General features: G+C 41.3%; 1 protein-coding gene across 2 annotated transcripts; it reads left to right on the top strand.

Moving 5' to 3' along the window:
- Nucleotides 1-50431: 50431 nt before the first annotated feature.
- On the top strand, nucleotides 50432-106685 carry LOC126248890 (membrane-bound transcription factor site-2 protease). Of its 2 annotated transcripts, none has more exons than XM_049950351.1 (6): nucleotides 50432-51029; nucleotides 51160-51438; nucleotides 66152-66255; nucleotides 75960-76206; nucleotides 88354-88534; nucleotides 91164-91587. In XM_049950351.1, exons 1-6 carry the CDS (start codon nucleotides 50955-50957, stop codon nucleotides 91280-91282), a joined length of 1005 nt encoding a protein of 334 aa, XP_049806308.1. In that variant the 5' UTR covers nucleotides 50432-50954; the 3' UTR covers nucleotides 91283-91587. The 2 variants fall into 2 exon arrangements, with proteins under 2 accessions (XP_049806308.1, XP_049806307.1); XM_049950350.1 differs by lacking the exon at nucleotides 91164-91587 and adding an exon at nucleotides 105974-106685 and having other exon boundaries at nucleotides 50435-51029.
- The last annotated feature ends 37494 nt before the right edge of the window (nucleotides 106686-144179 follow it).

Raw genomic sequence — 144179 nt, 5'->3', positions numbered from 1 at the left:
ATTTGCCTTCCTGTTCCAGAAAAGGAGCTCCTCATGGCTGTTAATGATCTGTGGTATACCCGCCATTAAATGCAGCTCTGTGCTGTGCATGGAAATGTCGCAACACCCGTTTCCAGCCAAACATGCCTCTGGCATTGAAGAGACAAGTATTCACTATCTTTTGAGGGAAAATGGCATGATAACACGGAGCATATTAATCGCCGAGTGGGTTCACGAGTCCAACTTGAGTGCTATACTGGACCGGTTTTCCGAGATGGAAGTTAGACAGACAGCTGAAGCACTCACCTGAATACTACACCTTGACATCCATATGCATGTCTATGAGCCAGTAAATGGAGGGTGTAGCTTTATAAAGCTTCCTATAGATATACTGATGGGAAGGTGTGTATTTATGTAAAAAATAAAAAGGATGAGGCTTGTTTTGCATAGTCAGTCCTGGCTTACGAGAGAAATTACAATTACAGAGATCATCTTGAGCGTCCTAGTACATACCATGTAGGTGATAATGTTGTGGGTGTTATAACTTTGATGGTATCGAGTTCCCCATCAAGATCCAGGATATACCTAAATTTGTGGCACAGAATACCAGAATATCCAGAATGAGATTTTCACTCTGCAGCGCAGTGTGCGCTGATATGAAACTTCCTGGCAGATTAAAACTGGGTGCCGGTGCGAGACTCGAACTCGGGACCTTTGCCTTTCGCGGGCAAGTGCTCTACCAACTGAGAAAACATTCTGGAAACATGCCCTAGACTGTGGTTAAGCCATGTCTCTTTCAGGAGTGCTAGTTCTGCAAGATTCGCAGGAGAGCTGCTGTTAAGTTTGGAAGGTAGGAGACGAGGTACTGGCAGAAGTAAGGCTGTGAGGACGGGGTGTGAGTCGTGCTTGGGTAACTCAGTTGGTAGAGCACTTGCCTGCGAAAGGAAAAGGTCCCGAGCTCCAATCTCGGTCCGGCACACAGTTTTAATCTGCCAGGAAGTACCTGAATATCGATTCATCTTTACGGCTTGGAGAAACATAAATCAGATGAGTAGAACAAGCATATAGAATATGAAGATGGTATCTGTTCTTTCGGACGTGTCCGATAGAACAGATACCATCTTCATATAGTTAATGCTAACCGGCCATTGACCTTCATCTTCTATGCTGATGCTCACGTATTGCTCGAACTCTTATGGGACTCGGTAAGATTGTCTGCCGCGAGTAATGAGTGTAATCGGCAGGACCACTATGAATGTAGTATGTGGACATTAAGTTGGGAATGTGGGTCTCACGGGGAGCGTGCAAGGAATAAATCCCTGCAGTCGCACTATCCTCTGTGCCTTCCGTGGCTCAGATGGGTAGAGCATCTGCCATGTAAGTAGGAGATCCCAGGTTCGAGTCCTGGTCAGGGCACATATTTTCAACTGTCCCTGTTGATGTATATCAACGCCTGTCGACAGCGTAGGGTCTTGATTTAATTACCATTTCAAGCATATAGTCGTCGGCCCCCGCCATTTCTCAAAATTTATTGGTGAGCGGTAATGCTTGTAAATCTGCTATTATTCTCTGATCAGAAAAATCATGAGAAAGGCAATTATTGTTATGTTTGGCTCAAAGACATGGCCTGACTCCTATTCTCTCACATGTTTAAAAAGCATATTTGCTTAAGCTGCCTCAATGCCTTTTCAGCTAGCGAGTTTTTAGCAAAGTATCAGTAGTGGGGCATCAAGGACGCCATTCCACGTTGCATTGTTGCCAAATTTATTCAAGATGGCAGATTCAAGATTGCAATCATAGATGTGCAAAGTCACAGTGACGTCACGGTGGGAAGTTCAAATTTTGGTGGCAAAATAGGTCAATCTCCACTAACCTAACACCCCACCTCAATTCTCTCTTCTCGCCTCCTCCTCTCCTCCCCACCCCATCTGGAAATTGGCAGGAAAAGGACTCAGTATGTGCTGAGCTGCTGCATAATATGAGTGTAAGTCTTTATTTTGCATGTATTGTTCGCCACCCCCATGTGGATATTAGCAAGAAAAGAACTCAGTCTGTGCCGGGCTGCCAGACAGAATGCATGTAAGTATGCTTGGTTTACTCAAACAGTTTCAGTTGTCATAGGCAGTAGCTCATCTATTGTGTTCACCATGAAGCATGGAGTCCAATTGACCTAGTTCACAGCACCACCACCAGAGGGCGCTATTATCCCTCCCCTTCTCCCCTCCAGTGGCGTAAATCACGATGGCGCTCTGGATAAAAATGACGGGAAAAGGACTCTGTGTCTAGCTGCTGGACTTGGAGGTTGCATGTAGTTGTTTATTCTGTTCAATGGATGAGATGTATGTGCTGGAGAAGGAGTATATTAGTGACAGCAATGCATGTGGGACTGTGATGATAGCAATGATATTTGGTGAAGACAAATATGCTTCATGAAATAATGAATATGCAGCAGGATGAGCCTAAGATATGCTTCCCAACTCATACAGAAAACTACATATGCTGTAACCATGGATCATTCGATAAAAGTCCAGTCAGTCAGTCTTTCGAAATGCAAGAGGCAAGACGTTCACCCATTCCAGCATGTGGCCTCTTCCAATGGGTGCGCAGACTCAGGCAGGAAGCGCGCCGGCTTACGGCATGGCCACGCAATAGCCACAGGGCTGTGCGCTAAGCACTTGCTGTCATGTTGGAAATACCTGTGACCCTCTTCTCCTCATTCCCACCAACTGCGCCTGGACGCCCTTAGTCATTTGAACACGAACTGCTTCAGGAATTATTACATCTAGTGTTGCGGAATATTGTCACATATATAACTTGAAGATATCATAGGAACTATACATGCCAGTGCACGAAGAGAGAGAGAGGGCCTTGCATATGATGCAAGAATATTTAAACAATCATACGTTACATTTCGAGGAATACCACCACGGCCACACTTGAATATGGATTCTAAAAAAAGATCACGGCACACTCCTGAAGCATTTCGTGTTCAAATGACTAAGGGCATCTGGGCGTTGAGGATGGGAATGAGGAGAGGAGGGCCGTGGGTATTTACAACACGACAGCAAGTGCTTAGCACACAGCCTTGCGGCTACTGCATGGCCATACCGTAAGCTGGCGCACTTCTTGCCTGACTCTGCACACCCACTGGAAGAGGCCACACACTGGAATGGGTGAACATCTTGCCTCTTGCGTTTCGGAAGAGTGACTGACTGGAATTTTATCGAATGATCTACAGTTACAGTATATGTAGTTTTCAGTATGAGTTGGGATGCATTAGGCCCATACTGCTGCATATTCACTATTTCATGAACCATATTCGTCTTCACCAAATATCATTGCTATCATCACAGTCCCACATGCATTGCTGCTGCTAATATACTCCTCCTTCTCCAGCACAGACATCTCATCCATTGAACAGAATAAACAATTACATCCACCCTCCAAGTCCAGCAGCTAGACACAGAGTCCTTTTCCCGCCATTTTTCCTCAGAAGGCCATCTTGGTTTATGTCACTGGAGGGGGGAAGGGGAAGGACAGAAAGCGCCCTCTGGTGGTGGTACTGTCAACTAGGTCAGTTGGACTCCAGACCTCATGGCGAACACACTCGATGAGCTTGTGCCTACAAAAACTCAAATTGTTTGAATAAACAGTGCATACTTACATCCATCCTATCCAGCAGCTCAGCACAGATTGAGTCCTTTTCCTGCCAATTTCCAGATGGGGACAGCAGGGAAGTGGAGGAGGATTGGATGGCGAGAGGATGGTGACGGGGGAGGGAAGGGGTTTGGAGTGTCATGCTAGGTTAGTGGAGGTAGACCAATTAACCTATTTTCCCACCAAAAGTTTACTTCCTGCCATGATGTCACTGTGATATTGGCATATCTATGGTCGCCATCTTGGATCCGCCATCTTGGATCTGCTCTCTTGAACAAATTTTGCAACAATGCCGCATGGGGTGATGTATTTGTTGCCCCATTACTAGCGTCAGATTGATTGTGCTTCCAAGGACCCAGTATCTGTTATTGTAACTACTGAGGAAAGCAAAATCATAAAGTTGAAAAATGCTAACCATTAGGAGCGATGCCATTTTGTGGTGTACACCGACTTTGAATGCCTCCTCGTTCCTATGATCCCCTGTGGAAGTGACCCTATGGTTAACAAACTACCTTCACCAAAAAACATATACCACATACTGCAGCATTCGAAATTGTATCATTGTATGATTAAAGCCTTAACCATTACAAATCTTATGCTAGGGATAATCCTGCAGTTTCGTTCCCATGACCAAATCGAAGGAGAATGAATATTTTTACAATAACATGGTTGCCTGTCTTATCTGTGGGCTGCCATTAGACAGAAAAACAAAAACTCCTCGTATGGACCATTGTCATCTTACGGGAAAGATCTGTGGTGCAGCTCACAATATGTGCCATTTGAAGTACCAGTTACCAATCCACATACCCGTTTTATTCCATAATTTAAGCGGGTGTGATGTTGACTTTCTTGTTGAGAACTTAGATTTGGTTGGGAGAAAAATCAGGTGAGTGTCTTATCTGAGAGCATCGAGAAGTACACTTCATTCTTCAAACGAATGACGCCAAGAATTAAGCTCTGCTTCCTTGTCTCGCTACATTTTATGCAGGCACCACTCTAGAAACTTGTTGAAACTCTACCACAAGGAAAGATCTGCATATCAGTCGAGTTGCTTTCCCCAACGGGGAAAAGTTTCAGCTTGTGACTAGGAGGTTTTTTTTTCCGTATGAGTATCTGGATAGTATGGCAAAACTCAACGAAACCAGGCTACCTGACACAACTGTATTTTCCAGAAACCTTGCAGACGATTCCATATCGAATGCAGAGTATGAGTATGCTGTGAATGTTTGGCAGGAATTCAACATCTCCACTTTAGTAGAGGATGCACAGCTTTACATGGACACAGGAAATCTCATGTCAATATTTACTTATTGGTGTATATGAGGAATGTGCACTGTGTGCACACATTTGTAAATATATATATGCACACCATGTGTATGTGTGTGCTGCGAAAAAATGTAACAAAAATTAAAAAGTTTTAAGAAATATAAGAAACCATAAGTAATTATATGGCATATAAATACTTATTTATTCATATACAGTGTATGTGTACTGAGTACACACATCTGAATATATCTACACAACCTGTGTATCATCTAAATATAATATTTTTTAACTTTCATCTGCCGCTAACTGTCCAAGACTGATTGGTTTTTAAATCTGTATAGCTCACAGTCCATCAGAATTATTGTTCAACCTATTGGGACTCTGAAATTTAGTTGTAGTAAAAAAAGTATCTCAACATTAGTTTTAAATGTAGATTTATAAAAATTGTAAAATATTGTCATCCAGTGCTATTGGAAAAAATTGTAAGAATGTTGTCAACAAGTGTTACTGTTGGAAGGTTCTTTCTTTCTAGTTATTAGTAACCGTGTGTAAGTTAAAAGTATCTCTGCACTGAAATACCACAGTCAGATTGTATCTCAAGAACTGAACTGTACCTCAAGAAGCGAATTGTATCTCAAGAACTGAACAGTATCTCAAAAAGCAAATTGTATCTGCATGAATTGAATAAATAAAAAATTCGTTACTATATGTCTTTGTTGTTGTTATTTACGAAAAAACCTATCGCCTATTGCATTGTGTATATAAGTGATCTGCAGGACAGACAAATAACATCAGTTTTGAACATGAAGGTGAAGTTTAACATGGAGAATAACAAAATATGTGTAATGGTTGCATGGGATTTCGCATATTGTGCTGCATGACATATGACTATGCCCGCTTCCAAAGAAATATTGTAAACATGTCTAACATTATATTTCCTCTGCTTAAGGAGAACCGCATACATAGCATCTAGGAAAAGTTGAATATTTTCAAAGTGGAAATGGGGTGAAGAGAAATCATATGCAGATTGGGAGGTAAAAAAGTAATTTATTTCTCATCCAGCTTAAAAGTAATTCTAGATTTTCTTAAGAAGATACATCACTTTTTTCTCACACCATCTTCTTGAGTCGATGGAGAGCAGCTCACCCATAGAATTCAAGGTCCTGAACACCAGTGTACTTGATGATTCGATGTATCCATGCGATCTTCTCCTTCCTCTGGACCTAGATAATGGTCGAATAATCGAAGTGACATCACCATATATTTATTGGATATAACAGAGTACTCCATTGCAACCATTTTGCAATCTTCTGCGTGTTAGCACACTTCACACCTTTGAAAGACCTCGGCGATACAATGCTTGCTGAGAACGTCTATATTATACAGGTATCTTCTCTGAATGCAATACTTTTAAACATGAACTGTCTACACTCAGGATCACAGAAACCCTGAAGGAAAGCATTAGGTTACTAAAAAAGTTGTAGCATCTTACTTGGCTGTTGTGACTATGGAATAGACACATGATTTATTGTTGATCAGTTCAGCTACACATCCAACTCAATGCATCTTAACTGATGGTAGTAAATCAGTCTGGCATCGCGCGTTTGAGTCATACTGCTTAAAGGAGGGCTCTTACTCTAAAATGAATCCATCCATTTTAAACGCGTCAGCCAGAAAACTAAATTTGTGCAGTACATAACACAGTAATGGTATAAGTTTTGTAGGGAGCATGTGTTAACAAAGAGATTTCAAGTAGTGATAACTATAATCAGTTTCATATACACTATGTGATCAAAAGTATCCCGACACCCCCAAAACATATGTTTTTCATATTAGGTGCATTGTGCTGCCACCTACAGCCAGGTACTCCATATCAGCGACCTCAGTAGTCATTCGACATCGTGAGAGAGCAGAATGGGGCGCTCTGCAGAACTTACGGACTTTGAACGTGGTCATGTGATTGGGTGTCACTTGTGTCACATGTCTGTACGCGAGATTTCCACACTCCTAAACATTCCTAGGTCCACTGTTTCCGATGTGATAGTGAAGTGGAAACTAGAAGGGACACGTTCAGCGCAAAAGCGTACAAGCCGACCTCGTCTGTTGACTGACAGAGACCGCTGACAGTTGAAGTGGGTCGTAATGTGTAATAGGCAGACATCTATCCCAACCATCACACAGGAATTCCAAACTGCATCAGGATCCACTGCAGGTACTATGACTGTTAGGTGGGAGGTGAGAAAACTTGGATTTCATGTTCGAGCAGCTGCTCATAAGCCACACATCATGTCGGTAAACGCCAAACGACGTCTCGCTTGGTGTAAGGAGCATAAACATTGGACGACTGAACAGTGGAAAAACGTTGTGTTGAGTGACGAATCAGGGTACACAATGTGGCGATCTGATGGCATGGTGTGGGTATGGCGAATGCCCGGTGAACGTCATCTGCCAGCGTGTGTAGCGCCAACAGTAAAATTCGGAGGCGGTGGTGTTATGGTGTCGTCATGTTTTTCATGGAGGGGGCTTTTACCCCTTGTTCTTTTGCATGGAAATATTACAGCACAGGCCTACATTGACATTTTAAACACCTTCTTGCTTCCCACTGTTGAAAAGCAATTCAGGGATGGCGATTGTATCTTTCAACACCATCGAGCACCTGTTCATAATGCACGGTCTATGGCAGAGTGGTTACACGACAATAACACCACTGTAATGGACTGGCCTGCACAGAGTCCTGACCTGAATCCTATAGAACACCTTTGGGATGTTTCGGAACGCCGACTTCGTGCCAGGCCTCACCGACCGACATCATTACCCCTCCTCAGTGCAGCACTCCGAGAAGAATGGGCTGCCCTTCCCCAGCACCTGATTGAACGTATGGCTGCGATAGTGGAAGCTGTCATCAGGTCAAATAGTGGGCCAACGCCATATTGTATTCCGGCATTACCGATGGAGGGCGTCACGAACTTGTAAGTCATTTTCAGCCAGGCGTCCGGAAACTTTTGATCACATAGTGTATTGAGGAAGTAAGAGCTCTAGAACATTTTTCTGGTGTGTGGGCACAGCTGTGTTCTTGAATAGAGCAGAGTCGTGCTGTCGCTATTCTCCTTTAATAGCTTTGAAACAGCGATAACTAAAGCATGAACCTCAACACCCACAGCTATACTTTGCACAATTCACTAACTACCGATGCTCAGATTCTTTATTAGAATTATGACACTGCTACTGTTCCTCCTCCTAGCCTCCAGCAGCATCACCTTATTCACAGTCATTCTGCACACTTAAAGCTGAGTAATTGAATGACGATGGAGTCATGGTGGCTATTCGGTTTCATACAGCTGGTGCACTGAACGGACAAACAAAAGGCGACTTTAGCTAGGAATAAAGCATGCTTTGCATTTAAGATTATTGGAGGTTTCTACGTAACATGATATACATTCTCAAAATAACAGCTTCCACACGTTACAGAATCTCAACAGGTATGTATCATTAAGTAGCCATTTCTCGCACATGTATCAAACAAAACCTTTGTATGACACCCTAACAGGCTCTTTAGTTTTTTTCGTAATAAACTTATTTTTGCCAGGTGCAACAACAGATCCATCTCGCAGTGATCCTCCTCCTGCTCCAAAGTGTTAAACAAGTGGGGTGCTTAGCAACAGGAACTTAAAAATGTGCTTAGACTAGACGGTTTGCAGTTTCTCCACCAATTTGCTTGGCCCCTGAAGATTAACTCCGAATGAATGTACTCAAGTGTATATTGATCTCATAATGATTTCTTAGTCAGGACAAATTTGTATGATCTGTGTAGTGGTAGGTAGGTCGACGGTAGCTATGCATGGAATGCACTGACACAAACCCCGACTTGGCAATCTGAATATATTCAAGATGCCACTGCGTGTTGGCTGGATTTACAGTATCGAAAATATGAGAAGGTTTCACGGAAATGATGAAATCGATAAAATAAAAAAAAAACGCTAGGGCTATTTGAATTGTAATTATATACTTAATTCATCGGCAAATATGGTATGGTGGGAGACTTTTTTGCTACTGGGCACTGTGAAACCGACATTTTTTTTACACTTACTATTGATAGAAATGTTATACTGCTGCTTGAACGTAAAGGTACTGTGGATTATGTTCCCGCATATCACCAGATGTTTGTGGGAAGTAATTGGTATGCTATTCATGTAATATATATATATATATAGTGTCTAGTCGTAAGGGGAGGTTAGATCTGATGTGGTTAACTGTGATTTCAACGCATTGAGGAGTATATCCGACGGTAATGGGTGATAGATTCATTTCGTAAATAGATGCACAATATAGCAATGCTAGGGTTCAACTGGATCTGCTACAGTGCACAAACAGGGTGGGCAACACGGCTGTAACAAAATGGATACACAGAATATCCTCCCATCAGCTCCCCTAAGCAGATTTTCACATGTTCTTTGTAGCACTATGACTGCAGTGTATATTACAGTACACGAATCCACCATACTGGTAATGTCTTTCCAACTTTTCTGTTCATGGGAGTGCTGTTGAGTATCACATAGTGGCGGACGCCTGTGCTTTACAACACTTGTTTGAGAGAATCTTGGTGGGATGCAGCACCTTCCGAAAGTGCTGATTAAAAATACCTGCAGTCTGTTCCGGAATCTCATTGCCAGGAAGACTTAAATGTCAAATAATTTCCTAGAACCAGAAGAATCGAGACACCTATCCAGCGTGACTGTGGACATATCATAGCTTTTGCGGATGCTATACACATATAAATAATAATCAGAAATGTGAGTGTGTTAAGGTGTAAAGTTACTGTAGCCAGTGTTCAGGTATGTCGTCGTCCTAGTGTAGCTGCGAGAACCAACTTAGGGGTTATATACGGTAGTGCTTTAAAAACCAATAGTAACGTCAAATTCCCAGCTGATTAAATTACTGTTTCCAATAGTGGTACTGCAAGCACACATCTGTCCAACCCATTCCACAAATTTTCTAAGGACATGGCACAATTGAACTGAAATTTTAAATTCTCAGCCGACTTCAGCGTAATGGGCTTTCTGTCAAACGACCTAACTGTGTTACTGTCCACCAATATGAGGTAGGGAAAAAATCTGGAATGGTTTGGAAACTGGCAGTTGCAGAATTGAATCCTGGAATATCCTGTCACATGTACCAGACCTAGTATCCACCAATAGAATGCAATTAAAAACTGACCCCACACAGGGGTTATCGATTTAATTAATTAGTCAATTAATTTGATAGAGTAGGGGACCTATTTCCAAGACACCCATTGCCCAGCATTTTCGGAAGGGCAGGGGGCTTCCCAGGTATCCGATACTTTGTTCAGAACGAAGGATGAGTTAGTATGGCACATGATAGACACTACCTAGTTCTTCTTGAGCTCCTTTGTTCCATCTGCTACAGATTTCCAAAGCAGTGGAAATGTAGAACAAAGGGACATATCGCCTACCAGCTCCAGGTCTCCATGAGGGGTGGAGATGATGGGGAAGAACATCTTGGTCTCTCTGTGTTTCCACGCATTTGTTCACACAAAAACAGGAGGTAGCCACTTGAGACAGAGAGAGAGAGAGGGGGAGAGAGAGCGAGAGAGAGAGAGAGAGAGAGAGAGAGAGAGAGAGAGAGAGAGAGGTAGGATGTAATTCTGGTATCAAAGGGACGCTAACACATGATGATTTTGGTTGTGGGGGGGGGGGATTAGCACTGTCTGGCGGTTGCTGCAGTGATGCAAGCCCAGCACATGGCTCTGGCAGCAAGGCACCAAAATTGGTTTGCCAACACTGCAGCAAAACTGTTTTTTTTTTTTTTTTTTTACAGAAGAAAGTGACCACAATGTAATTACGTTTGGTGAGTGACTTATGTTGTGGTATTCCTTGAACAATCAGAAAAAAATACCACAAGTTTTTTTAAATATTCTACACACCGCCTTGTATCCCACAATTTTTTTAAATTAACTGTATCCACACACTGCAGTCAATTTGATGACACATTTCTATCAATGAAAAGTATGTCAATATTTCCAGAAGGGGTAGGGAACTAAGGGGCTGTGGGATCAAATCCCAAAAGAGGTAATAACAATGTTGACCTAACTGTGTGAAGAAAACCCATGATGTCATAAGAGTGGATGGGCTATTTACCACAAATTTCTTATTAATTTAATTAATTAGTCAATTAATTTGATATAAAAAGTGGTGTAAGGATTCTGGGAGAGAGGAAGGCTGGGTATTTCCCAGACAGGGGCAGGGTCATGACATGGAAAACCGCTTAACAGAAAAATAAGTTAAGATTGATTATAAATTTGGCAACAGTCCAGAATGGGTTGATACCAACATTACCCTACTACTACCACCACATAGATAAGCAAGGCAAGACTGGCCAACGATCCATTCACGCAGATGCATACCACACTCCAAGTCTTACAGGAATTGTCGAATCAATGCAAGTAATTAGGATAATAGGCTACATCAGTAGGGGGGGTTTAAGTTGAGAATATTTGTCTGACAGGAGGTGTGCTGGTATAGTCCATGCAATTGCAATGAACACTGTGTCCAGATGGCTCAGTGGTCAGACCATCTGCTTAGTATGCAGGTGACCCAAGTTCAAATCCTGGTCAGTAGAAATTTTCAATTTTCCCCATTTATGTAAATCAATGCTCACTAGCAGTTACATGTCATAAGTCCTTTGTGTCATAGTCCAAATGGTGTCACACATGCTCATAATGACATCAATACTGATGCTGAGCTGGATAAAATATTAAAAGCCAATATTCTTATATGGCTTATGAGTGGCTGAAATCCCTATGTGACTATACCAAAGCCAATGGTTTTCCACATTAAGGATTCACATTCAGGAGGACGATGGTTCAATCCTGTCTCCAGCCATCCTGATTTAGGTTTTCCGTGATTTCCCTAAATCGTTTCAGGCAAATGCCGGGATGGTTCCTTTGAAAGGGCACGGCCGATTTCCTTCCACATCCTTCCGTAACCCGAGCTTGCGCTGCATCTCTAATGGCCTCGTTGTCGACTGGACGTTAAACACTAATCTTCTCCTCCTCTCCTCCTCCTCCACAGTAAGGAATGGTTCAAAATGGTTCAAATGGCTCTGAGCACTATGGGACTCAACTGCTGAGGTCATTAGTCCCCTAGAACTTAGAACTAGGTAAACCTAACTAACCTAAGGACATCACAAACATCCATGCCCGAGGCAGGATTCGAACCTGCGACCGTAGCGGTCTTGCGGTTCCAGACTGCAGCGCCTTTAACCGCACGGCCACTTCGGCCGGCCACAGTAAGGAATGGAAATTATTATTGTTATTACCAGGGGACCCATGTGAACACTTTTAGACTTTTATAGATTTAAATAAAGACAGTATTTGGAATAAGTGTAGTTGTTGAGATAAGGATGTCTGAGGGACAGAAAACATCTTTAAAATGAACTGAATGGCATGAAGTAATAATCATGACTTAATGATAATTCTTTGTACATATATTTTCAAGCATATAATTCTGAACAAAATTCTTTATGGAGCAATACAGTACCTCCATGTATACTATATTTGATATAAGAATGTACTTTTTTGATTATTTAAGAGACACAAAACTGTTAGTTGATTTAGGTATCACTGAAAAGGCTACATACAGTTGACCCTGACTAATGAGGCGATTTGGTAAATACAATCCTGCTCTATGAAGCAGTTGTCCTTGCAACTTGTTTATAGTGATCAAAAATGCAATTTTAATAGGCATCTGTCTTCTGTCAACTGAAAAAGGCATACTTGAATCAGATAGTGTTAAGTTCATCTGTGACATTACAACATCTGAGCATTAATTGTGAACAGGGGACATAACATTATACAGGGTGTTACAAAAAGGTACAGCCAAACTTTCAGGAAACATTCCTCACACACTAAGAAAGAAAATATGTTATGTGGACATGTGTCCGGAAATGCTTACTTTCCATGTTAGAGCTCATTTTATTAGTTCTCTTCAAATCACATTAATCATGGAATGGAAACACACAGCAACAGAACGTACCAGCGTGACTTCAAACACTTTGTTACAGGAAATGTTCAAAATGTCCTCCGTTAGAGAGGATACATGCATCCACCCTCCGTTGCATGGAATCCCTGATGTGCTGATGCAGCCCTGGAGAATGGCGTATTGTATCACAGGCGTCCACAATACGAGCACGAAGAGTCTCTACATTTGGTACCAGGGTTGCGTAGACAAGAGCTTTCAAATGCCCCCATAAATGAAAGTCAAGAGGGTTGAGGTCGGGACAGCGTGGAGGTCATGGAATTGGTCCGCCTCTACCAATCCATTGGTCACCGAATCTGTTGTTGAGAAGCGTACGAACTCTTCAACTGAAATGTGCAGGAGCTCCATCGTGCATGAACCACATGTTGTGTCGTACTTGTAAAGGCACATGTTCTAGCAGCACAGGTAGAGTATCCCGTATGATATCATGATAACGTGCTCCATTAAGCGTAGGTGGAAGAACAAGGGGCCCAATCAAGACATCACCAACAATGCCTGCCCAAACGTTCGCAGAAAATCTGTGTTGATGACGTGATTCCACAATTGCGTGCGGATTCTCGTCAGCCCACACATGTTGATTGTGAAAATTTACAATTTGATCACGTTGGAATGAAGCCTCATCCGTAAAGAGAACATTTGCACTGAAATGAGGATTGACACATCGTTGGATGAACCATTCGCAGAAGTGTACCCGTGGAGGCCAATCAGCTGCTGACAGTGCCTGCACACGCTGTACATGGTACGGAAACAACTGGTTCTCCCGTAGCACTCTCCATACAGTGACGTGGTCAACGTTACCTTGTACAGCAGCAACTTCCCTGACGCTGACATTAGGGTTATCGTCAACTGCACGAAGAATTGCCTCGTCCATTGCAGGTGTCCTCGTCGTTCTAGGTCTTCCCCAGTCGCGAGTCATAGGCTGGAATGTTCCGTGCTTTCTAAGGCGCCGATCAATTGCTTCGAACGTCTTCCTGTCGGGACACCTTCGTTCTGGAAATCTGTCTCGATATAAACGTACCGTGCCACAGCTATCGCCCCGTGCTAATCCATGCATCAAATGGGCATCTGCCAACTCCGCATTTGTAAACACTGCACTGACTGCAAAACCACGTTCGTGATGAACACTAACCTGTTGATGCTACGTATTGATGTGCTTGATGCTAGTACTGTAGAGCAATGAGTCGCATGTCAACACAAGCACCGAAGTCAACATTACCTTCCTTCAATTGGGCCAACTGGCGGTGAATCGAGGAAGTACAGTACATACTGACGAAACTAAAATAAGCTCTAACATGGAAATTAATCGTTTCCGGACACATGTCCACATAACATCTTTTCTTTATTTGTGTGTGAGGAATGTCTCCTGAACATTTGGCTGTACCTTTTTGTAACACCCTGTATACATTCCCATCCATACGATTTGGACAAAATCCGTTATAGAGCATTACAATGTCTCGCTTTAAACAATATTTGATGTAAGAATGTAATTATAGTGCACTTTTTGTTTTTCATTTTCTTTAAGGGATACGAAAATTTTAGTTGATATAGTTACCATCTGAAAGGTAAAGATGTGATTTGGTAAATACAATCCTGCTACATACAAATTATCAAGTTAATAAGTTCTTTAAAACAAATAAAATGGTATTTGTAATAAGATAACACGAAAAGGGGTCTCGTAGTGATTAATAAGTTATCTTCATAAAATATAGGTATGAAGCTGGCCATCAATGGTACCCTTTTGCCTATAGTACTTAAAAGTCTCTTTTACATTAAAAATTTCCAGAAATAGTAATTTTTGGCGCAAAATCTGTATGCAGTGTCAGAAGCTGATTAAAAAACTTTTCCAATGATACTTCATTAATCCCTGTACAATAAGTACATTGCAACTTTATTGTCACCAGCACTGCAAGCAGGTCTGTCGATTATGCATTGCCCACGTCCAACATGCCACAGCTACAGGTGCACGTGACAATGCTGGTACCGTAACTGACATCACCAATACCACGAGTGGGCCTATTGATGATGTATTCACTATCCTCAACAGAACCAGTACCATCCCCAGGCGCATTATCCTAGTATGGACTGACAACACCATCGCCCTATATGCATCCATTGATGTCATCTTCATCATCATTGTCATCATCCTGGTAGGGACTGATGACACCAGATCTTCTTCTGCAGTCTGTGGCTTGTGCTCCACACAATGGATCATCTTCAGATCATCGTTTTGGACATAGCAGTAGATCATCAGCACACCCTGTTAATGGTTACCACGTAAGTCACACGCCCGCATTGGACTACTCTGCAATTGCTGCCACTTTTGGGAATTGCATCTTGCATGGTTGCATAGATGATTGTAATGTAGGCTACAGGGACCCTTATACTTTCCTTAACACATGCTTTCCTGTGCTGTAAAATGAGTTTCCCAGGATCATTAACGACCTGTGGTATCCTGACATAAGTACAGCGTGGTTCTATTGGGTCTATACTGCAAACTAATGCACCCCCCCCCCCCCAAAAGAAAGTAATAATGGTGTTGAGAATTGTCCACATTAGGGGGGAGAATGGTGTTATATTGGTGGGTGAGTCAATAGTAGACTGGCTCGAAACCTTCACCAAGAGTATCACACTGGGCCATTTTTGCAAAACGCAGGAAAAGGGGTTCTAGTATGGCACTCAGTCATATACTCTATTTCTTACTGGACTCAAATGCCTACGATCCAGTACTTGGAGAGGGGGTCCAGTTGTATCCCTCTTCCAGACGTGTGTATTAATGTCCAAAATACTGGCAAGGGGAATAAATTCTGTTTTGCGTGCTCGCTTCTGGCTTTTGATAGAAATTACTAAAAAAATGCATGTCATATGACTACATACCTACTTTGTGTATTAAACCAGGGACCTAGAAACGACAGATAGGCTTTGTCCCACCGTAACCCTCAGTGTTTGACAACACCAAAACAGGCCACAGCAGTAGCAGTCCACCCAACCCACCACCGCCCGACATTAAACCCAGGGTTATTGTGCAGTTCGGCCCCCAGTGAACATTGGCTTATCACTTAATACAGACAAAAGACATGTCTCTCACTCAGAGTGCATTTAACACTAACTTCCACATTGAATTCTGACTAATACATTGATAATACAGAAGATGATGCTGTCATCTTAGTCAATGATCGTGAACTGGGCTGATTGGTACTGTGCTAAGTTATAAGCAGAAGATCTGTTGTGGCAGATCTGCGTGGCTACGCAGGTGTCCGTCATTCGTCTATGTAGCTTGCAGCGACGATCTTTTTAGTGGTTGTGATCCAAGGTATCAGCCTTGCTTTGGTACCACGCTATTTGGCGATACCACACTCGGCACATAAGAACAATAGCCATTTGTTGGTCTTGAGAAGGGGAGAGGAAGGCGGGACAGCTTATCTCATTGGTGACCTTGCTATACAAGAACTGTGGACCCCTTTGTTCTTGTAACAGCACGGATGCACTACTGGACTCGTCCCTGGCCCTGAATGATGGGAGAAACAGGATAGTCCTTCTGTAGAAATGCGTTTTGTAGCAGACAAATCGATCACAATATTATTATAAGAAGCGCTGCATGTGAGTTTACACATTAGTTACATGTGTAGCTCATCGTAGTAGCTAAATTATGAATATTAGAAAAAGTGAAGTGTCTGATATCACTGTCTGCTATAAAGTGACAAATAGGAGTAGTGGCTCCTTGGTCTCAGCAGATGACGATGGGTGTTCACTGTGAGGCTATGTAATAGAGGTGGGCAGGAAATCGCGTATCTGTTAGAAATCACAGTGACTGAGAAGTCACAGATATCACAGTAGCAACTTTACATAATCTAACTGCGATTTCAGTCACAGTTAGCAGTCGCAAGTAGTATTTCACATTCAAAGACGTGAGCCATCTATTGGTCGAATTTAGCACTGCTTTCTGCGATTTCAGTGACAAGTCGCAACTAAGAGTCGCAAGTAGCAACTAAAAAGCGCGGTTAACAGTGGCATCTGTTGGCCAAAGTTCGTACTACGTCCATCTCTGCGGTACGCTATGGAGTCCAACTGCGATTTCCGTGACAAGTCGCAACTAAGGGTCGCAAGTAGCAACTAGAAAGCGCGGTTAACAGTGCCATCTGTTGGCCAAAGTTCGTACTACGTCCATCTCTGCGATACACTATTGAGTCCAACTGCGATTTCCGTGACAAGTCGCAACTAAGAGTCGCAAGTAGCAACTAAAAAGCGCAGTTAGCACTGCCATCTGTTGAGCAAAGTTCATACTACGCTATTCGCTACCGAGAAACTGCGATTTCTGTAACAAATCGCAACTAAGAGTCGCAAGTAGCAACTAAAAAGCGCAGTTAACATTCTTTTTCTAGTGCCATCTGTTGACCGACGTACGTACTTCGTTATGAGAGCCTTGTGCCTCACGAGATCGGTGTGCTGTGTGTGCATATGAAGGACTTACTTCATTAGTGGTACGAGTCCATTTTTGTTCATTTTGAGATACAGAGCCGTAAAGTAAAATGAGCGCTGAAAAATCTGCAATTGAGATACCAGAAATATTCAAGCATATGGCTTCTTGCTAGAGATGAACCTTTATTTATGTTTGTTTGGATCATTAATTTCAGAAGCATTATAGACAGAAAAGTGGAGGTAATGGACTAGTACCACTATTGAAATAAGCCCTTCACATTATATGACGACATGCACATTCAGCATCAGTTATGGTTGGTCAAACACAGCTGTGACTCTGAAAGTATTATATTAATAAGAAGCAACATTGCCTTTTTCTCCTGAAAATATCAAGTAACGTAACAAATGTGTTTGATTCTGCTTCCAAAATAACAGTTTTGCTTAATACTCCACATGCCTACAGGACTTTGCGATGTTAACACAGAGGAACTCAGACATCTGTATAAGTGTAGTGAAATGAAAACAGTATTATTGGGTCATATGAATGCCTCACTTTTGTTCCGACACAGTTCAAGACTCGGGATAAAAGCTTTACACCTGGTGTTCTACATGGCAACTTCACACACAAGAACTTTTTGCCGACACTACTACCACTTACATTAGTAAGCTTTTCCTGTGTTACTTTCAAGTAATGCACTTAAGCTGTTCCTGATTTAAATGGAAGATCTGTACTTCCCACTTTCATATCAACAGCCTCAAAATGCATATTGTAGACTTTGGGATATGTTACAGGTCAGTGTCACACCAAGATTGTGGAGAAAAGTGGGGGCATGTCACTCTCCAACTAGTGTTTACCAGTAAATAAGTGGCGGTGGTGGTGGTGGTGGTGGTTAACGTCCCGTCGACAACGAGGTCATTAGAGACGGAGCGCAAGCTCGGGTTAGGGAAGGAAATCGGCCGTGCCCTTTCAAAGGAACCATCCCGGCATTTGCCTGAAACGATGTAGGGAAATCACGGAAAACCTAAATCAGGATGGCCGGAGACGGGATTGAACCGTCGTCCTCCCGAATGCGAGTCCAGTGTGCTAACCACTGCGCAATAAGTGGCGGAAAATTACGGGTATAGGAAGGCTTAAACATGTGGAAAATGAGATTTTTATTATTCACTCACTGTATTTAACATTTATATTCCTTTAAAATCGCACAACTTCAATAAAACACAGTTTAATCACTCATCTGCACACTTATTTCACAATTATGTCACTTTTAAACTGCAAAATCTTCTAAGAGCTGTCTTGAATCTTCACGAGTCTCTCTCAACAGCCTTGATGTGGATAGATACGTACAGCAACCAGTAATCAGAGTCAGAACTGTGTCTGCAAAACCACAAGGATTATTAAACAATTTTTGCTGTCACTAATTACAAGCAATATAATTGACAGAGTAGAAAGCCACTCAATGGGGTATATTTCACATTTGCAAGAACGATCTCACTGAAGTAATTAAGTCCATCGAAACACTTAGAAACTAACCTCTCGTCTGATGAAAACGGTCTAAAGACGCAGTGGCAATTTCTCCAGATCTGTTGACAATGATATTTTGAGTTATCACTTTACTGAGTGACTGAAATGTAGTTCGCGTACCTGTGAACATAACAATATGGTAGAATTCATTTTATAAACACGAACTATTACGCTACTGTATGGCTACTTACATATTAATTACACTATTAATATTTTCACAGTTGTTTCTTTAATACAAAATTAAAGCCAACGGAAGAACAAACGTAAAACATACTTACCAATGACAGGTTTGTTGAGAAGCAATTTTCTGTGTGGACAGATGTAACTTTTTCATACGGTGGTGAGTCGCAGAAATCGCAGGAGTCACAGAAATCGCAGAAGTCGCAGAAATCGCAGAAGTAGCAGAAGTCGCAGAAATCGCAGAAGTAGCAGAAGTCGCAGATATCGCAGTGGTAGAGTGCGGAGGGATACAAGAGCTGGATTCCTTAACTGCGATTCTTAACTGCGACAAATCACAGTTAAGAATAACAGATACTGAAAAGTAGCATTCACATAAATCACTGATATCGGATAATCGCAGTTTAGCCCATCACTACTATGTAGCTAGTGGCAGCTCAACGTCAGGGCCACCATAGAGTTCAGTGTTAGTTCACTTGATATCTGCTAAATATAACTATGTACATTCACATAAGAAGTGACTTTTATTAGTGATCAAAAGTTATAGTTCTATCTGTGACAGTTAATAATGATTTAAACATTGTTATTTCAGATATACAAAGCTCATGTCGTGCTATTACGTCGTGTCTCACATGGGTACTGGTAAGTAGGACTATGCCTATTATCTTACTGTGTATATACTCACTGTTATGGTAAATAATCGCAGATGGCCGTCTGCTCGCGATTATGTGTGGTAATTTAACATTGGTCGATAATCTTGCGATTCAAAGTGCTGAGGAATATCAGAACTACCCTGAAGTTTTTGTTATAAAGTCCCATGTGACAGCATATTTAGTTTGATCTTCCATGGGGGTAATTGGTTCATCAAAGATACAGCAAAAATACGATTGCTTCGTATTGTTCTCTTCTGACAAGGCTATGTTAACTCTGGCATCTTACATATTTATCTTCCATTTTCAATTGTTACTGATATACACCAACTTAACTGGAGGACACAGGACCTTGAGAGTATAGTCTGTTTTTTGCCAGATGTGTTCGGCACTTATTTGTTGTCAAACGTCGTCTTCCTAGGCACATAATTTAATTCAAAGATACTGTATGTGCTACCTGTTGCAGCACAATGTCAGAAAGGGTGCAGACCAGATCAGGGAGTTGCGATTGAACTGGTTGCAGCATCATGGATGCAGACTGAGATCAGAAAGCATTAGGTATCTCCACTGTAGCGTTAGACCATGAAGGCCTGTTATTCCTCAATTCACAGCCGCAGAGAGTTCTTTCGCATAGAGAAATTTCATTATTTAGTCCTAAAAATCTATGCATTAACGTTAATGGATAAGGTGAAATATGTTACAATCTGTTATTATTCAGTTTATTACAACTCAATTGTCCACCATTATTATGATTTTGTGGATAGTTTTTTGTGCATATTAATGGGAATAAATGTTTTTGAATGTTACATCTTATCTCAGGACTGCTTACACAGTACGACTGTATGGAGTATTTTTACTGCCAACTACACTCCATGATATTACAACTGAGCACATGCCACTCATCCTCAGGTGAGCAATCACAGCATGGTGTAGTCTGTCCATCGCCATGATCTTGGGGCTATCATGGAACGCTAACTGCCCACGAAATATTGTGGGCAAGAGGACACCCTAATCAGTATTTCATCGCTCACCTGAGAATGAGGGGCATGTCCTGCCAAGTCAAAATAATGCGAAGTGTAGCTAAAAACGATCAGCTCTAGCTGCAAAATATCTTCGAAAAGTCAGTTATCCAGGGAAATTTTAAAATTCACATAAGACTCGATATTCAGAAAAATATTGTATAGGGAGAGACACTTTTGGCAGCTTTAGTGTCTTGGAAGAGAAAACTGTAATACCTAGAACAATTTCAACAAAGTTTTGAACACATATATTTTACCATAGTGAGACAAACAGTAGGTTAATAGCATCTTTACCACCCTCCAAGATGGGGTTGTTGTAAAAAAGTCGATGCATCTAAATCAATCGAGAACAGACGATGTTGAAGTTGATCCTATAGTTTTTGGGTTTGCCAACCTGACGAGGGATAGTCCCATTGGCATTCAACGTCTTGGCTGTTTGAATGAACGCTTTAAAATTTTCTGAAAATTTTAGTTATAATTAGAAGTTAGTAATATCTTCTACAAGGAACTAAGTGTAGAAAAAATCTTCTTCCAAGACTTCATGATTTAATCAGGTGTCCATCTTCCTATACATATTAGCACACTGACATTTATCTATGAAAGTTCGACTGGTAGAGAAATGGTGAGCAATAAACAGGCATAAATTGTTGTTTAAAATGAAGTCCTGTATTAAATAATTTTTTAATTATTTTACAAAAGATTATACTTGATAAGTTTTATACCAGACTGATGTTTTTAAAAACCCCTACTTAATTGGTCAAATGTTTGAGAGAAGCAAGAACAAGACTCTCTAGGAAATACACAATGGATTTTTTCGAATTTTCATAGCCAAAAGGAGAGTGGTAAATGGAGAAGTGGGATATCGAACTCAGCAGCATGAGGCCTAGTACTGAAAGAGCAGAAACATTCAATTGCTTGTAAGTAAACAGGGTAATTACGAGGACTGACAGCCTCTACACATCCATTCATCATCTGACAGGTGGCATAGCTGTCTCACTAGCTCCCGATCAGCAAATCTGCGCTATTGGTCAACGAATTTGGCGCTTTCACACCTGCGTAGTTTCTTCTCAGACTATCACAAATAAGAGTCTGTGGTCGCTGTATCAGTAGTCGATCAGTGGCGCCAACAGAACATTGGGGAAATTTCGCAGTGACATCTGACGTCTCACACAAGAACCATATTTCAGCCAGTCCATCAGAAGAGCCTCAAGCAACAAAAGGAAAACTTAATTAGGGTTTTGGGTAAAATTGAAACATTTGACAAACAGCTGCTACTAGCTATGTAAATGAAGTGTTAAAAACTACTCTTCAAGGACTAGCTATTTTATGTATAAAAGGTGACATTAATGTAGTTGTACAATTCTTTATTTCAATTTGAAAAAAGTATGATAAATTTAAACATCTCTAATTTCTCTTGAGCTGTATGGTATTAATAATTATAGAATACCTCTCAATATTTAAATACATTACATTTCACGATCTCAGAATAAAATTAGAAAATAAAAAAAATTAGAAATGTTTAAACATTTAGGAAATGATTTGTCTAAAAGTAGGAAATAATGTAGTTTAGATAAGCACTTGACATGTCTATTCTGCTGTACATAATTTCGAGTATCATGCAAAAGGATATACACTCCTGGAAATGGAAAAAAGAACACATTGACACCGGTGTGTCAGACCCACCATACTTGCTCCGGACACTGCGAGAGGGCTGTACAAGCAATGATCACACGCACGGCACAGCGGACACACCAGGAACGCGGTGTTGGCCGTCGAATGGCGCTAGCTGCGCAGCATTTGTGCACCGCCGCCGTCAGTGTCAGCCAGTTTGCCGTGGCATACGGAGCTCCATCGCAGTCTTTAACACTGGTAGCATGCCGCGACAGCGTGGACGTGAACCGTATGTGCAGTTGACGGACTTTGAGCGAGGGCGTATAGTGGGCATGCGGGAGGCCGGGTGGACGTACCGCCGAATTGCTCAACACGTGGGGCGTGAGGTCTCCACAGTACATCGATGTTGTCGCCAGTGGTCGGCGGAAGGTGCACGTGCCCGTCGACCTGGGACCGGACCGCAGCGACGCACGGATGCACGCCAAGACCGTAGGATCCTACGCAGTGCCGTAGGGGACCGCACCGCCACTTCCCAGCAAATTAGGGACACTGTTGCTCCTGGGGTATCGGCGAGGACCATTCACAACCGTCTCCATGAAGCTGGGCTACGGTCCCGCACACCGTTAGGCCGTCTTCCGCTCACGCCCCAACATCGTGCAGCCCGCCTCCAGTGGTGTCGCGACAGGCGTGAATGGAGGGACGAATGGAGACGTGTCGTCTTCAGCGATGAGAGTCGCTTCTGCCTTGGTGCCAATGATGGTCGTATGCGTGTTTGGCGCCGTGCAGGTGAGCGCCACAATCAGGACTGCATACGACCGAGGCTCACAGGGCCAACACCCGGCATCATGGTGTGGGGAGCGATCTCCTACACTGGCCGTACACCACTGGTGATGGTCTAGGGGACACTGAATAGTGCACGGTACATCCAAACCGTCATCGAACCCATCGTTCTACCATTCCTAGACCGGCAAGGGAACTTGCTGTTCCAACAGGACAATGCACGTCCGCATGTATCCCGTGCCACCCAACGTGCTCTAGAAGGTGTAAGTCAACTACCCTGGCCAGCAAGATCTCCGGATCTGTCCCCCATTGAGCATGTTTGGGACTGGATGAAGCGTCGTCTCACGCGGTCTGCACGTCCAGCACGAAAGCTGGTCCAACTGAGGCGCCAGGTGGAAATGGCATGGCAAGCCGTTCCACAGGACTACATCCAGCATCTCTACGATCGTCTCCATGGGAGAATAGCAGCCTGCATTGCTGCGAAAGGTGGATATACACTGTACTAGTGCCGACATTGTGCATGCTCTGTTGCCTGTGTCTATGTGCCTGTGGTTCTGTCAGTGTGATCATGTGATGTATCTGACCCCAGGAATGTGTCAATAAAGTTTCCCCTTCCTGGGACAATGAATTCACGGTGTTCTTATTTCAATTTCCAGGAGTGTAAAATGCTTCTAATCTGTTTTATTTCTTTAATTTCGAGTATAATTCAAAAGCATATAAAATGTTTCTCTAATCTGTTTTATTTCTTTCTTTTAGACAAATCATTTCACAGAACATCTGACCTTTTTTAAAGAATTCTTTTGTACTACATATGGATTTTATTCCTCTTCCTGTCTAATACAAGACAGGACTAAGCAAGTAATTAAGCAATGGCAATAAACTAGTTAATATTTATTACTTACTAGTACCTCAGTGTAATTGATGATGGTGAAGCAAAACTGTCATATAACAACAAGCTTATGTATTTCTGTTTGTTACTTTTTTTTATCTAGTATACCAATGTAGTGAACCACAGTAGAATTTCTTGGCACTAATGGCTCTAGGAGTGTATGATGAGGGTATGACAACTACTGTCATAAATATCTGATCTTCTGTGTGTGCATGACAGAGGTGGGACTGCAAACATCAGTTGTCGTTTTGTATCATGTGAATAAATCCCTATTTGATTACAGTATGAGGTATATGGGAGTGATTGCTTGGCATCATTTCGGGTGATGGAAGAAAATACCGACATTTTGCTGTTCATCTATATACATTTCATTACACTGATGTTACAGATATGCCCAGAAACAAACAGAAATTATGCCACTGTTAACTCATTTCCTTATTACAAAATTGTTTGTGACTTTAAGTGGATTTTGGTAAACCACAGAATCCAGTAGTTTGTGAATGACATAGGATATATACTAATGTAACACACTCCTACTTCACAGTACAAAATGGATGTTTTACAGCCAAGTATCGCCTATGAGTATTTCAAAATTACTTTCAGTTTTTCATAAATTCCATGAAAATGTTTATGACGGTTTCCCATCTGCCTCGGCAAATGCGGAAATGCGGTCTGGTTCCCCTTATTCCGTCTCAGTTACACTATGTTGGTGATTGCTGTGCAAACACTGTCTCCACGCACATGTACACCATAATTACTCTACCACGCATACATTTGGGGTACACTCGTCTAGTACGAGACATTCCCGGTTGGGAGGGGGGGGGGGGGGAGGTTCCACTGGGGGCCAAACAGCACAATAACCATGGATTAGGAGTGAGTGGCGGTGGGGTGGGTTGACTACTGCGGCCTGTTGTGGGGCTGTGAACCACTGAGGTCTATGGGGGAATGAAGCCTCTCCATCGTTTCTAGGTCCCCAGTTCAATACACAATGCATGTTATTACATACTGTATTTGGTGTTGCTGTAGGATCAGATCCTTAGTTCAACCTGTAAAGATTAAAAGCACAAAATAACACTACTTCAGTCTTGTTATTGGATGGGTACAAGGTTAACGTTATTCCTAATGAGTTGTTTGCACAGAAATAATATGCCACACTGCAATATATTGAACAGTAGGCTGCTGCTAGTGAACATGGTGCTTCATGAAGGAGAGATAAGGATGGTGTCATAGCCGCCAATGGTTGTGGTCAGTGGTTGTGGTCAGTGGGGATGGCGCACAGCCAGCTGTTGCAAGTTGTGATAAATTGATAAATGGAGGGGGGTCTTGCAATATTGTTACTACACATGAGCTAGAGGTTTGGCTTCTGATACATCATGTTAGCCATCTCTCTACATGACATAAGAAATGGATGAGGAGAGGAGGAAGTCCAACTGCCTCACTGGTATGGTGCCACTTGTGTACTCTTAGACTGTGGGGAGGGGTTAAGGAGAAGTCAGTGGCTAATGCTACACATGGCCTTGGCTTTGTAACATGAAGTGTCAACTCTGTTACTGTGTTGTGAACAGATAATGTTGTCTCACAAAAGGTGTCTGCCTGGAGCATTTCTCAATATGTCAAGCCCAATGCATGGGAAATTACACTGTCCAGTCTTATTAATGGATTAGATTGGAATGTTTGGGGGAAGAGACCAAACAGCGAGGTCATTGGTCTCATCGGATTAGGGAAGGATGGGGAAGGAAGTCGGCGATGCCCTTTCAAAGGAACCATCCCCGCATTTGTCTGGAGTGATTTAGGGAAATCACGGAAAACTTAAATTAGGATGGTCGGACGCGGAATTGAACCATCGTCTTCCCGAATGCTAGTCCAGTGTGCTAACCACCTGTCAAAAGCCTAAATATTCATCTTTCTCGGTGCAGACCACTGAGAAATGTACAGAAGAGAGTTAATGACGTTCTCGAAGGTACCAACAGGGTTTTGGAGATATGTCAACTTCAGTGCAGTGCCCAGTTGTTATAAGTTTCTCAATTTAGGATCCATGTTGCGAACAGTCTCGTTGGGGCAGTCCTATAGATTCTTGATTGGGTTTAAATCCGGGGAGTTTGGTGGGTGGGAGAGTACGGTAAACTCATCCTTTTGCTCTTTGAACCTTGCAAGTACACTGTGAGCTGCGTTACACATTGCATTTTGCATTGTCTTGTGGTAGATGCCTTCGTACCAAGGAAAAACAAACTGCATATAGGGGGTAGACATGGTCCCCAAGGATGGATGAATACTTGCAGTGATCCATTTTCCAGGGAAGAAAGAAACCTCTCTTCTGGCCAGGACCCATACGACAATTATTGCAGAGTGCTTGCTTTCAGACTTCTCATGCCTGACGGAGCAGAAAACGTGATTCATCTGCAAATAGCCCCTGTCAATACTCAGTGGACGTCCAGTTGCGATAGTGGCGTGCAAAATTCCAGCCTTCATCTTTGACGAATAGCAGTCAGCTCGGGTACATGGACCAGGTGCTTGCTGGAGAGACCATACATAGCAATGTTCGCAGAATGGACGTTGAGGAGACACTATTGGCAGCCCATTGGTTCATCTGGGTAGTCAGTCTCGCAAGAATTGAAAGTCTTTTCTTCCATACACATCTCCACAGCCGTTGTTCACCCATGTCATCTATGGCCTGTGATTCACCACAGTTTTCCTAGGTGCTGCTTTTGGTAAGTGTCATTTGGCCATGCTCGATATACTTTAGCCATGATGCCACGAAAATAGTTTACAGACATAGGCGTTTCGGAAAATTTTTCACCCTTGGCCCGAAAGCCAATAATAATGCTCTTTCGGATGTCAGATAAATTACTCTGTATCCCCATCATGACAATGACTGTGCTGTTTTCTACATCCTTCAAAATCAAAATGTTCAAATGTGTATGAATTGCTGAGGGACCAAACTGATATGGTCATAGATCCCTAGACGTACACACTACTTAAACTAACTTATGCTAAGAACAACACGCACCCATGCCTGAGGGAGGACTCGAACCTCTGGCGGGAGGGGCTGCGCAGTCCATGACAGGACGCCTCACACCGCGCGGCCACAGCGTGCGGTCTTCATCCCTCAACACGCTTTATATATCCTCCACTGCTAGCGCTACCACGTGCTGCCTTTGAATTGTTATTGCACTTGGACGTCGAACATAGGCAGTGGTCACATTAAGGGGCTCCAGACAGAATTGAAAACCCCTATCTTAAACAATGTCATATTTATTCGTATAAAAGGTACCTTGTCTCAAAAATTATTGGGACTGATAGTTTCAAATAAATATGACTTGTAGGTTACACATTTCTAACCATTGTAACATAGGTATTTCTAAAAGTACTGGTAGGTTTTGAGATAATAATTAGCTTTGTAAAAAGTGGACATACAAATACAAAACACTCTGCACTTTTCGTTCTATGTAAGTTTCTATCTTCTTTTACATTCGCAAAATAAGAAAACCCCTGTGTTGAAATGTGCACAATACTGCAGTGAGTATAACTGTAATTTTTGACAAATTGTGGCAATTAGAAACAGCCATTTAAGTTGTCAATGCATCACAGTCCTTAGTATGGGTCGTCAGCATCCTTTACCATATCATCCTCATCTTAGAAATTCCTTTTTCCTGCTCATCACCACTGGCGTGCCCTTTTTTCAAGCCGCGCGGGGTAGCCGAGCGGTCTAAGGCGCCTTGTCAGGATCCGCGCAGCTCCTCCCGTCGGAGGTTCGAGTCCTCCCTCGCGCATGGGTGTGTGTGTGTTGTCCTTAGAGTAAGTTAGTTTAACTAGTGTGTAAGCTTAGGGATCGAAGACCTCAGCAGTTTGGTCGCATAAGACCTTACCACAAATTTACAAACTTTTTCCTCGTTTCAAGGTCTCTAACGGATCTCTCTGATGCCATAAGTCTTTCTATATCTAAATTTAACATTTGTTTCACTGTAAAATGACCAGTTGTTTCTAGCAGTCTTTCCAGGACTTCACACCTTGCAACATCTCCTTCATTGAACGTTGCTACTGCGCCAGAGACACCAAAATGCAGTCTACTAATTGACACAAACACTGTTTTGGGAATTCTAGCCCAGATTATAGCAAAAGGTATAGATGGCTTGTGAATAAATTTCTTGCTATTTTACCGTGATATATTGTATTTGAACCATGAATCACTTCCTGGAGGGAATAAACAATGAACAGATTTATCGTCTCTTGAAGAGATATACCGAGTGATGTGGCGCAATAGTTAACATACTGGACTCGCATTTGGGAGGATGAGGGTTCAAACCCACATCTGGCCATCCAGATTTATGTTCTCTGTGTTTTCCCTAAATCACTCCAGGCAAATGCCAGGCTGATTCCTTTAAAAGGGCATGGCCGATTTCCTTCCCCATCTTTGACATCATCCGAGCTTGGCTTCGTCTCTCCCTTGATGTCGATGGGACATAAAACTCACTCTTGCTTTCTTCCTTCCTTTTGAAGAGAGATAAAACAAAACTGCCCATACACCTTTCTCGTGTCTTCCACGTTGTTGACATTTTTCCTGATGGTCATGCCAGAATATTTTTTATTTGTTAATTTTATCTACGACAAATTCAGTGGGTCTTTTCTTACCATCTAATTCTCTGCCATTTCCCCTGAATGCAGTTTTCAGTCATCACAGCCTGGTACCCATTCACTTTTGTACGTGACCTATGCGCTCCAGTTTAGTAATAGTTACATTTTCTCCATGTGGCTTCTGTTCCTCAACTGCTTTGAAAGCTTTTGAATCACCATCTCCTAAATGTCTGCCCTCAGACTCAGATGATTCAAAAATCAACTTTCAGTCTGAGAACTGTCAAATGTACATGGTCACGTCCACACAGTGTTTTCCTTAAATGAATGAATAAATCAGAAGTAAGATAACAATATGTTCGTATTATATACTATTGGAAAGTGGAAATTCCTTAGATTAACCCGGCGTGAATGAGGTGAGACGTTGTTACACCAGTTATGAGGTGGGTATGAGATACCCGAAACTCTGATGACGAATGTTTGATATCATAATCGTGCATTAAGCATTATATTAATAATGGTGTCTATTAAACAAGATGAGTAAGTAATATACTATGTTTAAGATATGAAAATTTTGTTTAGAATGAAATAATGGAATGTCCTTTTCTCAGGAAAAGTACAATTTACAGAAGTTTAACTTTTTTCATACGAAACACGATCAAAATTACAGTTTCTTTGATTACTTACCATAATGATATTATATTCTAATTATAAAACAGAAAAATGAATTAAAAGGTTTTATGAGATCAATTAGCTCAGCACCAGCACTACACCTACAAATCAGTACATTTCCCACACATAAAAAGCGCGTCCTCCATACATATTGGCTTCTCACACTTCGAACAACACTGTTTTGTTTTCTTGTCTTTTTTTGAGTACAGTCACCACGCCTGACATATCTACAACAGGTGTTTTTTTTTTTAACTAACGATGAAGTTTCTGCCAGTTGATCAGCAATCTTCTTTCGAATTTCCCTTGGAAGACGTACGTTTTCTTGTCCCATGAGAAGACTGACATTTATCAGATTCAAACCTAAATTACGAATGAAATCTGGGCGCTTCATGCGTGTTTTGTCACCTTTGTTATTATCTCTGTAGACTCTGATGGCATTTATGGCAGCCATATTAAGTATACCATAAAAAATTGTCATAGGCCAACGTTTGCTGTTGCGGGCAACATCATTAGTGGCACTCAGTTCATCTGCGACATCGACACCGGCTTTAGTTGCATTGTAATAAGTTATCATTTCCGGTTTTCTTTTATCATCTGTCTATTGGTCTATGTTTTTATCATGGTGTAAAGTTGACATAACCAGTACAACTTTATTGTTTCAGGTACGTAGGACACCAATGTAACGTCATTCTGGGACCCAAATCGAGAACTATATACTTCTGTTCCTCTGTTGAAAATCTCAGGTACACTTGTCTTGTTTTTACGGACTGTACCGACAGAATTCAATGAATGTTCTTTCAAGAGATGGATCATAAGGAGGTAACTAGTAAACCACTTGTCGAACGTCAGATTCCTATTTGTTTTCTTTACTGGCTCCACTAAACGGTTTATAATATCATATGCTTTATTACTAAGGCGGTAGGGTCCTGTTGGTTGTTTTCCCGAGCATACTTCCAGTTTGAGAATATAGAAGGTCTTCGAATCTACAAGACCACAAATTTTTATGTCGTATTTGGCTGGTTTGTTTGGCTTATATACACGAATAGGACATCTGCTTCGGAAAGATAATAGCATCTCATCAGTAGTAAGGGTCTCAGACGGCATATAGTGTTGTTGGAAATTTTCAACAAAATTATCAAAAGTATCTCTTACACAAGCCAGATTGTCAGTCTTTCTCCTTTCGTCTCAGGTGTTGTTATAATCGAATCTTAAACGAGTTTGGAGAAAGTAAAACCTCTGCAGTGACCTTGTAGTCCGAAAGATTGCAACTCCAGTACCACCTGTACGTCACAAATCGTTCAAGTTTTATCTATTTGAGCGGTTTAGGCGCGCTATATGTATATCTAAGTCCCATAAATGCCTTCAAATCCCCCAAAGTTGCATCGTTCATGTGGTACTGCTCTTTCTTTTCCGGATATTTTCCCCTGATATTCCTTACGTGATTATTTGTTTGTGTAAGAATAGTATTCAACATAATATTTGTTATAAAAGACTCCAACATTCAATTCTCTATTTTGGCATGTTTTGCAGCACCTTTTACGCCTAGAGAACTGGTAATAATATTCTCTGAACGAATACGAACACTTCGCCTAGGACAACCCTTCATCCATTTTGTACCATCTTTGGACGTATAAGGAAATCCCACGTACCTCAGGTGACTGACTAGGGGCCCTAACGCAGGTTTTGGCCCTTCCAAATCATTCAAAATACATTCTTGCACCGAATCACTTTCTTCACTTCTTTGAGAAACTTTGTCAATCTCTTCTTCACTCTAGGAGTCACAGGAACTAGTATTTGAACAGTTTTCTAAAACTTCTTATAGTAGTTCTTGTAGCCGACGTTCATTTTCTTCATAAGACATCTTAAGAAATATAAAATCTAAAAATAAATCAAAGAGTACTATAATGAACTACGGTATGTATTTCATAAACTCGCTGACAGTCCAAAAATGTAACACCAACTACGAGGTCGGGTGTGATGTACCCTAGCCACCTTTGCAATCGTGTATCTCCCTCTGACACTGGCGCAACAATAAACATAACACTGCGTCTTGCCCCCCCACTCCCTTACCTCCAGCTACTGTGACAGCAAGATGTTTGTGGCAACAATGACATTCAATAATCAAAACTTCAAAACACCTCGGGTATGACATACCCGACCTCACTCACGTCGGGTTAACAACAATGAAATAGGCAAAAATTGAAAATTTAAAGATTTCAACCTCCCTGGAGTCCCTTAATGCGACTGGATCGTGTATATGCCACTAGGAGAAAGAGAATGGGTTGCATAAAAGATTAGAGTTCTCTAAAGTAGAAAATAAAAGTGTACTAGTTAAGGGTTTTGAGGATAGTTTTCGAAAGGTGTGACCACAGGTTCACCTCACAGCGGTTTTCTTATGAATCAAAAATAGCGGGCACTTGCTTTTAACTCAGAGGCTTCATCTAGAACTGAACTCAGGTGTTCACCGAGGACAGATGAATTTGGTATATAGGGTTTAGGTGTGGAATCACTGCTTGACTGTTATGCGAAACAAAAGAGGCCCACTTCTAAAAGCAGATTCTAATAGCAGAGTCGCGAACCTAGCAGTGGAATAAATCGAACTGAAGGGAAGCACAATGCTTCAATACGTGACAATGGAAACGATTTTAAATATGTTCCTGGTCGTGGCAGACGTAAAGATGGGATAGCGTCAATTTTGTCGCAACAGGGTACAATACAAATGGTGGAGGGCAGAAATAATTGGACTGGTCTAAAACACAGAGCGGCAGAATGTACAGTTGTGATCTCCCCTTGTCAGTAGCTGAAGGTACCTACCGTTGAGTGTATTGTTCTCCATTAGTTCTGGACGTGTTGCAGGGCTTAGAAAATGAGCCCAGTCTCTAGGCTGCAGTCCATGTGGGTGTTTGGAGCATAATGTCTATCGAGGTGATGCTGGGGTGGGAGCTTTTTTGCATCTTTTAAGATCTTGGGGGCAGGGGAACTAAGTTTGGTTCAGGGGGCATCAACAGGAATTGCAGCTGTTAGTGGTGTCAGAGGGCCACGATATGACTTTAGCCTGATGAAAATTACAATCGTTGTGCAGTTGGATAGTTGTAGATCAGTATTCCCTGGTGACATAAGCTGCAAAATCTGGTATGATGCCTCGTAATGTTGGGAGAAACTCTTCGTTCTTCCCTTTTTGGTTGCAGGATTTCTCAATAAGACTCAGTCCACTGGCTGATATGGTATTAGATGACATCTTTATTACCCATCTTTACCTACTTAGCAATTGCCTTGGAAGTGATCTATTGCACATTTTTTCCAAACAGTTTTATGTCTTCTGACTAGCCGTTCACTTCGAAGAGGCCTATACCTACTAGCAACTTTTCTAATTCGAAAGAGGATCTCATCTTTCGCCTGTACACAACTTCATAAGGAGTGTGTCCCGTTAACTCATGAATCCGATTGTTATATGCAGACACAATGTATTGGAAGTACTTATCTCAATCATTGTGAGTTTTCTTGTTTAATAAGATAGCAACTTAGTGATGATATTGCCAATGGCCTTGCTGCAGTGGTAACAGGTTCCAACCAGAACACTAAAGTTAAGTGCTGTTGGGCTTGGCCAGCACTTGGTTGGTTGACTTTTTGGATCAGCAGAATGCTGCTGGCAAGTGAGGTGCACCCAGTCCTTGTGAGGCCAGTTGAGAAACTACTTGTCTGAAAACAAGCGGCTCTGGTCACGGAAGCTGACAATGGTTAGAAAAACAGTGACACCTATCGGCTGAGGATGACGCAGAGGTCGGTTGGTATCAATGGGTTTTCCAAAGCCTCTTCGGATGGAGTTCAGTTAGTGAAGATCTTACGCATACACTCTTCTCTCTTATACACGTTGGATTGAAATGGTGTTGTTCTCTGACGGTAAAATCTTTTCAGGCGATCAGCCGACTGATGGCGTCATCTTGTTGCAAGGTTTCAATGATGATGATAATGATGTTGATTTGTGGGGTGCTCAACATCGTGGTCATCAGAGTCCATACAAGTTCCCAATCTTTCCAGTTACCAATTTCGCCACTTTCAAAAATGATGATGATGATGAGATGATAAGGAACACAGCCAGGAATTGAATCTAGTACTCCGTGACCCACAGGTAGCAATGCTAGCCGCTAGGCTACGAGCTTTGGACAACAAGCTTTCAATGAGTTTCGTACCCATCATCTTCAGGCGAAGTGAATTGTCCTCTATTTTTTTAATACATGACAGTTTGCAGACTTACACACATCATAAAAAGTTTAACATCACCCCGATTCCCAGAACTCCTGAAGACAGACGTTGACTGTGGATATTGTATCACAGACACAGTCCGTTTTACTGTCCAGAAATGTCACTAAACCTGCCCAAAGATGTAAACAACCATGCATGAGCAGCGCCTATTAGATAGACAGGGGGAGAGGGGGGGGGGGGGTCCGACAGCCGATCAGTTCCAGTCATTCCACCAGGAAAGAGGTACATGGCTCATGCTGTCTGTAGTTCAACCATGTCTAGATGGTCAATACTGCGGTTCGGTCGCGTTCGCATTGTTACTGTGTGCCAGGAAGGCCTCTTAACAAATGGTTCAAATGGCTCTGAGCACTATGGGACCTAACAACTTTTGAGGTCATCAGTCCCCTAGAACTTAGAACTACTTAAACCTAACTAACCTATCACACACATCCATGCCCGAGGCAGGATTCGAACCTGCGACCGTAGCGGTCGCGCGGTTCCAGACTATAGCGCCTAGAACCGCTCGGCCACTCCGGCCAGCGGCTCTTAACAAGGGAAGTGTCCAGGCATCTCAGAGTGAACCAAAGCGATCTCGTTCAGACATGGAGGAGATACAGAGAGACAGGAACTGTCGATGACATGCCTCGCTCAGGTCGCCCAAGGGCTACTACTGCAGTGGATGACCGCTAACTACGGATTATGGCTCGGAGGAACCCTGACAGCAACGCCACCATGTTGAAAAATTCTTTTTGTGCAGCCACAGGACGTCGTGTTACGACTCAAACTGTGTGCAATAGGCTGCAGGATGCGCATCTTCACTCCCAACATCCATGGCGAGATCCATCTTTGCAACCATGACACCATGCATGCCGAATGGACCTCTCAGGATTGGCATCATGTTCTCTTCACCGATGAGTGTCGCATATGCCTTCAACCAGACAATTGTCGGAGACGTGTTTGGAGGCAACCCGGTCATGCTGAACGCCTTAGACACATTGTCCAGCGAGTGAAGCAAGGTGGAGGTTCCCAGATGTTTTGGGGTGGCATTATGTGGGGCCGACGAACGCCACTGGTGGTCATGGAAGGCGTCGTAACTGCTGTACGATACGTGAATGCCATCCTTCGACCGATATTGCAACCATATCGGCAGCATATTGGTGAGGCATTCGGCTTCATGAACGACAATTCGCGCCCCCATCGTGCACATCTTGTGAATGACTTCCTTCAGGATACCGACATCGCTTGACTAGAGTGGCCAGCATGTTCTTCAGACATGAATCCTATCGAACATGCCTGGGATAGATTGAAAATGGCTGTTTATGGACGATGTGACCCACCAACCACTCTGAGGGATCTACGTCAAATCGCTGTTGAGGAGTGGAACAATCTGGACCAACAGTGCCGTGATGAACTTGTGAGTAGTATGCTACGACGAATAAAAGCATGCACCAATGCAAGATGGCCCTCTACTGTGTATTAGAGGTGCCAATGTGCGCAGCAATCTAGATCACCACCTCCTAAGTTCTCGCTGTAAGTATTGTGTCGTTATTGCGGAGTTCCAAAAAGGAAGACCAAATGTGTAAGAAAAACTTTCACTACCAGTTCACTGTGACGAAAGCAATCGACACCGTGACAAGGTAGCAAGAGAAGTAATCAATAATTGATAATATACAGGACAAGTCAGAACTCCACTGACAAAGATTCAGAGGTTGTTCATGGATACCTTGTGAGTATTTTGGTAAGAGGGGCCCATGATCTCCGGTGGCTCATTATAGAGTAATAATGTAATTACGATTTATTCGGTTTGTTACCGTAATCACCCTTGTTTCAGTGAAAATATTTTCATAACTGTGATGTAGCCCGATTTATGCAGTAACCTAAATGTACAACACACAACACAGAGTACTGTGACAACCCTCAGACGAAACATTGCACTGTGATATGGTTGCTCTTGCTCCAGGAATAGCTCAGTGCAGTATCATTATGCTGCTCTTACTATTACATGAGGCGCATGTCAGCCAGCCCTTTATCAGTAAACCTATCCATACGGATGTGTATCACTGTTAACACACAACTAACACTGCCAGAAAAGCAAAGCCAAGTCAGAACCGAGCAGTACTGAAAACAAGCTTGAATGTCAGGAGCAAAACTATTGCTGTTAACTGCAGGTACAGTGAGCAGATCGAAACAAGACAAACAGCGCATACTATTGACATTTACACAATTTTCAGTGAAATACAGATAAAAAACTAATTGAGGCAAGAAACCAAAAGAAATGCAATAACTCTGCAACGAGCTGCAAGAGACTGTGTCAAAATACTCAGAAGGTATCCCTGAACAACCTATGATAGGTTTCTCAGTGGAGTTGTGGTTCACCCTTTATACTTATTTTCTTGCCATGCCTGCAGAAATGGTCCTAAGATGCCCAAAGCAACTATTTCGAAGGGTCAAGGGGTCTCAGGTAGAGTTTTGAGTGGACTTTGGTGTTTAGTCTGTTGCGGTCACAGTGCACAAGAAATGCAAGGACCTTTAGCTTCGCATTGTTGACCCTTCCACCACTATCTTGTAGTTACTCCAGAATTTGTTGCCCACATTCCACTATGACAAGCTTCAATGTTATCATGGCATTATGCGATAACATGCCACTGAAGCATTTTTGGTATCACTAACAGATTTCCCTTGCAAGGTCTTATGATACAAAATATCGTATTCTGGCACAAATTTCGGAAGAAAAGCAGATTGTTAACGTGCTCCATCTTGTTTCAATGCCTCCTGGAATTAAGAAATAAATACCTCACTTGTGTGTAACATGTGAACTTTCTGCCTCAGTGCATCAGTATTTTGGTGCATTCTGCCAGGCTTGTGGTGGATCTAGTAATCATACTCACCCAGCCTGTAATGTAAGTCAACTACTGGCTCTTTCAAATTAAGAGCCAGTATAAGCCAGCACGGTCAGTGACTATTTTGGAACGTTTGTCACAAAGGTAGTACATGAAGTACTTTACACTGAACACCGTAGTCAACAATTCTGTCTCATTTGTACTGAATTTAATTCCTGCTTTCAGAATGAATTTTTTGCTCTGTAGGGGAGTGTGCGCTGATATGAAACTTCCTGGCAGATTAAAACTGTGTGATGGACCAAGACTCGAACTTGGGACCTTTGCTTTTTGTGGACAAATGCTCTACTGTCTGAGTTACACAAACATGTCTCAGGAGACGTCCCCCCTCCTTTATTTCCACCAATACCTCGTCTCCTACTTTCCAAACTTCACAGAAGCTCTCCTGTGAAACTTTCAGAACTAGTTACAGAGCGAAAATTTCATTCTGGAAACGTCCCCCAGGCTATGCCTCAGCCATGTCTCCGCAATATCCTTTCTTCCAAGAGTGCTAGTTCTGCAAGTTTCGCAGGAGAGCTTCTGCGAATTTTGGATGGTAGGAGACGAGGTACTGGCGGAAGTAAAGCTGTGAGGAAGGTTTGTCAGACACTCTTGGGTAGCTCAGTCGGTAGAGCACTTGCCTAAAAAACGCAAATATCCCAAGTTCGACTCTTGGTCTATGACACAGTTTTAATCTGCCAAGAAGTTTCATTTTCTGTTATATTGCTCATGACTTAAAACACAACCAGTGATGTAATCACTGACGTTACTGGGCTGTCTGAACGATTTTTATAGTACAAATAAATTAATAGAGAGGATTTTGTCAGATAATCTTCAATTTTTTCCGTCACCGATTTGTGACCGTGACATAACCTTGTACAAATCTATGGCAATATTTAGCGGTGTTGGGAAATGACTGTAATTCTTTCACCTTCGTGCAGGAAAGTTGTCTATTGCTTCCATGCTTGTTTTTCGCCAGCAGAACTTATAATGCTGTCTAGGTATTGCACCTAAGATCTGCAAACAGTCCTACAATTTTAAGGCTAAGTTTGCACTTTGTTCCATTTTTCATTTGTATATGAATTTTACGACTTTCATTAACCACAAAGTTAAAGCCTATTTAGTTTTACTATTAATTGCACTATATTTAAAATTATAGTCTGATACTTTCATTCATTTGGTAAACACGTGGTCAAAACTTTCCCAAATCCTCTCAGAGGGTAACATTAGCTTGTGTCAATGCAGGTTAGTGTTATTCGTGGCTTTTCCCATGACAGGACTTGAGGTTAAGTTGTTAGGGAACAGTGACGTATAATGAAGCTAGTGTTGTAACACTAGTCATCTCGCAATCAGCGTGGCTCTCCAGCAAAAAGCTGACAGTGCATGGCAACCCTTAGATTTTTTCCTCATAAAAGTTTGATGCTCAGGCCAGGGGGAGTGTTTACAATTGGGAGTTGCTCATGTTATATGAGACCATGTGGCATTTCTGCATTTACATAGAAACATGGTCGTTTTCAGCATAGATTGAGCACAAATCCATCACTCTTGCCTTCAAGAGACCTAAAGAGACTTTTTCTCTGTGGCAATTAGAATTTAAGTCAGTCAGTTTACTACAGAACTGAAACACATTAAAGGGGCATATAACGCAAGAACCGATTATTTTTCGAGGCTAAACGCAATTTCCTGTACCACTGATATTGATAAATTCACTGCAGCGAAAGCAGCTGATATGCAGCTACGTGAACTCGTGGCAAGTATAGATGCAGCTCAAAAAAGTGTCTCTAACAGCATAAAAAAATCATTATGGTGCAATGCCTCTAAAAATCCTCATAGGTCATTTGTACTAACTGTTTTTCGCAAGTAAGTGTTTCATTCAGTGCACAACCTCCCGCATTACAGAGCTAACAGCAAAATTAAGCTTATCAAGGACAGGTATGGTTGGCAGAGTACGGAAAAAGACTGTTACTTGTGAACCAAATTATATTTCATATGGCAGAAAGCCAAAATTAGTCATTACATTCATATACCAATAGGCCAGTTACACATCCACATTAATCTGGTGAACCCACTACCTCATACTGAAGGATTCAGATATATCTTCATGGCAACTGACTTTTACACCCACTGGGACGAAGCTACTCCAATCATGGACATTCCTGCAGAAACAACAGCCAGGATACCCCTTGCTGCATGGATTGGCCAGTTTGGCTACCTGGTACATTTCACAACAGACCAAATACAGCAGTTTGAGTCTGCATTGTTTCTCGAACTCGCTAAATTATGTAGATTCCAACACCATCACACTACTAGTTACCACGTAGCCAGGCTGGTAGAGCACTGGTGTAGTATGCTCAAAGATATGCTTACGTGACATGACATGACCAGGACAGCAACACTACCACTAGAGCCACTCTTGGCCTCTGTATTGCAGTTAAGCTAGCCATTGGCGTATCAACAGCTGAGATGGAGTATGGAGAGGCACTGCAGCTACCATCAGAGTTGTTCATATCACAACAGTCCCTCTCTGCACTCAAACCGCCTTTAGTACTGCAACAAGTGAAGAGTCATATCTCCAAGCACCACTCTTCATCGGCACCCCAACACAGAGAAGCCAAGGTTTTGATTCATACAGATTTGAAGGCGTACTTATATGTTATGTTGAGGAAAGACGTGGTGCGCTCGCTGCTACAGCCTTCTTACGCTTGCCCTTAGCAAGTTTTCAAGTGTAATGAAGATACTACATGAATCTTGCACAGCAGTCAATGTACGACAGTATCACTTTAAAGCAGGGCCGGCCAAACGCTGCACAGTGTGCAGACGTGCGGAAGTGCAGCACATGTGCGCACGTGTGCGACAGCGAGCGACAGCGACATCTGTTATTAGACATGTGTCCTAAATGAACGGTGGCGGCTCCACTTCCCTTTTATGTGGTACAAGCAAGAGCGCAACATACCCAGTCTCGTTTACCCTTGGTGACTGTAACCTTAACAGAGAAGTACTGAGAAATGGCAGGTACTGTGAAAAAGCAAAGGACGGGAGATCTATGTTCTGAGTCGTTTAACAATGACTGGGAACTGCAATTCTTTTTTGTAGCCGTTGGCGAGAACTCACAGTGTTTGCTGTGCCGCCGAATAATAGGCGGCCAGCGTAAGTTTTCAATTGAAAGACGCGACATTACATATCACAAACGCGAGTGTAGTGTACTCAACAGTGAAGAACGGCAAGCAAAATTAAATGTCCTTAAGAAAATGCATGAGATACATCAACTCGATTTCACTGTACGTCAAAGTAACTGATACTTCTTGAACTCTTAGTTTCTTGTGTTACATTTACGTCTGTTTTACTGTACACTGTACAATGCACTGTTTTCAGTTTTCCAGAATGACATCCACACTAAATCTTCACTGCGAGCAAGTTTTAAAATCGCATTAAGAATTGCACAATCTGGGGAACCCTTTTCCGTAGAGGAGTTTGTGAAAGGGTGTCTGATTGATGCTGCAGAACTTGTGTGTCCCACGAACGTTGGCAGGTTTCAAGAAATCAGTTTGTCCAAAACACAGTGACAAGACGTATCAGTGCTATGACCGGCGATGTGCACAGGCAGCTAATAAATACGGCTAAAGACTTTGTTGCTTTCACTGTTGCGCTCGATGAAGCAACAGATCTTATAGATACAGCCCAGGTTGTGATTTACATACGAGGTGTCGATAATGCACTTTGTGTAACAGAGGACGTTTTGGAGTTAGTACCGTTGAAAGGGACTATTACAGGTGCGGACTTTCTCCAAGCTGTCGAACAAGCTATTGATGGTGTCGATATGGAGTGGAATCGGTTAGTCTCAGTGACCACAGATGGAGCACCATCAATGCAAGGCCATCAGAGAGGACTCATAGCACGGATGCGCAAAAAGATAGGACGCACAGACGAGACGTTGTATGGATTTCACTGCATTCTGCATCGAGATGCGCTTTGTGCAAAATCAGTAACGTTAGCAAACGTCATGCTCATTGTTGTGCGTACTGTACACTATCTGAAGACACATGGGCTTACGTATCGCCAGTTTCGGCGGTTCTTGAATGAGTTAGGAGCGGAGTACGGCGGCATACCTTACTATAGGGAAGTACGCTGACTCAGTCGAGGTCATAGTAACATTCTTACATGAGAAGGGAAAAAGTGAACCTGTGTGGAAGACCCTTGTTGGATATCAGAACTTGCATTTCTCGTGGACATTATGTCTCACATGAACAGCCTGAACGTCAGTTTGCAAGGTGAAAATAATTTAATGTCTGGCGTATTGGAAAAAGTAAATGCCTTTGAAAGGAAGTTTGCGCTTTGGAAGAGCCAGCTGTTGACAGAAAACACTGCACATTTTCCGAATCTTGGACTGGTCCATGAAAGTGCTAGATTTCAAGAATACGTGTTACTAATTGTAAAAATTTAGGAACAATTTCGAGCACACTTTGTAGATGTTACGAGTTTGTTCAAATGGCTCTGAGCACTATGGGACTCAACTGCTGAGGTCATTAGTCCCCTAGAACTTAGAACTAGTTAAACCTAACTAACCTAAAGACATCACAAACATCCATGCCCGAGGCAGGATTCGAACCTGCGACCGTAGCGGTCTCGCGGTTCCAGACTGCAGCGCCTTTAACCGCACGGCCACTTCAGCCGGCACTAGTTTGTCTCCTGTCATTCGCCTCTTTGCTCGACCGTGCTCGTCGTCAGTTGAAGATGCTCCGAATGGTCTACAGATGGAACTGATCGGATTACAGTGCAATGTTAGACTGAAGGACAAGTTCTTTGCAGTGCGAAGTACAAAAGAATTCTACGAAAATTTTTCACAACAAGAATTTCCACGCCTGCACCGAGAAGCCGCGAGAGTTATGTCCATGTTCGGGTCGACATATGTTTGTGAAAGATTTTTCTCGGTGGGGAAAATGAATAAATCAAGGTTTCGATCAAGCATAAGTGATGAAAATCTTCGCAACTGCTTGCGTTTGTCAATGAGCCGTGCTTTTGTGCCCGATATTAACTATATCATTTCTCATGACCAGTGATAAACGTGTTTGGATTTATTCCTTTCATAATTAAAAATTATTGTTTACTAACTGTGCATTATTGCCTCATTCTGCTCCACGTTACATTATTATCAGGAAAATTGGTCATTGAACCGATTGTTCCAATGTATACTTACATTTAGGTTTTTTTTTTAATTTTATTTTTTAATGTGTGAAGGGCTACGCTCAGCTGAAGTCGATAAAACATAACATTCATCTAATTGTCGGTTATTATGCAGTTTTCAGACGGAACTGATGAAAGATATAGCAACAATGGTATTGAAATAACAGGTGATCATTGAGAGGTCTGCGGTTATCATTCTGTTCAGAGGTCAGTGAGACAGAAATTATGTGGGTGTAACTGAGGGCACCGAGAATTAGTTATAGCAAACCTTGCATTAGTGTAATGTTATTTGAAATCATGAATAAGGTTCGTTGGAAGTCGCTAAGTGCTCTCTTTCTTAAATACTAGATCAAAAACATTACGCGTATTTACGTGCCGTTAGTCAAGCTGCCTTAATATGGTTCAAATGGCTCTGAGCACTATGGGACTTAACTCCTGAGGTCATCAGTCCCCTAGAACTTAGAACTAATTAAACCTAACTAACCTAAGGACATCACACACATCCATGCCCGAGGCAGGATTCGAACCTGCGAACGTAGAACCGCTCAGAAACCCCGGCCGGCCTTAATAAAAACCCACGGTTGTTAACTGTATTATTTGTCGTACTGGGTTAAACTGTTAACATAAAAGTAGACGTCTCAGTGAGTAGACTGTGACAGTATTTTAAATGTTTAATACGCGAAATACCTTCCCATGGTTGGCTTTCAAGCTGTGGAAAGAGCACTGGATAAAGCGACATCTGTGCGTAGAAACATGCACTACATCAGGGCTTAACAACTGGCCGGTTTTGAGCGCGAGTACTCGCGCCTGCTCAGGCACGTGCTCGCGAGCAGGTGCATGGTCGCGGAGTAGGGAGGGAGGGGAGGGAGGGGAAATGCGCGCGCACGTTTGAATAGGGCCGCAGCATGCCTATTGAATTCGCGCCGACTGTGTAACGTTTAAAGTACTAAGATCAGCTCTAACAGTCACTTTGCTGGTTAAGAATCATGTCAAGTCGCCGTTGTGTAACCCCAACCATGCTTTCGCAGTTCAACCCCCATTGGGAGGAATTGTATCTGTTTACAGAAAAAGATGGTGTTGCAAAATGTTTAGTATGTCACAAAACGCTGAATTCTTTTAGGAAATTTAATTTGCAGCGACATTATATGTCATACCACACGAAAGACTACTGAAGTGGAAAATGTGATGGACCAGATCGTGCACAGGAAGTTATTAAACTTAAAAGGAAGCTATCCAAAAAAGATCTGTACGACGAAGAAAAATCAACTGGGGCAGCTCTCAGAGTGAGTTACAAAATTGCTTTGCTTTTAGCAAAATCCCTGCGCCCCTTCACTGATGGCGATTTAATAAAAGAATGTTTGGTAGTTGCAGCGGAACATTTGTGTCCATCTCAAGTTGAACAATTTCGGATTGTGCCATTATCTAACATGACAATTATGCGTCGCATAGAGGACATGGCAGACGACGTCCAGAGCCAGCTTGCAAATATCTGTAAAGATTTTATGGCGTATTCTCTAGCTCTGGACGAAAGTGTTGATATCACTGGAACAGCGAAGCTTGCCATATTTAATAGAGGTGTTAATAGAGATCTTCAGGTGAGGGAGGAGCTCCTCGATGTAGTAGCCATGAAGAACACTACAACTGGAGGTGATATTTTAAGTAGTGTTGAAGAAAGTGTTGAAAATATAGGGTTGTCGTGGAATTCTTCAGTTTCAGTGTCTACAGACGGTGCACCAGCGATGACAGGGAAAAAATCAGGTTTCGTTGCGCTGTTGAAGGAGAAAATGCAAAAACTGACCATGCCGAATGAAGTAAGGGGCGTTCACTGTGTGATCCACCAGGAGAACTTATGTGCAAAGAGTATCACTCTAAAAAATGTGATGAGTGTTGTTGTTCGTACAACCAATTATATAAGGAAGCATGGGCTACAACACAGGCAATTTAAAAGCTTCCTTGAGGATGTAGAAAGCCGGTATGGTAGCCTGCCTTCTTACAGCGAGGTCCGCTGGCTTAGTTGTGGCAATTATTAAATCGATTTTTTGCCTATTAGATCAGAAAAATATGTTCATGGAAATAAATAACATGTGTGTTCCTGAACTGAAAGAGCCTTCATGGAAATGTGATCTCACGTTCTTAGCAGATTTAACTAGCCATCTGAATGCTTTGAACATTTCACTACAAGGTAAAGATCTACTAATTACTCATTTCATAGATCGAATACGAGCTTTTAAAATGAAATTGACACTTTTGGTGAGTCAGCTGGAAACAGGAAATCTAACTCATTTTCCTAAATTATCATTAATGGAAGATGTTCACAAAGACTGTGAACGTTATTCACATAGTTTAGTTGCCCTTAAGGAAGAATTTGATCAACGCTTTCAAGATCTGACATCACTAGACAGTGATTTTGATCTGTTCTCCTCTCCATATTCAGCGAATATTGAAGAGATTCGTCCTGAGCTGCAACTAGAAATTATTGACCTGCAGTGTGACAGAGAATACAGAGACAAATTTCAGAACAAGAAAAACATTTTGGAATTCTACAGACACTTCCCTCAGGATAGATTTCCTCGTTTGCACAAACTGGCGGCTACAATAATACCAATGTTCGGTTCCACGTATGTTTGTGAACAACTGTTCTCTGCAATGAAACGTAACAAGACGCGCCTGAGAAACGCATTGTCTGATCGAAATTTAAACTGCACGCTGCGCCTACAATGCACAAGAACAATTACTCCAAACATAGACGCAATTGTAAAGGGTAAAAAGTACAAGATAACCGAGAATCCCACACCTCAGTGACACCTTTTATTGTGTAACAGTTCACAAATTAATACGAATGTAGAGGCATACACTAAGCTAATAAAATTATGTGACACGTGTACATTCTCCTTTATTTGTTTCATTCGTCGCAGTAATAATTCGTGAGTGATATTCCTGCAGGTGGTCGCGGATTTACATTGACTGGCGGCAGCTGTTGAGTGTCCCACGTGACTCTCCCCACTCTCCGCTCTGATCTGGTAGTGGGGGTAGCGTGCTTGCACTGCTCCGTGCTCGCACCTTGCTGCTCACAGCTTGCTCCGCGAGCACGTATGTTGTGAAGCCCTGCACTACATGAACGCTGACGGCTGCGGCGTGCACGCTGTGACCCGGAAGTTGCACCTGTGCAGGAGCACCGCACGCGTGCAGAATTTATGGCCGGCCCTGCTTTAAAGGGTAAAGCCGGAATATCTTTTACCTGTTGACAACCTACCATTTTAGCACTCCTGCCCTCTGTCACCACATGCAGTGAGTGAGGTCAACGTGCCACCCTGGACGTAGGCACCAGTTCCCCTATAATCCCGTAGCTCCGCTGTAATGCAGGGGCCTATGTGGGAGTAGAAGTTCGATAAATGCTTTGATTGTAGTGTGTACTCTGTTGACACAGTCGATCGCAACAATCGGTGCACTTCAGTTAGGGCACATCCACACACAATGACTTGTCTGCACAGATATCTGCACAACTATCTGTGCATGCAGTATATCGCCGCAGGTGTGGCGTGTTTTCATGAGACAGGTTACAGTCTACAGCTCACCCACCATGAAGGGTGTAGAAAAGAAATTTCAGTGGCAAGTGACTACACTCTCGTAACGTCGAAGTTTATTTCATTTATTTGGAAATGGAGGAAATGCTGTTACAGTCTGTGTTCGCAACTTGTGTTGCAAAAAAAAAAAAAAAATGCAAACAAAATACAGGAAACAGAAAGACTGATCAAAATGGTCTAGGTAGTGGCTACTTGTGGGAATGCAGTTTTCGCACATAAATTTACTTCACAACTTTCAGAATGAATCTAAAAACTGGTGTAATTCTTTGTGGATGGATCTGGAAATGTATAATTGTCTTTTGACGTTCATAGCTCCTTGTATAATACAGAAAAATACTTGTATTATGAGAGCAATTTCTCCACATGAGTGGCTGATGGTGTCATTAAGATTCGTTGCAACAGGGGGAGCTAATCTTTTCTTTACAGTTTTAGACATGTTTGAAAAACAGTCATTATATATGTGGCCAATGACTATAGTTTAGTTTGTTTCTGAGTCAGGATTTTCAAGTCCCTACTTAAAGTTTACCAGCCACCTGTTCAAGGCTTTTGTGCAAGAATACAAAACTCCATTCTGGACTCCAGACAAGTATTCATTGGGCGTCTGGAAAGGTTTATTTCTAGGATTGTGGCAGTGAATTCTACAGTTCACCTCTAAATCATTCTTGATATAACCTATTATTCAGGCAAATTAAGTTGACACTCGACGCAGTGGCTGGTGGGAGCATGCATTTACAGTCGCTTCGATCAGCCACTGTGCTGAATGTCAACTTTGTTTGCATGATTAGTTCAAATGGTTCAAATGGCTCTGAGCACTATGGGACTTAACAGCGGAGGTCATCAGTCCCCTAGAACTTAGAACTACTTAAACCTAACTAACCTAAGGACATCACACACATCCATGCCCTAGGCAGGATTCGAACCTGCGACCGTAGCGCCTAGAACCGCTCGGCCACTCCGGCCGCCTCATGATTAGTAAATACTATATTAGGAAGTAAAACGAGTATGTATCCCTGAAGGCACTGTTGCAAGATATTACATTATCAAGTTGACACAATATTTTTCTTGCACTCTTCTTTATAACAAACAGGGCATTCTTTTTTTTTTTTTTTTTTTTTTTTGCTGCATTGTCACGTAAGATTATGGCGTAGTACAGAACTGAGTGAAAGTATGCAAGCAATCCCCTGAGCTCAGATTGAATAGATTTCGTTACTTTGTTTATCTCTTTGCGGTAAACAGTCTGCAACGAATTTATTTATTTATTTATTTACCGTTTCCGTTTGCTGTAAAATCAACCGCTCGTAATTTCTGTATTAAAGAATTATGAGCAGCTGCCTTCTTATCCTTATTGATGTATTCCCTGTTCTTGAATTTCCACAAACATGTATGACTACTATACATTTTGATAAATTCAGCAATAAACAATCCAAAGCACTGATGTACATCTGTCATTTTAAAATACATTATGCACACACTGACAACGAACACTAGACCAGTGGTCGCCAACCTGCAGCTCACGGGCCACATGTGGCCCAAATCAAGTGTTCATGTGGTCGGCGATTCTCAGCCATATTTTGTAACAGTATGCATCTAGAAACTAACAGCCAAATCCAAGACATCAACTAACATTTGGAACTTCCTAAGAGCATAGTTTTCCTTCTCATTATCAGTAACAAACAAAACAGCTTACAGGGGCAGTAATATTTTTAATTTTAATGGATGTTGGTGAATTCGGTCTTGAGCTAAGTAACGCTGGCTGCTTATATCAGGGACAGAGAGGTGAGTAGCGCGGCCACTGCGAGGTTAGAGGATGTGAGAGGGGCAATATTTTACAGTTTGTCTTCCAGTATAGAGAACTCATGGACGTGTGCAAGTCGTACCAATTAGCTGCTATGGTACAAATTTTGATTCGAGAGTAACATGATTTGGGGATGCACATTACAGACATGCTAATCTTCAAATGCAGTACACGTTTGTAGCAAGAAATATGAAACTGAATTACGGGCGTTGTAATAGAATGTATTAAGTAGAAAAAATACATGGTTCAAATGGCTCTGAGCACTATGCGACTTAACTTCTGAGGTCATGAGTCGCCTAGAACTTAGAACTAATTAAACCTAACTAACCTAAGGACATCACACACATCCATGCCCGAGGCAGGATTCGAACCTGCGACCATAGCGGCCGCTCGGCTCCAGACTGTAGCGCCTAGAACTGCACGGCCACTCCAGCCGGCACATTTTTCAAAAAACTAGTAAACATAGATACAGGACGATCAAAAAAAAGTGTCGAATACTTTGAGAGGTGCTAGCACTCATCGAAACAAGAAAAATAAGTCCAATATACAATGGACCGGAAATGCATAGTTTCCAGGACAAACAAGTTTTTATACGAGGGGCTGCGCGACGCTTGGTTGCAGATATTAGCACAGCCGTTGCACTGGCGCTCTGTCAAATGTGTCGGTAGGGTATTATGATGTCTTACTCACAGTATTCTACCTACCAATAGGTGATCTGCAGTCAGTTGCGTGGTTAGAGTTGTGTTATAGGCTACGTTAGTTTTTGTCCTTTTTGTCTGCCTTATTGTATAGTACTGTCAAACCTGGGTACATATCATAGTGTTTTACCTTCTTCCAGACGTGGATTCTCTTACATGTTTACTGATATTGCGCTTTTGTATGTACAAATGATGTAGTACATTTACATTTTCCATCTTCCACCACTTGTTAGCAATGGAAGCCCACTACTCAACAAGTGAAATTGCGGAAGCAATATTCTGCTATGGTTTGGCAAATGAACATACCCTGCGAGCCCATGCCCTCTACAGCGAAAAATATCCACAGGACAGAGTGCCCTTTGATACGCTGTTTGGCGGACTTTTCCAGCGTCTGAGGAACAGAGGTGCCCTTGCACCTCAGAAGACTTACAGTGGAAGGCCCTGCACAGCCCACACACCTGACATGGAGGAGCATGTGCTACGTTCAATGGAAGAAACGCCAAGGACTAGTGTGTGACGATTAGCAGCAGCAGAAGGCGTGTCTCACTCTCTTATCTGGGGAGTACTTCATGTACATATTGGGTATTAATATCCGCTTCAGCCATATTTAGTCCTTTGTTATTAGATCACCACCAGTTTCAGGCATTAAAAGCCACATCTTCAGGTGAACATATGACTAAAACATTAGAGCAGAAAACCTTGGAATCTTTTTACCCAACATGCGTTGTCTGTCAGAACAAAACACCGCTAAAAAGCGATGGATGGGTCCGCTTTTCCGATCTATATTCCACTATATTGGAATCCTGCTGTTTTAACGAGTGAGGCGGCGCAGTGGTTTGCACACTGGACTCGCATTTGGGAGGACTACAGTTTAATCCCACGTCCAGCCATTCTCATTTAGGTTTTCCATGATTTCCCTCACTCGATCCAGGCAAATGCTGGGATGGTTCCTTTGAAAGGGCACGGCCGATTTCCTTCCCCGTCCTTCCCTAATCTGATGAGACCGACGACCTCGCAGTTTGGTCTCTTCCCCCAAACAACCCAACCCAACCCTGCTGTTTTATTCTATGACATACCACCTTTTAGCGGTGTTTTGTTCTGGAGGACAACAAATGTTGGGTAAAAAGATTCCGAGCTTTTCTGCTCTAATATTTTAGTCATATGTTCATCTGAAGATGTGGCTTTCAGTGACACGAAACCGATAGTGATCCAATAATAAAGGACTAAATACAGCTGAAGCAGTTGTTAATATCCTAGATGACTACTCATAGCTATGGTTGTCCCACCTAAAAGATTGTCTGCACTTAATGAACAATTGCTGTATCCACATCACCTAGAGTGCGTTCAGGCCCTAAGGTCACAGGATCATCATGGCAGATGGTGGTTCTGTCAGTGGCTGTTGGAAGTGTTCCGCAGATCGACTGGTCACATACAAAATTTTATTTACTGATGAGACATGGTTCACAAGAGATGGTGTTGTGGATTACCATAACCAGAGTGTATGGGCAGATGCAAATATCAAAGAAATTCAGGAAAGAGGGCATCAACACCGATTCAAAATCAATGTATGGGCAGATGTACTTGGCGATAGATTAATAGGGCCATATGTGCTACCACAAAGGTTAACTGGGGTGCATTATCTGGACTTTCTCATTACTGTATTGCCTACCTTGCTGGTGGGTATGCCATTGCAGCAACAAATACAAATAATTGAGTAACGTGAGCTAAGGCGACTTTATTACCAAATGTGCCCCAACAAGACCAACATGCTGTTATTCTGTTCTTGGCTGCCGAAGGACAACACTGGTAGACGTCTTTTGGAGAGTGACAAATGTGTACAGGGCAGCATGTCTGTTAAAAACCACCATTGTGGAATTGTCTGCCAAGTTCTGTGCTGGTTGTTATTCGACGCAAGACGCCGGTCGATCTGGGAGGCTAGCCCCATCCATTCTCATCAAGCCAACTCAAGTGGGAGACACACGAGCACCTGCCCTATAGCCCTGATATCACCCTATGCTATTATCACTCCTTTGGCCCCTTAAAAAAGGCCTTGAAGGGTTGGCGATTTCTGACGGACTAGGACGTGCAGCAGGCAATTACAGACTTCTTCACACAGAAGGACACATTGTTTTATCAAATGGTTATCTTCAATCTGGTGCGTTGATTGGACGTTTGCCTCAATGCTCAATTATGATAATTGGCATACCGTTTCTGGACTACACGGCCTTCGAAAGGAAACTTATTGGTCGCCCCTTGTAGATTGACAGTTAACAATAAGATCAGTACACATGCGGCTCCATGTGCCGACCCACAGTCAGATTTGTCCTTGAGTGGGAAAGTTTGATGACCACTGCACTAGATGACCAAAAAGCTGATTCAAACATCTTTCGCGCGTCAGATATGCGGCGATCTCCCTTCCACACATTCCAACTTGTGTGCGCAGATGTGATTTGTCACTCAAATCTCCAACTTCCAGATTTGCGCACATATCATTTATGTGTAAATCTCTTTTTCACATGCAACAATCTGTTTGCGCTAGTGATCTAGTGGCTAGCTTTGCTACCTCTGAATCACGGGGGCCCGGGTTCGATTCCCGGCCGGGCTGGGGATTTTCTCTGCCCAGGGACTGGGTGTTTGTGTTGTCCTCATCATTCATGAAAGTGGCGAGATTGGACAGTGTTCAGATTGGGAATGAGTACGGCTGCAGTTGAGCGCCCCACAAACCAAACATCATCATCATCACAGTCTGTTTGCGCAGATATGATGTGCGCAGATATTTGCGCAGACAGATATGCTTGTGAATACTAGGCAGGACTTAAGTCACTGGTACCTCTTGGATTCACTCGAGTTCAGTGCACGAATAATGTCGTGTAAATGTTACAAGCTGTAAATAAATTTTGTTCTTATTCAGCAATTTCTAGTGCATGTTATTGAAGTGTTTAGTATTCCAACAATCTCCCTGGTGTGCACTAGATAATGGCATTGGTTGTGATGAAGTTACAGTGAGATCTTTGCCAGTTAGTTTGTAAACAACGTGTTTGTGTATGCGATAAGACATGATAGATGCATCGCTTGAGTATTTTGTGATGTAATGTTAGATAGGGCGTTATGATAGTTCCAACACACAGTATTTTTGTATGTAACGTTAAATAAAGTGTGATGTGCAGTGTTGTTCGTACTTCCTTTTTTACTTCTTCTGACACATCGGTAGGAGTTCAGTGCGCTATGGAAACTTTTAGCCCCAGGTTTCAACAGAAGTAGCTGTCAGTTTTCATTCCACATCGGTTTCATAAATTAATTTGATTGTTGCCCTGAAAATGACTTTCATAAATGTTATTGTCGGAGTGGTGGTAGTGCACTGTGGCCTTTACTTCTTCGATATACTATTTAAGGTAATTTGTACAGAACTGAATGTATCTCGTAGCTTTCGCTAATTCAATAGATGTAAACTCTTCCTCGGCGAGTTAGCTTTAAATTTTCTGCATCATGGGTATATAAAACATTACGTTTCTTTCTTTTCAGAGCTGCTCTCACTACCCATACATCTATTTTCTTCAGAATGTTGGACTTAATATTGAACCATTTAAAATAAAATGGTTTACTACAGCATTTAACAGGATATTTCAAAAATGGGGGACGTGGCACCCAAAGCTGTTGCGCTGCTGGTTCACAGTTGGTTCTTGGGTGTCACTAGCACTAGTTCCCCTCGCAACATACATAACGATTAAAACGTGTTTTGACTTCTGGCAGACAGCCTCTGTTGAGCACGATCGTAAGCACTCGGTTACCCTGGAGCCTTTGGTGAGTGTTTATTTAATAGAGAACCAGGTACAAAACTGATAATCATAATAGTGGTTATTGCATGGTTGACGCCAGATGTTTCAAATTTACATAGCTTATAAGAGGTCTGTATCTTTCAGTTGTCGAAATCTAATAATTTTCGATTTTTTATTTCGTCACAACAGACTGATCAATCGATGATTTTTGTTCCTTTCGCTACACATTTGTTATGTGTATTTAGTAACAATATGGAAGAACCATTTAATTTAAATTGCTACATGGTTCATGGGTTTAGATCTTATTGTTGTCAAATAAAAGTTGATCTTAATACTTGTTTGTAACAGCTCTCATGAGAGACAGTATTTTCAGTAACTGGTACCACTGAAGAACATTAAGTGGTAGGCAACTCACGAATGGTACAAACTTTCCACACCTGGAATGATGTGGGTGGATGGACTTAATGTGTGGTGTACAGATGTACTTGATAAGAAATTTTGTTGGTTGTAAGTTGTTTTTATTGTGTATTATTATCAGTTCATTACACCTGGATCAGAATAACAAAGTGATTAACAGTCAGCCAGTGTTACCCACTTGCATTATGACTATGGTAATTTTTTTCTATCCTGTTATGAACACCACACTGAGAAACAAAGCACACAATTAAAATAAATCACACCAGTAAAACTGGCCTATTCTAATCCAGGTGTAGGATAGTGTACAAAAGTATAAGTGAGGAGTAGTATTAGGGATGTAACACCCCTTTGACAACAAGGTCATTACAGATGGAGGATAAGCACGGATTGGAGAAGGAAGGGAAAGGACATCAGCAATGCCATTTTAAAAGGGACCAAGCTGGTATTTGTCTTAAACAATTTAGAGACATCACGAAAAATGTAGATCCGGATGGCCAGCTGAGCATTTGAATCCTTTTCCTTCCAAATGTGAGTCCAGCCCTTTAATGACTACACCATCTCATGTGGTAAGGATACATGAATCATAGGAGTTATTTGAGGTTGAGGGTAGGTAAGAACACGTAAATCAATAATGGTGACAGTGTACGAATGTAAAGCAAATGCAGTGTAGCATGAAAAAACTGAGGAAGAAGAAGCAGCAGCAGCTGATTGCTATTAAATGCTCTGATAGTAATTTTTAGTCCGGAGAGTAATAAAACATTTCATTATTCTGATTTTTCCCTTACAAGTTGTGGATATGTTCACATTTATTCTTTGAGCTTTTGACACAACACCATGATTCATTTATATAAAACAAACACAAGTTATTGGTAGTTTCTTCAGTGGCCTTTTAGTATCTTTGTATTACAAATCAAGACGCAGGCTAAAATTGTGGTATTTCTTTTGAATGTCATTATGTCATGTCATGATCAGAACAGTTTGTGTGAAATAGATTCACTGATAAAAATGTCAGCATTCCCCTGCTAGAAATGTAATGTTAGAAGAATAATGTTGTCATTTGATTAATATGTTCTAGTCATGTTCTTCTCAAGTTTTTATACAACTGTACATTTAGCTTACCAGCATACATTTTTAAGATGGGCAAATGCGCCATTCTTTACACACTAATAAGGGACAAAATGCCATGTTTGCCATTATTTTGTACATTACTCATTCTCTGGTGTTGCACCAAAAATAATAATAATTTCAGTGTGTAAACTCTGTTAATTACAGTATAGTTGAAATGGCTCTGAGCACTAATCTAATCTAATCTAATCTATGGGACTTAACATCTATGGTCATCAGTCAATTACAGTATAGCTAACGTATTTATCCTCGTTTGTGGTGTACTCCATACAGTGATCTTTCTGGGAGCAGAAAATTACTGTCATTCAACTAGCTAGTATTTCTGTCTTTTTATGGAAAATGCAAAATTTTTTGAATAATTGAAGTTTCAGTACCACTTCAGCAACTCAACCAAACTATCACCTTCCACTCTAACGTAGAACTCAGGCTGTGCTACAGGTCAGTCAGTCACCACAACCTACTAATATAGATGGAAAAAAAGTATTGTCTGTGTTCTGTTCTCTTTCTGTGTGCACACAAATGACATCACATACTTTGTCAGTATTTTATGGTACAAAGCCGATACCTGGTATCGGTTGTCTCAGTTGGCCCAAAATTTTACTGTGCTACACATTATGGAACTGAAGCTCTCACTCCAGGTTTGAAGTGTTAGATCCATGAGTGGCAGTTTGTGGTCTTGTGATTGCAGTACAGTGGTATGATATGAGCTTATATTCAGGAAAAGGCTTGGGACTGTGATTTGATTTTAACAGGGAAGCTAAAACAGCTTGGGTCAACCCGCCACAACCCGCACCAAAACTAAGTTTATTGTGCGGTATCGTTCCCTGTATATCTGATAAAGCCAACCAGTGCCCACAATTCTTCAGGTCTAGTTGTCCCGAAGATTCTGTATCTTTTACTCTCCAGCGCCATGCATTCGAAGATTAGGTGTGATGCAGTTTCTTCACCCTCATCACAGATTCTACATTTAGGGTCTTGTTCCATTATATCCATTGTGTGTCGGTGTTCTTTGAAATTCCCATGGCAGGTGAGTTTGATCTCTTTCCTGTTCAATCCCAGGATTACAGAGCTTCTTTTAAAACACAGCTTGGGCATCATTACCTTGACATGTTTTTGTTTGTGGACCTTGGTCCAATATCCTACATGCTGTTTCCTATGCCAGTTCCGTAGTTCTAATTTGATCATAGCCTTGGTGATTGTCAGGACAGGTTCTGGTCCAATAAATGGAGTTGTTGCCCCCATCCTAGCCAATCTGTCGGCTTGTTCATTGCCACAGATCCCTGAGTGGCCAGGGACCCACACTAGGTTTACCCTATTGTTTCCCCTTAGTTCCACCAGAGCCCTGTGGCATTCTGCAACAATCTTAGATCTTGTTGCAGGAGCTGCCAGCAGTTTCAGGGCTGCCTGTCTGTCTGAACTGATGTAGATGCTACGATCCTTATAGCCCCTATGCATATTCTCCATACATGCCGTGAGTGCAGTAACTTCAGCTTGGAATATGGAAGCCAGTTTTCCTAGAGAGATGATGCCCTCCAGTCTTGGCTAAACCCCGTACACCCTTGCCCCAACGCCTTGATCTATTTTCGACCCACCAGTGAAACAAACAATGTCCCCCGTACGGTGTCAAACTGTTTTTTTCCCACTGTTCCCTGCTTCCAGTTGTTATATGGTAAGGCTTGTCGAAGCAGTTGGAAGTAGTTATATAGTCAGCAGCCATTTCCCCAGCCATTCCTATATTTACCTCACACACTATCTTAGTGTGTGATTCTGGAGATCTGAATGAAACCCAGTTGTTGCCAGTTTTAAGTCTGTGTGCCCCAGCTGCTGCCTCCACCTTGACCTAAAGGGGTAGTGGAGGCATGTCCAGCATGGCTTCCATTCCAGCAGTTGGTGTGCTCCTAATTCCACCTGTTATGGCTAAGCAGGCCAATCTCTGCACCTTAGCAAGCTCCTTAGCTGCAACCCACTGTTATACCTTCTTCCACCACACTACGGCCCCTTAGGAAATCCTAGGTCTGACCACTGTGGTGTATATCCAGTGCATACCCCTGCAGCTTAGGCCCCAGTTTTGCCACAAGCCCTTCTAGTGCTCACTAGTGTACGTTTTGCCTTGTAGCAGATACTCTTAATGTGAGGGGTCCATGTTAGCTTCTCATCTAAGGTTACCCCTAGATATTTCACTATCCCCTTCACAGGTAGAGTTTCATTGAAGAGCCTTAGATTCCAACTTGAATGTTGAATATGTCTCTTTGTAAATGGCACCACAACAGTCTTCTTAGGATTAACCCTCAGATCCTGTTTAATGCACCAATTTTGCACGATGTCCAAACCTCCTTGTGCCATATTTATAACTGTGTCAGTAAATTTGTCAAGTATTACTATGACAAGGTCATCAGTGTATCCTTGGTAGAAGCATTGTCTGGAATTTAATTCCTCAATGAGTTCATTCACCACTAGATTCCATAATAGAGGGGACAAATGTCCTCCTTGTGGGCAGCCTCTAGTGGTGTTAATTACCATCTTTTCATTCATCATGGTAGCCTCTACCTTCCTTCCACAAAGCATTGGCCTGGTCCACCTGCATATTGTGGTCCCCAGGTCATACACCTCTGCTGCCCTTACCATGGCATCGAAGGTCGTGTTACTGAAGGCAACCTCGATGTCCAGGAAGATGCAGGGGGCTATTTCTTGGAAGTGAAGTTCTTTCTCCACCTTCACAACGAGTTGGTGGAGAGCTGTCTCACGTGATTTACCTGGTTGATATGTGTGTTGGTTTGAACGTAGAGGGCCCGTACTTAACCTCCTCTCCCCAACATATACATTAACCAGTTTCTCCAATGTTTTGAGAATGGAGGAGGAGGACAGACTGACTGGTCTCACATCCTTAGCCTTGGTATGATCAATTCTCCGAGGCTTTGGAATGAAAGCAACCTTCATTGCCCTCCAAGCATTGGGAATGATTCCTGTTGCTAGGCTTACCCTGAACAGCCTGCATAGGACTCTTATGAGCTTCTCTCCTGCCTGTTGCAGTAGACATGGAAAATTTCCATATGGGCCAGGTGACTTGAACGGTTGGAATGTTCCCACTGCCCATTGGATTTTATTAAAGTTCACACACTCCTTGGCCGATTCCCAGTCCTCTCTTCTAGTGCCTGAGAACCATTGTCCCTCCGGTATCACATTCTGGTCTTTGTTGTCCGGCAGAATATATTGAGGAAACTGAGTTTTGAGGAGCAGTTCCAGCATCTCATTTGCTGTCTTTGTATATTCCCCATCCTGACAGGCACTTAAGTGTGAATTTCAGAGTAATTATGTAGATGTAGATCCTCCTTCCTCAATGTGCCTCATGGATTGGTTGGTACTCTAGTGAGAATCTTGTGAAGTCTAGCTTGTGCAGCCGTGCTCTCCACTTCCTCACAGAATGCATTCCAGGATGCTTTCTTTGCTTGTCTGATTGCAAGATTGTAGTTGACAAGGGCCTCACGATATTCAGCCCATGTTCTTTACGTCTCGCGATATTAAACAGTCTCCGTATCTGTTTTCTTTGCATTTCCAAGTTGTTATTCCACCAAGGCACACTCCTATTTGTTCACTTCTTGGTGATTGTGCAGTTGTCCTGATATGAGGTCACTACGGCAGAGGTAATAGGCTCTGCTACTTCCTCAAATTCTACTGGATTCCTTATCGAGGTTTTAATTTCCGGTAAGCCTAAATCAAGGCCCCTCCTATATGTCTCCCAGTCTGTTTTCCTGGGATTCCTGACGGTCATGGTCTGTCTGATTCCCATTTCAACCTTGAATTTAACGTACATGTGGTCCGATGAGGATGGCTCCAAGGAAGGGAGGAGAGTTGTATTCGTAAGGAAGGTATGCTGAGGCCAAAACAATTTCCACCGTGACAGCTTCCTCACATTGCTGCATTTTAATAGTCACTAAGTCCCTAGAGTAGAAATCCATCAGGGGCATGAAAGAAATTCCATAGATGCATGTTCTGGAGTTTCTTAGATTTCTAGCATAAATCAGCTTACCTCCAGTGCCACCGAGGCCTGATACATCCCCTTTATATAAATAGGGTTCTTGTATCAGGGCCATGTCCACTTCCTGCCTCCCCAGGCAGCAACTCTTAGGGCAGCAGAAGCCCATTTACTGTGCTGCAGATTAATCTGCAGCACCTCCGGTCTCCATCTTGCTGAGGTCTTCGAGAACCCTGACGGTGACCTGCAAGAACCCTAAAAACAATTTCAGGTCCTGCTCCCGCATTGCCTTCAGGCATTTCTCTCCGACCTCCACTACCAGGGTTCATCCTTCCGGTGCAACCTTCTGGTTGACCACTCTCCAATCTTCTGTTGAGAATTTTGGGTTCTGGGCCCCTATTTTCCCAGAGTAGAGACTTCCTTAAGTAACTTTGGTACCCATATTGATACCTTTGTGGTCTTCAGAAGCTCTGCTGTCGTCTTAATCAGCATCTTCCCACGGGGATAGCATGGGCACCTTGTCCTTGAGCCATTCCACCATGTGCACCCCCCCCCCCCCGCCCCCCCCCCCCCACACACACACAGACAAAAATGAGGGCACCATGATCTAGATAGACTCTCTTGTAGTTGGGTCCTGGGCCAGCGTTCACCCCAATCTTTTCAAAGAGGGCCATCTGTACCAATTCCTCCTGCTGCAAGGTGATGGCCACCAGTGGATAGCCTTCCTGGATAAGTGCCAGCCTAAAAACCGAGACTACAGTACTATAGGTTTGTTTCCCTATTTCTTGCCTTGGTTTTTTTCTGGACACTTTATCCAGGGAGGAGGGAGTCTTTGATTCCTCCCTTATCCACTTGCTACCTGTCTTTGACGTAGTGGGGGTCTGCGTATCCCCTTCAACCTGAGGCAGTTTCTTCCTGGGGGTCTTAGGTTCAAGTCCCTTTAATTCCCTCCACTTGTCTTTAGGAAGCCATTCTTTCCCTTCCTTTTTCCTCTGTTTCCTGAGTAGTTTCCTCCTCTGGGCCCCAGACAAGGCTTTGATCTTAATCTGGTCTAGCTTCTCAGTTACAGTTCCCACTTCTGGCTCAGGTCTAGATCCTGATTCAGTAGTGGGAATTCCTTCCATCACTACCAATCCCGATGTTTGGATATTTGAGGTCTCAATTTGCCCCTCAGTTTGTTTTTCTTTGTTTTCTTTAGACGCGTCCGTATTGGTCCCACGAGATTTGGGGATCTACAAGGTCCACACCATGAATTCCCCACGTGGTGGTAAGGCTACTTACTCAGGGAGGTCGCCTGGTATCCCCGAGGCTCTGTTTGTGACACATCTTCCCATGTGCCATGCACCCCTCGGCATGGATTGCGTCACACCTTGGGTTGAATCAGGGAGTTGGGTACGATTAGGAATGGATAGGGAAGATGGGACGTTCCGGGACACTCTTAGTCTGATCCATCGGCTGAGGTCTTTCCGGCAGTAGGTCCTCTACCTTCGGCATAGCCTTCAGCTTCACGCGGATACGCAAGCCTCTCCACCCGCACAGACAGTGCTTCGTCAAGGTAGTGTCCCCCGGAGAGGCTTGGGACCTTAATTTTGCTAGTTTCTTTTAATGACACCACACAAATCCTGAATGGTTCCTTCGGTAATGCAACAGCTAATGCCTTTCCCTTCCTTGGCTAACTGAGCTAGAATTTGACTTCAGTGATGATGTAGGTGTTGGAAAATGGAATGTTGATCCTTTGAAGCAGTAAAACAAAAATGTTCTAAGTGTGAAATGGCCCAGTTATCAACTTCTTCTTGTTATCCAATTTAATTGTGCCTTCCGTCTGTGCTTGTACATAAGAGGTGTTCTTTGCTGAGGTTTTTTATTTGATTATTTAGCCTAATTGTTTTCTGTTATCCAGCGTAGCTTTGTCCATCCTAGAGGGATCAGACTATAACTGATAAATATTTAGGTTATTTCTGCATCGTAAAACCTTGCAGGAAAAAAATAGTTTATTGTTTGCAAAATATATGTAACAAATTTAATCTGAACTTGGTGATTCATTATAACCAGTTTGAAAGTACTGTCAATCCTAGTTATTATAAATGGTTCTTATCAAATTTGTCAGGTCCCATGAGATTTTGGGTGTTGTTTTAGTAGAAGGATCTACACAGAACTTCTGTTTAACAGAAGATGAGTTACATTACTGGCTTTATCTTTGTAAGACATTTGTGTTTTTGCTTTCCACTGTTAAGTGTAATTAATTTAACTTTCATATTTTTCGATTAAAAAGATTCAAACAGAAATGCATTGCTAATAAGCAACTAGTTTCTGGAACGAATGGTGTTAGAATGTCATGTTGAAGGAAAAACTGTTCCATATTATGCTAAAAAGGTCATAGCCCAGCTGTAGAGTTTCAGAACATTGCTAAATACTGAATAATGCCATTAGACGGGCTGAGCCCATGCATTACACCAAGAAAATAGGGAGCTCTCAAAACACAACTAAAGCTATATGGTATTTGGGAAAAAATATTGTCATGTAAGGTAGGTGCTGACCATATTATAGCTATTCTGTAGGACAGTGAAACTGCAATTGATGTAATAGAGTTTTGGAAAATAGTAAATATTCTCTTACTGTGAGAAGTTCATAAGTTGAATCAAAATTGTATTAGCACAGACATGTATGCAGAATCTTTGTTGGCTGGTGTTGGAAGATAATGATGTACCAAACAGCTATAGGAAAATGGTAAGAAGGAAACTGAATCAATTATTAAACTGCTAAACACTAAAGATTCAAATGGATATTATAACATATATATTTATGAAGAACAGTGTCATACTAAGTCACGTGACCAAAGTGTCTTTCATATTAATTTGGCTTCTAGAGGTGTAGGTGGGGGTTTAGATGGGATAGCAGGGTAAGGGTGGGGGGATGAGCACACATTTATTTGGGGACAGGCCATGTTGGCTGCTTAGTGCAGAATGTGGTTGGGAAGGGGTGAACAGGAGAGAGAAGCAGAGAAAGGTAAAAGACTATGCATGTTGGCTGGGGAGATAGAGCACATGTGTGAGGCTGGAGTGGGAGGAGGAAAGGGGTAGAGGCAGAGGAGGATGTGGACCGTGAAGGTTGAGGCTAGGGGGATTACAGGAACAAAAGTTATGTTGTAGAGAGGTTTTGAGAAAAGTGGGTGTTGTGAAGAGCCAGATGGTTGCAGATTGTGAAGCCACCTTCCTTAGTGGTGACCTTCACATCACAGATGGCTCCATCATATGTTCCATCCACATCAACCACCAACAATACCGGCATTTCAACATCTGCCACTCATTCCACACCAAATAAGTCACTTACACACAGTCCGGCCACCCACCTTTAAGGGCTCAGCATTAGTTTGCTGAGTATGAGTTCCCCAACCCCGGGATTCCTGAGCTAGGGACGGTAAGCACCACCAGTCCTTTGTCACCGTAAGCTCTTGACATGCTTCAGCAACCACCATGTAGCACAACAGTGGAACGTTGTATGTCTCAGGGATCTTGTCTACCTCCTGGATGGTAAAAACGTCTTGTGCCGCATGCTGAGGAGATGCATGGCTGTTGAGGTGGAACAGCTGCTAGCGGGCAACATCTGGGGAACCAGCCACACCTCAGTTGTATAAGGCTTTACTCAGGCATGTGGGGCTCTGTCTGGGCAGACTTTTAGTTCCCTAGCTGGTTCGTGGGACCAAAATGGATCCTTCGACTTTTAATTTTATATCTGCCAGTGGGACGGGTGGACCGTTGGTAGGCACCAACACCCAACCTAATAAGAGAGCTCAGGTAGCCAGCCATCCAGGTGCGGGAGTAAATAAGAACATATAGAGTAACAGAACACAGGCTGCTAATCAGAATGTGTTTTAGTAATAAAAAGGAAAGAAGAAAATTTTGAGAAAGTCTCGCATTTCGACATCCAGAAGGGTTTAGAAGAAATTGCTAAGACTCTAAAATCTGTAAAGTGGTTGTGAAATGGAATGCTGTTGGCAGAAACATCCAGTTCCTAACAAGCTGTTAACCCACAGAGAGCGACGTGCCTGGGGGAATATTCCATCGACACCGAGCTCCATAGCACCTTGAACTTCAGCAAAGGTGTTGTGTTATGTAGGGACTTAGTTGCTATTCCTATAGAAGAATTGAAGAGTGAGTAGTCTCAGGAGGAAACTGTTGATGTTCAGAACATTATGAAAAGGGTAGATGGAGCCCTGGTGAAATCCGACTCCTGTATTCTTACCTTCAATACCAACAAACTCCCAGACCATGTCAAGGCAGGCTTTCTTTACCTAAACATGTGGCTGCAGGTCCCAAACCCAATGTGCTCTTTTAAATACCAGTGTTTTGGGCATACAGCCATTGAGTGTAAGGGAGAAGTGACGTGGCTACTGCAGTAAGGCAGCTCATGAAGGAGTTGGTTGTTCATCTCCTATCAAATGTATAAACTGCTCTGGAAGCCACCCTGTTTGGAGTATGGCCTGCAGAATCTTTCTAGAGGAATGCAAAGTACAGAAAATAAAAACAACAAAGCATATCCCCTACAGTGCAGTGAAAAATATCTACAAGTCCGTACAGCCCCCTGCATTTGCTACATCTTACATCTTTTGCATCAGTCCTTCAGGTAAAATCAAGTAGTAAACCGTCGGACCCTGTCAGCATAATTTTACCTGATACTTCATCTGCCTCTTCTCCAGAGATGGCGGAGTATGAAGTATGTGTGAGGCAATTGTCTCGCCACACGACAGAACCTGCGCCTGCCACAGTCTCTCACCCCAGCAGAGAGACAGGATGAAGGTGCTACCGCCCATGCTAGATGACTCCCATACTAAAGTGGAACTTGTGGGGATGTCTACTACCTCAGGGTAGAGCACTGTGTTTATGTTTCCAGGAGACTAATTTCAAACAATCATACAGAGGAGGAGTCGGTATTTTCATCAGTACCAACTACCACTCCTCGCCTCTCTCCTTTACAATGAATTTACAAGCAGTTGCAATATCAGTGCATGTGTGGCATCCGTTGACAATATGTTCCCTTACAAGCCCCCAAATGATGCGCTCTACGAAGAGTCTTTCAATGACCACCTTACACTGCTCCCCACCCCTTCATCCTCTGTGGTGATTTTAATGCACACAGTGTGCTCTAGTGATCTACCACTACCAGCCCAAGGGGTAGAGAAACTGAGAGACTTCTCGTGTCATCGTGTGCATATTTGCTAAATACGGGACAGAGCACACACTTCTTCACTGCAACTAGCTCGTTCTCTGCCACTGATCTTTGGTTTGCTCTCTAGCCCTTGCTCACACTGTTCAATGGGAAGTGGTCAATGGCTTGTACAGAATTGATCACTCTGCTCTGAATTCACCTGCCAAGTGGAATGGAGCATGAAAGGAAATCACCACAATGGGTGCTCTGTAGAGCAGACTGGACACTTTATAGTTAGCCCAGTTTGAACATTGTGTCAATGCCGAGGTATGGGTGGTTCATGTTACCAAAATGATCCACTGTGCCACTAACATGCATTCCACAGTCCACAGGGCAGCTGAAGAGGCAGCCCATCCTTTGGTGGAGCGACGAGTGCTGCTCTCCAATCGGGACTAGGCATGCAGCTGTGCATAGGTTCAAGTGTCAGCCAACTGCAGAGAATCTTGCAGGCTTTCAGGTGGCGAGGGCAAAATGTCACCAGATTATTCTAGAGAACAAGAAGTTGTCATGGCAGCAGTTCCCGAACACCCCTAATCATTCCACGAAGAGTTCCGTTGTATGGGAGATCGTCAGGAGAATTTCTGGGAGGGGCGGGAGATGGCCCATGCCTGCTGTAATGAGGAACGGCACCTCCAAACCAGTCTGTGAGACATTGCCCAGAGTGTGGCAGCCTACTTTGGCACAGTTACTGCAACTGTGCCACAGAGCGGTTGCTGAGAGGAGAAGTTTTGACTTCTGGTCCACCACTGATGAAAATTACAACTGCCCATTCTCCACATGGGAGCTGGATTCTGCGTTGTCTACGGCTTGTGACACACAGACTGGTCACGACAGAATACATCACAGTGTGTTGCGGCACCTCACAAGGAGAAACAAAGATATCCTCTACATACTTTTTAATACCATTTGGGCATCAAGTCACTTTCCCGACTCGTGGTGTGAGTTAGTTTTAATTCCTTGTTATAACCTGGGAAAGATTGTACATGCCTGAGTAGTTGTCATAGTGTTGCCCTCTCTAGCTGTGTGAGAAACACCTTGGATCAGATGGTCAACTGTCACCTTGTACCTTGGAGCAGATGGTAAACTGCCACCTTGTCTGGATCTTAGAATCCAGGCAACTCCTTAGTCACTTTCAGTATGGGTTCAGGAGGTATCACTTCACCTTTGATAACCTGGCCCTCCTGAAGGCAGCTATACAACAGGCTTTCTTGCACCGGCATCACCTTCTAGGTATATTTTATGACATCGAATATGACTGTGATGCTACTTCGAGGCATCTTATCCTCGAGCAGCTTCGTGAATCGGGCTTTAGTTGATATCTTCCCATTTTTATTCAGTCCTTTCTCTCGCTATGGTATTTCCAATACCAAGTCAGTGGCGTCCTGTCTGATCACTTTGAGCAGGAGAATGGTGTCCCTTAAGGTAGTGTTTTAAGTGCGACTGTCTTAACCGTAGCTATCAATAACATTACGCCAGTTGTGAGAAGTTCTGTCCAGTGTTCTTTGTTTGTGGGTGACTCCTCTGTGTTTTGTTCATCTGTAGACCTTGCAACAGCAACACATCAGTTGCAACTAACTCTTCTACATTTGGATGAATTGGCGCAGAAGAGTGGTTTTATTGTATTCTTTTTGACTGTTCTCATTGCCATTTTAAACTTTCCTGAGTTGAGGATGAAGGACACTGATATTAATTATAAAGACCAAGTGTGATTTCTGGGCCAAACAAATTGCCTCTTAAGGCTCTAAGTATTTTAAAATGTCTTAGCCTTACATGGGGAGCAGACTGGACTTTTCTGCTCCACTTTTACGGAGCCTTTGTGCACTCTCGGATTGGTTATGGGTGCACGGTGTATAGGTCTGTGAGAGCCTCATATTTAAAGATGCTAGACATGGGATTCGGTTGGCCACTCAGGCATTCAGAAGAAGCACCATACCAAGCTTCTGTGCAGAGGCTGATGAACCGCCACTTAACATCAGGCGACAGCTCCTTACATTGTGCCAGGCATATAAAACACTGTCCACAACATACACATGTGCATACCATACTGTTGTTCAGCCTCCAATGGAAATGCTTTTTTTTTTTAACTGGCAAAGGGCAACAAGGCTGTATGGGATTCGGGCACAGGATTGCTTTTTAGCGATGGGTGTGGTCGGTCTTAATGTTTTACATCGAGGTTGGACCAGATTTCCACCATGGCTCCTCCAGAGGCCCAGACTTATTTTAGATGTGTCCAATTTTAAGAAAGATAGTACACCAGATTTTACATTTCAGTCTCTGTTTTTTAATATTTTAGGTATGCACATGGTTTCATAGTAGCGTACACTGATAGCTCCTAACAAGGGAATTCCCTTGGCTGCTCTGTAGAGTTTCTCGACCATGTCACCAGGATTCGCCTTCGTGATGAATATACCGTTTTCTCTGAGGAGCTCCACATGATCCTGAGGGCATTGGAGCAGATGAGACATATTCAAGGCAAACAATTTCTCACCTGCTCAGATTCCCTTAGTGCCTTACAATTGTTGTAGAACCTGTACCCAGCAGAGACGTTGGCCCAGCTGATGTATGACCAACTATACTTGCTCCAGCGGCATATAAAGCAGTTTCATTCTGTTGGGTGCTAGGACATGTGGGGATACGGGGAAAAGAACAGGCCGATCAGGCTTGCAGAGGACAAGATGTGGCACAGTGCCCTACTCCCCTGCCGGCTGGGATGAAGTGTCCCTCACATGTCTTCAAATTCAGCACTGCCCTCTTACACATGGCTTTTTCCTTTGGCGAGAGGCTCCCCTGTTTTGCGATGCTTGTATTAGTGGGAATCTGCCCTCTATTTTAGCTGATGGTGACACAAGTGCGACTTGAGTTTTAAAATTTTGTGCTGTGACTGAACTCTGACCTAATCTTTTACGATGGAAGTTTTAGTGTGTTGCAGAGTGACTGGCTCATCCTTTTTTATTCTTGCAGTCAACCAGCCACGTCGATTTGCTATATTGCTCTAAATCCTCCTACCACTTTCTTCCTGTTTAATTAATGTTTTAATATTGCCAAGATACTTCATTTTAAGCCTCTGCGTAGGTACACAGACACACACAGTTTTCCATCTTTTGTTACTTTTAGTTTCACATCTTAGTACAAATAATTCACTCAAGTTCTGCAGCATGGTTTCAAACAAGAAACATCATTTGAAACTGGAATTTACTCTTTTATGCAGAGCACATGCAACTCTAAATTGAAGTCAACAGTAATTTTTGTTGATGTAACAAAAGCATTTGAGTCTTTGAATATTTTGTACTTCTGGACAAGTTGGTGTTGCTCCGGTCCTGGGTGGTACTAAGTCAAAAGAATGGCACTCATTTTGGTGGGTCAGAGGGTATGTGTAGGATAGTAAGTGACTGGGCAGACAAGGCACATGAGATCTGTTTTTGGACAAGGTGTAGAGGGTAATTGAGCAAAAACATGTGATCCTGAACATGGCATATGATACAAAAATAAGAAATTTTACAATCGTAGAATGATGAAATACTACAAAATCAAACCTTGCAATTCTAAGACCTGAAAATGGATGACAAGTGTTTATGCATGTGTCACATTCAGAAACTTGTTCAGAAATTGAGTGTTGCAGTCTTCACTGTGAACATAATCTCCACTGGCAATGAAATGTGAAATATTGTTCACTTTGCCATTTTTCCCACGCTGTTACTCCCTGAGGCACATTTTTTTGTGCTGTACATTAACAAGGAATATTCTTAGTCCATAAAGATGTTTTTTTTTTATTTTTGTTTGGCCGTCATAGTAATATTGTGCACAAACTAGTATTTTCAAGACGTGTACTTTTTCTCTCTTGTTTTCCAGTCATTTAAAAATTATGTAGCAAGTGTTAGAAGTATATTGCATGTGTTGTATTATTTTGTGTATACTGGACTGCAAGTTTTGACTGTCACTAATGCTGTACTGTATTCCACTACTGCAATCTAGTCAACAACTGCTGACAATTGCTACAGAGGCTGATATCCTCTTGCAGGTACCTGGAGTAAATTTGCCAGCAAGTGAACTCGGATACTATGGATTAACAATGATTGCTTGCAGTATTGTTCACGAGTTTGGTCATGCAGTGGCTGCAGTTCGGTGAGTGAAGGTATTGTTATGAACCAACCCATATTTCCTAGTTTTCCAGTTGTGAAAAACAGTGGAAATAGGTAGCCAAGAAATAGTCCTGATAAAATAATAATAAAAAAACAATAACTAAAAAGAGGCACACTCAATTGGATCTGCATCTTTTGCCCAGTAGTTCCATACTTATGCTGTGATGTTTAACTTATATGCTGTGTACCTGAAGACAAAGCCTCAGTGCTTTTAAATTGGTAAAAAAAAGGCAATTGTGGAACTTTTTTGACTGGAATGTTTACTTCTGCACACACTTCAACAATTTTTTTCCAAAATGGTCTGTGCTTGTTTTCTTCTTTAGGCTCTATTTAAGTTTCTGACAAACTGATTGTTTCTGTTAAGAAACAGCAACATTTTCCAGCCAATGAGCAGAGTGCTTCTCTGATTTAACATTATTTTTCTTTTTGTGCCCAATTTGATTATCACAAAATCAGTAGATTATACATTCCAATCATTCATGGGAATTCATAGCCATCCAACCCATACTTGACAATGCTACAGATAGACCCAACAAGGTACTGAGCATAGAAGTAGCACTGAAAATAACTCTATTTGCACATTAAGGGAAGACTTTAAGTGTGGTTGAAATATGTTGACAGGTTTTGTTTTCCATTTTCTGTTGCACAGAGTTGGGGACACTATAAACTGGCACTCAGCCATGAGTATGAACAAACTAGAATTAAGACAACTGGAGGGGAGAGAAATGGTGAGGTGAAATGAGTCCTGCCTCCCTCTTGCAAGACAGCCAGTCTACACTCCTGTTCTGTGTTTCTGCAAAACTCGAACTGGCACGTGGTCAAAAGGCCTGCCGATCCTTTCTGGTTTCGTGAAGGCTGTAATCGAACTCCACAATGGACCTGGATTAGTCTCTTCAAAGAGAAAGGAAAACAATGAGCAACACACAACACAAGGCCTTGAGTGATGGCTACTCCGAAATTGGTTACTGATGATGGCAGTGTCATAAAAGAGTTAGTTAAAGCCAGACCTCTACCAGTACTTGATGCAACTACAGCTCAAAACACTCACCACCTAACACTAACACAGTAGTGTGTCTGTATTATAACAGCTTTTGAAATTTAACTATCCGATAAATGGATGTGTTTCTTTGTTCTAAGATATTAGGCCCCACAGCTGAGTCTATGTTGCATTATGCCGTGTGTATCTTTTAGAGTCCATTCAACCACGTACAGTTGATGTGGCAGCAGAACGTTGAGTGCATCGATACACTGTTGTGTTCATGCACATTTTGTTTTGCAAACACATTATACATTATTGTTTCGTTTTGAGCTTCACCATGATGATATGAAATACCAGTAACCAAAATTGGTAACATTTTCGATATTTATTTGCAAAAAATAAAGCTATTTCACTCTACCTCTGGTAACGTAGCTCACCTGAATACAGTCTGCTATGAAACAGCATTTATTAGGTAATTTTGTGTCCTAGCCTTTTGAGACAGAATTTGCATCAATATTTGGATTTATTGCAAGTGCAAAATTTTTTTCAGGTCCCTAATCATTGCATAGCAGGTTCAGTATGTGAAAGTTTTTATTATCATTTTGTGTGAAAACACACTTGACCTATTAGCAACAAATAATCCTGAGCTAATAATGGGCATCAGAACACATACAGGGACAGATAAATATTCACTTGCTGCCTTCCTGAAAGACAATCTCCACTCCTTCCAAATTAACAGTGTAAGTCTAGACCAGATGTGGCTTGAATTGAAAGTAACAGTATCAACAGCAATTGAGAAATTTATTCCAAAGAAATTAACAGACACCAAAGCTGGTCCTACATAGTACACAAAACAGGTCAGAATGCTGTTGCAGGAAAATGAAAAAAGCATGCCAAATTCAAACAAAAGCAAAACCCACAAGATTGGCAATCTTTTATAGAAGCTCAAAATTTAGCATAGACTAAGAAAACTGTGTCTCGAAATCTGGCAGAAAATCCAAAGAGATTCTGGCATATGTAAAGTATGCTAGCGGTAAGACACAACCATGCTTTCTCTGTGCGGTAGCAACATAAATACTATCAATGACAGTGCTGCTAAAGCAGAGGTACTAAACAAAGCCTTCCAAAATTCCTTCATCAAAGAAGATTAAGTAAATATTCCAGAATTTGAATCAAGAACAGCTGCCAACATGAGTAACTTAGAAGTAGATATCCTTGGACTAGTGAAGCAACTTACATTACTTAATAAAAACAAGTTTTGCAGTCCAGGTTGTATACCAGTTATGTTCCTGTCATGGTATGCTGATGCAATAGCTCCATACTTAACAATCATGTACAACCATTCGCTCGATGAAAAATCCATATCCAAAGACTGGAAAGTTGCACAGGTTACACCGATATTCAAGAAAGGCAATAGGAATAATCCATTAAATTATAAGCCCATATTAACACTGATGTGCAGTGGGATTTTATAACATATAATGTGTCTGAACTTTATGAATTACCTTGAAGAGAACAGTCTATTGAAACATAGTCAACATGGATTTAGAAAACATTGTTCTTGTGAAACACAGTTATCTCTTTACTCACACGAAGTGTTGTGTGCTATCAAAAAGGGATTTCAAATTGATGCCGTATTTCTAGATTTCCAGAATGCTTTTCATACTGTACCTCACAAGTGGCTTGTAATCAAATTGCGTGCTTATGAAATATCGTCTCAGTTATGTCACTGGATTCGTGATTCCCCGTCAGAGAGCTCACAGATTATAGTAATTGATGGAAAGTCATCAAGTGAAACACAAGTGATTTCTGACATTCTCCAAAGCAGTATTTATCTATATAAATGATTTAGGAGACAATCTGAGCAGCCTTCTTAGATTGCTTGCAGATGATGCTGTCATTTATTGTCTAGTAAAGTCATCAGAAGATCAAACCCAATTGCAAAACAATTTAAATAAGTTATCTGTATGGTGTGAAAATTGCCAATTAACCCAAAAATAATGAAAAGTGAAAGTTCATCCACATGACTGCTAAAAGGAATCTGTTAAACTTTGATTACATGATAAATCAATAAAATCTAAAGACTGTAAATTCAATTAAACTCCTAGGAATTACAATTACTAATAACTTAAATTGGAAAGAACACATAGATATTGTTGTGGGGAAGGCGAACCAAAGACTGCTTTTTATTGGCTGAACACATAGAAAATGCAACAAATCTGCTAAATCGACTGCCAACATCCCGCTTGTCCATCCTCTTTTGGAGTACCGCTGCGCAGTGTGGAATCCTTACCAGATAGGATTAATGGAGTATGTTGAGAAAGTTCAAAGAAGGCAGCACATTTTGTATTATCGAGAAATGGGGGAGAATGTCTCATGGACATGATATGAGGTTTGCTGTGGACATCATTAAAACAAAGGTGTTTCTCGTAGCGGCAGCATCTTCTCATGAAATTTGAATCACCGACTTTCTTCTCTGAATACAAAAATAATTTTGTTGCCATTGACCTACATAGGGAGAAACAGTCATCTAATAAAATAAGGGAAATCAGAGCTCGCACAGAAAGATATAGGTGTTTGTTTTTCTGCGAACTGTTCGAGAGTGGAATAATAAAGAATTATTGTGAAGGTGGTTCTATGAACCCTCTGCCAGTAACTCAAGTGTGATTTTCAGAGTAGCCACGTAAATGTAGATATCGTATCTTCATTGCTTTCATCCCCTGAATCCATTAATTTCATTTCAGTGAATTTAATTAATTTCATTCTTTGTATATTTGGCTCATCGATTATTCTAATTTGACAATGCAGGAATACCAAGAATATTTAATTGTGATTGACTAGGTTCTGTAGGCTTTAAAGAAACAAAAGTGGAGTTCCCTTACTTCACATGTGAAGAAAGAGAGCACTTCCTTTGTGCATTGTGTACTCAACCAGCAGGTAGCGTTCTTTCTGTTGTGATACAGCAAAAAATAAATAAATAAATAAATTACCAAGTAGTGTTGATTAACATAGATCAGTTTATTAAAAGGAATATGAAATTTTTAAGAGCTATTAGTTTTCATGTATATCAAAATGTTTAAAAAAAATTCATTCTTTTATTCATGTGTGTCAAATATATACTTTCCAGATGTATTGTTTCTTTTTAGAATGCGAACTACATGCCATCCAAAGGAACTAATTTCAGTTAGTAGCAATGGTGCTGACTGTGTGTACTCAACAGTAAATGTTCAATGACTACATGTTTCTCAGGACAGCTACAAACTTGTAACAATCACATCATGTGTGATTCCTCAGCAGTTTGCTTAAGATGTGTTTCACGTTATAGAATAAACATATAGTGACAATTTAAAACCTATGATAGGTCTTCAAAATACATACACTCTTTCTTTCTTTTGTCTATTATGTATTTCATTCAATGCATTTTAGGCTCTGTTTAATTGACAAAGTGTATGTGTCTGTTGTGCAGGGGTTCAAGAGACTCGAGAACTTTATAGAGCTACAATTCCACACATCCTATGGGAACAGTGTAGTGTCACAGATTGAAGTCTTGCAACAAAGGCAGGTCACAACTCAACTTAAAACTGGATAGATCATAGTTCACTTTTAACCATACCAACACTTTCATGAACTATGCCTTCATGGTAGAGGTGATTAAATGATAGTGACTCAGTGGCAGTTGTAACCCTCACTGAATTCTGCTGTTGGAGAGAGTTTTGTGTAATTTGACTGACTGGATAGAAATGATAGTGTACAGTTTGTAATTGTAAGTTTGCATGCCAACACCCTATATTAAATTTCAAACTTTCCATGTTTTCTGGTATGAGTGCACAAAAGGTGTAAATAGTGATTATCATGGAGAACCTTAACACTTGCAGTACTTGTACAGGTCTTGATTACATGCTAACATCATGTTTCACTTTCTCCCTTTATTTATGCCGTAGATTCAGATTATTCTGACCACTTCCTAGATGTGAGAACTACAAAATGTACATATCTCATGAGAAACATAGTGTGATGTGCACTGTTGAAATTGGTACCTACGCAGACTGGCAGGCTATTTGTTCACATTTTTCTGACTGTTGCTTTAGACAGTGTAGCAATTTATTTGAGTTGCAAAAGGGGTGGTGACAAATATTTGGGCCAAGGAGTAAATATATTTGAAATAGTGAAATTTATAAACTTTTTCATTATGTCTGTGGTGAAAGTGCATCAGAAACAGACATAATGGCACCACTGTGAATATCTGCTGTGGAAATTATGAAACACTGTGTGCTGTTTATATCAACTAAAGTGGAGTGTGAAGTACAACTAGATTTCTACACTGGAATACCTCACTGCCAAGATATATCATAGGACTGACAGACTCTTGTTTACCATAACAGCTTATCAAATCTTACTGTGAATGAGGCCCCAAAGCATGATATTTACACCATTGCTAATGATGCTGCATTAGTTAACAAGACTATAAATTTGATCACCACTATCGAAGTTGGAACACTGTTGGCAGCAATGACCTTGTCCAATGAGTCTCATTTATTTCCTTTAAGGGACTATAGACATTATCATAGCCAGCAAGAAACAAACATTCTACAGCTGTTTCTGAAGAAAAAAGGATAAAAAAAGACAATTTGGTCTTTTTCTAGAGGTACCGAATATTTTCATGGCATATCCTTAGAACATTAATCTCCATGGGAAATATGATTAACTCATTATTACTTGCCAAGGTGAAGTGGATACCTGGCCATTGTGAGAACTTGATCGTGTGACAAAGTACTGTCACATGCCATTATAAAACAGTGCACATTGTTAGCTCATAGCGTGAGTGCCAAAAGTGTTCATGGAGAAACGTTTGGTAGAAGCTGTAACAACTTACTGTTAATGGCCTCAATTTTAATTACATCGATAATGAGAAAGGTGTGATGGTGTTGACAGAGAAGGTAATGGGAGGTGCAAAAAAATGTGGACAAGAAAAAATTAAAGAAGTCAGTGATGTGCAAATTACAGGAGGAGGGTCACCATGAAAGGTGTAGCAGGATTCATATATTTGCCCCAAAGTAGAATGAGTAAAATGCTCACAATATATATTTTATTGATTATGTAGATAAACGTGGTATTATGCAGCAATTGCTGGGATATTGCGAACAATACGGGAAATATTATCTTTGTAAAAATTTCACAGCTTTTTTCACACAGAACTGGAGTTCCAGGCTACTAAATAAACTCTAAGAAATAATTGTTGCATCTGTGGGATTTTATTTTAAAAGGTGCCAGAATGAATGATAACTATTTGTGGCTGAAAGAACATATTTGCTAAAAGGGCATATAACATTAATTTTCTTACAAAAAGTGAAGCATCCAAATTAAAGTGGTCAGTAGCTTATTTAGATGAACTGTGCATTCATATACACAGCACTATGAATAAATGTTGCCAAGTGACAGCATGTAGAGAGCATTGTCAAACAACTGTCTCAGCTAATGTTTCATTGTTGTGAATGCTGAATTTTCTTTTGTGTTCGCTTGTCCTCTATGTCTATAACAGGAAAAATGTAAGACTATCATGTGGAAACTGAGAGAAAAAATTAAAAATATATAGAGATATGAAAAGGTGAACTTTTGACATTAATTAAGGAGCACCAACCCTCCCCTGTTTATTCCACTGACAAAATTTTGCAAGGAAATGGTTCTCTTCCCACCTCTGCCATGCCATATGAACTTAAATCCTTCAGAAATTGTCAGAAATCTTGCAAAGAATAAGATGTGTAGTCATAATATTTCAAGTATCGCACGTTCTAACCCGAAAACATAATGGCTGATGCTTTTGCTGCTAATAGATGAACGTCGTGTGTCTTAGAAGATAGATTAAGAAAAGACTAACCTACGTTTCTTGCATTTGTAGACGTAAAGAAAACTTTTGACAATGTTGACTGGCATACTCTCTTTCAAATTCTGAAGGTGGCAGGGGTAAAATACAGGGAGCGAAAGGCTATTTACAATTTGTACAGAAACCAGATGGCAGATATAAGAGTCGAGGGGCATGAAAGGGAAGCAGTGGTTGGGAAGGGAGTGAGACAGGGTTGTAGCCTATCCCTGATGTTATTCAATCTGTATATTGAGTAAGCAGTAAAGCAAACAAAAGAAAAATTCAGAGTAGGAATTAAAATCCATGAAGAAATAAAAACTTTGAGGTTTGCCAGTGACATTGTAATTCTGTCAGAGACAGCAAAGGACCTGGAAGAGCAGTTGAATGGAATGGACAGTGTCTTGAAAGGAGGATATAAGGTGAACATCAACAAAAGCAAAACTAGGGTAATGGAATGTAGTCGAATTAAATCAGGTGATGCTGAGAGACTTAGATTAGGAAATGAGACACTTGAAGTAGTAGATGAGTTTTGCTATCGGGGGAAGCAAAATAACTGCTGATGGTCAAAGTAGAGAGGATATAAAATGTAGACTGGCCCTGTCAATGAAAGCGATTCTGAAGAAGAGAAATTTGTTAACACTGTGTATAGATTTAAGTGTCAGGAAGTCTTTTTCTGAAAGTATTTGTATGGAGTGTAGCCATATATGGAAGCGAAACATGGACAACAAATAGTTTAGACAAGAAGAGAATAGAAGCTTTCGAAATATGATGCTACAGAATAATGATGAAGATTAGATGGGAAGATCACGTAAGTAATGAGGAGGTACTGAGTAGAATTGGGGAGAAGAGGAATCTGTGGCACAACCTGACTAAAAGAAAGGATCAGTTGGTAGCACACATTCTGAGGCATCAAGGGATCACCAATTTAGTATTAGAGAGAAACGTGAAGGGTAAAAATTGTAGAGGGAGACCAAGAGATGAATACACTAAGCAGATTCAGAAAGATGTTGGTTGCAGTAGTTACCTACTTGGAGGTGAAGAAGCCTGAACAGGATATAGCAGCATGGAGAGCTGCATCAAACCTGTCTCTGGACTGAAGACCACAACGACGACGTCACCTACCCTGGTGTAAGCCTTTCAATGTAAAACACTACTTTGGTGACTTGTGCAGCAATTTTGCTGCTTTTATATTCAGGCAGCTTTTCAGTCGGTCTCACAAGGTTGAGTTAAACTCCTTCCAGGCCTTTCCACCAGAGAAAAAATGTAGGTGGTCACAGGGAATTGAACTCATGACCTCGATATTCTAGCAAAAATGAAAACTATTAGACCATGCAGTCAGTGTGCTTGTACTGTTTGGCTTTAGATTTTTGTGTTGTGACATTATAAAACTACAAGGGCCATATATCAGGTAAAAAAAGTGTGCGATGACTATTGGATGAGAGAGAGTACGATGGATGAAGAAACTGAAAGTACAACAAAATCAGTCAGATAAATACATCTGCAGCTGAAACAGGAGATGACAAAACAACATCAACAACTGTAGAAAACAGTGATATTGTGAGAGAAAGCAGTTTTACTACACTGCCAGTGAAGTGTTGTGAGCAGCCAAGTTGACATATACTGTGTGTCCTGTTTGTGTTCTTGTTCCCAATGGGCACTTCATTCAGAGGCATGTACAGACATGTATCTTGTGGTAGTGCTCCACTTGTAACATTACTGAGCATACACTGTTACTACCTCCCCTTCCTGCTTCTCTGGCATAAATACAGTGGTGCTGTCACCGTGGCTAGGTAACCAGGTCACTTTGCCAGGTAATAGGTTACAAATTCATTTTCAGGGGTCACATTTACCTCTACACTGTGCTAGTCTTCGCTGGGATTGATTTGATCTTTCGGCAGGTTGATGCACTTTGTCAGTTGGCTAAAAGCGTCTTCAGATGGTTTTAAGAGCAGGATTGTGTGTTTCAAAACACTTGGTCTCCGAATTCCACATGTTTATTCAGCTGAACTTCTGTGAGACCACCTTGAGGATTAAGTTTGCTGTGGAAATCCTCCAACATATACACTTTTGCAGCCACAGGAAGCACTGCAGGTAGCATGTCTCCAGGTTCTTGTGGGGACATGACAGCACCAGCTTGAGTCACTTTTGACTCATTTAGCTGTATGCAACAGATGGCAATTACTCTCAATTGACAGCCAGCAGTTATAGTGTCACTACTGTGAAGTGCAGTGCCTGTTGAGAGACTTTGTGAATTTTTGGTGCCTGCCAAGGGCTACACCGTACATGCTGATAACAGTCACTGCACGACTCGCATGTCCCTAGTGAACAGACACTGTTTCTTCAGAAAAATCTGAGCAGGCACTTGCATTTAGCATGTGCTAGTTGTTGGGTGCTCACTTGGTATGTTTGACAAGTCACTTATTTTTGATTATAGAAACATCATATGTGTAGTTATTTTGGTTGAAGATGTAGTTAACCCCAAGTACTGCCAGCATATGACTCTTGGTTTATTAAAATGATACTTTATTTATCCCAGTAACCTCTCGGTGAGCTGAAGTACACTAGTCTTTCTCACGGAGGGTAAGTGAAGCTTGTAATCTCTAGCAGTTCCTATGTGACGAATATGTTGGTGCACTTGTGGCTTTTTAATGTAGGTGAAATTTTAGTACATAGTTTTTTGCACTTGTAGCTCCACAGATTAAAATAAATAAACTGTTGCACTAGTTGATGAAGTGATTATTCATGGAATGTTTTCATTACCTCAATCATTTTTTCATATTGTGTGTGTATATGTTATCTGAATGTGTAGTAGTGTAGTTGCAAGTTTTGGTCATTTTCTCTCTTTCAGGGAAGATGTTCACATATCAGGCTGTGGCATAATCTTAATAGCTATTGTGCCATTAGCGTATGTTAATCTTAATTCAGATCAACTGGAATCCCTGTCGCCAAAGAGGCAACTACGAATTTTGTGTGCTGGTGTATGGCACAACATTGTATTAGCAGTTTTTGCAGCTATATTCTTATGGCTGTTGCCACTGATTTTCTACCCAGCTTTTGATTCAGGCAGTGGCGTAGCAGTGCAGAACATCAGAGAGGTATTTGTCTGTTTACTGTTGATTTTTAAGCTTTCATACAATAGCAATTGTATCAAAAGGCAGATTAAATTCAGAAAAATGTTAAAATTACAAAGTGATAGAATGGCTGAGCAGTACTTACCACGAGGGGGCAAAATTTCTAGTACTGATGAGAGAGACACTGCAATAATTTTGTGAAAAGAATTTCCATTGCTTTTATGTACATTTAGAAAAATGGGTGATCATCTTGCTATAACTGTCCTCGCAAAATATTTTCTCATCCATCTCCATCAATCATTAACCTTTTTTGGTAACTGTTTGTTTATAATACAACAGGGAGACACAACATAACTGCATTTCGGTTGGTGCGCAACTGTAGGAGCAATAACTCTTTCATGGTGGCTTGAATCTGAAATAAAGCTGGTCGATAACAAATAGAAAGTGAAAGCTAGGGATAGGTATTTTTTACTTGAAGTGTGTCTGTCACCAGTAATAGGGACTCTGCATCCTGAACTATGGTAAACTTGTTATAAGATTAGTAGCACATCAGTAACATCATAAACTCATTTCAACATTCAGTGTATATAATTTAGTCAGTATTGATTTTCAAAGACCTGCAGTAAATTTTGCTAAAACTGATGTATGGTCTTTTTTGTAATAAATCCACAACATTAGAAATATTGTACAATATAGGCAGACAGTAAAATGTCTTGCAAATAAATTTCATGAATTTGCCACTTCTTTGATAATGACTCACTTCATGTTTGTTTTTGCATACTCTCTTTCTTACTGCAACCTTTAACTGTACTGTTGTTAAACATTTTACAGTGTTAATATGGCACTGCATGTTGTATCAGGGTTTCAACACCCTGGTCTGAAATTAATTCTCCTTTTGCACCGAAAACTATTTGTTATCGACCAGCTTTATTTCAGATTCAAGCCACCATGAAAGAGTTATTGCTCCTACAGTTGCGCACCAACCGAAATGCAGTTATGTTGTGTCTCCCTGTTGTATTATAAACAAACAGTTACCAAAAAAGGTTAATGATTGATGGAGATGGATGAGAAAATATTTTGCGAGGACAGTTATAGCAAGATGATCACCCATTTTTCTAAATGTACATAAAAGCAATGGAAATTCTTTTCACAAAATTATTCAGAGTACTGAAATCCTCCTCGTTGTACTTCATGAGACTTTCTGTAACACAGAGAATTTTATGGAAATTGACTTTTGCAGCAAAAGCCTACACACTTTCTATGAAAATTCTTGGTAGGTTTTGCTGCAGGTTCCTGTGCTCTCCAGTTGGTTTCACTCTCTAGGGTTCTGTGCTGCCCAGTGATAGCATTAGTATTTATCAATTGTCACAGTTTATATTCAGTAACCGGTAAACCCCAATTCTTTAAAGAATCAAGCTCCCATGCGTAAAAAAGCTTCAGATGTCTGATTACTGTACAAATGAGTTAATGTGTTAAATATTTGACTTTAAACATGTAAGCAAGAAAAAGCTTAGGAAAGGTTTGAAATTGCACTTAAAAGTTTTTTGGAAGTCACTAAGTGCTCTCATTATGAAATGCTGCCTAAACATAGTCTGGGTAATTTGCGTTCCATTTTAAGCAAAAGCTAGTTTTTCCTGCATTTAAATGTTTGACATTATGTCTCCTGAATTACGTGTTGTACAGTGATCTAATTTTGCAGGTACAGTAAGTGGTATATGTTGGTACTGGCGCTGTGGTATATGTGGGTACTGGCGCTGCAAACTGTGTTGCAAATATAGTAGGCAGTAAAGGAATAATAAACTAAAAAGTCATGCATGATGCTGAAGTTTTACTTCGTGAACAGTGAAAGAACTTTCTTCCTTTCATCATTTTGCGGGGGCTATCAGTAAGAAAAAGTTTTGGAAATGTTTGTAATTATGTGTAAAGTTTATTGGAAGTCACTAAGTCCTCTCATCCTCAAATACTGGATGAATATAGTCTGGGTTTTGCACCCCATCAGTTACACTGCCTCAAGACAAACACCCAGTTTATAACTGTAATAATTGTGTTAAGCTTTAAGATAAGATTATACGTCTTTATAAATAGCTTGTAATAGCTTTTTAAATTTGATCAATTATCACACAAAATATTGAAAATGATTTTTTTTGCCCCTGGAACCAGTTAGATAGGCAACCTGCAACTGGGATTAAATTCTGGAATAGCAGTTTAGTAATATAGGTACCTATCAGTCTTAAAATCTAAATCTTAGGAAGCTTGATTGTTTTTTATGTGAAGTTGAAGTGTTGCTCTGAGAAAGGAAGTTTTGATTCCAATGAGTAGCTTATGGCAATCATAAATGAATATTTTGCAGACCAGTGGGAGAGTAAAGATGATCCCCCCCCCCCTCTCTCTCTCTCTCTCTCTCTCTCTCTCTCTCTCTCTCTCTCTCTCTCTCTTACACGCACACACACACACACACACACACACACACACAGTAATTGTCCCAATGCTGGGGATCCACTTGGGTGAATAGTTGTATTAGGTGGAATGGGCGAGAGGAGCAAGGGGCTAAAGGACAAATGGGCAACAAGGGAAATGTATGGGAATGTGGAACCAGCAAGGTGGTGCATTCAGGGATACTTGTGTGCAGAGCTAAGGTTCTTAATGAGCAGATTTTATTGCATTGTACAGGATCTTGGAACAGTGTTTGTGGGGATGTGGCAGTTGGAAGAGTTTAGCAAGGCAGGGTCTGGGAGCTATGAGAGACTGGTAGGGTGATTTCTCTGGGGATAGCACAGTGATTATCACACTAGATTCAAATTTGGGAGAAAAGCGGTTCAAATGCCCACCTGACCATCCAGATTTGAGATTTTCTTGGTTTTCAAAAATCACAAAATGCAAATGCTAGGATGATTCCTTTGAAAAAGACGCTACCAGTTGACTGCTGCATCCTTCCCCCAAACTGATCTTGCACTCTTCTTCTTCTCACCCATTCCAACCAATACAAACCCCTCTCCCTACTACATGCGTGCGTGCGCGTGTGCGTGCTGGGGAGGGGGGGGGGGGGAGATTGTCTTTACTCCCCCATTGTTAGGTCTTTAAAATATCAGTTTATGACTGACATAATCTTCTCATTGGACTTAGAACTTCCATCAAAAAATTTCTTTGATTTGTGAATAGGCAGAAGCCAGAGGATACCAAATTTGATTGATAGAGTGGGTATGCCAACATTTAATACTACACATCCCAAAGTTTTCCATTGCCGAAGCAGCTCTGTGGTCAGGTACTTTGCCCTGTTTGAAATTTGTTTTTATTTTCTTTTAGCAGTCTAGGCCTCTTTGCAGATATTTCAAATGGTTCAAATGGCTCTGAGCACTATGGGACTTAACTTCTGAGGTCATCAGTCCCCTAGAACTTAGAACTACGAGGGCCGTTCGGAAAGTAACCTCCGGTTGATTTAAAAAAATACACCAAGTTAAATAAAAATATTTTAATATATACATCTTACAACTACATCTTTGCACTATTTTTCTACATAGTCTCCATAGCGATTGAGGCACTTATCGTATCTCTTCACAAGCTTTGAAATTCCTTCTGCATAAAAATCACCCGCTTGTGCCTGGAGCCAGCCTGTGACCGCATCTTTGAGCTCTTCGTCGTCATCAAACCGCTGTGACCCGAGCCATTTCTTCAAATGCATGAAGAGGTGATAACCACTTGGCGCCAGGTCTGGGCTGTAAGGTGGATGGTTGATAACGTCCCACTTGAAGGACTCAAGAAGGGCCGTTGTTCTGCGAGCAGAGTGAGGACGGGCGTTATCGTGCAAAAAAACGATACCGGAAGTCAGCATACCACGGCGTTTGTTCTGTATAGCCCGTCGTAACTTTTTTATTGTTTCACAGTACACGTCTTGATTAATGGTCGTACCACGTTCCATTAATTCAACCAACAACACCCCTTTGGCATCCCAAAACACCGTTGCCATTAGTTTTCTGGCAGAAAAATCTTGCGAGGCTTTTCTTAGTTTGGTAGGCGAATTTGAATGTGCCCACATCTTTGATTGTTCTTTTGTCTCAGGGTTCACGTACTTAATCCAGGTTTCGTCACCAGTCACGATTCTGTTTAACAATGGTTCTCCTTCGTCCTCATAACGTGACAGAAAGTCTAATGCAGAGGCCATTCTTTGAGTTTTGTGGTGGTCGGTAAGAATTTTGGGCACCCATCGTGCACAGAACTTACGGTAACCCAATCTTGCTGTCACTATCTCGTACAAGAGAGTCTTAGAAATCTGTGGAAACCCAGTAGACAACTCCGACATTGAGAAACGTCGATTTTCACGAACTTTTGCATCAACTGTCTGAACGAGTTCGTCAGTCACCAATGATGGTCTACCACTCCTCTCTTCATCATGAACGTTTTCTCGTCCACTTTTAAATAAACGTACCGATTCACGGACAACTCCTTCACTCATAACTCTTGGTCCGTACACGGCACAAAGCTCACGATGAATAGCTGCTGCAGAATATCCTTTGGCTGTAAAAAACCTTATGACAGCACGCACTTCACATTTGGCGGGGTTTTCTATTGCAGCACACATTTCAAACTGCCACAAAAACTAAACTAGCGCAGGTACGACGTTCACTCGACCACGGCTTGATGCCGACTGACCTGTTGAGTGCGTGAACGCACAGATGGCGTCGCTACTCCCCCCACAACCCGCACTGTGACCAATCGGAGGTTACTTTCTGAACCGCCCTCGTACTTAAACCTAACTAACCTAAGGACATCACACACATCCATGCCTGATGCAGGATTCGAACCTGCGACCATAGCGGTCACGTGGTTCCAGACTGTATGTAGCACCTAGAACCGCTTGGCCACTGCAGATATTTCTTCCAACTAGTTGCTCCAGAGCACTTGCATAGTATTGGCCATGAAATCAACTACATCCTATGTGTCCAGGACCACTGGCTTCCACACACTGCTGTGTTTAACGTTTCCTTCCTAGTGTGGAGTGATGGAGACGCATCTTATCCATAGTAAGAAACTGGTGCAGCAAAATGCTTCATTTTTTCCCGCAACTATACTGGAAAATTCATTTTTACATTTTCTCAACATTCAACTAATGTGGCATCCATCTTGTACAGTGCATTCTCATAGTTGGTTCTTGATGTGAAATACAGTATAGTATTTCTTATGCTCACCTGTTTTATACGTCTTTAGTCATACAATACTATACTGTGCACTTTCTTACTGTGTTGAATTGATGTTGCAGTGTTCATATGTCCTTCAGTTGGATCATCTACAAGAGATGTACAGTCACATTTGAATTCAGCCACATAGCTATTAACAGTTGAAAATTGAGGAGCAGATGCCTTATAAACCATCACCAACTTTTTAGTGAATTTTCATTGGTGATAAACTGTTCAAAATGAAGAATTTTTGTTAGGGCACAGTGTTTCAGTATTTCCATGTGAACAAAATACACACAGCTCTACTTCTTTACAAACCTATCTAAGCAAACTTACTTCACAGATCAAGTAGACAGTTTCTTATGTACTGTGCAGGCATGGCATGCACCTCAATAGGTATGGGAAGGGGAGACTGGCAAAGCTTATAGGTGACAGTGTAGTGGGTGGTGGTGGGATCAATCATGGAAAAATTCCTGTAGTAGTTGGTGTTAGAACTGCACCTTTTTTAGATTGAAGTCAGCTGACAGGTGTACCTGCTTAACCCTTTAACTGCTCTGGATGTGTTAACATGCGCGCCCTTGTACCTGTCCCTTTGTGTTCTCTGAACGTGTTTATGCGCGCCACCAGTCCTTCTACCTGGTACTCTGAATGTGTCTACATGTAATGTGTGCTCTGAATGTGTTTACGCACGCCACCAGTCCATCTACCTGGTGCTCTGAACGTGTCTATGTGTAGACATGTTCAGAGTACCAGGTAGAAGGACTGGTGGTGTGCATAAACACATTCAGAGCACACAGGGACAGGTACAAAGGTGTGCGCGTTAACACGTCCAGAGCAGTTGAAGGGTTAAAGGAAGTCCCTCTAACTAAGGAATCACTTTCAGAGGACATCATGCTTCCAAGTAGAGAAGGAATTAGCATATTTCATCGAAATATAAGAGGTATTAGGCATAAAGTTAGTGAACTGCTTATAGATGTTGACTCTGAAATTATAGGTATATGGGAACACCACTTAAATGATTTGACAATTCAAAGGCTTCCTTTACCAGGATACAGATTAGCTGGCTGTTTTTCAAGGGGTTCCTTGCGGAGTAGGGGAGTGGCCATGTGCATAAAAAAACCTGTATTCCATTTGAGTCCATAGACATATATCACGGCACTGCACTGAACAGATATTTGAATGTTGTGCAGGGGGAGTTGAACTTAGTGAAACTAAACTTCTAATTTTTGTTGTTTATAGGTCCCCTAACTCTGACTTCAGAGCATTTCTGCTCAAGCTATAAGGATTCTTGAGTCACTTTATAGGAAGTACCAGAGATTAATTATATGTGGTGACATCAATATTAATTTTGTGTATGATATTGCAAGAAAAAGGATGTTTGTAGTGATTCTTGAGTTTCTCCCGGCGTATTTGATAATCAAAATATCCACGGGTGTGCTGCCGGTCTATAATGTCCAACGGGCACAATATGCGAGCAAATACAGATCAGTGTGCGCACTGACGCAGAGAGTCTACCCCAAGAATTGGAACATCTGAGAACTGTGTTTCGAAAAAATGGGTACTCAGAGTGGCAGATTCAACGTGCTCTCCGCCCAACCACTGCAGCACAACCTGTTGAGATGGATGAAGTCACGAGGGAGGAGGTAGGTACTGCATTTATTCCATACACAGGCGCACTCTCGGGGAAAATCGCCCGCATTCTGAAGAAACACCGGGTCGGAACTGTGTTTTGTCCTCCGAATAAAACCCGTGCACTGGTGGGGAGCGCCAAAGATGACCTCGGTTTGAGGAAGGCCGGCGTGTACCAGATTCCGTGTCACTGTGGCAAGTCGTATATTGGTCAGACGATGTGTACGATGCCGTGAACACCAGAGGCACACTCGACTGATGTATCCGAGCAAGTCGGCGGTCGCTGAACATTGTTTGTCGGAAAATCACGCTATGGAGTATGACCGCATGAGGATTTTGGTACAGACGTTGAGATACTGGGACAGCGTTGTTAGAGAGGCCATCGAAATTCGCACCAATGACGACCTCATAAACCGTGACTGTGGCTATAATCTTAGCAAGGCTTGGGAACCAGCGATTGGGTTAATCAAGAGTAAATCGAGCAAACGTATAGTTGTGACGACCACGGCGGACAGAGCCATCACACCGACGTCATCTCAGACGCCGTCGCAATCTGTTCCACCGCGCGACCATGGCGCAGGGCGCGGACGGCGGAGGGAGCGCGCCACGGGCGGAGGGTATTTAAATCGGCTGCCGCCGCGACCGTACCCAGCTCCCTCTGAGCAGCCATAGCGTACGGATCTCCGTGCCGGCACGTTCACAGGAGCTCAGTCCGTCAGTTCGCCTGATGATGGCGACATGTATGATCGCTGAAATATTGTGCCCGTTGGACACTATAGACCGGCAGCACACCCGTGGATATTTTGAGGACGTTTGTAGATCTCCTAAATTCATATGATCTGACACAGCTGTGTTTTTTCCAACTAGGGTGCAGGGGAATGGTAGTGCAGCAATAGACAATATTTTTATTTATTCTTCATTACTAGATGGGCATTCTGTTAGTGAAAGGCTGAATGGCATTTCAGACCATGATGCACAAATTTTAACACTAAAAGGATTTTGTAGTCAAACAAATGTCACATATAATTACAAACTTACAAACTATGTACAAAAGTTATTCCAACGGTAATAGAGAGTTTTTTAAACCTCATCAAGGAACAAGAGTGGCAGGATGTTTATAGTGCTGATAACACAGATATGACAAGTACAGTGCTTTCCTTAACACATTTATCATGCTCTTTGTTTTCCATTAGAACGTTCTAAACAGGGTACTAGCAGTAAAAGGCAGTCTGGGTGGCTGACTAGTGGGATAAGGATATAATGTAGAAAAAAGCGGGAATTATAACAAAACGTTAGAAGTAGCCACAATCAAGATACAGTAGCCCATTACAAAATGTACTGTAAGATGCTTAAAAATGTTGTTAGGAAGGCAAAGAGTATGTGGTACACAAATAGAATATCTAATTCACAGGATAAAATTGAAACCATATGGTCAGTCATGAAGGAGGTGTCTGGTCAGCAGCACAAGATCGACGGTATAAAGTCAGTTCATAGTAAAAATATGTCTGTTACTGTTAAATCAGATACATGTGCAGTATTTAACATTCATTTTCTAGGCACTGCTGGTGAATAAAATAAAAATTTCGTTTCTACAGGGAATCATGTAACTCTCTTGGAAAATGCCTTTCCGTGATTGATGTCTGAAATACTCCTCTGTGAGACAGACGAGGGGGAGATTGAGTCAATAATTAAATGACTGAAGACTAAGAACTCTCATGGATATGATGGAGTGCCTAGCAGAATATTGTACTGTGCTGCACATGTTAGCCCTGTATTTTACATTTGTAATTTTTCCTTAAGGAATGGACAGTTTGCTGAATGATTAAAGTACTCAATAGTAAAGTTGCTTTATAAAAAGAGAGAAAGGGATAATGTAGAATATTTTACACCTATTTCTATGCCATCAGGGTTGCTAAAGTTATTGAAAAGGCTGTGTATGTAAGGATAATTTATCATTTTATATTATACAATTTGCTATCAAATGTACAGTTCGGCTTTAGAAGTTGTTTAACAAATGAAAATGCTATATTCTCTTTTCTCTGTGAGATACTGGATGGGTTAAACAAAAGGTTTTGAACACTAGGCATATTTTTTTTATTTTTATTTAACTAAGGCGTTTGATTGTGTTGATCACAAAATATTGCTCCAGAAGTTGGACCATTTTGGAATACTGGGAGCAGCTCACAATTGGTTCACCTCTTACTTTAGCAACAGACAGCAAAAGGTCGTTATTCACAGTGTTCAGAATGGGGTCTGAGAGGGGAACAGTCAAATGGGGGAGGTGTCTCGGGGATCAGTATTGGGGCCACACCTGTTCCTTATTTATGTAAATGATATGCCCTCTAGTATTATGGGTAACTCTAAAATATTTATGTTTGCTGATGACACTAGCCTGGTAGTATAGGATGCTGTGTGCAAACATAGGCTCTGTATCAAATAGTGCAGTTCATGACATAATTTCATGGCTTGTAGAAAATAAACTAACGCTAAATCACAGTAAGACTCAGTTTTTACAGTTTCTAACACACAATTCAAGAAAACCCGACATTTTAATTTCACAGAATGGGCATATGATTAGTGAAACCGAACAGTTCAAATTTCTGGGTGTTCAGATAGGTAGTAAACTGTCATGGGAAGCCCACATTCAGGATCGTGTTCAAAGACTTATTGCTGCCATCTTTAAGGTTTGAATGGTATCTGAAGTAAGTGATCATTTGACATGAAAATTAGTCTACTTTGCTTATTTTCATTTGCTTATGTCATATGGTATTATATTTTGGGGTAACTCTTCCCATTCTAAAAAGGATATTTTTGGCTCAGAAACGGGTATTTTGACATTGCCCCCCCCCCCACCCCCCCTCTCTCTCTCATATATATATATATATATATATATATATATATATATATATATATATATATATATATATATATATATATATATATATATGCTTATTCCCAAGAATAAGCAGCTTTCACTCAGTTAATACTTGGCATTTGGGTTGGACTTCCTTAATTCTTGTGCAGAAAGGTGTGCAGTATACTGCTGAATCCATTTTCGATAAGCTACCACAAGGATTCAAAAATCTTAGTAGTAATCCATGCACTTTCAAATTGAAACTGAAGAGTTTCCTCATGGATCACTTCTTCTATTCTGTTGAGGAGTTCCTTGAAAAATTAAGCTGATTCTTATGTTGTATTATTGAGTTCGTTTACTTAAACTTATGGCTTGACTTTTTTGGGTTCATAAATATTTTGTTTTATTCGTTATTACTTTTACATTGTAATTTGATGTACTGACACGTTCCATGACCTTGGAGATTTGCTCCTCAATTTGGTCCTACAGAACTTGACATTTAAATAAATAAACACACTGGGGTGACAAAAGTCATGGGATATCTCCTAATACTGTGTTGGACTTTCTTTTGCCCAGCATAGTGTAGCAACTCAACATGACATAGACTCAACAAGTCGTTGGAAGTTCTCTGCAGAAATACTGAGCCGTGCCACCTCCATAGTCATCCATAATTGTGAAAGTGTTGCCACTGCAGGATTTTGTGCACAAACTGCCCTCGTGATTGTGTCCCATAAATGTTTGATGGGATTCATGTCTGGTGATCTGGGTGGCCCAATCATTCACTCAAACCGTCCAGAATGTTCTTCAAACCAATTGTGAACAATTATGGCCCAGTAATATGGCTCATTGTCATCCATAAAAATTCCATTGTTGTTTGGAAACATGAAGTCCATGAATGCTAAATGGAAAATGGTCTTTAAGCTGCCAAACATAACAATTTACAGTCACTGACTCAGTCCATTCCCTTGAATCACAGCCATCACCATTATGGAGCCACCACTAGCTTGCACAGTGCCTTGTTGACAACCTGGGTCCATGGCTTTGTGGGGTCTGTGACATAGTCAAACCCTACCATCAGCTCTTACCAATTGAAATCAGGGCTCATCTGTGACCAGGCCATGGTTTTCCAATGGTCTAGGGTGCACCCGATATGTTCACGAGCCCAGGAGAGGACTGCAGGTGATTTCATGCTGTTAGCAAAGGCACGCACATTAGTCATCTGCTGCCATAGCCCATTAATGCCAAATCTCGCCACACTGTCCTAACGGATAAATTCGTCATATATCCCACATTGATTTCTTTGGTTATTTCACACAAAAAAACACTGCTCTCGATCGTGAATGGATCTCAGAATATTGAATTCTCTAATGATTTCCAACATGGAATGCCTCACGTGCCTAGCTCCAACTATCATTCCACATTCAAAGTCTGTTAATTCCCATCATGTGGCCATAATCTCACTGGAAACGTTTTCATGACTCAGCTGAGTACAAATGACAGCTCCGCCAATGCACTGCCCTTTCGTACCTTGTGTACGTGATACTACCTTCATCTGTATGTGTGTGTGTATCACTATCCTGTGACTTTCATCACCCCATTGTATGTCAGTGTAGCAGAAAGAAGATGTAATTGATGTAAATGGTGTCATACCAAGAACATTTCTCTTGAAAGAATTAAAAACTTTTATGAGACAATATTTCTGGTAAGTACTTACCATCAGGAAGAGAATTGTGTAGTACTGCTAATAGGCACAAGTAAAAGTACACACACCATCCTAGCTTTTGTAACTGTTAGTTCCTTTCTTGGGGAGGAAGGGGGGACAGGCTGGGGAAGGTTAAAAAGTTGACAGGTCTCTCAGACCACAGGATGAGAGCCACCTTCCCATTGTGAGCATGAGGGGAGACAAAGATGAAGTTACAGGCAGTAGAGGGAGAGACCACCAAGCAAATTAAAAATATTGTTAGCCAAAGAAAGAGGTGAAAACATTGCTAAACACTGAAAAAAGTTTCTAAACATGGGAAGAGGTCAGTGTATATAGAATAAAATGTTACTGAAGACTGAAGAGATTGCTCCATACCAAAAAAGACTGCAGGTAAGAATAGCAGGCAGCACACAGATGAAAGAAAATGAGGATGCTGAAAAGGTGGTTAATTGTATCAAAAGAAAGAGTCATTTGAGATAGCAAAAATTTTTGCGAGTCAAAATTGCTGGCAAGGACTTATCTTCAGGTGGTAAAATTTCCTCTCATCATTGCAAAACTGCATTTAATGACCTACATTGTCCAGTGTGTGCTTAAGCATTCCTGTAAAAGTCTCATAGTTGATGCAAATGCTTAAAATTAAAAGCAGATGTAGTGACATGAAGTAACGCTCGTAAAGTACCCTTGTTCTTTTTTTCCCCCTGTATCAGAAATTATGCAGTTTGGTGTAGTTCCATATAAAATGTATGTTTAATTTTTAGACATCTGTCTTATATTTTATGCATTGGGTACATATTTTTATATATCAATTGTTTTAGGATTCTGCACTCATGGGGCCAACTGGACTGAAAGTTGGAGACAGGGTGGTGGCAATAAATCAGTGTGAAGTTTTGGATTCAGAGACTTGGTATCACTGTACTTTATTGGCAATCAAACAACCAAGTCCTGGATATTGTATATCAGCTGAGTTGGTCAAGGAACATGATGAATCTGTGCCAGGTAACTCCTACAGATTGTTGTCACATGAAAAGTTTTCAAATGTTGACCCTCTATTCCAGAACTGTAATTATTTACCTGTGATATTGTTGTAAAACATATTAATCAGTTATTAATTTTTAGCCAGATACATGTTATTGACATTCCCAGTAAATGAAGGATTTCAACAACTGTGTTGAATGGATGGAAAATCAGACTTGTACAATGACTTGCTGACATTGCAGGATATACTGTAATCTACTCACCTTGTGCAGTCATTCATGGCTTGTGTTTGCTTCCTTGGTGAAGTCTAGAGCTGTTGAACTGCTAAAAAAACTACACTCCTGGAAATTGAAATAAGAACACCGTGAATTCATTGTCCCAGGAAGGGGAAACTTTATTGACACATTCCTGGGGTCAGATACATCACATGATCACACTGACAGAACCACAGGCACATAGACACAGGCAACAGAGCATGCACAATGTCGGCACTAGTACAGTGTATATCCACCTTTCGCAGCAATGCAGGCTGTTATTCTCCCATGGAGACGATCGTAGAGATGCTGGATGTAGTCCTGTGGAACGGCTTGCCATGCCATTTCCACCTGGCGCCTCAGTTGGACCAGCGTTCGTGCTGGACGTGCAGACCGCGTGAGACGACGCTTCATCCAGTCCCAAACATGCTCAATGGGGGACAGATCCGGAGATCTTGCTGGACAGGGTGGTTGACTTACACCTTCTAGAGCACGTTGGGTGGCACGGGATACATGCGGACGTGCATTGTCCTGTTGGAACAGCAAGTTCCCTTGCCGGTCTAGGAATGGTAGAACGATGGGTTCGATGACGGTTTGGATGTACCGTGCACTATTCAGTGTCCCCTCGACGATCACCAGTGGTGTACGGCCAGTGTAGGAGATCGCTCCCCACACCATGATGCCGGGTGTTGGCCCTGTGTGCCTCGGTCGTATGCAGTCCTGATTGTGGCGCTCACCTGCACGGCGCCAAACACGCATACGACCATCATTGGCACCAAGGCAGAAGCGACTCTCATCGCTGAAGACGACACGTCTCCATTCGTCCCTCCATTCACGCCTGTCGCGACACCACTGGAGGCGGGCTGCACGATGTTGGGGCATGAGCGGAAGACGGCCAAACGGTGTGCGGGACCGTAGCCCAGCTTCATGGAGACGGTTGCGAATGGTCCTCGCCGATACCCCAGGAGCAACAGTGTCCCTAATTTGCTGGGAAGTGGCGGTGCGGTCCCCTACGGCACTGTGTAGGATCCTATGGTCTTTCCGTGCGTCGCTGCGGTCCGGTCCCAGGTCGACGGGCACGTGCACCTTCCGCCGACCACTGGCGACAACATCGATGTACTGTGGGGGCCTCACGCCCCACGTGTTGAGCAATTCGGCGGTACGTCCACCCGGCCTCCCGCATGCCCACTATACACCCTCGCTCAAAGTCCGTCAACTGCACATACGGTTCACGTCCACGCTGTCGCGGCATGCTACCAGTGTTAAAGACTGCGATGGAGCTCCGTATGCCACAGCAAACTGGCTGACACTGACGGCGGCGGTGCACAAATGCTGCGCAGCTAGCGCCATTCGACGGCCAACACCGCGGTTCCAGGTGTGTCCGCTGTGCCGTGCGTGTGATCATTGCTTGTACAGCCCTCTCGCAGTGTCCGGAGCAAGTATGGTGGGTCTGACACACCGGTGTCAATGTGTTCTTTTTTCCATTTCCAGGAGTGTATTAATACATTGCTGCAGAAGCACCCAGGAGCAATTATCGCCTAGACATAACAATATATTGGTAATAGGCAGACTGAACTGGACTGAGGGGCCCCCCAAACTGTTTAAAAGGAAAATTCTATTGAGGAAACTAAAATTACAAGGACGTATTATGTCTGGTCAGTTCTTGTCTTCAAGAAGTCAAATTCTGAGTACTATCTGATAGAAAAAGTTTATTTCCACTTTCATAGGAATGTTCAGGTACTGTCACAAGACAAAAGCAGTTAATATGGATATGAATAAACAATTTGGGTGTTCTTGCCAGTTATAGCATTGATAGTTTTATGTTAGTGTCAACAGGCTGTTGTCTTTGGTGTTATCTTTATCAGCTCTTATCATTGTGTTGACTTATCTCTTAAAATTAAATTATATTTAGTGATGCAAATTTTCAGGAAGAAATATCTTGACAGTAGCCAAGTACAACTATATGCTCTGTGTAATTTTTATCATTATATTTCGATCCCTTCATTTGCCTCATAAGTCTTGAGATTGAAATTTACTGCTGGCTTGTTACTAAAATTTGAGGGGGTAAACAGAAACAAGGCAAACATGAAAAATTATTCTTTGTCGATAAAGTGCTTGGTCACTTTTCATCTTTGTATGACAGTTTTAATTTTCTCACCAGAGTTGTCATTGAACCATGAGCAACTGTAATTATATCCTGTTATTCATTATATGGGGTGGTTATAATTAAACTTGAGAGGGCCCTCATGAAAAACGAGTGATCGTAGGAAGTTTTGTGGGAAGATTTGTAAGGACATGCAGAAGGGAAATAATGAATAAATCATTGAAAGAAACACATTTTAATTTCCATTTGAGAAGGTAATATCTGTTAATTGTGTACCATGTTTACGTTCCAGGTTATAAAAATTGCTCAGTGCAACAACTGTCTGCATATACGACAGCCTGGAACTGCACTAGAGATTGCTCTACTGCTGCCCAAAACAATGGTGGACCACAAAATGTTCAGCAGTTGTGACACAGCTCGTACACTGCTTGAAGCTCACACATTGCATCCAGCATTCTCAGCCATTCCAACAGTAACTTCTTCAACAGTTTGTGGTGCAGCTGGCCATCAACCTCTTCCAGGGGAAATTCCCAAATTGCCAGTTAATTCAAACCTCCAAATTGTGTTCTTCAAGCCCAGTGTGGAAAGAGGACCTCTCTGCATTCCTTTAATGCATTGTTACTCGCGAAGAGCAGCAGCACTATTGCTGTTGTTTTGACAAAACTGCTTTGCGAATAAAGCCTTGTTCATCTTGTCCACTTCCATGTTGACTGCCTGCAACTGTAATGCATACTGATGCTTCCGTTTCAACCGTGCACTGTCCGAACATCTTTGCTATAAAGTTGGATATCCATACGGTAAATAGTTTCCCTTCTACACTGGCTCAAGTAGCAAAAGTTTAATTATCATCACACTGTGTTGTCTTCCACTGATATGATTAAGCTTGCTTCTGGTTTTCCAAGATGTTCATTTGTGCTGCTCCAGGGGAACAGTTTTATGGAACAGTCATCTTCACAACCTGATGATGATTCCAGTTTAGGAGCAATTTCTATACATTACTTTTCCCATATTGCTGTAATTTTCCTTGAATCTTGAAGGCCAGCATACTGTAAAATACCAAGAACCATGCTACATAAAATACACTCCTGGAAATGGAAAAAAGAACACATTGACACCGGTGTGTCAGACCCACCATACTTGCTCCAGACACTGCGAGAGGGCTGTACAAGCAATGATCACACGCACGGCACAGCGGACACACCAGGAACCGCGGTGTTGGCCGTCGAATGGCGCTAGCTGCGCAGCATTTGTGCACCGCCGCCGTCAGTGTCAGCCAGTTTGCCGTGGCATACGGAGCTCCATCGCAGTCTTTAACACTGGTAGCATGCCGCGACAGCGTGGACGTGAACCGTATGTGCAGTTGACGGACTTTGAGCGAGGGCGTATAGTGGGCATGCGGGAGGCCGGGTGGACGTACCGCCGAATTGCTCAACACGTGGGGCGTGAGGTCTCCACAGTACATCGATGTTGTCGCCAGTGGTCAGCGGAAGGTGCACGTGCCCGTCGACCTGGGACCGGACCGCAGCGACGCACGGATGCACGCCAAGACCGTAGGATCCTACGCAGTGCCGTAGGGGACCGCACCGCCACTTCCCAGCAAATTAGGGACACTGTTGCTCCTGGGGTATCGGCGAGGACCATTCGCAACCGTCTCCATGAAGCTGGGCTACGGTCCCGCACACCGTTAGGCCGTCTTCCGCTCACGCCCCAACATCGTGCAGCCCGCCTCCAGTGGTGTCGCGACAAGCGTGAATGGAGGGACGAATGGAGACGTGTCGTCTTCAGCGATGAGAGTCGCTTCTGCCTTGGTGCCAATGATGGTCGTATGCGTGTTTGGCGCCGTGCAGGTGAGCGCCACAATCAGGACTGCATACGACCGAGGCACACAGGGCCAACACCCGGCATCATGGTGTGGGGAGCGATCTCCTCCACTGGCCGTACACCACTGGTGATCGTCGAGGGGACACTGAATAGTGCACGGTACATCCAAACCGTCATCGAACCCATCGTTCTACCATTCCTAGACCGGCAAGGGAACTTACTGTTCCAACAGGACAATGCACGTCCGCATGTATCCCGTGCCACCCAACGTGCTCTAGAAGGTGTAAGTCAACTACCCTGGCCAGCAAGATCTCCGGATCTGTCCCCCATTGAGCATGTTTGGGACTGGATGAAGCGTCGTCTCACGCGGTCTGCACGTCCAGCACGAACGCTGGTCCAACTGAGGCGCCAGGTGGAAATGGCATGGCAAGCCGTTCCACAGGACTACATCCAGCATCTCTACGATCGTCTCCATGGGAGAATAGCAGCCTGCATTGCTGCGAAAGGTGGATATACACTGTACTAGTGCCGACATTGTGCATGCTCTGTTGCCTGTGTCTATGTGCCTGTGGTTCTGTCAGTGTGATCATGTGATGTATCCGACCCCAGGAATGTGTCAATAAAGTTTCCCCTTCCTGGGACAATGAATTCACGGTGTTCTTATTTCAATTTCCAGGAGTGTAGCACGATAGTCTTCATAATAGCTGCTTCATTTCAGGACAGCAGCAATCTGCCCAGCCATTAATAAAGGTTTTTCGACAATTGCTCCTTAAAATTTTGAAACGCTCAGTTTACAGATTTCTGAACCATTAAGAGGTTTTCACCCTGCATATTCAGGTGCCTGGGTGTCACAAAGTTTGACTAAATGAAAAATAAGCTTCACTCAAAGCATGAGCATAGAGTCAGGAAAAGTCACTCTTGTGAAAAACTGCTTGCTTTGCAGACAGTAGATGTTGATGGATGGCTAGATTCATTAGATGGTGAATGTTCTACAGAAATGAAAGTAATATTGATTTTGCCCCAAGGTAGCATATGTTCTCAATATATGTAAATGGTATATCAGATAGGGTCAGAGGCACTATAAGATTGTTTGCCAACAATGCTCTTCCCTACAAGAATAGAGAACCGACTCGTAGCGATAACATATTAGACCTTCTAGTGACAAACAGACCCGAACTATTTGAAACAGTTAATGCAGAACAGGGAATCAGCGATCATAAAGCGGTTACGGCATCGATGATTTCAGCCGTAAATAGAAATATTGAAAAGGGTAGGAAGATTTTTCTGTTTAGCAAAACTGACAAAAAGCAGATTTCAGAGTACCTCACGGCTCAACACAAAAGTTTTGTCTCAAGTACAGATAGTGTTGAGGATTAGTGGACAAAGTTCAAAACCATCGTACAATATGCGTTAGATGAATATGTGCCAAGCAAGATCGTAAGAGATGGAAAAGAGCCACCGTGGTACAACAACCGAGTTAGAAAACTGCTGCGGAAGCAAAGGGAACTTCACAGCAAACATAAACATAGCCAAAGCCTTGCAGACAAACAAAAATTACGCAAAGCGAAATGTAGTGTGAGGAGGGCTATGCGAGAGGCGTTCAATGAATTCGAAAGTAAAGTTCTATGTACTGACTTGGCAGAAAATCCTAGGAAATGTTGGTCTTATGTCAAAGCGGTAGGTGGATCAAAACAAAATGTCCAGACACTCTGTGACCAAAATGGTACTGAAACAGAGGATGACAGACTAAAGGCCGAAATACTAAATGTCTTTTTCCAAAGTTGTTTCACAGAGGAAGACTGCACTGTAGTTCCTTCTCTAGATTGTCGCACAGATGACAAAATGGTAGATGTCGAAATAGACGACAGAGGGATAGAGAAACAAAATCGCTCAAAAGAGGAAAGGCCGATGGACCTGATGGGATACCAGTTCGATTTTACACAGAGTACGCGAAGGAACTTGCACCCCTTCTTGCAGCAGGGTACAGTAGGTCTCTAGAAGAGCGTAGCGTTCCAAAGGATTGTAAAAGGGCACAGGTCATCCCCGTTTTCAAGAAGGGATGTCGAACAGATGTGCAGAACTATAGACCTATATCTCTAACGTCGATAAGTTGTAGAATTTTGGAACATGTATTATGTTCAAGTATAATGACTTTTCTGGAGACTAGAAATCTACTCTGTAGGAATCAGCATGGGTTTCGAAAAAGACTGTCATGTGAAACCCAGTTCGCGCTATTCGTCCACGAGACTCAGAGGGCCATAGACACGGGTTCACAGGTAGATGCTGTGTTTCTTGACTTCCGCAAGGCGTTCGATACAGTTCCCCACAGTCGTTTAATGAACAAAGTAAGAGTATATGGACTATCAGACCAATTGTGTGATTGGATTGAGGAGTTCCTAGATAACAGAACGCAGCATATCATTCTCAATGGAGAGAAGTCTTCCGATGTAAGAGTGATTTCAGGTGTGCCGCAGGGGAGTGTCATAGGACCGTTGCTATTCACAGTATACATAAATGACCTTGTGGATGACATCGGAAGTTCACTGAGGCTTTTTGCAGATGATGCTGTGGTGTATCGAGAGGTTGTAGCAGGTCAGCAACTGGAAGCAGTTAATTCCATAAATTATCTGGGAGTACGCATTAGGAGTGATTTAAAATGGAATGATCATATAAAGTTGATCTTCGGTAAAGCAGATGCCAGACTGAGATTCATTGGAAGAATCCTAAGGAAATGCAATCCAAAAACAAAGGAAGTAGGTTACAGTACGCTTGTTCGCCCAGTGCTTGAATACTGCTCAGCAGTGTGGGATCCGTACCAGATAGGGTTGATAGAAGAGATAGAGAAGATCCAATGGAGAGCAGTGCACTTTGTTACAGGATCATTTAGTAATCGCGAAAGCGTTACGAAGATGATAGATAAACTCCAGTGGAAGACTCTGCAGGAGAGACGCTTAGTAGCTCAGTACGGGCTTTTGTTAAAGTTTCGAGAACATACCTTCACCGAAGAGTCAAGCAGTATATTGTTCCCTCCTACGTATATCTCGCGAAGAGACCATGAGGATAAAAGCAGAGAGATTAGAGCCCACACAGAAGCATACCGACAATCCTTCTTTCCACGAACAATACGAGACTGGAATAGAAGGGAGAACCGATAGAGGTACTCAGGGTACCCTCCGTCACACACCGTCAGGTGGCTTGCGGAGTATGGATGTAGATGTAGATGTAGAATGCATCATCGTTGGACAATCATAAGGAAATGGAGAAAGACTTGGACAAAGTTTCCACTTGATGTAACAAATGTTAGCTGTTTGTAAATGTTGATTAATGCAAGAAAATGCTTATAACAAAGGGAAAGAATCATATAGTACCCAGGATTAGTAGTGAACATATGAAATAGGATGAACATGTCATATCAGTATTAACAAAGCAGAATAGAGGAATTTTATTTGTGGTAACATGCTAGTGCAATGAATTCTAGTGTATTGTTTCAGCGTTTGGATTCCTTATAAAGGTGGCATGGCAATAGACACTGAACAAATTTAGAGACACACTGCTGGGTTCATAATGTTTAGTATAACTACATAAATGTAAGAGAAATGATCAAAGAACTTAAATCAGAAGGTGACATTCTTATAAGGAATTCATTGGGTTAATTTATATAACTTTTATTCAGATAAAGTAGTGTGACTATTATGCTACCACCATTGTACACCTTGAGTAGTGATGATGGGAATAAGATGAGGTAGATTATGTTGGGCATAGAGATATTCAGATGGTTATTTTTCTGTTGCTCATTATGCAAATGGAATATGACGGAAAAGCAATAGCATTGGTACAAAGTACCCTCTGCCATGCACTGTACTTTGCCTTGAAAAATATATATGTAGATGCAGGAAAATAAACATGCAAGGGAATGGATGGAAGTGACAGCACATTAAGAGAAATAAGCACATCACCAGAAGCGACAACAACTTCATGCGAAAACTGTCCTCCATTACACTGATTAATTGAGGTTAGAGAGAATATGTAAATGACAGGTCTCGAACTGATAATGTACTTGAAGGTTGTAGTGGGAAACACCCAACTGAATTCTGCATCAATATATGACATATGCTATGAAAGAAGATATGCCTAAACTGTGAGGACTTGCAGGTAGAAGAGGCTGACAGTTTTAAATTCTCAGTGTTATAGAACTGCTGAAACTTCTAAATAAAACTATACTTTCAGTGTGAATGTGTCAGACATAGGTGACATGAAAAAAATAGACATAATATGCTTACTTTGATTTCATAATGGCATACTGTGTAATTACAATTATTTCTGGTTTTAACTCAAAAACATCCTGTGGAAAACTCTTTGAATAACTGTGTGTACTTACTACTATATCTCAGCATATGTATTACTCAGTAAAGTTTGTTTCTGTAACAGACAGTTCATTAAACCCATACTAAGATTTAGAACAGGTGACATAAAGACTTACTTTGGTCCAGAAAGGTGTCCATTTTTCGGCCACAGTAATTTTCTAGTAACTATAAAAAGTTTAGGCACAAATAAAATACTGTTTAAGAGGAGCCTGAAGGACATACTGGTGGCCAACTCTTTCTACTTCATCAACAAATTTATTAACAGTACATATTGATGTATGTGTTACCAATAGTATCACATAATGTGAGTGCCATGTAATTTACAAGTTATGCTCAACTAATGGAATATAACTGTCATAACTGTCCTTCATCACAGATCTCTCTCTCTCTCTCTCTCTCTCTCTCTCTCTCTCTCTCTCTCTCTCTCTCTCTGTCTGTCTCTCTCAATCACACACACACACACACACACACACACACACACACGGAACACTGCATGCATTTGGTGAGTAGTGATCATTATACATATTAATGTGTCTATATTCGCATGTTTGTGCAACTGTAGCATTAAATTGTAAACAAAAATGAGCCATTTTTAAAGCTTGGTTCCCATCCTCAAGGGCCACTTGTCTAAGTACCTGTAGAATGAGTAGTAAAGCAGAGTGTATTGATTCTGTGTAAAATATTCATTCTATGTTCTGTTTTAATTACATGTCCCAAATCCATGAGGATCTCATAACTATGGTGCAGGGATTGGCAGTACACCATAAATGTGAATAAATGTAGCATGTTACACAGATACAAATATGGAGAGACCCATTACTGTTCAAGTATGCTGTTGCTGAGTGGGTTCAGACAGAACAGATCCTGTGCAGATAACCTCCTTATTTTACTACAGATCATGGAGAAACATAACAGCGGGGAAGGAGCTACACACTGCCTTTATAGATTTAGCAGAAGCATATGATACAGTTCCTAGAACAAAACTGTAGGAAGCTGTGAACAATATAGATATGGATGACCATCCTTTACAGATTGGTATTGAAATGTTCAGAACTAGTAAGGTACAGGTAAAAAGAGTGTCAGAATTATCAGAACCTGTTAATGTTACAAAATGGCTAAGACAGGGTTGCATTCGATCACCCACATAGACATAGACATAGAAATGGCTCTTCAAAGAAGGAAGAATAGCTGTAGAGAAATGCGATGTACAGGTGTTTGTGTTATTTTCTCTGGTGATGAGGTCACTCTAAAATAAGATGAATACAGTCTTGAATTCATGGTATAACATTTGTATCAGGAATATGACAAATGGGAACTACAGATAAGTGTAACAAAACTTTAATATCTGGAGGTGAATAGGGGCACTGGTTTTGAAGTACACATTAATGATGAAGTAATTATGAGACTGGTAGAGAAATTTATATATCTAGGGGCATGTATTGACAAAAGTGGATTGGGTAATGCAGAAATAAAATGGAGAATACAGCAAAGCAGAAAAGTAATAGGGTGTATCAATTCTTGTTGGTGGGCCAAGAACATTTCTAACAACAATAAGAGAGGAGTGCCTAAGCCAGTGATTGAATCTGTCCTATGCTATGGGTCAGAACTATAGATTTTAAATGCTGACCTCAAAAGAAGACTAGTAGCTGTAGAAATGGGTTATTTACAAAGGAGGGCCAGGGAGCTGAACAGGATGCACTAGACACTGGCAAAATCTCACATAAGTGTTGTTCCAGTAAATGCTATTGGTAGGTGGGGATACACTACACATGGCCTGCACCTGAATAGGATGGGGAAAACTAAGTTAGCTTCTCTATTAGGAGAAACTGTAAGGGGGTCCACAGTCACACAAGGGGTGATCCCTGTGGTTAATGGATCCAGGCAGTCAGGTTTCTTAGGTTAAATCCAAAGTCCAGACAGATGACAATCAAGATAAATAGAATAAAAGAAACTTCACGTACAGTTAATTGGGATAAAGCTAAAGGCAGTATCAACATACTCCATCAAAATATCAGGGGAATAAAAAATAAAGTATATGAGCTATCAGTGTGTTTAGATGATCTCAAAAATAAGAATGAGATTGATATAATCTGTCTGTCTGAACACCATGTAACTGTGGGCGTGGATAGTGTCAGTATAAGTGGGTATAATTTAGCATCTTACACTTGTAGATCTAGGATGGATAAAGGAGGAGTTGCCATTTTCATAAAACAAGGGTATAAAAGCAAAACTGTAGAAGTAAGCAAATTTTGTGTTGATCAACACTTTAAGGTTTGTGCATGTGAACTTCAGCTATATAATGTAGTATTGATATTAGCAACAGTCTACAGGTCCTCATTAGGAGACTGGGAGCTGTTCATAAAAAAGTTTTACTCCCTATTATGCTGTCTGTCAGACAAAAAGAATAAGTTATTAATCTGTGGTGATTTCAATGTAAACTTTCTAAGTAATACTGATAGGAAAAGTGAACCAGAAGTGTTATTAACAACATATAACTTAGAATCAGTGATCAATTTCCCTACATGTATAGCTCAGGACAGTAGCACGCTAATACCAGGAGTATCGGTATGAAATGAGCATTTTTTGTGAAAATGAAACACTAATTTTGAATTTAAAAGTAAAAACATTTTATTCAAAGTACTGACCATTGCTTTCTATACATTTTGACCACCTTTCTGGCAATTTGTGGGCACCACGCCAATAGAAATGTTCGTCTTTTGAAGCAAACCAGTCAGACACCCAATTTTCGACTTCTTCATAGGAATCAAAGTGTTCCTCAGCCAATGCGTGTCCCATTCATGAAAACAAATGGTAGTCGGAAGGGGCCAAGTCTGGTGAATACGGCAGGTGGGGTAGCAGCTCCCAGCCAAGTGTTTTGATTGTATCCTGAACCAGTTTTGCTTTGTGTGCAGGTGCATTGTTGTGTAAAAAAATTACTTTGCCATGTCTTCTGGTCCATTCTGGTCTTTTTTCAACCAATGCATAGTTCAAATTGATCATTTGTTGTCTGTAGCGATTAGTATTCACAGTTTCACCGGGTTTTAGAAGCTCATGATACACCACACCTTTCTGATCCCACCAAACACGGAGCATTGTCTTCTTGCCAAATCGATCTGGTTTTGCAGTAGATGTTGATGGTTGTCCCAGATTAACCCATGATTTTTCCTGTTTAGGAGTCTTAAAATGAGTCCATCTTTCATCGCCAGTAACAATTTGATGCAAAATTGGTTTCTTTCATGTCTTTGAAGCAAAATTTGACAAATGGTTTTTCGGTTTTCCATCTGTCTTTCATTAAATTCATGTGGCACCCATTTTCCACACTTTTGGATCTTTCCCATAGCCTTCAAATGGTCAGAAATTGTTTGTTGTGCAACATTTAACATTTCTGCCATTTGCTTCTGACTCAAAGTATCATCTTCATCTAATATTGCTTGCAATGTGTCTTTGAACTTTTTTGGTGGTCTTCCACGTTCTTCATTTCTTACATCAAAATACACTCCTGGAAATTGAAATAAGAACACCGTGAATTCATTGTCCCAGGAAGGGGAAACTTTATTGACACATTCCTGGGGTCAGATACATCACATGATCACACTGACAAAACCACAGGCACATAGACACAGGCAACAGAGCATGCACAATGTCGGCACTAGTACAGTGTATATCCACCTTTCGCAGCAATGCAGGCTGCTATTCTCCCATGGAGACGATCGTAGAGATGCTGGATGTAGTCCTGTGGAACGGCTTGCCATGCCATTTCTACCTGGCGCCTCAGCTGGACCAGCGTTCGTGCTGGACGTGCAGACCGCGTGAGACGACGCTTCATCCAGTCCCAAACATGCTCAATGAGGGACAGATCCGGAGATCTTGCTGGCCAGGGTAGTTGACTTACACCTTCTAGAGCACGTTGAGTGGCACGGGATACATGCGGACGTGCATTGTCCTGTTGGAACAGCAAGTTCCCTTGCCGGTCTAGGAATGGTAGAACGATGGGTTCGATGACGGTTTGGATGTACCGTGCACTATTCAGTGTCCCCTCGACGATCACCAGTGGTGTACGGCCAGTGTAGGAGATCGCTCCCCACACCATGATGCCGGGTGTTGGCCCTGTGTGCCTCGGTCGTATGCAGTACTGATTGTGGCGCTCACCTGCACGGCGCCAAACACGCATACGACCATCATTGGCACCAAGGCAGAAGCGACTCTCATCGCTGAAGACGACACGTCTCCATTCGTCCCTCCATTCACGCCTGTCGCGACACCACTGGAGGCGGGCTGCACGATGTTGGGGCGTGAGCGGAAGACGGCCTAACGGTGTGCGGGACCGTAGCCCAGCTTCATGGAGACGGTTGCGAATGGTCCTCGCCGATACCCCAGGAGCAACAGTGTCCCTAATTTGCTGGGAAGTGGCGGTGCGGTCCCCTACGGCACTGCGTAGGATCCTACGGTCTTGGCGTGCATCCGTGCGTCGCTGCGGTCCGGTCCCAGGTCGACGGGCACGTGCACCTTCCGCCGACCACTGGCGACAACATCGATGTACTGTGGAGACCTCACGCCCCACGTGTTGAGCAATTCGGCGGTACGTCCACCCGGCCTCCCGCATGCCCACTATACGCCCTCGCTCAAAGTCCGTCAACTGCACATACGGTTCACGTCCACGCTGTCGCGACATGCTACCAGTGTTAACGACTGCGATGGAGCTCCGTATGCCACGGTAAACTGGCTGACACTGACGGCGGCGGTGCACAAATGCTGCGCAGCTAGCGCCATTCGACGGCCAACACCGCGGTTCCTGGTGTGTCCGCTGTGCCGTGCGTGTGATCATTTCTTGTACAGCCCTCTCGCAGTGTCCGGAGCAAGTATGGTGGGTCTGACACACCGATGTCAATGTGTTCTTTTTTCCATTTCCAGGAGTGTAATTATTTCTGACCCGTTGAAACCATCTTTTGTATGTTGCTTCTGATAGAGCAGGATCACCATATGCCTCGACAAGCATTCAATGCAACTCTGCAGCACTTTTTTTCAAATGAAAACAAAAAATTAATGCTTTCCGCAAATCATCACTTTCTGGTACAAAATTCGACATTGTTAACACTATGAAGACATATGATGATGATTGTTCCATGACTTGATGTATACTAAATATCTTTGACAGATGTCATACCAACCAAACAAAAACAATTAAGGCTCGTTTACAACAAATGTTCCCTATCGACACATTTGTATCTTAACGCTCATTTCATACTGGTACACCTGGTAGATAATGTATTTGTACAGAAAGAGGATGTAAAACAAACATGTGCTTTCCCTGTGGTAAATGGGTTGTCAGACCATGATGCGCAACTGGTTAACTTACAAAACCTAACAGGGTGTACAGTTCAGAAACCATTTAGTAAAAGTGTGAGGTCGCTCAACCCCATATCTATACAGCACTTCAGAGAAAGCTTAAGAAATGTTAATTGGGGAGATGTATATAATGAGCCCAATGCTAATGATAAGTGCAAAACATTTCTTGATAAATTTATATCACTCTTTGAACATTGTTTCCCAAAGAAAATTACTAAGTGTACACCACACACTTTTCAAAGAAACCTTGGATTACTACCGGTAAAAACTGTATGAGACAGCAAGAAATAGTAAAGATCCAGAAGTAGTTTTACACTATAAAAATTATTGTAACATACTGAGAAAAGTTGTAAGGAAATCAAGAAATATGTACGTTAGAGGAGAAATTAACAACTCCGGCAATAAAATCAAATCAATATGGAATGCTGTTAGACGGGAGACAGGAAAAGTAACCACTAGGGTAGGTAGTATTACTGTTAAAAAGAACAAGACCATCCTAACCAACAGTACACAAGTAGCTAATGTATTTAACAATCATTTCTTAAGTGTAGGAGAAAAAATTGGTGAGAACAGTTCAAAAGAAAAAGCTAGGCAGAACATGGAAGAGTCTGTTTTGAAAAAAATTAGTCAGATTAAGTTTCACCTAACAACTTCTTGTGAAATAAGTAAAATTATTAAATCTCTGAAAAATAAATGTTCTGTTGGAATAGATGTCATCTCTAATAAGATATTAAAACAGTGTGGAGCAATTACAGCTGATGTTCTGAGTCACATATGCAATGCATCACTAACTCATGGTATTTTCCCAGACAGGTTAAAATATGCCATTGTCAGGCCTCTCTACAAAATGGGGGTCACCACAGATGTCAACAATTATCAGCCAGAATCCTTGCTTACAGCATTCTCCAAAATCTTCGAGAAAGTAATGTACTCAAGAGTGGTTAGCCATCTCAACAGTAATGGGATACTTAGTGAATCACAGTTCAGATTTCAAAAATGCTGTTCCACTGAGACAGCAATATACAATTTTACTGTCCACATAATAGAGTCTTTAAATAGTTAAACGTCACCAATAGGAATTTTCTGTGACTTGTCCAAACCATTTGATTGTGTGAACCATGACATTATGTTACAGAAATTAAAATTCTGTGATATAAATGGAATAGCATATGAGTGGTTTAAGTCATACCTACAGAACAGGAAGCAAAAAGTTTCCTTATATGGGTCAAGTGGTTTAAATAAGTTTGCCACTTCATCTAACTGGGGTGAAATTACATTAGGTGTTCCACAGGGTTCAATCATGGGTCCTCTTCTGTTGTTGATATATGTGAACAACCTCCCTTCTTATCTGAAACAGGAAGCTGAATTACACTGTTTGCTGATGATACAAGCATCATTATTAATCCAGTAAAAGAAAGTCCAATTGAAAATGATACAAGTAAGGTCTTTGGGAAAGTCATTAATTGGTTTCCTGCAAATGGGCTTGCTCTAAACTTTGAAAAAACACAGTACATCCAATTTTTTGCTGCAAAAAGTACAGTTCCTTCAATAAATATAACACATCAACAGAATTCAGTAGACAGGGTAGAGCATACTAAGTTTTTGGGTGTACATATAGATGAAAATCTTTATTGGAAAATTCATATTTTGGATCTCGTAAAGCGACTAGGTTCAGCAACTTTTGTGATCAAAATAATTTCCAATTATGAAGATATAGAAATTAGTAGGCTAACATACTTTGCATACTTTCCCTCTCTGATGTCATACGAAATAATATTTTGGGGTAACTCAACATTTAGACAAACAGTATTCACTGCTCAAAAGAAAGTGGTTAGAGTAATGTGTGGGGTTCATAGTCGCACATCTTGTAGGCATCTTTTTAAAATATTGGGAATTCTTACAACAGCCTCACAATACATCTACTCACTAATGAAATTTGTTCTCAAGAACATGGACCAGTCTAAAAACAACAGTGTTATTCATGATTATAATACCAGAAAAAAGAAAGACTTACACCATCCTTTGCTCAACCTATCTTTGGCACAGAAAGGGGTAAAATATGCTGCTATAAAAATTTTCAACAAATTACCAGATGAAACAAGGTGTCTGACAGACAGCAGTAATAGCTTCAAAAATAAATTGAAATCATATCTCCTTGACAACTCCTATACCATAGATGAATTCTTGAATAGTAATAAATAAGTTTATAAATATAGTATATGCATTTTGTGCCATTTAAGGGAATGGGGTAAATAATAGAAATATTAATCTTTAACTCTGTATTGTAATTATATATTAAAAAATTTTGTTTCATATGTGCATTTCTTGAGCACTTGACACATTCCACATCATAACGGCTACCGTACCGTGCGATTGATCAATGGAACACGCAACCAACTAACTATCAAGAATCAAGAAAAAGACTAATGTTGAAGTAATAGCTAGAATGAAGGCAAATGAAACAGTGATAGATAGAACTGAAAGAAAATCATTAAAGTGATATGGGTATTTGCTGAGGAAGCCAGATCACTGGTGGCCAAAGAAAATTTTTGAATGGAAACCACCTGGCAGATCATGATACTCTTTGAAAAACCACATCAACAAAATAATGCAGCAGGGCAGTGTACCCATGGAGGCTTGGCAGAAGATAACAGGAATACAGCAAAATATTGTTATTAAGTGAACCTTGTGTTATTAATTCTGTAATAATAATAATAATAATAATAATAATAATAAATAGCAACAACAATAAAATATCTCAGAGTCTGTATCCATAGCAGTCTAAAACGGAAGAGCTTTATCAAACTAATTGTGGGCTTCAAATCAGTGAAATAATTCTAAGGAAATGTAATTCATTCATGAAAGAAGTGGCTTACATACCGATTCGTGAGTATTACTCGTTAGTCTGGGAATGTTAATAGTAGGATTAATAAAGAAGAGCCAAAGAAGAGTGCCCTGTTTGCTCATAGGTTTGTTTAATGAACACATTGGAGATTATGCCATCAGACTCCAATAGCAGGTGCTGGAAGAGAGGCATTGTTGCGTGAAGTGTCTTATGTTGTATTGATGTAAATGAATATATGGGATGCATGCTATATCTAAATTAATTGTAAACTCTGTTATGTCTTCCATTCTTCATCATTCACTCAAGACTTGTTACTCATGATTATTTTAAATATGCTGACACACTACATCCAAAACCATTGCGATAACAAAAATATGTCACATTGAATGGTCATTCTTTAGCAACACCTCATAAAAATCTACCTTATATGTGTAATTTAAGTTTTGCTAGTGTACATTTTGTATTTCAGTAGCTCTTAATTGTAAATAACAGTATGTTCTCGATTGCTACTGCATATGTTGTTGCACTGTTGGCACAACCTTTATCAGTTATTTTTTGGCAATTTATTGCAATGTATTATTTGATGTCAATTAGACCATACCTTTTCATATTGTCATGTATATATTGCTGTTGTTTACTGTAGATGTAAAAAAGGGAAAAGAAATCTAAATTCTACCCAGTCATTTGAACCATGTCTCAAAAGATATTTTTATTCTCACTTTCCAGTTCGACAGCTTCCTAATGGTGCAGTTGACTGTTGTGGAATGAACAGCCCAGATCACCTCTGCTTTGAATATTTGGAAAAGGAAGGAGGAACACTAGAGTTACCTCAGCATTCTTGTCTACCAGGTCGAAAAGTGGTTGAATCTGCTGCACTTATGTGCTCAAAAGCTACTGACTGTACATCAGATCTCCACTGCTTAAAGCCATCCCTTGAAAATTCAACAAGACTTGTTCGAATCGAAAGATTAGATGCAAAGGTAGTTTTATTTTTGGGTCGACCAGCTGAAATCTATCATACAGTTGCAGTTAGTGATTATGTTCCTTTATATTTCATTCCTTCAACGTTGCCTGAAATGGTGACCCAAATATGTAAATACTGCATATTATTTTCATCTGGATTGGCTGCAGTTAATGCCATACCATGTTTTTTTCTAGATGGTCAGTACATAATGAGAGCCTTAATTGATTTCCTGCTAGGTAAAAAAATTCCCTTAAAAAGTGTAAGGCAGACATTAGCAGTATTTATTACCATCATTGGTACATTTTTTCTTACTGTAAATGCACTCAGCATTGTTATAACAAAAGTTTATTATTTGTAATGACAGCCTACCACTGTTGCAGTTTTTCATTTGTGTATATATTACATTAAGTCTTCTTGTCTTTCTTTAGTAAGTAACTACTGTTAAAGCAGTATTTTTCATAGTGCAGCTATTAAAATTGGTTTTGATAAAAAAAATTGTGACTTAAGTTATTATTAGTGATATGATCTTTAAAATATAAGTAATTGAAATCTCTTCAGCGGATGTGTGTTATACATCTTTCATCAGACATCTCAGGTTGTATATGGCATTGAAGATAATATTATCGTATACCACTAATTCAGTTAGAGACTACAGTTGACTTCAAGGTTGATAATGTACAATGCACGAAATATGGTATGTCCATGGAAATGCTACCTTGACAGCAGTTATGTGTACCTTCCGAATAGTTATGTTATTCATTTTTGCCATTCACATTATTATGGAAATTGCAGGGGGAGAGTTGGCAGTGTAGGGGAAGAAAATATGTGAAGATCCATATTAAGACGGGAGGGGGGGGGGGGGGAGCTGACAATATCACAATGTAAATGTTTTGAACTACATCTCATTAAGCAAACTGAAAATAAAATTGGCTTTGTTCAGGAAGAGTGCATCATATTCAAAGACATAATAGTATTTATTATTGTATTCATATATGGTGACATTAACATGTAATGAATACATAGTGACAGTTAAAAATTTATGGCAGACTGGGTCATGAACCTGGATTTCCTGCTTATTGTTAGTTTAACTGTTAGGTGATCTGTACATGCCTCCAGGCCTGACTCAAACTCATTGTCACTGATGCATCCGCATATGATTTTCAAACACTATTACTAGAGGTTCTCTTATGGAGTATGTGGGAATTGCATCATTGGGATAGCGGAGTGTGTCCATGACCACGGTGCACCCTTCCACAAGGGTATTCAGTACATTTAATTTGTTTCATATATTAACTGGGATGTGGCTTCTAAAAGCTTTCATTGATAACCTGAAATGTGATCAAAGCATAAGGTATGATAGAAATGACAGACAGTATAGACTGCTTTGAATAGTCTGCTCATAATTTTGTAACAAAAATGTGGCATTTCACATGTATTGAAAGTATCTTTCTGCACGTTTGCTCCAATGTTATTATTTGTCCAGGGGAGAAAAATAGTAATGAGACCCATATCATGGTGGTAGAAAATAGAAAGTCGGTAGGTAAAACCAAAGTGAAGCCGTGAATACAGACAAAATACATGTCTGTTCCATGTAATGCAGTATCATCACTGAAAAGTAGAAAATTCCCTAAGAGTTGCATACAAGTATTATTTTCACGCATGTCTAAGTGTATTGAACAGTACCCTTGAAGTTCTTCCATTGACACAATATATTTTCTGCAATCAGTTGCATGTTAGTCTTGTTAAATATAAGTAAATACTACCTTTTTTAAAAGCCTTTTTGAAACATGTTGTCACTGATGTTATAATACTTATAGTCAATAATTTTGCCGGCCGCGGTAGTCTAGCGGTTCTAGGCGCTCAGCCCATAGCTCACTAAGTTGAAATTTCTTGCTGCAGCACAATCAGGAGGATATTTAAACACAACATTCTCAGAATCATTGTGCCAGTACAACCTTTGAGGCAGGTGGTCCATAAAATCAGCTGATGTCATGTTTGACCCACCTTTAACTCTTACTGCATCCATCAGCTGTCTAAAGGAACTGAAGATGGCCTCTGTACTCAGTTGGCCAGTGCCACTTTTGCGAACATGTGTCATGATTTGCAGGCAGTGCACTCAGCAGCCACCACCGGAGCCTCTTCCCCATTTCAAAGGAACCAACGCCCCCCCCCTCCCCCCCCCCCCCACACAAAAAAAAAAAAAATCCTCACCAACCAGTAGGCATATCAAACGTACGCAATGACTTATTTCCTGTCCTGGCAGGCATTTCCCTGAGAGACTGTATTGTCTGCATAATATTGCATCTCAGTAATCAGCATACCCATCCTTGGCACTTCTGCTGCCCTTTCAGGAACATCAGCCTCCCTCCTAGCAAATGAGGTGTTTCTGCCATTCACACTCAGATAGAACAAATCAGCCAGGTTAGGCGTATCAAAAAGCGAAGAGACATCAGGGATCTAAGACAGTATGAGATTCTTGGCACAAATCTTCTCCCTTGTTGTTATCTTCTTAATATAAAGCTGTAAAGTTGATAATAATTTGTCAGCCTTTGGATTCATCACCAATGTTGTATGCATCACTCAGTATGCTACAGAGAGGTACGGAGATTAAGCCAGGATATTTGGTATATCAAAGGGTAAGTGCTATACCACAAATCAAAAGGTCTGGGGTTCAATCCTCATTGGGTCCTAAGATTTTTCTGGCATATATCACTGCTTTTACCTCTGGCAGTAATTTGATAATATTAAAAATGCTAAGTTGCACTGTCATTTCGTACTACTGTAAACTTAAGTTATTATATGGTTTTTAACAATTAATTTTGTCTATATTACATAGTAAATAAGTGTATTATTATTACCTGTTCCACTTAAATTTCCAGTCATATTATTCGTTAACAGTGAAAAGTTTGTAAAAATAGAAATCATGCTTTCAGGTTTTAATTTACTTGCAATAAACATCATCTTGATTTACTTCTTTTTTCATTTCTACTTCATATAAAAGGCTAGGTATCTGAGTACTTAACACTTTGGAGACTAAGCCCGAGCATAGCTCAGGTCGCAACGCTGTGTTCAAAAAATCTCGTTTGAATGTAGCTCGGGCTGCGATTTTCTCGACACCCAACGCACCTGTTTCTCGGAAAGTGTACTGATTTTTTATGAGAACACTGTAAGGATGTCTCACTATCTGTCCCTCGACAGTTGCTGATCTCTGTTGTCAGTTTATAGAATTATTTGAAAAGCAACGTTAGTCAATGTACCAGCTGCTGTTGCGAATGGCTGAACCAATATGTGATACGTTGATGTAATTTCGTGCCTGTCCTCAGTATGTTTTGCAGTTTACAGTAATTCTGCTACAAATATGTAATTTTTTTTCAGTAAGCAAGAAATTTTGGAAGCTCAAGAAGAAGAAATTGCACAGTAACTCACTTCACACTTTTCTTTCTTCGCCGCCCCCCCCCCCCCCCACCTGCCCCCTCTCCAAAGGATAATTATACTTTCTGTCATCATTACTTTAAAATTTGTAATGTATCAAAGAACTAAAGCAAATTTGAAAAATAGATCTTGAAGCTTGGTCTCTCTTCTTTTTATTTATGCATTACTCTTGAAAATTTATCAATCACATATGTCCAGTAATGCCTTTGAGTGGCTGGTCTCCAAAGTGTTAATTTTCTTATAGACAAATAAATGTAGGATTGATTACATTTAGTTTATATTATGTTATTTAGTGCTAGAAGGCAAGACCAGTAGGCCTAATTTGTTTACGTGTATCTTCACGTATAAGCCCAACTGTAACATATCACTAACACATACAAATACATTTATATCTTGTAATTATTTTTAATATTATAACCATAGCTGACAAATGTGCATGGTGCCGCAGATTATTTCATAACATGTGATTGGTGTGAGAGGATTGTGAATTGCAGTTTCACTGGGGCAAATGCAGTGGAACAGAAAAAGGGATTGTTCGTGGGGCTCTTCCATGGTTATGTGTAAAAGACATAAATATTGCAGAACAAAAGGCAGATAATTAAGCCTCAAAAATTGTATTAGAGCAGTCTGTGGGAAAAATAGGATGAGGGAAAAGGTAACAGGAAATGTTTGGATACGTCAGCTACTATTGAGCTAAAGAATAGACGAGAGGAATCTTATTCATCAGTAGAAGAAATTAGGGTGCAGTATACTGTTTATAAGCACTTCCCCACTGGGAAACGCAAATGTTCTTAGGAAAGTTTGAGTCATTATCATACCATCTAGTAGAGCAAAGAAAGCAGATGATCATCTGCGGAGATTTCAGTATTAATTTTCTGTAAGACACAGACAAAAGAGATTATTTGGAAATTTTACTTAACACTCGTAAAATTAGTTTTTAATGTTACCACTTGAAATTAACAGAAAAAACAAATAACATTTTTGTAGGTGAACATTTAAACAAAGATTTAAATATTTTTTCATTATCAAATGTGCTCTCTGATCATGATACACAACTACCCGTACTAAATAACTTACGTGTTTGGAGTGAAGTTGTATCGTGGAAAACAGTTGAGAGTAATATCATGGTAGTTATAATGGCTCTTCTTGGCAAATTTAATTCTTAATTGCCATTTGTGAAATTATGATGAAATGTATACTGATTTACAGAAGAAATTTAAATACCTAGGCTCTTACATGCAAATGATGGAGGACTGGAGGCCGAAGTACAGCACAGGATAAATAGTGGATGGATGAACTGGAGGAAACTGAGCAGAGTACTGTGTGATAAGAAGGTTAACTGCAGAATGAAAGGAAAGCTTTACAAGTCTGTGGTGATGCCTGTGATACTGTATACTGCAGAAACTTGGCCAATTACCAAAGCCCAAGAGAAGGAAGTGGCAGAAATGAGAATGTTAAGGCGGATGAGTGGGGTGACATGAAAGGATAGACTAAGGAATGAGTACATCAGGGGAACAGTGAAAGTGGGACCCATAGGGGAGAAGATCCAAGAAAGTAGACTAAGGTGGTATGGACATGTGCAGAGATGAGGGAAGTTCTACGTGGGGAGAAGAGTTGGAGACCTAGAAATCAAAGAATTAAGGAGATGAGGAAGACCGAAACTGAGGTGGAAAGACAAGGTAGCAGGGAACCTATGGGAGAAAGGATGGCTCAGAGAAGAAGCACTGATAGGCATTTATGGAAGAGAAGGATCCAGCAAAGCAATTCCGACCCCACAGGATGTGGGAAAATGGTGAGGTGGTGGTGATGGTGATATAGTTGTTAAATTTTGTAAAATACCTGTAAATTTTGTTAGGTTTTTTTGTATATGGCATCACAATGTCACATTAAGAATGTAGTTAACTCCTCCAAAACCAAAAACTCTAATGGAGCTGATAATATCATGTGGTGATGTCAGTTTCTGTGCAAGTAGCTGATGCAAGAGGTAGAAGATAATCACTGGCTTGGCAGAGTGTCTTAATTATTGATAGAGTGTTTCACTGAATATTCTTTGTGTTTACTTGTTTGCTCCAACTTAATGTCCACAGCTCGTGGTCTCGCAGTCACATTCTCGCTACTCGAGCATGGGGTCCCAGGTTTGATTCCCAGCAGGGTCAGAGATTTTCACCTGCTTCAAGGTGACTGGGTGTTTGTGTTGTCCTCATCATTTCATCATCATTCATGAAAGGGGCGAGTTTGGACTGAGCAAAGGTTGGGAATTTGTACGGGCACTGATAACTGTGCAGTTGAGTGCCCCACAAACCACACATCATCATCATCATCATCACCATCATCCAGTAAGTGTGCATGCAAATAAAAGAACATACTGGGTGATCATTGTATCCGCAGTTTTCATATGGGAATTATTTCTTGTTGACAAAATACTCTTAGTGGTGCCCCAAGGTGATTCTGTGAAGAGGAGATTCGGACCTGAGTATTTCTTTTGCGATAATGAAGGACACAACATTGCAAACACCAGAGACTGAATATAAAATGGAACAAACCCTGTCTCTAACTACGCTGCAATGTGCAGCCACTGACTTAAATCGGAAAAACGTATTCCATGACCTGTTTTCATCATGTCACATTTCTGTTGTTCTGTCCGAATCACCCACAGAAATGGTTCCCACATGTAGAGTGCATTTTTCAGCAATACGGAGTGCATACCAATGATGACAAGTACACAATCATGGACATTTAGAAGGAGCAGCAGTGATAGCAAATACAGAAGATGTTCTGCTGCAGTGTTACAACACATCAGTAAAGGAGGCACTCGTGTAACACCACACAATGTTGCTGGAGCTTCGGCTGCAGAAAGCTTTTAACGATGAGCAGCTAGGCAACAGATCCCTATCTCAAATGTTGCAAGCTTTACGTGCTTTCGCTGGACCTGATGTGCTGCCTGACCAGTAGCTTGCTATGGCTTCATAAGTTGTCAGCCAGTATTCACACAGTCATGTCAACACATCAAGATTTGTTGTTGCAGGTGTTGGCAGAGAATGGTGATGCAGTAGCGAACATCCTGTCTGAAGTTCCAGTATATGCTAAAATTGAGAGCATGACTGACAAAGGCCACAAAATCCATGTTGAAGCAGCAAGTGTCACCACTAGCCCTGAATCGTGTATAATGGGCGCAGATGTACCAATGGAGGAAAGAAAGGTGGAACAGTTAGCGGATCAGATTGTGTACCTGAAAGTGAAGCTGTTGGCACAGCTGTGCAAATTCTGTTGCCACTACGAGTGTACTCCTGAACGGCAGACACGGCACCAGAAATATGATCAGCATAGATTTGATGTGACTACTGGTCAATGGTGATGATATCGCAGGTGTTTTGGAGGTGCAGCTCACAAATTCACCAGCCCCTGCTGTTGCCCAAATACCACAGACAGATGTTGGAGGACCTTACATTCATCATCAGCAACGTATGCACCCGCAACTGAAGGACGAAACACAAAATCATCGTCAAGAATTGTCTTGTAGATTCCAGGTCTGCGGTGAGTGTTTACCCCAAATGCAGGATTCTAGTGAGAGTCATTTATGAGGTATCATATTTTAAAAAGCTCTCCAGCACCGAAAAGTTCTCCAGCACCGACACTAGTACAGTGCCTTTGGTAGCACACACTAAAGAACAACACAAGTGCATACACTACTTATGTGGATTCTGACCAGAAACGAGACAGTTGACCATCACAGGTTGTGTTCAAAATGACCACCAGCAGTGGCAATACATGCTTCTAGTCTGGTACGGAATGACTGCTGCACAAATGCTAGCATTTCAACAGAGATGTCCGAGCAGACTGCAGTAATACAGCGTTGAATATCATCAAGTGTGGTTGGTATGTCCTTGCAGATAGCGTCTTTCAGTTTTCCTGACAGAAAAAGTCTACAGGTATGAAATCCAGGCAACGGGCCGGTCAAGGTACAGGTCCTCTGCATCTAATTGAAAGATTTGGAAACAATTTGTGAAGATATTCTGTAGTACTTTGTGCACTATGAACTAGACAGCCATCATGTCGGTATCACAGATTACTCCTAGTCTGCAGAGGAGTGTCTTCTGTCATACATGGAAGATGGTCTGTTAGGAGGCTGTGATACTTCTGCGCATTCAGTGTTGTGCGTATGAGAAACAAGCCTATGAGCCAATGGTTCGCTATCCTACACCACACATTTGCACTCCATGGACGCTGACATTCCACGTGATGAAATCAACGGGGATTTCAGCGGATCAGTAATGCATGTTTCGGCAGTTTAACAGGCCATGATTGATAAATGTGGCTTCATGACTAAACAAGATACACAATACATCTGGAGTATCCTGTCTTAATGCCCATGTATAGAAGTTAACACAATTCCCATAATCATTGGTGTGCAGCTCTTGCTGGAGAGAGATGTGACAGGGATGGAATCTATGTTGACAAAGAAGGTGCAGGACACTTGCCTGACTTGTACCACTTCCTCATGTGATTGTGTAGGAGCTAACGTGCGAATCAACTGCAACAGCCGTGAGAACATTAATTTCCCCCTCTTCTGTTGTCACTTGTTTCCTTCTGTTAAGTTGTCTAGGTGTTACACAACCATTTCACATAACTGGTTGAAGGTGTTGGTAAATAATTGCTGAGATGGTCAATGTCGATGGGATATATTGCCACATGCATCATACAAGGACAAACTGCATTTTTCCTACACTCTCCATATACAATGAGTATGTCAGCTTTTTCTATATTGATAAATCCCATCGTCCACTCGTAACCTACTGCTTGAATTGTCCCACGCTAACTGACTAGTAAGTCACAATGCCCTCAAGGAACACACAAGCACATTGTAAGCAAACATAATAACATCGTACCTAGCAGCTATGCAGGTTGAATGGCACAAACAAGTGTCAGTGTGGAAACTTTTCAAACTATGCTGACTCGCAAATGACTTGCACCAGAATCCTGCAACAAACACCACTGACATTCTAATTTACCCAACTTTTAGTTTGTTAATGTCAATAGGCATTGTTCCATTAAAAAAAGTGTATGTTTGCACAAAAAATACACTTACTAAGTATTATTACAGTCTTTGTATTGGCTAACAGTAGGAGCCCCTGACTAACAATCCATTCTGTGAAAACTATACATCAATAGCACTTTCCATTTCCGCAATATTCGTGGTGCAAGTTTTTGGTGATTCATCCTGTATAGCCCAATTTACGATTGATGTGTGTCACATTTCAGGTAGAAACAACATTGTTGCATTTTGCCTGTCACGTTATTGTGCCAGCCTACAAGTGTTGCCGTGGCCTTAGATAGTAGCGAAGCAATAAGAATGCAAAGTGCTGCACAACTTGATCCATAATGCACAAATAGCCCTGCAACTGAAATATATTTCTGTCCCATATTATGCCATAAGTGTCTGGTGCAACACATCCCAAGGCAAACAACTCCCAACATTCCGAAGCACTGCATAATCTGGCTCAGCTGGGCAACTCCAAAATACATGGCAAGTAGGGTGGCATGGCCAGAAATCCAGAGGTATCGCTGAGCTTGGGTGCAGTTCTGCCTCAATTGCTGTGCACAGCAAAGTCAGCTGACATACCTTTGCACTGGATGTACATTTTCCAACATCGCAAGCAAGATTTTTGCACATATGCATACATTTGGACATAGTAGGACCATTACCTTATTCTGCTGGTCACTGTTATCTAATTACTGTAGTAGATCATTTTGCAAGGTGTTCTAAAGATACTACTATAGCAGACATCTCTGTGGATTTGGTTGCAAAGGTGTTTGTTGCTTACATGGTTTTTGAGGTTTGGCGTTCCTAAAACCATTACGACTGATCACGGATCCCAGTTCAAGCTGCAGCTGTCTAATGAGTTCCTTTAACTATGCAGCTGCAGCCATCTTCACACCACTAGGTACCATACCACTAGTAATGAAATTGTGGAGAGGCTGCATCGTGTGTTAAAGGTGGCACTGGTGTATTACTCGTCAGTGTGGACAGATGCCTTGCCACTGGTATTGTTAAGCTTGCACACGTCAGTAAATGAGGATCTGCAATGTTCACTCGCCCAGCTAGTCTATGGCGAGCAGTTACTTATGCCAGGTGAGCTCATTGTACCAGCACCATTCCAGCCGACCTCTCCAGGAACAGTGACCATGACTTGTCTGGCTCAGAGATGATACCATTCACCCCTCATTATGTCCACTGTATACTGGTCCCTATAGGGTACTTTTGAAAGAGGAATGGCAGGCATGAAACAGTCTTCATAGAGTGACTAAAGCCTGCCTTCTTCTACAAGAAGGAACCTCGGCAGCACTGTACTGTCAGTTTTCCACTGATCTGCACCGAGCATATGACCTTGAGTGACACTGGAGATTCCAAAGGCCCACAATTTTCTGCCAGCTACTTCCACGACACACACATCCCCTGGCCGATCATCACAAGGGCTGGCCGACAGGCTAAGCACTAGGACCCAATATTACTGTAGTGCCCAGCTTTAATAAAGGGGGAGGGGGTGCTGGTGGTGGTGGTGGTGGTGGTGGTGTGTGTGTGTGTGTAGTTCCTCTGAAAGTAGCCGACGCAAAAGAGAGAAGATGAATCACTGGTTTGCTAGAAGAGTCTTTATTATCAATGGAGGGTTTTATTTAATATTCTTGATTTTTACTTAGTGTGCTTTATGTTTACTTAATATGCACATAAAAGAACATACTGAGTAATCATCATGTCTGCAGTTTTTTGTATGGGAATTATTTCTGTTGACAAAATAGTCATAATCTCAAGTAAAATACTAAAATCCTGTTCTTCACTTATATGCAATGTATTCAACCACATACGCAATAAATCACTATGACAGGAGTTATATCCAGACAGGCTGAAATATGCTATCTTCAAACCCTTTTACAAAAAAGGTATTAATAATTACTGACCAGTTTCGATGCTTACACACTTCTCAAAGGTAATGGAAAAGATTATATATGCAAGAACCATAACACACCTTTCTCTAAATGAGATTCTCAGACAATGTGGATATCAAAAGGGTCTTCTCATAGAATGTTATTTTCCAATTCACAAATCAGATTATACAAAATTCATATGACAAAAAGTATTTGATTCTGCAATTCACTGTATCCTGTTAGAGAAGTCAACATATTAGGGTGTCAGAGATCTCGCAGGTTGCTTGTTTTCATTCTGTCTAACTAAAACTATACAGAGAGTTACATTAAGAAACTCTGAATTAGTACACATTGAAACAGCATCATCAAAATGGAAAATAATCACCACAGGGATAAACATGGGACAGCTCTTGTTGCATATAAATGCTCTTCAGTAATACGGGGTGGTTTTTACTACCTGTGATGACGCAAGCTGGGATATTTTTACTTCCCCTCTTGTTTTGCCATCTGCCTCCTTAATTTTTTTTTTAATTACCATTAATATACATGAGTGTAATCTGCATTTTCATAAAAGAGAAAGGTTGGCCCTCAGTTTTAAAGAATATAATTGATTTTCTGATTTGTTTTGACTATTCCTAGTTAATACTTTTGTTATAGGGTGGAATCAGTAATTGTTTCTTAACTTAAATTCTATTGTTGACTGATAAACAAATATAAATTCAGTAATAATTGTAAACATGTGGAAGACGAAATGCTAGTATTCTTAAAGTATCTATTTGGCTCGAAAACATGTTAGCAAAGCCAGCCTTAATTAATTCCAAAGTAATTAACAGTTTTGTCAAATGTATTGTTTGTTAATTTCATCTTTTAAACAAATAATTGGGCCTAACCCTTGTAGTAGAAGAAACTGTTAAAAAGCACCAATTTTTTGATATATTCAGTTAATTTAATGAATAAGTTTCAATTGTAATTTCTGTAAATTTAACTTTGAACAATGTGTAGTTTCAGTACGATGAAGATATATAAAGGCCCAATTGTTGGTCATGAGACAGTCAGTGCACAGCCGAGTTTCAGACGAGGAACCTGTGTTGGTTAGAACAACGACAATGCTTTAACTTAACTGTGAAATAAGTGTTACACTTTTAGGCCATTCGTGTTAAAACAATGACAGTGTCTGCTTCATACGTACCTTTCTATTCTTCAAGAACAGTGAACTTGGTGGTTAGGTTTTTACTGCTCGTAGATGTTCAATAGTAAACTATTGTAGCAGTATGTGGAGGTCTGCCTGCAAACTGTTAATGAGGCGTATGGAAAGTTTAAACAATAGTGCACTGGCCGTATTATCGGGGGGGGAGGGGATGGGTTGTGGACAGTGAAAGTAAAAGATTGTGAAACGCAACTGTGCACCTGTCAGCTACATCAATTACAGTAGACTATAGTTGCACTTCCAGCCCCTATTTTTTCCCCAGTGCGTCGACACCCAAGGACAATCAACGAAGAAATAAGAGAAGGCAAAACTGTCACATACCATGTACAAACTCTAGGAATTGATCGCTGAGAGGATACAGAACAATAAAGGTCTAATGAACTTATCTCCGGAAATGCATGGTTTCCATGCTTGAGACCATTTATTCAATAATACTTTGTCACAGAGACTGCGGTCTAATACACGGTGTACCATGCATCCACAGTTGCAGTACACATGGTTTCCTCCTAGAGGGTGGTACTGTTCCTCATATTTCAGTGCCCTAGCACCCTCTCCTGCCGTAGTAATTGGTAATCGCGAATCTCTTGCCCAATGTAAAGTCCCAAGCGATTGGAAAAAAGTGCAGGTGACGCCTGTATATAAGAAGGGTAGAAGGATGGATCCTGAAAATTACAGACCAATATAACATCGATTTGTTGCAGGATTCTCGAACATATTCTCAGTTCGAATATAATGAATTTCCTTGAGACAGAGAAGTTGCTGTCCACGCATCAGCATGGCTTTAGAAAGCATCGCTCCTGCGAAACGCAACTCGCCCTTTTTTCACATGATATCTTGCGAACCATGGATGAAGGGTATCAGACGGATGCCATATTCCTTGACTTTTGGAAAGCTTTTGACTCGGTGCCCCATGCAGACTCGTAACTAAGGTACGAGCAAATGGGATTGGTTCCCAAATATGTGAGTGGCTCGAAGACTTCTTAAGTAATAGAACCCAGTACGTTGTCCTTGATGGAGAGTGTTCATCGGAGGTGAGGATATCATCTGGAGTGCCCCAGAGAAGTGTGGATAGGGTGGATAGCAATGTGCAGCTGTTTGCTGATGATGCAGTGGTGTACGGGAAAGTGTCATCGTTGAGTGACTGTAGGAGGATACAAGATGACTTGGACAGGATTTGTGATTGGTGTAAAGAATGGCAGCTAACTCTAAATATAGATAAATGTAAATTAATGCAGATGAATAGGAAAAAGAATCCTGTAATGTCTGAATACTCCATTAGTAGTGTAGCGCTTGACACTGTCACGTCGATTAAATATTTGGGCGTAACATTGCAGAGCGATATGAAGTGGGACAAACATGTAATGGCAGATGTGGGGTGGGGAAGGCGGATAGTCATCTTCGGTTCATTGGTAGAATTTTGGGAAGATGTGGTTCATCTGTAAAGGATACCGCTTATAAAACACTAATACGACCTATTCTTGAGTACTGCTCAAGCGTTTGCGATCCTTATCATGTCGGATTGAGGGAGGACATAGAAGCAATTCAGAGGCTGGCTGCTAGATTTGTTACTGGTAGTTTTGATTATCACGCGATTGTTACGGAAATGCTTCAGGAACTCAGGTGGGAGTCTCTGGAGGAAAGGAGGCGTTCTTTTCATGAATCGCTACTGAGGAAATTTAGAGAACCAGCATTTGAGGCTGACTGCAGTACAATTTTACTGCCTCCAACTTATATTTTGCAGAAAGACCACAAAGATAAGATAAGAAAGATTAGGGCTCGTACAGAGGCATATAGGCAGTCATTTTTCCCTCGTTCTGTTTGGAAGTGGAACAGGGAGAGAAGATGCTAGTTGTGGTACGAGGTACCCTCCGCCATGCACCGTATGGTGGATTGCGGAGTATGTATGTAGATGTAGAATGTTGTGTCCAACTACTTCTTTTGCTGACTCACCTTGTAGTGGATGTGATACAGCATTATACACAATGGTTCTGTGTTCGAATTGAGAGCTTGCCAACATGGTGTTTACTTACAGAAAGGCAAATGGTAATGGGCAGGGGGCACCAAGGTTGTATCAGGAGACAAATCTCCACTGACAACAACAGCAGCATTCAATGTGTGCAACAGTGTTTCACCATTTGTCTGAGACAGGGTTATTTCAAGAAGCAGGAAATTATGAAGGGCGTACCTGAAATGTTTGGACACCAGACTTGGAGGAAAATGTGATTAACACTATGGAAACTGACTGCTTATGTCACTACCAGGCAATTGGCCCACCCATACAGGGTAAGCCAGACAACTATTTGTAACATTCTTCATGATGATTGTTACTACCCTTATCACTTACAGCGGGTGCAGCGCTACTAGCAACAGACTTGCCACACCAGGAGCAGTTTTGTCAGTGTTTTCCTCACCAGGCAACAATGATTCCAGGATGTGTGTCATCCATCCTATTCACAGATGAGGCCACCTTTACGCGGAGTGGTATCTTCAACTTTCATAACAGTCATCTGTGGGATACTATGCAAAATCCCCATACTATGGTGACAGTGAATCATCAGCATCGGTGCAGCCGGAATGTGTGGGGTTGGATAATTGGCTACCGTATTTTGGGACCAGTCTTCCTTGCATATCACCTAACAGGCCGGAACTAGCGGCGTTTCTTGCAGGTGACTTTGCCTCCCCTGCTGAAAGAAGTGCCATTGATGTTTCGAAGTGTTATGTGGCTGCTGCATTATGGTGCTGCAGCCATTTCGCCATTACTGTCCAGACACGTCTCAATTGTGTCTTCCCTGGTCGATTGGCCAGGGTCCAGCTGCATGGCTTGCTTGTTCACCGGATCTCAACCTGTGTGATTTCTGGTTATGAGGCCATCTCAAAAGTATCGCACACGCAGATGCCATCCCAGATATGGAGACACTGGAGCAAAGTGTTCATGCTACCTTTGACACTGTTCAGATGCAACCTGGTCGATGTGAATGTGTGGGACAGAACACGCACGCGTTGAGGCGCATGGAAACCATTTTCAACACAGGCTGTAACTGTGGCTGCATGGTACAGCTCTTAATAGACCGCAGTCTCTTTCCAACGTGTGATAGAATAAATGGCCTCTAGCATGGAAACCATGCATTTCTGGACTTAAGTTCATTAGACATTTTTTGTCTCACATCACTGATCAATCCATAGGGTTTGTACACAGCAGAAAAAATCACCCTGTATATCCAAGAAGAAGAACTAGTTCTCTTTGCTGACGTTGCAAATATTATAATCAAGCCTACTGGAGTAACTGCAAAACTTGAAATTGGACTGTCCCTGAATTTAGATAAAACACAATATGCAATTCAGAACTGCACAAGACATGATCACACATTAGAAATAATGCATGAGGGTAAATCAATAATAGAAACAAACAAAATTCTTAGGTGTTTATATGGATAAGAACCTGAGCTGAAAGTCTTACATTGCAGACTACCTTAAATGTCTAAGCTCTGCAACATTGACATTGTGGATAATACCACATTTTGAAGATGAAAATTTCAAAAATGTGATTTAATTTTCCTACTTTCCTTCACTAATATCTCACGGCTAAGATCAGGAAATCATTTTATGTTATGACAATTTTGGTCTTATTTTTTGCCAATTTCAGTGTTATTTCCTGTAAATTTTAGTCCTTCTTTCTGCTAATTTTGGCATTATTTTTTGCCAGTTTTAATATTCATTTCTGAAGGCTTATTTTTGAGGTACCATATGTTCTTACTTTTATTTTATTTCTCTGTTTTTCAGTGTTACATTGAAAATGAAAATATACCCATCGATTACGTTATATTTATTGACATATCACATTTATGTCTTCTTCTTCTTCTTTTGAATGGGCCAACAAGGGACCACCATAGTCAACTTTTTCAGCCTGTAGAGGGACTTGATGTTTGCCCAGTAATCCCACATTCTTTGGCTATGTTTTTCCTTTCTCTCCTTTGTGCAAAGGGCGCTGGTCTTTTTACAGGGTGATCTGTCCTGAAATGTCTTTTCTTTTAATATCCTTCTGAAAAGTTCTCACCAGCCGGAGTGGCCGAGCGGTTCTAGGCGCTTCAGTCTGGAACCGCGCTACCACTACGGTCGCAGGTTCGAATCCTGCCTCGGGCATGGATGTGTGTGATGTCCTTAGGTTAGTTAGGTTTAAGTAGTTCTAAATTCTAGGGGACTGATGACCTCAGATGTTAAGTCCCATAGTGCTCAGAGCCATTTGAACCATTTTTTTTTGAAAAGTTCTCAGTTTTTAATGTCACTTTCAGTTATGTTCAGTTCCTGGATGTCTTTCTTGACTTCTATCAGCCATGGTGTCACGGTCTTCCTGTTCTTCCAGTAACTGAGAAGTCAGTTGGTTAGTCTTGTTTGGTCCATCCTTGTGATATGTCCGTAGAAAGCGAGACGTCTCTTCCTGGCTACATCTGTGATTTTCTCAGTGTGATTGTATAGCTCCTGGTTTGATTGTCTTCTGTACTCACCATCTGTTTTGATGGGTCCCAGAATTTTTCTCAGGATCTTCCTCTCCTGAATCTCTAGTTTATCTGTCAAGCCTTTCCTGTTCGGATTCAAGCATTCTGAAGCATATAGGGCTTCAGTGCGGATAACTGTTTGGTAGTGTTTTAGTTTGGAATTGTGAGATAGACATTTCTTATTATAGATGTTCTTGGTTAATCGATATGCTAATTATAACTTATTAATCTGAGTTGTTAGTGCTGTGCCTTCTGACAGTGTATGTTCTATTCTCCTGGATACTTGAATCTGTCAACTTTCTCAATTTGATCTTGTTCCAGCCGTAGTTCACTGGGAGTATCACTGATGTTGGTGAGGTATTTTGTATTTTCTAGTGACAATTGAAGTCCTGCCTTGGCAGCCTGGAATTTGAGCATATTGAGCTGCTTTACTGCTACTTCCACTGAGCTTACTATAAGTGCCAGATCATCTGCGAAAGTTAAACAGTCTACTACTAGTCCATTCCATTTGTGTCCCAGGTAAATACCGCTGAGTATATTTTGTACTTCCATTTCTTTTCGCCACTGTCTGATCACCTTGTCCAGTGCACAGTTGAAGAGAAGAGGTGAAAGTCCGTCTTTTCATAAGAGTACGTCTGTCAATTGAATCGTATGCTTTCTTGAAGTCAACGAAAATAACTATGTACTGTTTATTCTCTAGTTTAATTTGACTTAATACTGACTTCAAGTTAAGGATCTGTTCAACACAAGAACGTCCTTTTCTAAAACCAGCCGGATAATCTCCAAGTTTTGGAACCAGTTGGGGTTCGGCTCTGTTCAATAATGCCTTAGATAATATCTTATAGGTGACTGGTATCAATGAGATCCCTCTATAATTGTTTATGTCAGTCAAACCACCTTTCTTGTGTAAGGGGTGGATCAGAGCAGATGTCCAGTTGTCTGAGTGCCCCAAATGTTCTGTTGGTTATCAGTCAACTTGTTGATTGCTTTGTCTCCAGCCTGCTTCCACAGCTATGCAACTATAGCGTCTTCTCCTAATGCTTTGTTATTCTTCAGGGACTGAATGATGTTTTTCACTTATTCTTCTGTTGGAGGGCAAGAGTTTGGTTGTCTGGGACTGTCTTGATAGATAAAGGATGTTGTAAGGGACTCACAGTTGAGGATATTCTCAAAATATTTGGCCAATATGTGGCAGTTTTCTTCATCATTATAGGCTGTTTTTCCATCTGGTCCTCTTGAAGTGTAAGCTGGGTGGGGCATAGCTTCTAAGGTTTCGCTTGAAAGTTTGGTAAAAGTTTCTAGTGTTATTCTTCTTGAAATCTTCATCTAATTAAGTCAATTGGTCCTGAGTGTACTGATGTTTAACCGAACTGATGGCTTTGGCAGTTAGCCGGTGCTATTCTATGAACTTCTCCTTATTTGTTTCGGGCTTCTGTGAGCTCCATCTTAGCCAAGTTGCTTATCTCTTTGCAGCCGTCTGATCGCAGGTACTTGTCCACCACTCATGTTTCTTCTGTTTCTTTAGTGGGGTGACTTCTGTTGCGGATTTTACTAATTTGTCCCTCAGTTGGTCCCAGTTGTTGCACTCATGATCTAGTGCTTGCATTCTCTCTGTAAGCGTATTGCAGGTTTTCAGTTTTTCTTAGTTTGAGACTTTCTTGTATTCCTAGGTAGAAATTGGAACTTTATTTTTGAGATGTAGTGGTCTAAGTTCGCTCCTCTTAACACTCCCACATTCTGGACTTCTCTACAGGACTTTCTTGAAATGGCCACCTGATCTATTTGAAACTCTCCTAGGAGTTTATTCGGTGAAGTCCATGTCTTCTGTTTTCTTGATAGATGCTTAAAGGCTGTTGATTTCATTACTAGGTTATATGCTTTGCAGAGTCCCACAAGTCGTTCTTCATTTCTGTTAGTGCGCATGTGAGCTGGGTATTCCCCCACTATATATTTATACTTCCACTCTTTCCCTAACTCGGCATTAAAATCCCTCAATAATATGACTGTATTCCACTCTGGGATCTTGCCAATAGTGTCCTTGAGATCTTCCCAAAACTGGTCTGTGCCTTGAGAGTTTTTCTTGTTGTCCTGGTTAATAGGTGCATGTACATTCACAATGGTGTATTGGAGCATCGAAATGTTAATAGATACACTCGACTATTAGGTGAATGTAAATTGATAACTGAATGAAGTATTTTCTTTATACCACTATAATAAGAATCTTGTGTTGTGTCAGAGTGTCTGTCAGGTGTTTCAACTTGCCCATCCTAAGCAAAGAGTTAACATTCAGCGTGGCAAAGTAATTGCATTCTTTATGCTGTATCTTGTTTCTAGAGGTTTCAGGATGCTCCAACTCATCCTTGTAACATGTTGGTGTGGGCTCCCCAGAATCCAAAGGCCCACTAACGTCATCAGAGGTGACGGATTGAGTACCACTTCGGGTAATTATATCCGTAAGTTTATCCTCCATGCTTTCGTTGAAAATGTTGTTGGGTGGATTAGGATTGTTACGACCTAATCATGTTACTACCGAAGTTGTAAGTCCAGTATGTTTGATTTCGGGGTTTACTCCCTTAGATTAGTTGCCTTCCCAGGCTATGGAGACCAACCTTCCCCTTGTGGTTCTTCCGCCTTGGAAGCTGTTGACCAGTTTTCACATTTATGTACATTATTTAAAACAAAAGCATTCATATTGAACCCTTTAAATCTAACGATTTAAATAAAGAATAACTTTGTACTCATACATTGTTGAATGTTGCTCAAAAGAAAACACTATCATAACTTCAAAGTTCTGCCTGAGACTTTAGGCCATCACTCTCTCAGTTCTTCACTGTAGTGTGAAGACAGGCACCCAGAGTGCATGAAGACAAATTGCCTTCAGCACAACACCAGATACTTGACAGAGTCCACGTATCCTGCTAGCATGGAAAGTTGCTTTCCCACTACATTATGAGGGATTTGTATTTCTTCAAAATATCTCACATGGATGAGACCTGGCATTCTAGGTACACATCATAAGTTCTTTTCCATTTCAGCATTAATAAGAGAGAATTATCATCCCACAGTTGAAACAAGAACCTATAGCTGTGAACAAAGACTTAAGACACGAATCTGTGGCCATGAGAGTTGTTAGCCCGGGGTGCAACCCAGTGTCTTCCAGTGTTTCCTCCTGTTCTGCATGAAGTATCAGGCCCTTCCTGTTTCCCAAAAGCGTATTGGTTCCATTAGCAAAACTACCGTTTTCCCATAATAATGAAGCAATCTGCACTTTTAACTTGGAATAGGGGTTATGTTTTACCTGATGACATCAGGTATTCCTATATTGGTGTGCAAGAAATTGTACCAAAAATGATGTGGCTTGGAGAGATCTTTAACATGGTGCAGCAGTTAAACTGCCTTCTTTTGCAGCATGCAAGTATAAATGTGAAAATCACCAAATATGGCACTCTAGCTTCACAAATCGACATCTCACCCACCTGTTCTGTTTCTGGCAGCCAGTCACAGCATGGGACGTTTTACGTTACGCAAATGTGAACTGCCAACCAGATTTACATTTTTGCAAGGGAACAATGCCACTCTTGCAAAATTTTGTAAAAAATGTTGATTTTGTGTTACATCACTAAAAACTGCAAATTTCTTGTTATTTTTACTTTATTGTTTATGTGAAATTTTCCTTCCCCGATGTTATGACATCATATTCTGGGGTAACTCGCAATTGAGGAAAAAATGTGTTTGGTGCACAGAAATGTGTAATAAAGATAATATGTGGTGTTCACTGTAGAATTTTTGTAGACAGCTCTTTAACAGCTGTGCATACTGACAACAGCCTAACAGCACATTTATTCCCTTATGTTTGAAAACAAGACTAACATTCCTAAATGTAATAGTAGAAGAAGTAATGATTCATACAATCCATTGCACAGGCTTAGTGTGGCACAGAAAGTAGTTATAGTGTTATAAAAATATTTGACCACCTACCCAATGATGTAAAGAATTTAATGGATAATAAAAGTAACTTGCAAAACAAATTGAAGTCACACACACACACAAAATTCTCCCCACCATCAACATTTGCACCTAACCAAACATTAGAATGAGAGAGAGTTTTGTTTGAACACCTGTATTTATAAAGTCATGAAACATAAATGACATTTAGTTTTTGTAGATTTTTTATTAAACTACAAACTAATGAGCAATTCTTAGTGCATTGTGAGTGCTACCTACAACTCCACAGAAAATAAGCTAACTATCCACCTTGAGGGTAAACAATACAAAACACACTTCCTCTACACCACCACTCCTATCCGTAGCAGCAATTGCTTCACCCATACCCTTCACCCCGATTTAAAGTAAACCAAGTTATAATGTTTCCACTATACATACAGTTTCTAAATCACTTTATTAATGGTATCCTTACAGAAAATGGAAGACCTCATGCTGCCGGTGCTTTATGTCTGACCATTGCCACTAAGTAATAATAATAATAATAATAATAATAATAATATGTAAGCCCTGCAGCAATGAGGTAGCCATTACATAGTTACTAAATAGTAATAATAATAATATGTAGGCCCTACAGCAATGTGGTAGCCATTACGTAGTTACTCCTGTGTTATGCTGTCAATTAGTTCGTTCATCTGTTTTGAAGTGAATAATGAAGCAATTTGTGGTTCATTTTGGGAACTGCCTACAACTCAGAGAAGGGATTTTCTTGAGAGATTTAAGGATATGTGATGTACGTGTGTCAATTTTACTGTCATAGGTGCATGGCTTTGTTGCAAATGTCAAACTATTCTGACCATTCATTAATACAACTTAGGAAATGATTCTTGGCCAGAGGCAGTAGGCTGCTTGATTCAGTGCAGGAAGCAGTGAACCAATATTTGGACTCAATAAGGGACGCTGGCTCTACCGGTCTTGTGACTTGCAGCAGCAGCTTACTTGACTAGCTCACTGTAGCTTGCAGGGTAGCAGGAGGAGTATTCCAGAAGAGTCAAATATGGTTGGTATCATAGACTAACTGTGTGATCACCCATGCACAGCGCATCATCATTGAACCTTCCAGGAGGGCTGTGTGCAAAAGAAGCCATAGAAATAGGCCCCTCCTACCCTACTGGGCAACGAGTAGATGATGCCATCTCCACAACGTTTGTCAGCAGGAACTGGACTTAGGATATTTCAATAGCCTTGCCCAGAGTTGTACATACAGCAGACTTAGAAATAAAGAGTTAGTCAGTTACAGGTGGGGACTTGTAAAGAGGGAAGAGTTTCAGAGGAGCTTTCATGAAATGTATTCACACCTGTACTTACACATTTCCACCATCTTTCCTAAGAAGTCCTACCAAGTTCCGTACTATGCACCACTCAAAGCATGCTTTTCAGCCATGGTCAGGGAATCAGAAAAGTGGTCCACCACCAGTTAATCCCATCAAATTCATCAACCAAGGTAAGGTCCTCTGTCACACATCTTGCTTTCTTACTCACTTTCAGGACATATAAGGGCACATAAAAAGTGGTGCAAGGTGTGGGGTGTACTTCCTTGAATTGTGACATAGGAGGCTCAGAGTACAGGAATAGCAATGGAGGAACGAGATTTCGGTAGAATTGAGCCCTGATCCAAGCCTGGATGCACAGCATGACAGTTTCAAGCAGGTGTCAAAGGAAACAGAGGGCATTGCGCCACACTTCTGCCATAAGCACGAGGCTCACTTTACCAGAGGCTGCCACACCATATTACTGCTGTGAGCACAAGCCTCACCTTGCCAGAGGGCATTGTGCCACACCAATGCCATGAGCACAAGGTTCACCATACCGGAGGGAGTTACCGGCCGAAGTGGCCGAGCGGTCCTAGGTGCTTCAGTCTGGAACCGCGTGACCGCTACAGTCGCAGGTTCGAATCGTGCCTCGGGCATGGATGTGTGTGATGTCCTTAGGTTAGTTAGGTTTAAGTAGTTCTAAGTTCTAGGGGACTGATGACCTAAGATGTTAAGTCCCATAGTGCTCAGAGCCAACCAGAGGAAGTTGCACCAGACCAATGCTATGAGCACGAGTTCACCATACCAAAGGCCATCACACCACACCAGCTCTGTGGGTGCCAGTGTCACCTCACGAGCACCTCTACTAACTCTCCAGGTCTACAAAGTCAGTACAAATGGTGACCGACACTGATTCCATCTGTATGTCAGCTCCCAGTGGAGATAGGCAATTCCTTAGCTACAGTGAGGCTACTAAACTAGTCCCTCAAAAGTTCAATGGAAATCGGGAACAACTCTCAGAGTTTTTGGATAACTGCAATAGTGCTTGTATAGCAGGACTTAAAGCTAAGACTGTGTCTCTAAAATATGTCATTGGTCAAACAGGCTATGCCCAAAGGAAGTTAGTAGTTAGAGATCATACTGAAACTTGGGCTGCTGTGAGAGCAATATTGCTGGAGAATTATGAAAACAGTCCAACCTTTGATTATTACATATGCAAAATGTTTGGTTGTTGGTCGGGAAGGGAAGAAAGTGGTTCAGTGGGCTCTCATGTGGACACTATTTAGTTTCTCTTTAGGGAAACCATGAGAAGAGTCACAGAAAATGATGAGATTTCCAGCAGTAACACGTTAATTATCCAGGGCTTATACGATAAACGAATCAAGACAGTGGTAAGAGCAGAAGGTGAAAAACTAACATTGTCAGCAGCAACTGATTTAGCCTCAACTGAAGAATGTGCAATTACGCCAGACAAAGAGAAATACTGGGTGGCTACTCTGCCCCAGCAAGGGCTAAAGATAGTAACCAAACATTTCAATTTTGGTAGACAAGGGCTATTAGTGCAGGAGTGTAGGCGGAAATATACCACCTGCAAAATAGATACTGTTCGGGAAATTCCTCCAAAACCAGAGTGTGCACAACTACCTATTAAGGAAATCGATGTTCAAGAATTCACGGGGAATGGTTCACGGTCCCAGTGTCTTCTCTTGTAAGATGCACGCAATGTAATTTGACTGGGCACACTAAAGCAAAACCCATAACTTGCTTCACGTGTCACCATTATACCCAAGATTGTCAGGAAAGTAGATGGGCCAACACACACCAGAAAAATGTGCCAGGAAACAATCAATGAGCATAATGACCCAATCCCATTATACCACGTCAGGGATTACAAGGACTGCTGACTGCACAGGAAAGAACAATTACGCACAGTTGCAGAGTATAGATGTGAAAGGAACAGAGGCAAAATTATTAATTGACAGTGGTTCAAATGGTTCAAATGGCTCTGAGCACTATGGGACTCAACTGCTGAGGTCATTAGTCCCCTAGAACTTAGAACTAGTTAAACCTAACTAACCTAAGGACATCACAAACATCCATGCCCGAGGCAGGATTCGAACCTGCGACCGTAGCGGTCTTGCGGTTCCAGACTGCAGCGCCTTTAACCGCACGGCCACTTCGGCCGGCCAATTGACAGTGGTCTCATATCAATTTAATTGTGACTAATATGCACAACCAAGTGAAATGGGATAAAGAAATATGGATGGAAGGGCAGGTGCTAGTATGGCTGGAAATCAGAGCAGGAACCAAATCGGTTACTAAATGCCAGGCAATAGATGCCCGCATTGCCTTACTGTTTGATGGGTTGCTAGGTAGAGAATTTCTCGAGAAGAATAAGGTTGTTTTGGATTGTGCACACAGAGGGATGTGGGTACAAGGTGAGTGGGCTGAACTGCAGCAAGGTGCACACACAGCCCAACTTACAGTCAGAAGTATAGAAAATGGGAGGCCGAATGAGCTAATTATGGTTTTGTGACAAAAGTATGGCAGTACATGGAGTATAGCCGCCTCAAGTCAAGGTATTGCACTACTTGGAGGACAAACAGGCTGAGAGGCAGTAGCAGTCCAGATGCTTGACACTAACAGCTCACCCTGAGAGTAAGCGCTCTGTTCAGATAGCCGGACAGACTTCACACATGCTGTCGCTGGCCACCGCAACCAAGCAAGGAACAAAAAACGAGCAAAAGGCAAAATGGTCAGAGAGGGCTGACAAACAGGTGGAATGGAAGTCTCATCCCACAATAACATCATTTGCAGTTGCAGTGTGGAAGTAGTGGTCAGTCCATGGAAAGAACGGTTTTTAAAGATATACGTGACATACATGCTAGGAACAGAAGTGTTGATTCCCAAACAGGAAGTTCAAAAAAATGTTCAAATGTGTGGAAATTTTTATGGGACTTAACTGCTAAGGTCATCAGTCCCTAAGCTTACACACTATGTAATCTAAGTTATCCTAAGGAGAAACACACACACATGCCCGAGGGAGGACTTGAACTTCCGCCGGGACTACCCGCACAGTCCATGACTGCAGCCCCTTAGACTGCTCGGCTAATCCCACACGGCAAACAGGAAGTCAGACCAGGCATATACGTACTTACAAGTAATCGTGACTGTTTGAGACGGGACCGAGCGAGGTGGCGCAGTGGTTTGCACACTGGACTCGCATTTGGGAGGACGACGGTTCAATCCCGTCTCCAGCCATTCTGATTAAGGTTTTCCGTGATTTCCCCAAAATCTTTTCAGGCAAATGCCGGGATGGTTCCTTTGAAAGGGCACGGCCGATTTCCTTCCCCATCCTTCCCTAACCCGAGCTTGTGCTCCGTCTGTAATGACCTCGTTGTCGACGGGACGTTAAACAACACTAACCTAACCTAACCTGTTTGAGACGGAATGTGTATCACCAGCATATTAAATAATATGGACCAGGACATTAGGTTCCTTACCCCCAAAGTATTTGCAGGGAGTATTTGCCTTCCACTAGTTACAAAATCTGACATGCCCCAACTGAGATGTAATGGATGACAAAGTCTTGACAGAGCTTACTGAAAGAAAATAAGTGGACAGATCATTTGAATCACGAAGAAAATCAGCACTGGAAGAACTCTGCTCTTCATGCAACGATGTGTTCCATTTATCAGGAGATGTGCTCATTCATACAACATTGGTAAAGCATTGAATTCCACTGACACTGGAAGCTGAAGGTGAAATAATAAACCAGAGACCATGCCGAATCCCACAAATGCAGCAATAAGCATTACAAACCGAGCTGGAGGGGATGTTAGCTGATGGCATAATTTCAAGTACCAGCCCGTGGAATTTCCCACAAATAATGATTCCAAAGAAATAAGGTGCCAACAAGAGACAAAAATTGTATTAGCAGACTTCCACAAACTTAATGAAATATCTTTTAAATGTGGTATAGCCTTTGCCCAGGATCGACAAGATCTTAAGACAGTTCAGGGAAGGCGAAGCATTTCTCCATGCTGAATCTTGTTAAAGGATACTATCAGGTACTGATAGATGAGAAGGACCAAGGAAAAAATGTCTTTTAGCACACCAATGGGCCATTATGAATACAATAAAATGGCGATAGGCTTGAAAGCTGCTCCATCCACTTTTCAGCATTTAATGGATACTGTCTGACCGGGGTATGGGGTAACAAAGTATATATCTCAACAATGTCGTTGTGGTGGGCGCAACATTAGACGAGCATAACGTGCACCTAGAAGTAGCATTCAGTCAATTGTGATGAAGGAACTTGAATCTGCAAGTAGATAAATACGAGTTTTGTGGAAAGAAATTATGTTCCTGGGACACACACTAACCACTTTGGGATTATAATCTGATCCTTCCAAGGTTGAGGCAATAGAGAAATATCCACAGCCAAAGACCAGCCAAATCATTCCTAGGACTCGTAGGGTACTGATGATGATTCATGAGTGACTTCAGTAAAATTTCGCAGGAAGAACCCTTACAGCAATTGAAAGAAAAACTAATCAGTCCTCCTATATTACAGTGCCCTAATTTTGTTAAAGAATTTGTCATTAAAAGGGATGCAAGCAATCATACTCTTGGCATATACTTAAGTCAAGGAGAGATGTGGACGGACTTGCCAATAGCGTTCATTTCCAGGATCCTTAACAAAGCCAAACAGAACTATAGTATGGTGGAACACGAACTATTAGCAATAGTGTCAACTGTTATATATTTCCGACCTCAGGGATGGTCGGCAGAAAATTTAAGATAATTATGGATCACAAACCACTGGTGTGGTTAGGTAGCATTTCTGATCTATCTTCCAAGTTGATGAAGTTTTGATTAAAATTAGAGGAGTGTGGCTATCAAATACTCTACATAGAGGGCAAACAAAGCTTGGCCTTGGAGGCATGTGCCGAGACTGCTGGCACAGAGATAGCAGAAATTGCTGAAACAACAGAACCCTCAACCGGAGTCATGAAGAATGACACACCACCGCTAAGCATGGAGAACAATGATTTCAGCGGACTAATTGGCTCTGTTGGCCCAGATACACACATCCCCTGTGAGCAGACATCAGGGAATGAGGAGAACTTACAGGCGGGTGAAACAATATTGTTCCCGACCTAAGACTTGAGAGCTGCCAGAAAAACAAGATAACACAGGCAAAGATGAAGCACCTGTTGGAATTGACTCCTGCCCCATAATGTGTGTTCTAAAGATGCAATATTGACATCACGGACCAGCTACCACAAACAACATGCTGGAAACTGCTACATTCTGACATTTCAGGACTCATTAACGAAATTTGTTTTAGCCGGACCAACTGACTGACAAGACATTAACATGGTTGTGCGAAAACTAGTTGAGAATGTAATTCTGAAATTTGGGATCACTACTGGATGCCATGGGCAGTAATTTTATAAGTGAGACCATTGAGGATAGAAAAGGTTCAGCCGATGAGCTACCATCCACAATCCTATGGTGCACTGGAGTGCACACATTGTACCTTAACAGAGATGTTGCAGCACTATATTAGCTGAGATCAAACCGACTAGGACCCCTGGGTGCCACATGCCAATTTTGTATACAACACGATACCTCTCTGTGCAACGGGGTATGCCCCATTTGAGTAATTTTTTGACAGGAAATGTAACCTACCCGGGTAGCTGCAGAAAAAGCCGGTGAATGTAGTTCATAACTATGAAGATTCCAGCAAAGGATGCAGATGTTGCATCAGGATGCACGTGCAGCAACACAAGAGAACAAGGAAAGAAATAAGTTAAACTGTGATAAAACTAAGAACCCCAGATTTTCAGGAAGCATGACTGCATGTTGAATGCGTATGAAGAGGATGCGGTAAGAAATTGGATAGTCAGTTCTGAGGACAATCTACTGCTGTTGATGTGAAGGAACCAAATGTGATTTCAATTATGGTGAAAGAAATGTATAAAGGTACATGCAGATCCATAAAAAGAGTTTTTCTGAAGTACAGGGAACAATAGGAGAAATAACAGTGAGATATTTGATATTGGATTAGTGTAAGTGAAATGAAGTGTTATGTACTAGAGCGGCCAAATTTTAACCAGCAAGAATTATAAGGGTATGGTCAGTAGGCTGAGAGTTTATTTCTATTACAGATTCCAGGGAAACGGGCACTATGGGTGACAACACTTGTTGGGAGCATGCTGATGTCCTGCCTCATGGAACGAGGAAGACCATCATAAGATGTGTGAATACAACAGTTCCAGTCTGCACTGGGAATATGTTATGATAACCATGGCATAATTAGTCTCTACAGTACAACTTGGAGAACTGTTAGCTATTTCAGTCTAAGAGAACTTCACGAGAAGTTTGATCAAACACAACCAGTAGCCAACAGAGCAGTAATGCATTGCCTTATCAAGTTACGTCTGATCGAAGTAAGCACAGGCAAGTGCAAAAATGCGCAGCAGACTATAAAATGGCATGCAAGGAAAATTATGGAAGCAAAAGAATTAACTGGGGAGTTGGCTAGGCATGAGCAAACAAGGGTAAAATGAGGAATATTGAACTTTATTGGTGTGACTAGCAAGATATTTTTTGGTTCACTAGACTAACACAATGCATCATTCTTTAAGGGAAAAATAGGTGTGTTAGAAAAGCAACAAAGAGGACTGTTGTGGCTGTATAAAGAGTGAGTAACTATAGTAAGATTATCCCTAATGGGGACAAATCAAATGATAAATGCAGTGACCAAGAGAGGGCAGATTATTGCGGAAGGGATTAGAAAACTGAGCACTCATGTGGAAGAAATGAGAACGGTATGAGCAAAAAGATGCAACATGCCATATTTCTTATACCCTTAACAGAGCAACTAGTGTAACTTGTGGCCATGTTCAAGGAATTGGAATGTGAATACGACTTTTTGATTTCTGCAATAGTGAATGCACAGAAGGGTCTATTGGAGCCACACTTGATAAATCCCATACAGGTTGTTTATGGGAAATCAGCAGGCATCCCACCACCACTTAACCTCATCGACTGAGATAAGGTCCCATCACACAGCTCACTGTCTAAGCCGCAGAGGTTCCCGAACTGGGAGGCGCGCCCTCCTGGGGGGGGGGGGGGGGGGGGGTGTGGAGTTAGCGGTATAAACCTAATATTTCTTTTTAATATCGATATTTTAATAAAAATAAATGTGCGGGTATTAATGATAGATTATGGTGCTAAATGCAATCGTTTGGCGTCACACTTCCCGCAATCCTATCTCAATAACCTATCCTAGAACATACAGCTTTTGAAGATCACGTTTAGACTGTCACGTTTAGAATGTCACACACAGAAACACTCAAAATTACGAAGGCGTTATGTGTTAATTCTAATATATCAGATTTGTAAACAACTTACTTCTGACAACTGGAAAACAGAAAAGCCAGGTATTAACTATTCCGTACGTTTGTACACATGAACTGACGTAATCATGTTATAACTTTTAGCCGTAGTAGGCTATGTTCATCAGAGTAATAATCACTTATACTGCGTAACTGCAAAAATGCCGTTTTATTACCATGTCAACCCGCGGATCCCCATGCATGTGATGCGATTACAGTGACTTTAACAAACTGTATACGCTTCAAATGAACTGGCGGGTTCGTAATTTGGACGCCAGGGTTATGCCCTTTGTCACCAGAAAAATGTGCACGACGTGAATGCGAAACTAGTACAAGTGTTCGTTCTGAGCAGAGTACTTCACGCCGTTCTGAAAACATTGTCGTGAGTGCTAGCAATGAAACATAACCCAGCTAGGTAGAAAATGAAGTCCATTAGTGAGGCTATTTTTCTTTTCGAACGGTCAGTACTACAGCTCTTTCATTCGGGTTACTTATCTGACAAAACAGATTATTTTTCTTCTGCCTTTTTGAAATACGTCATAATTTCGTTTGAAAGTAGTGCACGTTCCTTGCTGCGACAATGGCTTCTCTTGGTACGAGTACAGAGATAACTGTTTGGCACTGTGCACAGTTTCCAGCGATGTATGAGGTGTATCCATGACCTTACTTAATTACTGTGAAATTTGACAACCAATTCATTGATGTTATCTCAATACTTATAACATTTCGTTTATAAGTAACGAAAGACAGGGGCACGAAAACGATTTTCGCATAAAACCCCAGGCTGCACTGCTCAGAACAGCACCGCAGAACAGGTAGCAAATTCTTAGGGTGCCTGTGGGCTGATTCCGCCCTAATCCTCGAAAAGCCTGTTTCTCCCAGCAAGAGCCCAGCTCGGCCACTAGGTCACAGACAGACAGTGCACTGACTACCTGCGCTGCGGCTGGACCTCTCCGGTCTTCGCCCCCACTCCTCACAGGCAGTCATCTGAGATGCTGACAGATGACAGTAGCTTTCCTTTATTTCAGTTGGTTGCTTTCAGTTGTTGACGCATCTGATGTATTGGATTTTGCTGAAATCGGGTTGAATCTTTCACAGTTGTGCCTCAGTAAAATCAGTGTTAGTGCGAAATTATACTGTTGACTTGTTGTTTTCTTTTTACTTCACCATGAGTGTCGTGAAAAAACGTAAATATAATGATGATTATATCAAATACGGTTATGCTTCTATACAAAAAAAATTGTGTTGATCAACCGCAATGTGTTATTTGCTATGAGGTATTGAGCAATGATTCCATGAGACCTTCTATTCTGGAACGCCATTTGTGGGCAAAGCATGGTGCATTGAAATTTTTTGCTCCAAAATGTGATAATTTGAAATGGATGAAGTTGGACACTGCTGGATCTGTCGCTCAGACATCAGAAAAGGTACTGGAAGCCTCGTATGAGTTATCGCTACATATTTCAAGGACCAAGAAAAGTCATATTATCGGAGAGACACTAGTCAAACCCTGTTTGTTGAAAGCTGCTGATATTGTTCTTGGGTCAGAAAGTAAACAAAAACTTTCACAAATACCGCTTTCTGACAATACTGTGAAACATCGGATTGATGATATGGAAGAAGACATACAAAATCAGTTAGTTACGGCCGTCAAACAATCCCATTTTTTCGCAATACGGTTAGACCAGAGTACCGACGTTGCGAATTGTTGCCAACTGCTAGCTTTCGTTCGCTATATAGAAAATGAAGCAATTAAAGAAGAGTTGCTGTTTTCTACAGAGTTAAAGACAACTTCAAAAGCAATTCATATAATGGCAGCCGTCTCTGAATTTTTTGTAAAAATGAATTATCATGGCAGAAACTGATAGGCGTATGCACAGACGCGCCCCATCAATGCTTGGATGTCGCTCAGGATTCGTGAAGATGGTCAGAGAAAAAAACCCTAGTGTTACTGCTATCCACTGTGTAATACACCGTCAAACATTGGCAGCTAAGACACTTCCAAAGGAACTCAATGATGTCTTGAAATTGTGCATCAAAATCGTGAATCATATTAAAAATAGTGCGTTAAATTCCAGGTTATTTACGGCTCTTTGTGAAGACTTGGGAGCAGAGTATAAAACACTTATTTCATGCAGAAGTACGCTGGCTCCCAAAAGGAAATATGCTAGGAAGATTATTTGAACTTCGAGACGAAGTGATGCAGTTTTTGCAAAATTACAAACTGAATTGTATGTGGAATTTAGAAAGCCCGGTGTTCATGTTGCATTGACTTATCTTTCAGATATCTTCGAATCTTTAAACACATTGAATTTGAAATTACAAGGTGGAGAGTCAAACATAATTTTTCATCGGGTTGCCATCAAAGCGTTTACTGATAAGTTGCAACAATGGAAACGTAAAATTTTAGCCTGCAATTATTCCTGCTTTCATAGATTGTTTGGAATCCTGGAAGAAGCCAGATTTCACAACGATTTTAAGGATACTGGTACTGAGAGTAAAATATCGAACCTTATAGGTTAGCGACGGATCCATTTCACGTTGACGTGGATGTGTTGCCAGACAGACTACAAGAGGAAATCTTAGAAATTAAAAATGATTCTGCAGCGAAGTATGACTTTGAGGAGATGGATAAGCCTTTATTTCGGGTGAAATATCTCACGGTGTATCCCAGCACAGCAGAACAAGCACTGAAACTGTATTTACCATTTTCAAGCACTTATTTGTGCGAAAGAGCATTTTCAGCGGTAGTGGCTATAAAAAATAAGCTGAGAAGCAAAGTCAGTATTGCCAATGATTTACGTTGCGCGGTTTCTACTATTCAGCCAAGAATTCAAAATCTTGTAAAAAATATGCAAGCTCATCCTTCACATTGATTTATTTGTTTGTTTCTTGAAATATGTGTATGGAAATAATATTTCTATAATAAATACGTCACATTATAAGAGAACTTGTTATTTTTCTCCTAACTATCCTTACATGTAGGTAATACTGTAAAATTATAAAAAACTATTTCGAAGAAACAATATAAAATAAACGTAGTGAATCTGATTTAAATATAAATGCTGCATGTGATCCTTATGGATTCTGATGTTACATGTGGTATGTTATTTCAATTAATATTAGTACTTCTTCTGGATGAAGACACAGCGAAAGTTTATCCTATATATGGCAAGCGAAGAGTAGTCCTAAAATCGTATACTGGTGAAGAAATGGTGTGCAGCAAGGGAATGTAATCGAGATAAGGAAGATGTTTTATTCATATTTTTTAAAGTTCTGTGTAGTCTGTAAAATTATTTCGTAAAACTTATTTTTTATCTGGTTCTGAGAACTGGGCGTTTGTCGCCGTTCGGTAACTGTCGTCGTTAACTTAAATGCCAACCTATGCGCAATGACAATGGGGAGCGCTATAGGCGTACAAATCAGTGATTTTCGTTAACACCGTGACTATTTTTGACAATGAGTGAAAGTAATATAAGCTACACTACTCAACTTAAAATAATGGCCCACATCCACTAATCTGTAAAGGTCGCAAATATTTTTCCTTGTTTACCAATGCCTTTCTTTACTTTAGGAGTGGCTTATAATCACTAGACTAGACTGATGACGTAATAACTGCGACTCGATACATTAACAGCCCACCATGTTACATGAGGTCACCATCACAAATTGTTCAATAGTTTCTTGATAATTAATAAAAATATATATTTTTTAGGGGGGGGGGGAGCACGGAAGTTTAATTTTCGGCAGAAGGGGGGCGTGACAAACAAAAGTTTGAGAACCTCTGGTCTAAGGGCACTGCAGCACAAAGTATGTGTGTAGCAGGTGGACTACCACAGGAAGATGTAATTCACACATTTGTTTTATAAACTGTCATTTCCACCACATTTTTACACATTAATCCTAGTCAGGGTTCCTACAAGTTTCTCCAAGTGTAATACCCTGATTTCCAGACAAGTTTTAGCATTTTTCCCTGACAAATTTTGAGATCTCAAAGGTGAGATAAGACTAAGTTGACAATCTGCATTTGCAGCTACAGCAAAACAATAGTGCAAATGAGGAAATATCTAAAAAAACTTCCAAGCAAATGGCGTTTCCTGATGTGAGTGAAAATCTTAAGTACTGATATCAACATCTTTTGTAATGAACTGTTTTTAGATGGAGAAAGCAAGCCAAATGGTATGCGTGTTTCATTAAGGCCACTGGTATTATTTTATTTCAATAAAACTAAACACATTTAGTGACAAAAATACACATTTTCTTTGAGTCGCAAGCCAGATTTAAAAGACCTTCACTGATATCAGAAATAACCTCAGAAAAAAGTAGGCCTCTTGAAAGAGGTGTATAAGGTGTGGAAGAATTGTGTAAGCTAACACTACAGGTAAGTGAAAATAAAATGTTGGTTCTGCTAAATTCGTTATTGTCAGTTATTACCCACTGTGCTCTATCTATTATTTTACATATATTTTGTAAGTTTTCTTTCGTGAAATACACTGAACAGCAAAAGAAACTGGTACACCTGCCTAATATCATGTAGAGACCCTGCACGCACACAGAAGTGCCGCAACATGACATGGCATGGACTCTACTAATGTCTGAAGTAGTGCTAAAGGGAAGTTACACCATGAATCGTGCAGGGCTGTCCATAAAGCCATAAGAGTACAATGGGCTGGAGATCTCTTCTGAACAGCACGAGACTGATGACCTCAGAAGTTAAGTCGCATAGTGCTCAGAGCCATTTTGAACAGCACGTTGCAAAGTATCCCAGATATGCTCAATAATGTTCATATCTGGGGAGTTTGGGGGCCAGTGGAAGTGTTCAAACTCAGAAGAGTGTTCCTGGGGCCACTCTGTAGCAGTTGTGGATGTGTGGGGTGTCACATTGTCCTGCTGGAATTGCCCAAGACCATCGGAATGCACAATGCACATGAATGGACGCAGATGATCACGCAGGATGTTTACGAACGTTCACCTGTCAGAGTCATATTTAGATGTATCAGGTGTCCCATATCACTCCAACTACACATGCCCCACACCATCACAGAGTCTCCATCAGCTTGAACTGTCCCCTGCTGACATGCAAGTTCCATGGATTCATGAGGTTGTCTCCGCACCTGTACATGTCCATCTGCTCAATACAATTTGAAATGAGACTTGTCCGACCAGGTGACATGTTTCCAGTCATCAACAGTCCAATGACAGTGTTGACCGGCCCAGGTGAGGTATAAAGCTTTGTGTAGTGCAGTCATCAAGGGTACACAAGTGGGCCTTCGCCTCCAAAATCCCATATCAATTATGTTTTGTTGCATGTTTCACATGCTGACATTTATTGATGGCCTAGCATTGAAATCTACAGCAATTTGCGGAAGGATTGCGCTGCTGTCACACTGAATGATTCTCTTCAGTTGTCATTGGTTCCATTCTTGCAGGATCTTTTTCCGGCTGCAGCGATGTGGAGATTTGATGCTTCATGAGATTCCTGATATTCACGGTGCACTCATAAAATGGTCCTATGAGAAAATCCCCACTTCATCGCTATCTTGGAGATGATGTGTCCTGTCACTCGTGCGCTGACTATAGCATCACATTCGAACTCACTTACATCTTGATTACCTGCCATTGCAGCAGCAGTAACTGATCTAACAACTGCACCAGACACTTGTTGTCTTATATAGGTGTTGCCAACTGCAGTGCTGTATTCTGCCTGTTTACACATCTCTGTATTTGAATACGCATGCCTATACCAGTTTCTTTGGAGCTTCAGTGTATATGAGTACGTAGCATATAACCCCCAGTGACTGGCAGTTTTCTTGTTCTTATTGCCCGTACTTTCTAACTTATAAACTACTTTTGAAGTGCCACAATGTACTAGAACAAATAAAATGTCTATAAAACACCACACAGTACAACATATTTGCGGTGAGACAGTCGCAATTCTAGAAATCCAGCGCAACTGGCCTCTGAGGAGCACTGCAGTCCTGGGTCCATGGATAAACCTTGAAAATCTACTGCATTACGCTACACACAGACAGACACAGCTTGCCGGCAGATCAGTGAGACTAGATCCAACAGAGAGGGCCTGCATATTAGTGGGAACCCGAATGGCTTCAGATCGGCAGGCCCAATCCATTACAGTTACCTGCAGAAATGGCCTGGGGTTTTGGCCCGTCACAGAAATCCACTCGTGTGACCAGCTATTCACGAGCCACAGACAATGTGTTGATGAAATGAGACCACGGTGATCAATACGTGCAAAAGATAACTTGTTCAAATACTCTTAGAATCAATAACAATGAGGATAGGTAGCAAGTCACTGTAAAGATGACCGCTGAGCCACAGACAGGCAAGTAGAAAACACAATTACACACTCGCAACTAAATTTTCAGCCACAGCTTTTGCCAGAAAACGAGATTACACACACAATCACCCAGACACAACTTATGCACACGACTGCCGTCTCTAGCCACTGCGTCTACAGTCTCTGAGAATCGGATCCAAAGAAACCCACTCCTCATGGCCCCCCTGCCTCTCATTGGTAGCTGCCAGGCTAGCAGCAAGAAGTGGTGGCAGCACTGACTGCAGGCTGAGGGGAGTGGCAGAAAGGAGAGAAGCAGTAGTAATGAGGGAGTAGGGAAGTGGTGCATGTACTCTGCTGCACCTGGCCAGCAACAATGCATGACACCTCAGTAAACAAACCATTTCATCTACTGAGACAAAAACGCGATTTTTCCACTGTTTTTTCACATTTCCCTGACGTGTTTGAAATTCCTCGATTTCCAGAACCTTTGGCAACCCTACTAGTATTTGAATAAAATGGAGTAATTGGTAACTTATGCAATCAGTATAACACTGAAATATTGATTGATTGTAATGATGTTTTAAAAACAATTTAGCTTTGTGACCAAAACATAACCAACTCTTTTGTTTTTACCCCTCAGGTGTAATTACCCCCATGTTGGAAACCACTGTTCTACTCGATAGAACAATTTCTGAGGAAACAGTTAGCATATTTTGCTGAGAAAGTATGCTATAATTGAAAAACTGACTCATTCCACTTCACAATTGTGATCCAAAGAACATCCAAATAACCAGCTAACCAACCAACCAACTAACTGGTTTGGAATCCACATTGAACTATAAGTCCCACTGTAACTGGTCATGCAATTCAGTTCAGAGTTTAAAGGAAGGCAAGAGACCACAATAGAACTACACCACAAAGCACTGTGGTGCTCAAAGGAATCTTCAGATTGAGGACAGCTTTACTTTATTACTTATGAAACACAGTTATTTCCCTGCCAGAATTTAACCAAATGTCAGGGGCAACTACAAACAAGAGGTAAGAGTAGAGTCAGTCATCAGTAAACAAAACATGCTGAGAGAACCACCTCTTTAGGCAAATGATGACTCATGACAATATGAGTACAAGACAGTTTGCTACCTCAGCACTGTTCCACTCTATAATGGATAAAATAAGGAAAGGGAACACCAGTTAAACTACAAAACACAGCTTAAAGCATTTATTCTTGTACTTTATGTATGAAATATGAGGATACTTCACACATGAAGTTCAACAGAAATTACACGATTGGCATATGTAAGCAATTAAGCTCGAAATGATCCTTACTAGAAAGACTGTCATTCTCTGTTTGAGCCTTACAGAGGTATTTCCATTTTCAGGAATAATGTCATGTATTGTGAACTGTTACTACACGGGATATTAAATACCTCTGTAACATTTATACTTTCTTTTATGACTTTGATTTGCCCTACAGAAACGTCAGTTTATGCTGGTAGTTTCTAGCATGATGTTTTCGACACCAAAATGAATGTACAATTTCGTAATGAACAACTATATCCAATACTGTTAATACTCTGTACAAGCTTGAAAACTAGCTAAAAACTAGATGTGCAGAGCACACGCCAGTCAAAATCTCTATCAACTTTCCAGTCGTCAGTACTCAGTTTCTATAGTGACTTGACAGAGCCCTTTTAAATACTTACCACTTACTATTTGTGTGAAGCAAATATTTGCCTCAATGATGTCACTTTTATTTACATAACTGCTCCAGTATTATCCGATAAAGTTTGCCTGCAAAGTGTAACTATGTAAAAAGAAGACAGAGGTGGTTTTTTAACACTACTCCTGTGTTACCTCAAGCATTATTGGACATGGATAAAAAAAACAGGATTCTACCTGTAAGGTATATCTGTGATGTAGTCAGTTTAATCAACAACAGTTTGCATCATACCAATAAGTATGTGCAATATGGAATGTACAAACTTATAAAAATATCAACAGATTCCAAGCTTTGAAATGAAGCTATTGACAATGGTCATACAATTGTCAGCCATCAGCAACAGGAGTATGACTCAATTTTCATATATGTTCAGGTCCTTAGTACATCACACAATTTTGTTATTGTAGTGGCACATGATTTGCCTACCCAGTTTTGATCTCTTCTCAAATAACTTTCTGTTAAGGACATATCACATGGAACTGGGGACACTGATAGTTTGGCAAAGTCGGGGAAAACTCGTACATGACCTCTCACAAAATCAGAATTAAGATATTTGCAGGGAGCCTTTACATGAATGAGGATGTTACTATTTGACTTTCGTGTGTTAAATTCATACCACATGCCTTAAGTCTACAATGTTACACCCTTGTGTCCACAAGTTGTCTTCAGATTACTCCCAAAATACTTCATCTTTGTAAAAGCTGTTTCAAGTTTAATACGATAGTGGCAACTACAATCAACACTCTTGAGCATGGTTTGGAATCCACTTTAAACTGTAGGTACCCCTAAAAGTAGTTGGGTAAGTCACAAAGGATGGAGGAAGAAACAGTATACCACGCCATGTAAGTGTACAGCATTGGGGTTTCCAAACCAAGTTTGGATTGATAACAGCTTTACCTCTTACCAACTTTACAGTCACTTTTGAATTCTGTACTTAGCATTGGCTCCAATTGATTTCTATGTTTGCACTGTGGTGCACGTAGCTGCAACAAGCAAAGTATGCCCCAATTTGATTGAAGTCTGTTGTTTCTGGATAAAATGTTCTCAGTTAACTTGCTGTTTCAAAATCCCAAGCTTTTAATGGCTATCAACATCATCATCATGGGCTAGGTCTGACTGTCATGAGATTGACAAGGTTTCCACTTTTATGCATCTGCGTACATACTCAGCAATCCACCGTACAGTGCATAGCAGAGGGTACCACATACCATTACTAGTCATTTCCCTTCCTGT

The sequence above is a fragment of the Schistocerca nitens genome, chromosome 3 (genome assembly GCF_023898315.1).
Source record: "Schistocerca nitens isolate TAMUIC-IGC-003100 chromosome 3, iqSchNite1.1, whole genome shotgun sequence".
Lineage (NCBI taxonomy): Eukaryota > Metazoa > Arthropoda > Insecta > Orthoptera > Acrididae > Schistocerca > Schistocerca nitens.
This window is presented reverse-complemented; position numbering and strand designations above follow the sequence as displayed.

Bases quoted from the DNA above. Each gene is read 5' to 3' on its own strand.
- LOC126248890 (XM_049950350.1), top strand. From the start codon at position 50,955: ATGACTTTCATAAATGTTATTGTCGGAGTGGTGGTAGTGCACTGTGGC. The intron at 66,256-75,959 runs GTGAGTGAAGGT...TCTCTCTTTCAG, and splicing joins CATGCAGTGGCTGCAGTTCG to GGAAGATGTTCACATATCAG. The intron at 88,535-105,973 runs GTAACTCCTACA...CTCACTTTCCAG, and splicing joins ACATGATGAATCTGTGCCAG to TTCGACAGCTTCCTAATGGT.